Source organism: Ochlerotatus camptorhynchus, unplaced genomic scaffold (genome assembly GCF_037179485.1).
Source record: "Ochlerotatus camptorhynchus isolate MF236.1 unplaced genomic scaffold, CSIRO-AGI_Acam_v1.1 ptg000107l, whole genome shotgun sequence".
Taxonomy (NCBI): domain Eukaryota; kingdom Metazoa; phylum Arthropoda; class Insecta; order Diptera; family Culicidae; genus Ochlerotatus; species Ochlerotatus camptorhynchus.
Genome location: NW_027040597.1, coordinates 287,481 through 431,659, shown reverse-complemented (window position 1 = coordinate 431,659; position 144,179 = coordinate 287,481). Strand labels below are relative to the sequence as shown.

The 144,179-nt window shown below is 39.1% G+C and overlaps 2 protein-coding genes across 3 annotated transcripts; both read right to left on the bottom strand.

Annotated features, from left to right (window-relative positions):
- Positions 1–56,233: 56,233 nt before the first annotated feature.
- LOC135699380 (protein artichoke-like) lies at positions 56,234–98,458 on the bottom strand. Of its 2 annotated transcripts, none has more exons than XM_065219625.1 (2): positions 98,403–98,458; positions 56,234–58,552 (listed from the first exon to the last, which is right to left on the bottom strand). In XM_065219625.1, exons 1-2 carry the CDS (start codon positions 98,436–98,438, stop codon positions 56,417–56,419), a joined length of 2,172 nt encoding a protein of 723 aa, XP_065075697.1. In that variant the 5' UTR covers positions 98,439–98,458; the 3' UTR covers positions 56,234–56,416. The 2 variants fall into 2 exon arrangements, with proteins under 2 accessions (XP_065075697.1, XP_065075696.1); XM_065219624.1 differs by lacking the exon at positions 98,403–98,458 and adding an exon at positions 97,846–98,366.
- Positions 98,459–108,066: 9,608 nt separating this feature from the next.
- Positions 108,067–110,302, bottom strand: LOC135699357 (leucine-rich repeat-containing protein 15-like). Its single transcript, XM_065219601.1, has 2 exons — positions 108,925–110,302; positions 108,067–108,074 (listed from the first exon to the last, which is right to left on the bottom strand). The coding sequence occupies exons 1-2, from the start codon at positions 110,300–110,302 to the stop codon at positions 108,067–108,069; spliced, it is 1,386 nt and encodes a 461-aa protein (XP_065075673.1).
- Positions 110,303–144,179: the final 33,877 nt, after the last annotated feature.

The window sequence follows — 144,179 nt, the reverse complement described above, 5'->3', positions numbered from 1 at the left end:
GCTTGATTCTCATCTCATGTGAAGTAACGTTTAATTAACTACTTTTATTAACGATTATTCAACTGTGGGAAAATTAACCTGAAAATAAGAGACGGGGACAGGGAAGGGTGATTATATTTTCATTATTTCTGACGTGACGCGCGTGGCGATATTAGAAAATTTATTAAATAATTATACATGTCGTTGCATGGGATTCGAACCATGTACCTTCCGATCACCAGCCGCTTGCCTTGTCATCTGATCTATCCTAGCAATTATCAAATGGGCAACTCGATAATCAATAAAAGCTTGCTTGTAAGTAAATACCTATCAGCACTCTCGATCGCAACTCTAGCTCCTTCAAGACCCTGTGGGAATGATTAATTCATTCAGCGTTGTTTTAAATGAGACCAATGTTACCTCTTCACCTCTTCAAGTCGAAAGAAAGGATGCTCGGTTATATTTAAACTAGATCAATGCATGCTATTTAAATTAATTAGACCGTCTAATTTAGACGTAGAACACAACTAAAAAAGGGTTGAGCTTGGGATTGAACTCACGACCTTCTACTTGGAAAGCGAAAATGGTAACCACTACTCTACTGATTTCGTCTTGTTGTTAGACTGAACCAGTGTTGTCGAATAATGGATCTAATACGTCGTTTATAAAGCATTTACAAATCATGTGATTTCAACATGGACGCATAGTGGTATAAGATCTATTATAGTGACTGTATTCACCTTTATTCAGCAAAACTGTAAAGCAATGCAATGAAAACTGTAAAGCAATGAACCTAAACGTTTTATAAAGCATGTTATTAAATCAATTGAAAACAGTCTAATTAAAGTGTCAATGTATGTACAAATTACACTTATTCAGTTTGTTATTAGATCAAACTTCTGGCGTTGAATTGGGAAGACATTTAACGCTTTTACAGCTCTCAATAAGTCAATTAATCAGATCAGAGCAAACAGTGAAATAAATGTGCATCTATCAATCTCAATAAGCCTTTTCAGCACATAATTCGACAACTCGTTTTTTTCAGCATTGTACATTGTTATACAGCATTTATCCAATATATATGCTTATTTGTGACTCTGAATTGTTTGTTGGGTTACTCGGTTTACTAAAAGGATCAAGCACGTCCATCGTTGTTCATGGTCGGCGATAAAAGAGACCGACACTCGTCTTTATTGCAGCTTCTACCGTTTAACACATACAATATATCGTTCGAGTGAACATCACTGATCGTTTATCTTTCAGACCTTATTTTATCGCTAAAAGGGTTTCGACTCTTACACCGGACATATCAATCATGACGTTTGATTATTGAAAACAATATGAATAAAGAAAAGAGACCAACTGCTGTCATGATTACCTGAGAATTGTCAAATAATGTAAATATTTACATCGATTGTATCGAAGAATAGGCGCCAGTTATTGACAGCTCGACATCATTTGTCTACAAACGGATTTATCTATTCACAAAAGGCCACATTATAAGAGTTTTAAAACATTGCATTTGCTATGCCTTTTTCATTAAAATAAATAAACTAAAACATCCACTGATCTCTTTAATTTAGTATTCAGGCCAATCTGTCAGCACAATCACTGCTCCCCTTTGTGCTTCCAACACAATGATCCCATTCAGCCAACAATGAAAGGAAATCATTTTTCCTCTCACCAATCACACGCAGTATTAGGAAAAATGGGTTCCCATACAAGTGGCTGATTTTTACTACCCACCAACCCTTTTGTCAGCAGCCGCATGTGAGCTGAATACGAAACGATGTCAGGTCGTCAGGACCCCGAAAAATTTGGGCCACGGTCTCCTTGGCTAGGTGTGTATAGAATCAACCTGGGCCTCAGTGTTCTTGTGCAGGCCAGGAAAAAAGGCACATTGGCTTCCAAATGTAGAGCATGACCTGACTTCCGAATGTGTTTGAGTGGTATCTGCCGTCGTCGGGGAGCACCATTGTGCTTGCTATTCTTTCTTTTTTCCTGCGTTACCGTTTTGGAGCCCATTTTGGAGAATGGTGAAACGATAAAATGTCATCGTTTTCCACTGTTCAACCGGTAGTCGACGTCGCTGTGACAAAGTGTGGTGTGGCTTTTCGGGAATGATGAACCACTCATAGGCACTGACTGACGCTGCACTGGTGGGTGGAAGTATGCTCACGTACCCGGCAGATAACAATGAGGCAATAATAAAAAGGAGTTCCACCCCTCCATCTCCTTCCAATACCGAGATCGCAAGTGTGTTGTTCGAAGTTACGAGCCTGCTGAAATCATTCTCATTCAAATTTTTTATTATTATTTACATTCTGATCGAATCACGCATTTCCCAACCTTCAGTCCACGCCCTCGAACGAACGCATCGCCAATTCCGCTATTGACTGATTGTGACAAAGGACGTGTGAGTTCGCCATCCAGAATCGATTGTGCTACGCGGTGGTGCTTGGCGAAGGACAGCACAATAGAACCCGTGATAACAACAATAACCAACCACCCGGCCACTAGTCAGTCACTTTTCCAATGTGCTCGTGGCGATGGTTGGGTGGTGTGAATGATGATGATGTGACTGTGGTTCTCTGAAATTGTGAATTTGAGTTTGAGATACCGACACGTCGCATTCCGATCACGTTCGATCGGGGGTACAAAAGAGGAGAAAAAAGAGTTTTCGGAAACATTAATGGTGAATTCAAACATCAGCGTTTATGAGCGGAGCGGAGCGCGATATGCATTGGTTGTTATAGTATTTGCACACCCCTAGTTTTCACTCCTCTTGGCTCCACCATTTTGTCATTAATGATTACTGAGTAGTAAGAGAAGGTGTTCGGATTTATCCTGAATAAAGGTCAAGTAAACTGTTCGTACCGCGTTTTAATGGACATAAAACATGGTGTCAGAAGTTCGCGTTGTTTTCGGCGATATTGATCGGAATATCGCGAAAAAACTCGTGAAAACACGGAATTTCCAAGTGCAAGTTCGTGTCGGGCGGTACGTTTGCGAGTCGCGCAAAGTCGGCGGCCATTTTGTTTTCGACCGAGAGTGAGTGAAGAATCTGAGTTCGGAAGACCTCATCAAAATGGATCCGGATCAGTTTAAGCAGTTCCTGGAACACCAGACAACTCTTTTCTCAAAACTGCTGCAAGGAATGCATGGGCAAGCAGCACAGAACCAGGCACAGGCACGAGCACCAGTGCATCAACCAAGTGCATCTAATGTCCAGGTGCCACAACCGTCGCCGCTGATGTTGGAAGGCGATATGCGGGATAATTTTGAGTTCTTCAAGAGAAACTGGAAGGACTATGCAAAGGCCATTCGAATGGAGCGGTGGCCACCGGAAGAGAATCAGCAAAAGGTGAGTTTCCTGTTGTTGGTGATCGGGGAGCCGGTACGTAAAAAATATTTTAATTTCGAGTTGAATGAGGCGGAGAAGGCAAATTCGGAAACTGCATTGGAAGCAATACGTAAGAAGGTGGTCGTGAGGCGAAATATTGTTGTGGATCGATTGGATTTTTTTTTCTGCGTTTCAAAGCTCCCATGAATCAATCTATCGATGAATACGCATCTCGACTCAAGACCCTAGCTAAGACTGCGAAACTCGAGCAGCTAGAGGTGGACTTAATTGCATACAAGGCCATCACGTCTAACAAATGGCCCAATATGAGAGCCAAACTTCTTGCCATTGAGGATGTTACGTTAACAAAGGCAGTAGACATGTGCCGAGCAGAAGAAATCACAGCTACGCGCTCTCAGGAACTCGCCATCGGGAAATCGGAAATGGAGGTTAATAAAATAGGAAAGTCAAAGTTTCGTTCTCGGAAGCAGGCCCAACGCTGCAAGTTCTGTGGCGACACCCACGAATTCACGAAAGGCTCATGTCCGGCTTTTGGAAAGCGATGCCATCGTTGTAAAGGCAAAAAACATTTTGAGCGAGTTAGCAAGACAAGCGGCAAATCCAAAACCAGGAAGTTCAAGAAGGTGAAGGAAATCAAGGACGGAAGTAGTGAATCAGAGGGAGGATCATCAATTTGTAACGAAGCCATCAGAAGACAGCGACGATGAATGCGAAATTGGAAAAATCTTCGATAATTCCAACAAGGGAGGCAGCGTGTTGGCGGAGCTGGATCTAAAGTTCGGCGATAGGTGGATGACTGTCCAATGTGAATTGGATACCGGAGCCAATACGAGCTTGATTGGTCGTGAATGGTTGAACAAGCTAAGTGGAACCCAGGGTCTGGAGATATTATTTACCAACAACACTTCGACTTCAAAGCTTTGGAGGAAACCCAATCAGGGTGCTAGGCCAAGTGAAGATTCCTTGTCGTCGAAGAGGACGTCGATTCCGACTGGTTATGCAGGTGGTGGATGTTAACCATTGTCCGCTCTTGTCGGCGAAGGCGTCACGTGAGTTGGGATTCGTAAAGTTTTGCAAGTCAGTAACATTCGGCAAGCCGGAATCAATCAAATCTGAACAGGATCTACTGAAAGTGTACAGGATCAAAGCGCAGAAGATAGTGGATGAACATGGCGAACTCTTTCATGGATACGGAAAATTTGCTGGTGCAGTATCGTTGGAAGTCGATGAAACAATTCAACCTTCGATTAAGCCACCACGTCGCGTGCCGATTGCCATGAGGGAGAAGCTGAAGAAGGAGCTGAAATCGCTGGAAAAGGATGGATTGATAATTGATAGTAAAAAAAGTTCTGCATACGGAATGGGTAAGCAACATTGTCGTTGTTCAGCGTGGTGACCCGGAATCTGGAAGCATTCGAATTTGTCTCGACCCAATACCTCTCAACAAAGCGTTGAAAATTTCATCGGTCCCTGAGATTTTTCAAATGAAACTTCAGGAAGTAATCCAGGGCCTTGAAGGAGTCGAATGTTTGGCAGTATGGTTGGCCAAAATCATCGAATCAGCTGTCTGATGGCGTGAAAGTCTATTTCAATTATAGCAGCGAACTGTCCATGCAGAACGGTATCGTGTTCCGGGATGACCGAATTTTGGTCCCACACAAGATTCGACGCAAGCTTATTGACAAGTGTCACACCAGCCATAACGGAATCGAAGCAACTCTAAAGCTAGCTAGAGCGAATTTGTTCTGGCCAGGAATGAGCAGCCAAATTAAGGATGTGGTAAAGCAGTGCGACGTGTGTGCAAAATTCGCTTCTTCTCAAATAAATCCTCCTATGTTGAGTCATCGTATTCCGGTTTTTCCGTTTCAACTGGTTTCGATGGACGTCTTTTTCGGAAAATATCGTGGCCGGGATAGGAAGTTCTTAGTAACCGTCGATCATTACTCGGATTTCTTCGAGGTAGACATTCTGAAGGACTTGACCCCGGAATCAGTTATCGCCGCTTGTAGCAGGAATTTTGCTCGTCATGGGAAACCGCAGTTGACCCTCACAGACAATGGCACCAATTTCGTGAGCAAGAAGATGGCTAAATTTACTTTCGACTGGGATATCGCACATACTACTTCAGCACCGAATCACCAGCAGGCGAACGGAAAATCCGAGGCCGCGGTTAAAATCGCTAAACGTTTGCTGAAGAAGGCTGAGGGACAACGGCGCCGGTGGTGTAGTGGTAAGCGTAATTACCTCTCACCCCAGCAGGCCTGGTTTCAATCACAGTCGGCGCCGCCGGGATGTTCTGAGGCATAACATCTCTGATCACGCCTTCCTTCGGATGGGAAGTAAAGCCGTTGGTCCCCGGTTCATGAGTTGGTGGGTCGATAGGTAGGGTCCAGTTGTGGGAGCTGCCTTCCTGGCATGTCGGTAGCATTGGTGCTCAGCACGGAAAACAAGATCGACGGAAAAAAAAACAAACCAAAGGAAAAAAAAAAACAAAAAAAAAAGGCTGAGAAAACAGATGCAGATTTTTGGTACGCGCTGCTCCACTGGAGAAACATCCCGAACAAGATCGGTTCTAGTCCGGCAGCTCGTTTGTTTTCCCGTGCTTCCCAGTGCGGTGTTCCATCATCTGGTGCAAAACTGGTCCCAAAAGTGGTGGAAAATGTTCCTGAGGCAATAGAAGAAAATAGAAGGAACATCAAATGGCAGTATGATAAGAAGGCACGACACTTACCTGCTCTCCAAGTTGGTTCACCGGTTTTCGTGCAGCTGAATCCCGAAAATTCCAAACAGTGGACTTCTGGTAGAATTTCAAGTCAATTCAACGAACGCTCCTACATGGTTAATGTAAATGGGTCGAACATTCGTCGAAGTTTGGTACACCTGAAGCCGCATAAGAAACCCTCTACGTCGCCTGACCGTTCTACGCCGAAGCCGTTGCAATCGTTGCCGCAAAACGAAGATTATCGCAACGATGAAGCTGAAGTTCCACATACCGGATCGAAATTGCAAGTAAATTTTCAAACTCGTAAAGCCTGGTACGCAGCTGAAAAGTAATGACGTTTTTATGTGCTACCGGATAGGACACGGAATGCAAAAGAAATTACTTTTCCTCAGCATTTCTTGACCCAGTACGCAGTTCAAAAGAAATCGGTAAAGGAAAGATCGATTACATTAGTATCGTGATCGACATGAAGGTGGCGCATTCTGAATGCAATTTCACTTTCCTTGCGGAATAATGGTCTGATCAATTATTCCGTTAGGTAATGTTGGCGTTTATTGCAAAACTGATGTTTTGGATGCATTGAAACAACATAAACACTAATAAGTGTTGATTTTACAATTTGACCACATCTCCCTATAATCTCAAAATTTAGCAGACTATAGCTGTCAAATTTTCTTTTGGGAAAAATCCTCAAAAATTACTTTTCCGTTTTCTTTTCAGCTGCGTACCAGGCTTAAGCTGGATAAAATTGTTGAACCGTCGCCTCCTTCGATTGTTGATGTGGAAATTGATCAGTCGCCGCCAAGAAGGTTGCTGCAGTCGCAGGTGTGACAAGTACCAGATGTGGCGCCACCTATTTGTGAGTCACTGAAACAGATTCTGAAGCCAACCGTGAGTGGATCCCGACCAAGAAGAGCAACACGCTTACCAACTAATTTGAAGGATTACCAAGTTGAATTTAATTAACTAATTTAAAGTAAGGAAGATGTTATAGTATTTGCTCACCCCTAGTTTTCACTCCTCTTGGCTCCACCATTTTGTCATTAATGATTACTGAGTAGTAAGAGAAGATGTTCGGATTTATCCTGAATAAAGGTCAAGTAAACTGTTCGTACCGCGTTTTAATGGACATAAAACATTGGTATTGGTATGAGAGACGAAAGTATACTCATGCATGCTCATGTCTAATAGCGAATTTGTTTTTTTAACAAATAATAGGCGAATAATAGCGATTTTGACGTAGGACTACGTCTTTGATTTCTATATGGGGGTACACTTTGTGAAAACCGAAAATGGGACATGTAACAAATTAAGAAAGATTTTGAACGTTAATAACTCAGCTACCCCTGGTCAAATTTCAATAATTTTATCACCAATCCATCATAAATATGGCTACGCATCGATAACAATGCTTCCAAATGTTGATTTTCAACAAGATACTATTGAAAATCTGGTAAATGTCCAACATTGTCCAAAAGCGTCGAATTAACTAACAAATCCACCAATTACCTACATGCATATGCTGCTTCCCCAGCACAGTCGTCAGAGAGTAGTAAGTAGACGAAACAAGTCGAAGTGGCATTCTCCTCCGATCCTCGGGGGCGTGCGAATAGGGAGGATGGAATTGCGTAATATTTTGCACACTCATCGCCATATTCAGAACCAAACGCAAATTCTTCAAGATAAACACCATCCGTTGTCTGGCTCGCCGTGGCGGTGTCTGACGTATCTCTGGTCTGATCTACGAGGTGTGTTGAAGGTGTTCCTGGAAAATAAGGTCCGTGATGCTGTCACCTACACTAAACACGCCAAGCGTAAGTGGCCATCAAGCTTACATCAGTAAAGAGTTGGAATAGAATTTATCTGTTCTTGTTTGTCCATATTCAGAACCACAAGCCCCCAACGACCACACAAACTTGGAATTAGGGGTGCAAGTGATTTTGATTGATTCTCGTAATCAACTTTCTCTTTGAAAAAGATTACTACAAATTTGGTACGCCTACAATTCAAAAACGGAAAGAGTTGAGATAATAGATATTTGATAAATTGAGAGAACTTAATGCTCTTCACATATTCCGTTCACTAGCGGTCCTACGTCAAGCTTCCGTTCGTGCCCCTAGGCACAGACCCTTCTACTTTTTTTTTAACCTGGAACAGTTCCAACCTACGCACTGCAAAAACAAACGATTTCGGGTTGCGAGTCAGACGATATGAAGGTGTGCGTAAAATCGTCCCGAGCTGTCAAAACAATTGCGTTTCATCTTAGAGCAACCGTACCAGTCGTTGCCATTTGCGGCACTATTTTACTTACGCACAGCGTTTCCATTTTGGCTTAATCACTCCTCTCCACACCGGTCGTTGCTATCAGAGTCATAATTTAAGTTACCGTTCTCCACACCGGCAAAACAAACTTTTGGCGTTTATTCAAAATAGCAACCGTCTGATGCGTTGCTACCGGATTGCTAAATTTATGAACTCACTACTTCCCAAGGTGCGGATTGCTATTTCCCCAACCTGAATAGCAACTCCCGGTACGCAAGTAGCGTTATGGTAGAGGTTGGTAAATGTGCCTTATTTACTCATTGGTACGGTTGCTCTTATATTCTCCATATTTCCGAGTCATGCCACGGATATACACAGCAAAAAAAGTTGTTGAATATTACATCGAAACTGCTGCAACCAGGTCAATCAATCTGTTGTTTAATATCACATTGTACGATGTACACAGAATCAAATGATGTGACACACAAAACCGATGTAATTTTTCTGACGTAATAAATGTGATGTACACAGATGCGATGTAAACGAAGCGACGTAAACGAAAGGTTTCTGATTAAATTGTTTTGCTATCTTTCTCTCACATAAATTTTAATCAATTGTAAAAACTGCAGTTAAGGCCGGCGCACAATAGATACGTTTTCGGGTTTTTTGACAGATAATGCTTGGGCTAACTGTCAAAAAACCCGAAAACGTATATATTGTGCGCCGGCCTTTACTCAGAGCTACAAATAATCGCAGTTTTTACAACAGAGATAGCAATGCAATTTAATGAGCAACTGAGTAGGATTCAACGGCGTTGCAAAAAGATGTTTGTATTTGAAGGAAAAAAGAACAATACCTAATTAAAATTGAATTCAATATATTTATCTGTCCTGTAATACTTTCCGCAAAATATATATTTGTCAACCAGTCATTTGTCGGCTCTTTCGAAACCCATCACACCATTCGAAAGGCTGTAAAACTGCAGAATCCTGAGCTGTATATCCGATCTTCTGCCTCAGCTACTGTTCCTTCTTTACGGCCACCTCCAGCTCGTGGAAGCTGACCTGCAGCAGTGATACGATATTATTCACAACCTCTGTTCCGGCCAGTATCTAGAGCAGCTGTTTCCGATTATCCATCCTACTTTTTGTCCCATCCAGCGGCGGCAGTAAATTCATTCGTACCAAACACGGCAGAGGAGGACGGATTTCTACGTCGAGTTCTCCGCCGGGTTGAAGGGTGGACCACCGGGTGGTAGGACAATTATTTGGTACAGTCATTTGAATGGACTTTCTTCGGCACTGCGTAGGGCACTGACAGTGTTAGTCAGCATGGAGGGCTCCCAGGAAGCATGGCGTCTCTGCCTAGTTCACCCAGTTCACCGTCTGGTTGAAGAAGGCAAGACATCTCGTCGCGGATGTTCTGAAAAGATAAAAGCGAAATCGGCAATAAATCAACTGAGACCTTAAATTTGAAAAACGCACATAATCATTTGTAAACAAACTTTTGTGGACCCTTTACTCTCCACCCGACGTACGCCCACCCAAACCAACAGTATCATCAGGAAGGTGAGAATTTGTCCCACCCGATGGTGTTTTTGGTTGGTATGGGCTTTCTTCGGGTGACAAGTAAAGGACTCACTAAAGTTTGTTTACAAATATTTATGCGCCGTTTTCAAATGTTACTTGAGAACTAAAATATAAGGAAAAACATATTAGAACTTACAGATTACGACTTCCTCTTGTACTGCGTCGAGTACTGCGCAGTGTTGGTCGGCATGAAAGACTTCCAGAAAGCATAACGTCTAAGTCTCCGCCGTGTTGAAGGGCGGACCACCGGGTGGTAGGAGCCATGGACCATGGACAATCAGCATTCCTACTGAATTAGGGTCACGTAGAAGGTACAGCTAGCTGGATGGACTTCCTCCGGCACTGCGTGAAGCACTGACAGTATTGGTCGGCATTGAGGGTTCCCAGAAAGCATGGCGTCTCTGCCTAGTTAACCGTCTGGTTGAAGGCAAGAAATCTCGTCGCGGATGTTCTGCAAAGATAAAAGCGAAATCGTCAATAAATCAACAAAAATTTGTAAAAATTATTTCAACTTACAGGTTGCGGCTTCCTCTGGCAATGCGTGGAGTACTGCGCAGGGTTGGCCAGCATGAAGGACTTCCAGAAAAAAATTACGACTCCGTATCACTAGCGTGTACAGGAATCTTGTTAAGGAGGGGCAATTTTTTTCTATGGGAATACTCCAAAGTGCGTGGTGGATGGTGCTATCATACTGTTTTCCTACTGTTCAATTTAGCTAATTTTATTTATTGTTTTGCTTTGATGGTGGTTCATCTTCTTCAATGCAAACTGCTTCCAGACAGCCAATGTCGATAATGATCGGTTCGTTAAATAGTTGCGATAGTAGGCCTTTAACCGAAATGATACATTTCTGGAGTCCTTTTTGATTGGGTCGTATGTAACATTTATGTCAATTAGAGAGACGGGATGTTTTGTTTTGGTGAACAAAAAATTGTTTCTATTTTCAATGAGAAGGTTAATTCTTTCAAAATTTCCATTAACTAACATCTCAGGAGTGTTGCTATCAACTGAGTAAGGTATTGATAGCGTTTCTGTTGAAAATCAAACGTTTTTTTTAACCAATCAATATTATACGACCTTTTGCATGCCGTGTTTTTACATTCGACCGTGCGCTTTTTAGTGGTTTAAAAATGTATTATTATGAGTAATTACTCACAAAAAACGTAGTTATCTTTTTATAGACCACCCACAACCGTTTAACCAACAATCAATACGAAACTAACGATTTTAAATTGGCTCACCACTTTAGTAGCCTATTGGTCCCAAGCAAACGATTAACGTACCCCATTCTAGTCGAAATTCTAGTACTACGCAATGTTTGTTTTGATTCGCTATGAAAGTTTGACAGATAAAATGAGGGGTTATTGGTTTTTCCTATGTTTTGAGGGGTGAATCGATAAGCTTGGGACCGAAGAGAGTACCAGAGCTGAGCCAAAAAGTTGAGCACGTTATTTTGGGACCTTCTAGTCTTAGAGTTACCTCTATGGTTTAACATTGAATATTTGCAAAATTTGCACTTTTATCAGGAAAAAACAACAGGTCTTATGTACAGTTTTTACGCTTCTGTCAGATTTGTTACATACGACGATTGACACCCCCATAGAAGTTAGGTGTCGTATGTAAAATTGAGCTATGTTTTGGTCAGTTGGCACATACGACGAATAGTTTTTTGACGATAAAATGAAACAGAAACGAGGTAGCGGGAACAAATTTTACCTATAGTAAGAGTAAGCAGAGCAGTGTCTGGTAGCATTAAAATGTCAATTTGTTTACGTTTGTTACATACGACCCAATCAAAAAGGACTCTAGATTTCTCGACTATTTTTTTCGAAGGGACGTATCAGCTTTTGTAAACAATGCATTTGATCGTCGATTTGGCGTAACTGGTAGCTCTCTCACGCATACTAACACGGATAATTTCCCCTGTCTGATAGTACTGTTAAAATGCGTGGGCGAGCTTCCAGTTACGCCGGATCGACGATCAAATGCATTGTTTACAAAAACTGATACGTCTCTTCGAAAAATTAGTCGAGATTTGCTGCAATATTGTTGCCTTGGTGGTTGGATTCAGCTGAAGTCACGTCAGATGGTGGTAATAGTACATACCGACAAACCGACATGAATGACCAATAAGAATCACATTCTCCTTTCACATGTAAACAGTGCGCATAGCAGTGAACAAACAAAGTTCATGGTTTTAAAAAATTTCCACGCTTCCACACTACCAACATGATTTTGTGTGATTTTGTTTGCCCAGCAACTCAGTCGTTGTCTTCCAATTTCTGAACCCTGTAGGAACCCTGTAGGTATCAGAATTACATTGAAAATAGTTTTTGAAGTTTCTACAGTTTCTTGGAAGTTACATAAAGTTACAGTTCGAATAATATTTTGATAGAAAAATGTTGTAATAATTTTTTGCGTCATGCTCTTCTTTACAGGTTAAAAAATAAAGCAAAAAAAATATATTCTTCAGTTACCTTTCTAAATTTTTTTGCAGTGCATTACAAAGTATACAAAATATTTTGAAGGCATTGTTCCAGTTTATTTTTTACTATTTAAAGGTTTTGTTAGCCCTATATGCTGTTGTAGTTACACTTTACTATTACCGTTGCGAGTACGTTGAACTTGGTCATTTTCAGCGAAAATTGTTGTTCCATTTTTTTTTCAAATTTGACCTAAATGCCAAGACTAATTGGATCATTAAAAAGGTTTAAAAAATATGTAACGATTGGATCAAAAGCGCACAAAACTATTTTGACAAGCGAGTACAGTATTGTTAACGGAATGACGACTTGTGCGAAGGATAGAGCATGTACAGCCAGTCGGGGTGACAGAAAATGATGCCGAACATTCAACATGTTTTAAAGATGATATAAAGGACAAACCCGAGTTTATTGCAACGCACATAGACAGCTGAAACATTTTAGCCACTGTAAAAAAAAAGAATTGAAATTTTCAGAGAAGATTCTTAGACGAATTCTTAATAAGACAACAATAGACCAAGGTTCAATGGCAAACTAATACCCACTATTCAATTAGGGAATCCAAAAGCTATCTTTAAACTTTGTACAGTTGCGAAAAAGTCCATCCTCGGAATTCCTTGAGGTTCTTTTGAAATTTTTAGAACTCTATGAGCTCTTTTGCAATTCTTCTCAGAAGTCCTCTGGAATTATTTTTAGAACTCTTCTTGACTTTTACTCACAACACCTTGGAATTGAAATTCCCTTAGAGTTCCAGAAGAATTTCCTCAGTATTATCCAGAAATTATTCCCGGATGAGCTATAATTATCGATACTCCTTTGAATTTTCCTCAAAATCCCTTTGAAATGTCACTCAAAATTTAATTTTCTCTGTATTCTTTTCGGAATTATCTCGGAGCTATCTGCAGAATTCACTTGAAATTATTCGCAGAATTTTCATGGAATCATCCATAGAAATTTTTTATTTTGGAACTGTCCTCAGAATTCAATACCCTTGAGGTTCTTCTCGGAAGTCAAGTTTAAGTTGTCCGTCCATTCACCAAAACGTTGTAGTTTTTCTACCAAAAATGTTCAATTCAGTTTGTTCCTCCATGCAGCAGATTGTTGCAAATCTTACACCAGAAATTTTCAATTCAGCTTGCCCCTCCAGAAAGCAGATTGTGATTTTAGGAACAGAAACAAGTTGGGATTCTAGTATTAATAACGAAGAAGTTTTTGGCGATCGTTTTAATGTTTATAGAGATGATCGCGATAAATTATTATCCAACAAAAAATGCGGTGGAGGTGTGTTAATAGCAGTTAGCGTGGAGTATGAATCTGAGCAAATTTCATCTTGCAAGAACAAGGAGTTTGACCATGTATGGGTCAAATTAATTATTGGTGATCGTGTTCATATTTTCGCGGTTGTGTATTTTCCACCAGAACATGCTAAAAAAGAAGCATTTGAAAAATTTTTTGGTCTTGCTAGCAGTATTATGTCGGAATTCGAGGCTGAAGCAAACGTTCACATATACGGAGATTTTAATCAACGGGCAGCTAATTTTATTGTAGATGACGAAAATGAATCCATTTTGATTCCGATTATGGGGGAAAATGAAACACTTCATACTTTGTTTGAAAAATGCGCAGAAATTGGATTGAATCAAGTAAATTATATAAAAAATCAAAATAACTGCTATTTAGATTTGCTATTTACTACCATGACTGACGATTTTTGCGTATCAGAGTCACCTTCTCCTCTTTGGAAAAATGAAGTGTTCCACACTGCTATTGAATATTCCATAATGATACTTGAAAAAACCGCAATGGTGGATAATAATTTGTCAGACCCCTATTTCGATTTCAGTAAGGCAGACTATGGAGCTATCAAAAATAAATTGAACAGTATAGATTGGCAACTTGTAATCCGTAGTCATGATACAGAACATGCAGTTGATGTATTCTATCAGATTATTTATTCTATTCTAGAACAGACAGTGCCCATGAAGCAAAAGAAAAAAGCCAATGCAAAAACACCAATATGGTACAATAGACAGATAATAAATCTTAGAAACAGAAAGCAGAAAGCTCATAAAGCGTACAAGAGAAACAAAAATGATGAAAATTTTACCTATTATCTTACTATTTGTGACCAACTTAATTTAGAAATTGAAAATGCATATGAAGAGCACAATAGAAAGATTGAAACTAACATTAAGTCAGACCCAAAATCCTTTTTTAACTATGTTAAAGAAAGGCAAAAATCCAAGAGCTTTCCATCCAAAATGCAATTAGACAGTAAGTTGGGCAATACTCCTAGTCAGATTAGTAACTTATTTGCTGACTTCTTTCAGGACGTTTATACAATTCATGATGAGAATGAGCGAGATTATCAATATTTTTCGTATCTCCCCGAGCCAATGAAGAACATCGCAGTGGATAATTTAACTCTCAAGGAAATTATACGTGGTCTTGAAACCTTGGATGCTTCAAAAGGTGCTGGACCGGATGGTTTACCACCTATTTTTTTAAAGTCACTTTCGAAGGAGCTAGCAAATCCTTTGTTCTGGCTGTTTAATTTATCCTTGGAGTCGAGTGTACTTCCTCCGATTTGGAAGGAATCATTTTTTAATTCCAATTTTTAAAAGTGGTAAAAAGTCTGATGTAAAAAATTACCGTGGAGTTGCTATATTATCAAGCATTCCTAAATTATTCGAATCCATCATTAATGACAATGTATTCTTACAGATTAGGTCGGTAATTACTAGCAAACAGCACGGATTTGTTAAAGGACGATCTACAACTACCAACTTGATACATTTTGTGTCATACTGTTTAAGCTCAATGGATAAAGGAAATTATGTAGAAACGCTATATACTGATTTCAGTAAAGCATTTGACAGAGTTGATATACCACTCTTGCTTTTTAAGCTATCCAAATTAGGCTTCAGTCCTAGGCTACTGAAATGGATCGAGTCGTACTTATCAAGGCGGACGCAAAAGGTAAGATTTGAAGGAAATCTGTCCACCATAGTTAATGTAACATCTGGTGTGCCACAAGGTTCACATCTTGGTCCATTACTGTTTATTTTATTTGTCAACGATATAGAACATATTTTTAAATTTCTTCATGTTTCTATATATGCTGATGACATGAAACTTTTCATGGAGATATCTAAAGCACCTGATCTTCAAATATTTCAACAAGAAATTGACGTTTTTTACACATGGTGTAAGAAAAATTTGTTAGAACTAAATATTAATAAATGCAATTCTATATCGTTCACAAGAAAGCAAGCTGTAATACACGACACAATTACTCTTGGCCAGAAAACAATCCAAAGATCCTATCAAGTCAGAGACTTAGGTGTTATCCTCGACTCCAAGTTAACTTTTGCTGATCACTACAATAACATTATCTACAAAGCAAGCAACATGCTCGGGTTCATTAAAAGATTTAGTTTGCACTTCAATGATCCCTACACAATCAAAACACTTTACGTAGCATATGTGAGGCCTCTTCTCGAATATTGTAGCATAGTTTGGGCTCCATATCATGATACACATGTAAACCGCATTGAATCAGTTCAAAAGCAGTTCTTGTTGTTCGCTCTAAGAAAGTTGGGTTGGACGAGTTTTCCACTTCCATCTTATGAATCGCGTTGTATGCTAATTAATTTAGATGAGCTCAAAAAGCGAAGAGAGTTCGCAATGATTGCTTTTATAAACGATGTGATTTCGCAAAGAGTTAACAGTCCAGAGATTTTGGAAAATATCAATTTTTATGCTCCCACTCGCTCACTGCGGAATAGAAATTTGTTTAGCATCAACAATCAAAGAACAGACTATGCCAAAAACAGCCCATTGAATAGAATGATGTCTTGCTATAATACATACTGTGAATATATTGACATAACAATGAATAAAAGTACGCTTAAAAAAACTTTCTTCACGAGGTTAGCTAGGCATCAATAATAAAATATAAATGCTATGCAAGTAATTGAAGTAAAATTGTAACAATTAGCGTTTAAGTAAAACTGTAAAACGGTCTACACTGATTGACGACTAATAAATAAATAAATAAATCTTACACCATAAATTTTCAATACAAACTTGCCCCCAGGAGATTTTACACCAGAAAATTTCAATTGACGAGAACGATGCAAATTTTCCACCGTTAATGTTCAATAAAAACTGCTTCTCCAATCTTCTGATTGGTGCAAATTTCCTTTTTCCATCTTCCACCAGAAATTTTCTATAAAGCATGCTCCTCCAGAAGGGTGCCCCAAAAATTGTCGGTGAAGTTTGTTTCACCATGCACCATGCAATTTTCAGACTTTGCCTCTTCAGAATGGTGCAATTTTTCCACCATAAATTTTCAATGAAGCTTGCATTCATCATAACGATTCAAATTATGCACCAGAAAAATGAATAAACATCTTTTTTTTTTAACTCTTTATTTGTTCCAAATTCAAAATAAATTACATTTCATTTTTAACCTAGGTGCTCCAGTTACTACAGTAACTTACCAGCCTTAATTGTTATGATATATATCTAAGTGTTTTTACATTGTTCATGTCTTGGCAATTAAGTATTTTAAACAGGTTTTTTAAACCTGCATGTCAGTATAACAATTGAAAGCTTAAAACTAAATATCTAAAACTAAATCTTATCTAAGTATAAAGGGAATTAATCGTTGCAATTGAGGATTGTAACGATTTTTGCCGGAAATTATTAATTATTTTGTTGGACATTTGTGCTAAAGTCTCAACATTCGAAATTCTATGTACTTCGGTTGTACTGTACCAGGGAGGCAACTTCAAAATCATTTTCAGAACTTTGTTCTGAATCCTTTCAAGTCCTTTTTTCCTGGTAATGCAGCAACTAGACCATATTGGCACAGCGTAAAGCATGGCCGGTCTAAAAACTTGTTTAAATATTAGAAGTTTATTCGTCAGGCAAAGTTTGGATTTCCTGTTTATAAGAGGATACAAACATTTAATATATTTGTTACATTTGGCTTGAATGCCCTCAATGTGATCTTTAAAAGTTAATTTTTGGTCAAGTATTAATCCAAGATATTTCACTTGGTTTGACCAGGAAATTGGAACTCCGTTCATATTGACTATGTGACTACTACTAGGTTTCAAAAAGGAAGCCCTGGGCTTATGTGGAAATATTATAAGTTGAGTTTTGGAAGCGTTGGGAGAAATTTTCCATTTTTGTAAATAAGAAGAGAAAATATCTAAACTTTTCTGAAGTCTGCTGCAAATAACACGAAGACTTCTTCCTTTAGCGGAAATGCCTGTGTCATCAGCGAACAAAGATTTGTGGCAACCCTGAGGCAAATCAGGGAGGTCCGAAGTGAAAATGTTATACAATATAGGCCCAAGAATGCTACCCTGAGGAACTCCTGCTCTAACAGGTAGTCGATTAGATTTGGAATTTTGATAATTTACCTGCAGAGTTCTGTCAGTTAAATAATTTTGAACTAATTTCATAATGTAAAGTGGAAAATTAAACTTTTTCAATTTAGCAATCAAACCTTCATGCCAAACACTGTCGAATGCTTTTTCTATGTCTAGAAGAGCAACTCCAGTTGAGTGGCCTTCAGATTTGTTTGAACGAATTAAATTGGTAACTCTCAAGAGTTGATGAGTAGTTGAATGCCCATGGCGAAATCCAAACTGCTCATCTGCAAAAATTGAGTTCGTATTGATGTGAAGCATCATTCTATTCAAAATTATTTTTTCAAAAAGTTTACTTATTGAAGAAAGCAAACTTATTGGACGGTAGCTAGAAGCTTCAGCTGGATTTTTATCCGGCTTCAAAATTGGAACAACTTTTGCATTTTTCCATTTATCAGGAAAGTATGCCAAATGGAAACATCTGTTAAATAATTTTACCAATAAAGACAAGGTACTCTCTGGGAGTTTTTTGATGAGGATATAGAAAATTCCATCATCACCTGGAGCTTTCATATTTTGAAACTTTTAAGTTATAGACCTTACTTCGTCCAAATCAGTCCCCCAGGAATCATCAAAAATATTTTCCCGAGAGAAAATATTCAGAAAATCCCGAGCAACCTGATTCTCAATAGGACTAGTAAGACCCAAACTGAAATTATGGGAACTCTCGAATTGCTTAGCAAGTTTCTGAGCTTTTTCCAAATTTGTGATCAAAATTTTACCACCTTCTTTAAGCCCTGGAATAGGCTTTTGAGGTTTTTTGACAATTTTTGTGAGTTTCCAAAAGGGTTTGGAACTCGGGTCTAATATAGAAATATTATTTTCAAAACTTTCGTTCCTCAGGGCAGAGAATCGCTTTTTAATTTGTTTTTGCAAATCCCGCCAGATAACTTTCATGGCAGGATCGCGTGTTCTTTGATATTGTCTCCTACGGACATTTTTAAGACGGATCAAGAGCTGAAGATCGTCGTCTATTATAATTGAATCGAATTTAACCTCGCATTTTGGTACTGAGGCAGCTCTTGCTGCAACTATAGAAGTAGTCAGAGATTCAAGAGCATAATTAATTTCATCTTTGGTTTGCAAAGGAATGTTTGGATCGAAGTTATATTCTATAAATGTTCGATACTGCTCCCAATCAGCTCTATGGTAATTGAAAGTAGAGCTGTTGGGATTACAAATTATTTCTTGGGATATTTCAAAAGTTACTGGAAGGTGATCAGAACCGAAGTCAGCATGGGTAACCAATTGGCTACAAAGATGACATGAATCAGTTAAGACCTAATCAATAGTTGAGGGATTTCTTGCAGAAGAAAAGCATGTTGGGCTGTTTGGATATTGAATAGTGTAATAACCTGCAGAACAATCATCAAACAGAATATTACCATTGGAATTGCTTTGAGCATTATTCCATGAGCGGTGTTTTGCATTAAAATCACCAATAATGAAGAATTTAGACCTATGACGGGTAAGTTTCTGGAGGTCACCCTTGAGAAAATTCTTTTTCTGGCCTACGCATTGGAATGGCAAATAGGCAGCTATAAACGTAAGTTGTCCAAATTTTGTTTCAACAGAAACTCCCAAAGTTTCCAAAACTTTGGTTTCGAATGAAGAAAGAATTTTATGTTTGATTCGTCTATGAATAATGATGGCAACGCCACCACAGGGTCCATCAAGACGATCATTTCTATAAATCAAGTAATTTGCGTCCTTCTTTACCTTATGGTCAAGTTTAAGGAACGTTTCAGTTATAACGGCAATGTGCACGTTATGAACTCTCAAAAAGTTAAATAGCTCGTTTTCATTATCTTTAAGAGATCGAGCATTCCAATTTACAATATTTAATGCTTTAAAATCCATTACTGAATTTTAAAGTCATGACAATATTATTTGCAAATTTTACTCCAGTTTGAATAGCATCAAACATGGAGTTAGATTTAAGCATATCAGAAATCATGTCAATTAATGAATTCTGTAAAAATTCCATTTTAGGAGCAGTAATGCTTCCTAAGTCAAAATTGTCAAAATTTCCGTTAGAACGTAGGTTAGTATTTTGATTTCTACCCGCTGCAATAGCAGCATAGGTAGCTCCATTAACTCGCTGAACATTGTAAGCAGCGAGGGGAGTAGGTACAGATGAAACATTTGAAGCAGGGGTGATATTTGTACCTACGGGTACGAATGTAGAATTTGTTCCTCGCTGACCGTTGTTAACAGCAGAGGAATTTGTACCTGGTCGGAAACGTGGAGCGTTTCCTACCTGACGGTTAGAACGAGATTGTAGGATCGCTTTGCGAGTCTTACATTCCCAAAAATTGGATTTGTGGTTTTCACCACAATTTGAACATTTAAATTTCTTAGGATTTTCCTTCACAGGACAGTCGTCCTTTGCGTGAGAGGAATCACCACAATTCATGCATTTAGCTGGCATGTAGCAATTTTTAGTTCCGTGACCCCATCCCTGGCACTTACGGCACTGAGTGAGGTTTTGGAAATAACCTCCAGTCTTCCTGAAGTGTTCCCACTTCACTCGGACATGGAGCATAAGGCTAGCTTTTTCTAAGGCCTTAAGGTTGTTTAGTTCACTAGACTTGAAGTGAACTAAATAAAAATCATTAGAAATCCCGTTGCGCGAATCGCCAGGACGGGATTTCATTTTCATTTTGATTACTTGGAGTGGCACAACTCCAAGTAATTTTGCCAGTTCATCTTTGATCTGATCCAGGGATTCACCACTGGGCAGTCCTTTCATGACAACCTTGAACACACGTTCAGTTTTGGTGTCGTAAGTAAAAAAATTGTGCTTCTTCTCAGTAAGATACTTGAGAAGACATTTAAATCCGTCCAAGGTTTCAGCCAATACACGGCATTCACCCCGACGTCCAATTTGTAGAGAAAACTTAACTTTCACGAAGTTCAAAAGTTCCATGCGAAGAGCATGGAAATCGGACGTGGTTATCACAATAGGGGGAATCTTTTCCTTCTTGGCATTAAGCCGGGAAAGTTTACTAGAATTTTTCTTGGATGATGGATCATTCTCATCATCCGTGAGCAAATCAAATTGATTACTCAAATTAATTTCATCAGAAGGGGGGTCAAGAGTTTGCCCCTTTCTTTTGCGTTTAGGCGCCATGGCGGCAGTAAATTTTTATCCAAATCGACTTCCAAGCAGATTACTATAAGAATCTGAAGGATCGAAGAGGAATTTTCCAAATCGATATCCAAGAAGGATTACCTCGGGTAGGGTCCAAACAAGGATCGAAGAGGAATAAGAGGAGTTGAACAAGGTAGAAAATTTTTACAGATTGAGCACTGAAAAGTGCTGTTTAAATTTGTTGTAGCTTTAGGTAGTAGTAACACTTCCTTAAGCAAAAAGCAAATAGATCCGCACGGCAAGAGAGCACGATGCGGACTGAATGAATAAACCTTGCTTCTACATTCACCACAGTTTTGCGAACTTTTCTCAAGAAATTTTCAGTTAAATGTGCACCTCCAAATTTTTAGCGTGATTCAATTTTTCCACCAGAGTTATTCATTTATGTTACATCATAATTTTGTAAGTGTGGTTATATAATTTTTTTCCTTCATTTGTTTTACTTCGATCTTGTTTTCCGTGATGAGCACCAATGCTACCGACGCCAGGGAAGCAGCTCCCACACCTTGAACCTACCTATCGACCCATCAACTCATAAACCGGGGACCAACGGCTTTACTTCCCATACGAAGGAAGGCTTGATCAGAGATGTTATGCCTTAGAACATCCTGGCGGTGCCGACTGGGATTGAACCCAGGCCTGCTGGGGTGAGAGGTAATCACGCTTACCACTACACCACCGGCGCCGCTGTATCAAAATTTTGTAAGTGTGGAAATAAAAATCTTTTTTATAAAGGGAGGGGAGGCAATTGTTCCACCTTGCCCCACCCTGTGTGCCATATGGGAGGCGAGAAAAGGGCATAGGAAGATTTGTTTACAAATAGCTCGTATGCCCTTTTCATAGGTTGGTTTTGAAATGGAACCAATACTCTTCCTACACGATGCAAAAAACGTCTTTTTACGCGCTCGAAGGAACACTTTGTCACCAAATCCTAGAGGTAACACCAAGACCAAAAGGTTTTGAAGAAACGTGCTCAACTTTTTGGTCTCAAGCTAATCGATGCACCCCTCGAAACAAAAAGGAAAATCCATGAACCCCCCATTTTATCTATCAAACTTTCATAGCGAATCAAAACAAACATAGTGTAGTACTAGAATTTCTACAAGAATGGGTACGCTTATCGATGTACTTGGGACCAATAGGCTAGTCAAGTAGTGAGCCAATTTAAAATCGTTAGTTTCCACCGGTTGCTATTACTCACTGAGTAGCTCACTTTATCCAATCGGGTCTTTTGAACAGCTCGTGAGCGGATCGCCCATTTCTAATCCAGTCACCCTTGGATCAAAAGGATCTAAATGGATCCTCCGCCCCATTTAAAACTCTGTCATTTCGGTCACCCCCTTGTGGAGTCACTTGCATCCATCAAGAGATGAACAAGCCTACGATTGAAAATCTTTTTAATAAATGCAACCAACTACACCAATATAATTATTTCAATTATTTCTAGAAGTCTGCTGCAAGCGCTGCGAATTTAGTTACTTCGGAAGATTCAGGAAGAATCGGAAACCTACTCCTCGGTATATTCCACTTTCCCATCTCTCCAGAAAAAACACATTTCCGTGATAACATCGGTATCTATTTTTGTTGTTGTTCTTCCTTTCTTCATCCAAATAAAGGAACAAGACTTTTCCACTTCTGATTACATTATATCGCAGCACAAAAGTCGAAGAAAAGGTCGAAATAATAAAAAAGAGCCATTTCCAGTCCTTCTCTTCCCGCACCTAATGACAAAAAATAAATGTGACATCGTTGCCATAAAAAGACGGCCGGCCACGAAAAATGCCAAATAAAACCGGTGTGAAACCCCACAGCAAGAAATTGCTCAGCTAATATTGCTACCAGTATAGAATGTGGCTGCTGTTTTGTGGGTACTTCCCAGTGTTATCGCCCACTCAGCAGCAGAAATAATATTGCCGTACCACTACTATCTAATAAGACCACCACTACAAAAATTAAGGGAAATATCTGCGCTGTTTCGATTCGCCAACCGAAAGACCAAGAAGCGACCCACCGAGCAATGGACACAGACTACCACAAAGGACATTATGGTTGCGCTTATACAAAGAAAGCGTGAAAATGGGGGAGAAACGTCATTGCCAGGATGTCGGGAAAGGCGATTTGATGACTCCTCTTTCATGGGAAACGTTGCAATTTTGTGAAATATTATTTACATAAATTGTTTGCATGCATTTTTGATTGCATCCTAGACATTTTCAGGGAATTCATATTAAATTAAGGAATTATCGCCTAAAGGTTTTGATGTTGTTAACAATTTTGAAACTATGCTATTTATTAGTGAAAGTCTAGACGAATAAATTTATTTATATAAATTAAACAATGAACTGAGACTATTTTCCAGAAATTGTCCCAATTGGCCAACGAGTTGGTTTTTCTTTGCCTTTCCACCCCCAAAAACTGAACTACAGAGTGGAAAGGGGAAGCCCACACTGTGGATGTGTACTTATAAACACATTTAACTTATCACCACGCTGACATCCCCTGATGAGAGGAAGTCGACTGCGAGGCCAAAAGCCAAAGAAGCACCAGAATTGCGAGAGTCAAGAGGAAGAAAGCAAAAATAAACGATTCCAGGGGGAGCAACCGATCCATTCCCGTTCCAATCCCCATACTTCTTGGTACGAAGAGCCATAGCACACATTTTCCAGCAACCGCATTAGTGTGGGAAGAAAGGCAAGCGGCATACCGAAGTGGCTGGCCGGGGGAGAAAGAGCATAAAAATGCGAACATAACCGCGGAAGTTTTGCTCCGGGATCCTTCCGTTCTGTTTTCCGACTCTGCTGAACCTGGTGCCATTTTGCCATTCGAAGCTGTGGAAGGCAGATGAAAACGAAGAGCAGAAATAAAGGATAGGTTATCTTGGCATAAGATCGTATTATGCACATTATAAAAGGCGCTTTGTGGTGGAAAAGAAAGAGAAGAAAAGCGTGGGTGGAAATAAAAATGTATGACCTTTTATCTGACACTGCTGAGATAGGGGAGGTAGAATTATGACAGTCCTGCGGAATTTGTAGGACCAAGAGCGAAGGTTTGGGAGAAGGTTATTAGTTGGCTGGAGGACTAACATGGGTAACAACCCCTTCTATGTTCTGTTGAAGTTTTTCGTAGATTTCTGTTTGGACCGAAAAGTTGATTGGTGGTACCCTAATATACATTACATTTACATTACATTTACATTACATTTACATTACATTTACATTACATTTACATTACATTTACATTACATTTACATTACATTTACATTACATTTACATTACATTTACATTACATTTACATTACATTTACATTACATTTACATTACATTTACATTAAATTTACATTACATTTACATTACATTTACATTACATTTACATTACATTTACATTACATTTACATTACATTTACATTACATTTACATTACATTTACATTACATTTACATTACATTTACATTACATTTACATTACATTTACATTACATTTACATTACATTTACATTACATTTACATTACATTTACATTACATTTACATTACATTTACATTAAATTTACATTACATTTACATTACATTTACATTACATTTACATTACATTTACATTACATTTACATTACATTTACATTACATTTACATTACATTTACATTACATTTACATTACATTTACATTACATTTACATTACATTTACATTACATTTACATTACATTTACATTACATTTACATTACATTTACATTACATTTACATTACATTTACATTACATTTACATTACATTACATTACATTTACATTACATTTACATTACATTTACATTACATTTACATTACATTTACATTACATTTACATTACATTTACATTACATTTACATTACATTTACATTACATTTACATTACATTTACACTAGGTGATGCATAACCACAGACAAACAGACATAACACTCGGCTAATTAACTGTGTTAGTGCTACTTTTGAAGCTATTTTACAGTCAACTAGGTTTATTTTCAGACGTGTGCAGTTTTACCAACCGGTGGAAACTAACGATTTTAAATTGGCCCACTGCTTGACTAGCCTATTGGTCCCAAGCAAATCGATTAACGTACCCCATTCTAGTATAAATTCTAGTACTACAATATGTTTGTTTTGATTAGCTATCAAAGTTTGACAGATAAAATAAGGGGTTCGTGGATTTTCCTATGTTTCGAGGGGTGCATAGATTAGCTTGGGACCGAGGGGGGTACCAGAGCTGAGCCAAAAAGATGAGCACGTTTGTTCGGGACCAGGCATGGAAAATCATTTACATTCGTTTCATGCATTCATTTACATTCATTTGCCTCTAACTTTTTTCATCAACAGAATTCCGCAAAATGATTTATTGAACTTTTGTAGGTTTTGTTGTTAACTACAACTTTTGTCTGTAACTCAAATCTTTATCTCTTATGCATCACGAATTAGAGCGGGCAGAACTTGTTACTGTTTTTCGGTGAATGTAAAATACATTCACTGAAAAACAGTAGTGGATTCTGTTCACTCTGATTCGGCATGCATAAGAGATACGGATTTGAGTTGTTTATAAAAGTTGTAGTTAAACCTACAAAAGCTCCATACATCATTTTGCGGAATTCTGTTGATGAGAAAAGTTAAGGGCAAATGAATGTAAATGAATGCACGAAATGAATGCAAATGATTTTCCATGCCTGTTCGGGACCTTTTGGTCTTGGAGCTACCTCTATGGTAGTTCCATAGAGGTAACTCTAAGACTAGAAGGTCCCGAAATAACGTGCTCAACTTTTTGGCTCAGCTCTGGTACTCTCTTCGGTCCCAAGCTAATCGATTCACCCCTCGAAACATAGGAAACACCAATAACCCCTCATTTTATCTGTCAAACTTTCATAGCGAATCAAAACAAACATTGCGTAGTACTGGAATTTCGACTAGAATGGGGTACGTTAATCGATTTGCTTGGGACCAATAGGCTAGTCAAGTAGTGAGCCAATTTAAAATCGTTAGTTTCGTATTGATTGTTGGTAGTTCTGTGCCAAATTTTCTTACGTCCAGAGCACCACAGCGCACAACGATGTTAAATAAGAGACGCGCGGGGACTGAAGCCAAAAGTTCCAATCGAACCGTCAAACGCGGTTCCAATCGAGCAATGTAAATAAACACGAGCGCTTCACGAAGAAAAGCGTGGGAAGTATTGAGATTGGGGTTGAATTTAATTGTTGAGGTTGGTTGTCTTTATCAAGGAGATTTTCAGCCAGACGTTGGTTAACTGCTGAGATTGAAATAATTAGGGGTATTCACTGTGCGCATCGTAAACATATACACTATCGTAAAAATAGCAGGGTCAATTGGAGTGTAATGGAAGTTTACGCATTTACGAGGGTTTATACGTTTACGATGCGCTTTGTGAATACCCCTATTATAATTAAGTTTGCGTATGAAAAGTGAAATTGGACAGGGAATATTATTGTTATTCGCCAGCTGTATTCTCGTTATGTTCTCACGAAATATTTGCTCCAGCACAACGAAATACATCTACACAGGCTCTGTAACAAAGATCAAGGCGTTTCCGGTGTAATTTTTCAAGATAGTAAAATTTGTGAAAGACTTCAAAAGAGAGATTTCACTCATACATGATAGGAAGCAACAATTGCAAATTGAATATTTCTGTGCAGCGCTCTGTAGAATATACCCTCCAATGTATATTTGGTTGGTTATGGATATGGTTAAAAATGATTAAAAAAGTATTCATTTTACCCTGATGCTGAAATTACTGAATCAGCATCACGGTGAAATGAATACCAGTGATGCAAAATATCATAACACACACGTGACACTCGTCTTCGCACCAACCGACTATCGCTAACAGATCGTTTTATCACGCAGTAAGAGTTAGAGCCATGGCAAACAACAATCACCAGTAATGGTCGCTGCTCACAAGCAAAACGCTACACTCGCTGCTGATGATGAAAAGCACAACGAAAACAGTGAAGACTTCTGCAGTACGATCATGAGAAAAAGCGAAACGACAGAAGAAAATGAAAACAATGCCTACGAATTCCAAGTTCGTCTCGGCAGGCGCGACTGTGTGAGTTACAAACAAAGCAGGCAACATGAAACGGAAGCTGTTGGGTTCACTCACCAACACACTCAAATAAGCAAGCAAAGCAGCAACTGCTTCAAAACGAGCACAGATGAGTGTCGTGATTGTCGGAAATGACCAGATCGGTGACGGATCACAACAGAAGACGACATTCACCAGTTGCATTTTACTTCTTTCGTCAACTTGATGGATGGTCATGGAGAGAGCTTTGACGAGCACATTGATAGGAATGTACAAAGCGTTACTACCATCAGTTGTTTGGCGATCGTGATTGTGATAGGTCGCAACTCTGATGCTGAAGCAGACGACAGTTACTCTAATTAAAATTCACTTAAAGTAAACACAAAATTGTAGGTTGCCAAACCTTGCAGAAAAAGAAATTAGTTGGCCGTGCAACCAGATTTACTTTTATTCTCACCGCGCGTCTCTTATATAACATCGTCTCTGAGTAAATACTTAAAAAATATCGTAAAATATTGTCAAGCGTATTTTGTACCACACTAGCACCAACAATCAATACGAAACTAACGATTTTAAATTGGCTCACTACTTGACTAGCCTATTGGTCCCAAGCAAACGATTAACGTACCCCATTCTAGTCGAAATTCTAGTACTACGCAATGTTTGTTTTGATTCGCTATGAAAGTTTGACAGATAAAATGAGGGGTTAGTGGATTTTCCTATGTTTCGAGGGGTGCATCGATTAGCTTGGGACCGAAGAGAGTACCAGAGCTGAGCCAAAAAGTTGAGAACGTTTCGTCGGAACCTTCTGATCTTAGAGTTATCGATCAATGTGCAGCTTTTCGAATCTAATATTCAGTGCATTCATGACGTAGCTGAAAATTACGATAGCAGCTTTTTGAATGTAATATTTAATGCATTCCTGACGTTGCTGACAGTTACGATAGCATCAGATTGCGGGGTTGCTAGTGTATTATAATATTTGTTGATTATTCATGAAGTCTTGATCGCTGGGAATAATTGTGAATATTTGAGATGGACAAAAGAGTGCGCTGAAGCTTTTTACATTTATATCACCGACAAACCGACATGAAACTTAAACTTAACTCTTGATCGAGAATCCATAACGGCTGATTCAAATCTGCAGCGATCCCATCTGTCAAAACCATAGAAATGTTTTATCTGGATAAAAATAATTTGTCCGAAATAGATTAGACACGAACCAATTCATAAATTTTGTACGCGTGTTTGTGGCTAGGATACATGTTTTCCACCAACACGGCGGCAGATGTGAGTTTTGAGCTTTGATCAGAAATTTCTTTGTAATTTGTATGATCATTCATGTCGGTTTGTCGGTGTTTATATCGCTGTGAACCAACTGAAAAGTGTTGAGTATATCTGTTTGTTACCGAGCTACATTGAGTGTGTAACTGTAACCAGTTATACTTAATTATCTTAAAGATAAATCTTTCAGCTCAAATCTTCGTAGGAGTAAGCGGTGGGACCAACAATCAATACGAAACTAACGATTTTAAATTGGCTCACCACTTTAGTAGCCTATTGGTTCCAAGCAAACGATTAACGTACCCTATTCTAGTTGAAATTCTATTACTACACTATGTTTGTTTTGATTCGCTATGAAAGTTTGACAGATAACATCAGGGGTGTGTGGATTCATGCAGAACATGCAGGGGTGAGTGAAATAGCTTGGGACTGCTTGGGACCGTTGTTCTGGTACTGAGTGAGCCAAATAAAATAATAATGATTTTCTTCGGGACCCAGTGGTCTTAGAGTTACCTCTATGGTGGGACCATCATCATCACTTTGAATAACTTTTTCTTTCTGTATTCGTCAGATTAGTATGTGGGATGCGTTCCCAAGAAACAATGAAAGGTGATTTGTTGCGTTGCCTCCATTTTTCAAGAGCTGACATCTACTGAATTGTCCTGAAAACGAGCTGGCACCACTGATAAGTTCGAAATGTGCTGAATTGCTTAACGCTTCAGTGGCGCCACCATGACAAGTGCGAGCACATTCCGAACTGAAACCTTGTTTGCGAAGAACGTGATTGTGAGTGTTATGTCTGTTTATCTGTGACTTAAGTAACTAGCGAGGGGCACGCAATACAAAGAACCAGTGCGTTGAAGTTAAAATGCAATCAAAAGTACTTAAAGTAATTAATGCGTTTTGAAGTAGTACTGACGGTAATTAAAATTATCTTTCCGTAATTAATGTGATTAAAAGTACATATTGAAAATGTAATTAATGTACTTTAATTACGAAATTTCAACTGTGATTAATGGAGTTAAAAAGTAGTTAATATTCTGCATTGTGTAATAAATGTAATTAAAGCAGTAGTCCAGAATCACAAAAAAAAAACTATTTATTACGCTGTTCAACCGATTACAATTAAACGCACTTAAATACATAACTCTAAATTAAATCTACAACTCTTTTATAAACTACATTCGCTGAATCACCATTCCTCCGGGTGGTTCTATTTTGATGCAACCTTCGTCCACGTGGTTCGCTCGATCCTGCGCGCGTCATCGATTTGTCGGTATGCGGGCGCACGGCAGGTTTGATTCTTCTATTTGTTGCCATGCGTCTCGGCTGGGTTTTGTTGACGTCCTTACTGGATGGTGGGTTCAAGTATGGCTTGGCTGGTCGGTCGTGGTGTAACGCCTCCCCTCTCAGATTGTCGTCCGTCCTCGTGCGATTTCTCAAAAAGGACGAGAATTGGTTATGGTTCGATTATTCCTTTCCGTGTCTTTCTGCCTCCTTCACTGGTGGTTTTCACTGAATTTTGGATCTCCGAAATTGTTTCCATTTTGGCCTTTGTTTTCCTGTTAACGATATAGACGGTAAAAGAGCAGGTAATGGTTAGTGTGAGGAGAATTCCTCCGCCGGCGCCGGTGGTGTTGTGGTAAGCGTGACTGCTTTCTCACCCCAATGGGTCTGGGTTCAAACCCAGCCGAGGTCGGTGGGATTTTTCTGAGGCATAAAAATCTCTGATCACGTCTTTCTTCGGAGGGAAGTAAAGCCGTTGGCCCCGGCCAATGTGTGTTGAATGGGTGCGATATCCTACGCAGGTGTGGAAGCTGCCTTCCTGCACATTCGATTGCCGTCAATGGATGGCAATCGATGTCCGTTGGTGATTGGCACTAGATTGCGGAACAGAGACCGACATTAGGAATGAACATAACTACGCTTCCTGTACTGTATTCGAATATTTGGTCTAAGTTATCTTAACTCAATTTTTGTTCTCTAAGCCTGCTAAACATGTACTTCTTCTTTTCAAAGGAAAATAGATTTCTTTTCAAAATGTTTAATTTAGCTAATTCGATTTGTTCTTCTATGTTAATTAGGATTTGAATTATTAAGTTGAGGTTTATAATTAAATTGATATACTCTGAATCTGTTCTTATAGTCAGTGAGTTCTTGTTTTGGGTAACAATTTGTTTGTTAATCTTTTCCAAAATATCTGTAATGGTATTAATTTCATTTTGTATTTTTTTTGATTTATTATTGTTTGTATTGATAAGGATTTTGAAAGTAAGTTCTCTTGTTTTTTTTTTCTAAAGTACCTAAGCTATGATTTATAATTTTCATATCGTCGTTATCTGGGTTGCATGCTTTTAATTTAATTACTGATCCTAGGGCATTACCTAGTGGTCTTCTATTTCTATGACGATACAAACTCATTATTTTGCCTCTTGCGTATTGAATTTTGAAATCAAGGTTCTTTCTAAGTATTTTATACGGATTAGGAGGATCGTACAAGCTGAATATACTGTGGCTTCGAACGATAACAAATGTATATAACAGTCGGAGCTGTACTGAAGCGAAATACAGAGACGTCGGATGACTTTCGTTCTGACGTTGAACTCGTTAACAGCCTTTTTAATTCTCCCCAGCAACCAGAAACTGTATCACGGTAACTATTTAGGTGGAAAGTACAAAACAGTACGCGACTCGATTCAGGAACACAAAAATATGATGATCGATTTTCTGTGGCTTTTTTTCTATGTAATCAATGTTGTTCCCAATGGACTTAATATTGATTTTGTGAATAACTCTCACGAATCCTATTCTTATCCTAACTTGTTTTATTTTTAAAGCGATTACGCCATTATTGTGCGATATTTCTTTAAATTTTGTAGTGTTTATAAAAACGATGCAAGTTAACATGCAACTCAAATTAATTGATGTAAGGGGTTTATTTTTTAATTGTGATTTTGTGTATTTTGATGTCATTGACATCTTTGAATGTGAGTTCATTATTTTGTTTAATAGTTGTTATTTTGTATTGGTTTATATCTTTGATTATCCGTTTTGAGAGTATTTAGTATCGGTGAAGGTCTTGGGGTTTTTCATTATTATTATTTTGTTGTTCGTATTTAGACTTTCTTTTGCTTAATCAAATTTTAACTACTGATTACAAGTTTTTAAATTTTTCATAAATTTCTTCCTTGTTGGTCACGCTTGAAGTGTTAAATACCAAATTTCACGGTTGATTTTTTATGGTTGTAGGAAAGCTATTGTTGTAAATGTCCATGGCGATATTGATTTGGTCTATCGTTGTTAAAGCTTTAAATTTCGTTTGGTTCGTTCGGTAAATTTGATTAACCGTTCCACAATACCATTTGCATTTGAGCTACTGCCAAATGTATCTCGATTTCTAAATTGTTAAGGAATCCATTAGAGTCTATAGATCTGAAAAAAGGTTCCTGGTTGCTCCACAATAGTGTTCGGTCTTCCTAATTGTCTAATGTGGTCCGTTATTGCATTTTTTTATGTCAACTATTATTCTTGTTTCCAAAGGGATTGCGTTGTCAAATTTGGCAAATGAGTCTACTATGGTGTGCCACTTTTGACTTTTAAAAATAAAACGTAATTGTGGACTCGATCGAAAGGGTTGTTGCAGAATATTCTTTTCTTGAACAAATTTGGTTGTTTCCTGTCATATTTGGTTTTCTTGCAAATATCGCAAGAGTCAATAAGAATTTTGATCTTTCGTTCAAGTTGCAGAAAGAAATATGTTTGCATTATATGGTGTTTATTCCTGGGGGGGGATGTGCTGTCAAATCAGCCTACTGATCATCTTGTATGAAACTGGTTCCAAACGTAAACAAACGCTGTAGGTTTCTTATGGCTTGTTTACGTTTGGAACCAGTTATGCGAGGTAGGCGCCGATTGTTCGTATTTGACAGCCACCTCCCCCCCTTGGTTTATTCTCTTTGATTCCTTTATGACCGGTGCCGTCAACGCCAATTTGCTTTTTGCTGAAGGAAGTGTTACTACAATACCTAAAGCTACAACAAATTTAAACAGCACTTTTCAGTGCTCAATATAACTGTAAATTTCTACCTTGTTTGACTCTTATTCCTCTTCGATTCTTGTTTGAACCCTACCCGAGGTAATCCTTCTTGGATATCGATTAGGAAAATTATCTTTTAAAAATATGCTTGGAAGTCGATTTGGATAGAAGCTTTACTGCCGTGCCATGGCGCCTAAGCGCAAAAGAAAAGGGCAATCTCTTGATCCCCCTTCTGATGAAATTAATTGCTTAATCAATTTGATTTGCTCACGGATGATGAAAATAATCCATCATCCAGGAAAAATTCTAGTAAATTTCTTGGCTTAATGCCAAGAAGGAAAAGATTCCCCCTATTGTGATAACCACTTCCGATTTCCACGCTCTTCGCACGGAACTTTCGAACTTCGTGAAATTTTAGTTCTCACTGCAATGACGGGTATTGGCTGAAACTTTGGACGGATTCAAATGTCTTCTCAAGTATCAAGAAGCAGCACACATTTTTTACTTACGGCACCAAAACTAAACGTGTGTTCAAGGTTGTCATGAAAGGACTGCCCAGTGGTGAATCCCTCGATGTTAAAAGATGACTTGAAAAAAATTGTTTGGAGTAGGGACACTCCAAGTAATCAAAATGAAAATGAAATCCCGTCCTGGTGATTCGCGCAATGGGATTTCTAATGATTTTTATTTAGTTCACTTCAAGTCTAGTGAACTAAACAACTTTAAGCCCTTGGAGAAAGCTAGCCTTATGCTCCATGTCCGAGTGAAGTGGGAACACTTCAGGAAGACTGGAGGAAATTTCCAAAACCTTACCCAGTGCCATAGGTGCCAGGGATGGGGTCACGGAACAAAAAATTGCAACATACACCAGCTAAATGCATTAATTGTGGTCATTCCTCTCACGCTAAGCGTCAGGTTCTAAGTGACAGGTAAGCAACGCTCCACGTTCCCGAACAGGTAAAAATTCATTTGCTTCAGTGTCCAAGGCAACTGCAGTCAGCAGAGGAAGTAGCCACCTTTAGCGATGCTATAGGTGGACTATTCATCATCGCCGCATCATCTCACCGTCACCACCTCATCACCACATCAAAGCAGCAAGAACAAACAACAAGCAGCAAACGGAGTGGCTGCACCATCTTTTTGACTCCTTATTTCTTGAATTTCATGTATTGATTTTCAAGTGACACAGATGCGTCTTTTCAACTTTAGTGCATTTGAAATTTCTGGCCGGCGCCGGTGGTGTTGTGGTAAACGTGATTGCTTTCTAACACCCCGATGGGCCTGGGTTCAATCCCAGCCGAGGTCGGTGGGATTTTTCTGAGGCATAAAAATCTCTGGTCACGTCTTCCTTCGGAAGAGAAGTAAAGCCGTTGGTCCCGGCCCATGTGTATGTGTGTTGAATGGGTGCGATATCCTACGCAGGTGTGAAAGCTGCCTTCCTGCACATTCGATTGCCGTCAATGGATGGCAATCGATGTCCGTCGGTGATTGGCACTAGATTGCGGAACAGAGACCGCCGTTAAATAAATGAAAGAAAAAGCATTTGAAATTTTTAATTATTAATTACAGTTCCTAGTCCTATCACGCCTGTTTAGAGAATGAGTACCTTGGTGGAATTGGTTTGTTTGAAATTGAAAAAAAAGGAGACTACACCTAACCCTAGGTGAGTAAGAGTGGTGACTCAGTAGGAAGAAGTGTTAGTTTATTTACTAAAATGAACCGCCCATTTTGTTATGGCAGGTTTTGCTATAAGAAATGCTCCTCGTGTTTATTAGCGAAATTCACATCAAAAATTGATTAATTGTGTAGGAAATCAGTTTGGCACGGCATTAATGACCAGCGTACAGCTTCCGATCGTATGAAGCAGGTAAAAAAACTGTCTAAATCCGCAGATAAAAAGTTTTGTTTTGAATTTCTGTATAGCAAAATAGTGAACTTTTCGTCAACATTAACGGCAAAGAACTCACCAACACTGGGAGATCGTGAGTTCCTGCCCACCTGTCATTTCCCATCTCGCAGCTAACCCTAGGCGGGAAATATTCGTATAGATCAGTGCACGGTCCCTAACCTCACTTTTTGCTCCCTATCATTTTGCTTCTGAGTAAAAGAGATAGCAACGAATGGGAGCCAAAACAAACCACCCAAAACTGTCAAAACTTACGGGTGAGAGAAGAGTGCGGCAAATCTTCGTGAACTGATCAATGGCTAGGCGAGAAATATGACAGGTGGACAGGAGCTCATGGTCTCCCAGTGTTGGTGAGTTCTCTGTCGTTAATTTTCACAGAAAGTTCACTATACTGAAAATCAAAACAAAAAATTTAATTGGCGGATTAGAACAGTTTTTGACCTGTTTCATACGACCGGAAGGTGTATGCTGGTCACAAATGCCGTGCCAAACTGATTTCCTACACAATTAATCGATCTTATAGCAAAACTTGCCATAACAAAATGGGCATAGTTCATTTTAGTAAACAAAATAACACTTCTTCCTACTGTGTCACCTTTCTATTTCCCGTTTAGCACCCAACCTACAACATACATATATACATATTGCTTATCAAAGCATGTTCTGATATATAACATTTTTGCGCAAATTGAGTCTTAATTTCGTTAATTCTGGTATCTATTTTGGGAATGCCTGCCTCTTCGTTTAAATTTGCACTAAGTTTTAGGCACACAAAAATTATCATTGATAAAATAAAAAAAAAACGTTGATAGAATTAAAAGTTTGTATAGGTTCTTTTTCGAAGAAAGTAGCTTACTTTCAAAACGAAAGTCAGCCAATTGTCATAACAAAAGTTTAGCATATTATTAATTTTAAAAGTTTAAACTTTCAAATCGAATTGTAGAACTGTCAAATAAAAAACTGTTAATGGCTAGTCAGATGGGCTAGTTTAAAGAGATTCCCCTAACCTCTGGTCTAGCCACGGAGATCGTCTGGGGTGGGCTACACTCGCCTCTTTTGTTGGTTAGCTCGAGCTCGAACCCCTAGAGCTTCAAGGTCGGCTCCTGGCTTGTCGATACTGATCCGAAGCACAAAAACACATTTTTTTCATTACTCACGGTATCGGTATCTGTAGTGTGGGTGTGTGTAGTGCTGTCCAGCGATCACGGGATTCTACAGTGGGTGGGGTTTCTCGGCGGTTGCTGAACGGTACGTTCCCGGAGGATGACGGTGCTCGATGGTTGTCACAGTGTGGCACGATGGATGTCGCGCCGGGGCTCCATCGGCTGATCGACGGTGGACTTGCTGTTCAACTGTTGATAGTTTAAAGTGGTCGTCGGTAGCTTGCCAATCAAAGCTTACTAAGCGGGTGGTGCTAGCGGTATAGCGTTCGTCCTCGCACTTTTTGACCAACGTTTTCTGTGCACTGAAAATGTATTTTCGTTATTTCTCTGAAGACCATTTCGTAAAAATGAATATCGTACGCAAAACACATACTTCGTATATGGTACAAAACATTCGTTTTCCTGTAATCTGGTGCAATGCTGATATTACGCCATATTCGAATAATATACCAATTCAACTTCGTACAATCAAACCAACAACTGCGCTTCCTGGCTCCTAAAGTGCTGATTGTGTGTTGGAGATGGGATACTTTTTTTTCTTGAAATATTGTCGGTTTGACCAATACATGCAAGCTACCACAATAAATCAAATTACTGGACGTGGTGGTTTTATGTCAGAAAAAAACAAATACATTCAAGCAGCAGAAAAAGCAAAAAAAATCGAACTACCGTTCCATGAGTGCTTCTTATTTGCCTTTAGCCTTACCATTTCTCGTAGCACAGATAGCGTGATGGATAAAGCACAGATCTTACTATCGCAAGGTTCATGATTCGAGTCTGGTTTGAAGCCTAGTTTTAAATTCTTGGTCATGTTTATTCCTTCCAATGATAAAGTTATTTTTACCCATCATGAAGATGATTACACACTCCACATTTTTCGGTTTCCACAACCAACACTTGTGACCCAGTTGTTGGGTGTAGCGATAGCGAGTGTGACAGTTCTAACGAAACTAGCTTCATGCTCATGCAATGTACAAATCAATTTCGTTGTAGAAATCAAATTCGTAGAACAAACGAGCGATTTCGTTTTATAAACAAAATTTTATTTTCAGTGTGGCCGGATCACAATGCTTTTTTTGCCCGTATCTAATGGGTCCTGAGGGGAATATGCGAGGTGGTCCTAGGGCTGGAAATTCCGCTACTGGGTTAATAATTGGGTCCTATCTGACTCCGTATTCTGCGGTATTAGCCGGTATTTGTTGGCAACTCTTCACTATAAAACTCGTTTGTAATTTATAACAACTAGGGGAAATGGATGTAATGTCGGTCAAAATGCCCCATACATAAATTCAAAAACCGACTGAATTTTCAATAGCGACGAAATATATCCATTAGTAGCGTCCCAATGACGCTTTCATCTATATAAAATTGATAGACAGCAGATTTTTAGCGGCTCCTCGCTTAGATCTTAGATCCATTGACCAACATTTGAACCATTTGCGCATTGGCTGAAGTAGAAGAGAACCTTCTCTTCAGTTTGACCCAGTAGCTTTCCCCTTGACCTAAGCCCATTTCCACCTCCCTCCAACTTTTATACCACCACCCCTTATCCATATCCTTCGCCTGTTTCCAACACCCACCTTCATCCTTTCTCCTCCCCTTTTCGTGTTCTGTGTTATGTGTTGCTGGTCTGACTGGGTTTTTTCTTATATAGGTATTTGCAATAAAAAACAAGACAATATTGTATAAAAGAAACTAACATACAAAGCTTAGCTCCCATGAGCATGATCGAATTCATTATGAATACACATATACCCTATTTCTCGTTCTCACTATATCCTGATATATCTCGCTCAAAGTGAATCAGTCAGTAGGGTACAGGAACCAAAACGGTAACAACACCAAACACTTTTAGATTGAAATTAGAAAAGTTTTGCTCAAGAGGAAGGCTATTTCACTACAATTAGTATAAGTTTTCACCTCAATTTAATTACTCTTATGTGAAAGGAAAATAACCAATATTTATATTCATTTAAATATTTTGTTAATATTCATATTTTATTTTTCACTAGCTGAGTGCGCCCGGCCTTCCTCGGGATTCAATATTAGCTTGAGTTTATGCGCCAAAAAAAAAATCAAAGGGTTGTGTCCTATACACGACCGCAGTATGACGTAGAACCACGCAAAATTGATGTATGCCATGCATTTTTGACTATTATACTTTATCTTAAATTTTTCAAGTATTTCAATGTTTCGGTTATGATTCACTTTTTTTTCCCTTGATATGTTTTCCGTGCTGAGCACCAATGCTACCGACACCAGGGCCTCCCTTACCTGAACCCTACCTATCAACCCATCAACTCATGAACCGGTTTGACACATATAACTTTTCCGCGTTTTGGTTTAGTGAAACGGGACCCAAGGCTCATTCTTAATTGAGAAAGTTGATCACGCCGTCCACCTTTAGCCGCTGACTTATTCCTGCTTGATACAGAACCAAGTGCCACGCCGTCCGAAGTGGTAATGGACAGCAGCGCTGTTTTATATCTGCTTCAGGTTCGAGCAGAACGATGTGCAACCGCACATGATAGGATTTCCCGCCGTTTTTGTTATGAATGAGGCGGAGCAGAAAGTATCTTTTGTGCAGAATATTTAAAAAAGGCTGAACTTCGGATGTAAATCTCAATGCATATATAAAGGTAAGAGATATGTTTTACAGTCAGTGATCGTCATTCTCTGCTTGTTCGTCAAGCAGTACAGTCCGGTATTTGCTCGCTCTGTCGAGTTGTTCGATAGTTATTCCAAACGTTTATTCGCGTCGTCAGTAGTGTCGGTCGCATCGTGTGATGGGAAGACAGCGCTCCCGGAGCAGGCTCCGTGAGAAAGCGGAAAAGATCAGTGGTGAGTGTAGCACGAGTGTACCTATTTCAAATAGGTACGCTACTCTTCCCACCGATGTTGGAAATACCACCTCCGCCACGGTGAAGCGATCCAAGAAGAGGAAGAAAAACCAAGGCCAGTCCGATGGTGCGAGTGGACGTGATGACGTCACAGCAACGAACGCCAGCGACATCGGTGATTTCGGCGACACCATCGACAACGAAAATTCTGCCGGCCCGAGTGCGGCAAAAGTGAAGCTACCTCCATTGGTGGTAAAAAATGCTCATCTTAATGAGCTCATCGCGGATCTAGCGACGCTGGGCGTTAAAGCCGAATACAAGTTGGGCAGAGTCGGCACCAAGGTGGTGCTCCGTACCAAAGCGGAGTATGACTTGGTCGTCGCCCACCTGAGGACTTCCAAGGTGGAATTCTTCACCCACGACATTCCCGGTGAGAAACCATTCAAGGTCGTCATCAGGGGCCTACCAAACTTCGACCCGAAGTTTATCGAAGCTGAAATCAGGGACCGGTACAAGCTGGCCCCAAGTGCCGTCTATCGGATGACAAGAAGAGACGAGAATGTGAAGGCGTATCCGGATTGCCTTTTCCTGGTACACTTCCAGAAGGGAACGGTGACGCTCAACGCGCTGAAAGCCATCCGCTCCATTAATTGCATCATCGTCCGCTGGGAGCCATACCGTGGCGGCCATCGCGATGTGACTCAGTGCCAACGGTGTCTGAACTTTGGACACGGCACCCGCAACTGTAACATTAAGCCACGCTGCGGCAATTGCGCTCAAGACCACGCCACTTCCGACTGCCCTGCGGATGAAGCCGTGGCGTTAAAATGCGCCAACTGTGGTGGTGCTCACCAAGGTTCCGACAGACAGTGCTCCAAACGCGAGGACTTCAAACGCATCCGAAAACAGGCGGCAGTTAACAACCAACCAGGACGCAAGAAGGACAAAGTCCCGGCATTTCGGACGGAGGATTTCCCGCCTCTTCGTGCTCCTCAGCAAAGGCAAGCAAATTCGCGGGTGCATTCCGCTCAAGCAACTTCTGGTGATTCTGCTGGCCAAAGCTCTCCATCCCCCCCTGGATTCTGGAGACAACCACCAGCGCAAAACAACAACCCCGATCTGTTTTCAGCGGATGAACTGGTGGAAATTTTCGTCAACATGACCGGTGCTCTACGTAAGTGCCGCAATAAGCCCGAACAGATCCAAGTGCTCGGTAAGTTCATCATCCAGTATGGCGTCTAAACCGCTAACCATCGCTACTTGGAACGCTTGCTCTGTAAGAGCAAAACAGATTGAGCTTGCCGACTTCCTCCGCAAGCATAGCATCGACGTTGTTCTTCTAACCGAGACCCACCTAAAGTCCGGTGACAGCTTCTGGTTGCCTGACCACAACATTATCCGGCTTGATCGCACCAGCTCCAGGGGGGGTGGTGTAGCGGTCATCGTCAGAAAGGGAATTAAGTTTTGCACTCTGCCCCACATCCGCACTTCTATCATCGAGGCCATTAGTGTGGAGGTGGAATCACCAACTGGAAACATCCGGTTCATCGCTGTTTACTGCCCACGCCAGTGTACCGCAAGCAACGGATTAGGAATCCAATTCAAGAAGGACCTGACCGCCATCACCCGTACTAGCTCCCGATTAATCGTTGGGGGCGACCTGAACGCCCGCCATGAAGCTTGGAGGAACTATCAGAGGAACCGGAACGGATGTCTATTGTTCGACCACGCACAACATGGTCTGTACACTGTGCAATTTCCGGACGAACCAACTTTCATCTCTCCGGCGGGAAATCCCTCCACGCTGGACTTTTTCCTGTCAAACATCGGACTATCCAAGCCGGAGGCGCACAACGATCTCAGCTCCGACCACCAACCGGTGGTGACTGAAGTCGGTGTCAATGTGGTTCCTGCTAGAAGCTGCCTGCGTAAAGACTACCACCATGTCAACTGGGTGCAGTACGGACGAATGGTGGACAGCAACATCGATGAAAATCCACTACTCAACACCGTAGATGACATCGACCGGACGTTGGAAGGGCTCCAACAGGCCATATCCATGGCTGACGAGGCATACGTTCGACAAGTTCCTGTGAGGGGTAAGTTTGTTGCTATTGATTCCCACACCCAATTATTGATTCGATTGAGAAATGTGCGTAGACGCCAGTTTCAGAGGACTGGAGATCTGGGCAAAAAAAAAAACGTGAAACGGCTGATCTGAACAGACAGATTGCTTCCAGAATGGACTCACTCCGAAATGAAAGTTTCGGGCGTGTTGTCCAGAATCTGGACGACCGCTCCAGACCATTCTGGAAGGTAGCCAAGGTCCTGAAAACTCATCCCAAACCCATTCCACCTCTCAGAGTCGAAAATGATGACGATCGGCTTTTAATCACCCCACAGGAGAAAGCAAATGCGATCGGCGAGCATGTCGCTTCATCGCATTTGCTTGGCTCGAATATCCAAAGTCCGCTCGAAGATCAGGTTGCGCAATGCGTTCAAAACCTAGATGCCTCCCCTTGTGTCGTGCCTCCGGCGGATATGATTACAGTACAACAAATTTGCTCAGCGCTGAAATGCACCAAGAACATGAAGGCTCCCGGGTTTGACGGTATATTCAACTTGATCTTGAAGAGACTCAGCATGAAAGTGCAGTCTCTTCTAACCGCTATCTTCAACAGATGTTTGGAACTGCACTACTTTCCAAGTATCTGGAAAGTAGCAAAAATCATACCAATCCGCAAACCCGGTAAGGATCCAACATTGCCTTCAAGCTACAGACCAATCAGCCTCCTTTCAGCGCTGAGCAAATTGTTCGAGAAACTCATTCTCAATCGTTTGCTCAAGTTTGTCGAGGAAAATAACATTCTCCTTCCGGAACAGTTTGGATTCAGAAAGGGGCACTCCACGAATCATCAGCTAGTACGGGTGATGAATAACATCCGAAGTAACAAAGCTGTATCCAAGTCCACAGCCATGGCCTTGTTAGACGTTGAAAAGGCGTTTGACAATGTTTGGCATGACGGACTTGTGTACAAGCTTTGTAACTTCAACTTCCCATTACATCTGGTTAAAATCACCCATAACTACCTTCAGCAAAGGTCGTTTAAGGTATCGTTGAATGGTTGTCTTTCCGACACGTTTTCCATCCCAGCAGGAGTGCCGCAAGGCAGTCTGCTGGGCCCCTTGCTTTACAGCATTTATACTTCCGACATTCCTCCCCTTGGAGACGGTTGCGTGTTCTTCCTGTTCGCAGATGATACCGCAATAGCCGTCAAAGGAAGGATGCCTCGCGAAATAACGAACAAACTTCAACGATGCCTTAACGCCTTTGCTGATTATGCCACCACGTGGAAAATTAAAATCAATCCCTCCAAAACACAAGCGATCATGTTCCTACATCGGCAATCGCCCAAACTGAAACCGGCTCCATCTTGTACTGTAATCATGGATGGCACAAGGGTTGAGTGGTCCGCCGAAGTAACCTATCTCGGGATGTTGATCGATGAAAAGCTCCTCTTCCGTTCGCATGTAGAGAAAACTGTAGTCAAGTGTTCTACCTTGGTTAGGTGTCTGTATCCGCTGATTTGCCGCAGATCCCGCCTCTCAAGGGTGAACAAACTGGCCGTCTACAAACAAATAATAGCACCTGCGATCCTCTACGCAGCTCCGGTGTGGGAATCATGTGCACAGACTCACAGGAACAAAATTCAGGTCGCTCAGAATAGAGTGCTGAGGATGGTTCTTGATCGTCCTTTCGACACTAGAATAACAAATTTACATGAACAGGCAGGCATTGCCAAAATAGATTCCAAAATTAACGAAATTAAGACTAAATTTGCACAAAAATGTAATTTATCAGAACATGCTTTGATAAGCAATTTGTATATAGTAGGTTAGGTGTATATAGTAGTTGTAGGTTAGTTGTAGTTGTAAATAGTAGTTATAAGTAGTCTCCTTTTTCCAATTCAAATCATACCAATCCCACCAAGGTGGTCATTCTCTAAAACAGGCCTGATAGGACTAGGAACTGTAATTAATAATTAAAATCTCACTGTACTAAAGTTGAAAAGACGCATCTGTGTCACTTGAAAAATTCATAAATGTAAACAACACAAACACAAGAAATAAAGATCATTTTAAGTTTTAAAAAAAATTTACAGTCAGTTGTTGGTAATTCACCAACAAAATAGAATGTATGCCTTTTTGAAGCAAATTTTTTCTCAAATTTGAAAGTTTTGGCTCTATGGTAAGCGGGTAAAATATTAACGGAATTTAGCTTTTGCTTTTACTTATAATTGTATGTAGTTTGTATGTAATTGTATGTAATTTATTTCCCGGAATAAAGTGTCTTTTCGGGTTGTCGTTTAAGTCATGAGGGGGGGGGGGGGGGGAGTGGTGTTTTGCATGTATAACCTTTCCAAGTTCCTCATTTCCTCATTGTGGTAGGTGGTCTCGCCATGATCCACCTTAATCCACTGACTTGCGCCTGCTTGCTGCAGGATCAAGTGCCGCGCCATCCGAAGCGTGAATGAGCAGAGGCATGACAGCAGCGCTGTTTTATATATTTTCAGGTTCAAGCAAAACGATGTACAACCAAATGGTACTAGATTATGACGACTGGGTTAGGGAAAATCTTTTATTCCATGAACACAAAGATACAATTATCATTTGTACATTTTTCAAATGTTTTTTTATGGAAAATTGAAAAAAATATTTTTTTCAGCAGATTTGTAATGTAATATCTATCAATTATTTCGATTACGTATTTGGATTTTATTTTCATCTATGGATGACAAAGTCCAATCTTTCAAAACCTAACACTATTTCACCACACATATTTTTTTGATTTGCACCCCAGTATAGTCGACAAAGACGTACCTAGTTCTACGTCAAAAGCATGCTATATTGTACGTAGCTATCTTATCTAAAGGGCTACCCCCTATGACCTCCACATGCCAAATTTGGTTCCATTTGCTTGATTAGTTCTCGAGTTATGCAGAAATTTCTGATTCATTTGTATGGGAGCCCCCCTTTACAGAGGGGCGAGGGTCTCGAACCATTATAAGAACCTTTCTCTGCCCCAAAAACCCCTGCATACAAATTTTCACTCCGATCGGTTCAGTAGTTTCCGAGTCTATAAGGGTCAGACAGACAGACAGACAGACAGACAGATAGATAGACAGACAGACAGAAATTCATTTTTATATAAATAAATATATATATATACCTAGATTCACATCAGGATGTTAATATCAGGGATTGTCTTTGGCGGATGGATTTGGTGAAGGTTTCCTCCCAGACGCGGGGCTTCAACATGCAGCGGACTTGGTTGAACGACAGTGCATCTTGTTTTCACTGGTGGTCGACGATAGGCAGCGAAACCTGGTGCGACTAAATCTTACCAGTATCCTATAGAAAAGAACGCAATCTGTAATCCCTCCAGCAATACATGGCAAACGCTATTGATAGCCACCGAAAGCATATCTGCAGTGTGCTCCAACGTTCCGATATGCTGGCGATCTGGAAAATGATCAATTTGTTTTTCAAAATCACCCTCGAAATATCTAGACAGTAGTTGCAATCTTACCTTCTGCGAAAACTTTACTCTTTCTCATTGCCTCCGGTACCGGAATCGGTTCCCCCCGTCGTTGAATTTTTGAACTGACCGATGCCCGATTGATTTTCTGCTGTTTGATTCTAGTGTCTCATACTATATATTCTTTTGGATTGTGGGACCATGACAATGAGGTGATTCTGACAATTATTGTACAATTTTTGTTTTAAAAGTATGAACTTATAAACTAGGAGCTGTCAACTTGAGTATTTAAGATGCGCACTTATCGTCAGATATGGACGCCCAACCAACTTGACGTGAAACGTCGTTTAGGGTTTGCGTAATCTCTTACCGGGAGCTTTGCGGAATTATTTCGATGGTTGAGAGATTATGCTGTTTCGCAATAGGGGTTTCCATTCTTGATCAAATTCGGTAGTAGTAAAGCTGGCTCGATCTTTTCTTTCTAGGAAGATTTTCACTTGGACTCGCCCTGAGGCAGTCTTATCCGGGCAAACTCAATTGGCATGCGGTCTCCTTAAGCTGCATGCTTACATGAGATCGGCTAGTGTCGGCTACATCATCCTCACATCAGGATAGATCATCGTCATCAGCCACACTCCATCCGTGTGGAAAGTTAAGTAACAATCGATTATCTGCCGTTCACCGCAACCTGATTTATCTCCATACAGTGTTGATTAACTTTCCTGGCACATTTTTTTTTCCATTTCAAAGTTTATTTTTTATTTTTTTTTGCTTTGTTTTTTTTTCCTTGATTTGTTTTCCGTCGATCTAGTTTTCCATGCTGAGCCAGCGTTGCCAGATATACCGATTTATCGGTATTTATACCGCTTTCCGAACTAGATACCGATTTACAGATAATGTTCCTCAGAATACCGATTTTTGAGTTTTTATACCGGTTTATTCCGATTTTTTTAAATAATCAAAATTATTATTGCCTGCCCGCGCTCGCATTTCGGAGAAATTTTTTGTTAGATACTTTTAGCTTTTTGAATACCTCATATTTTTTTAGCCTCTAAAATTCTAAACAATCATCTCTAAAGATGCCTTATGCTTGATACTCTTTCGACTAATGACAACTCACTTTGTGATGCATTTGCTCTTTGTGAAACATGGCTTTCTTCAGACAACGATATCCCTTTCCACGATTTTAAGTTGCAAATTTTCGCATCAATGAAAACTCAGTACCAGTATTTGAGAGATACAACTCACAATGTTCATTTTCCAACCAGGCTCTCACTACAAATAGGACAGAGACAATAGACGAGTGCACGGTTGGATTTGAGTTCACTCACTCGACAAAAAGTGACACAACAGCGGGCCCTGTTTACTAAAAATGAACACATGAATAATACTCACGTAACATTTGAAACGGGTCTATCAACTTATGTACGCAAAACTTGTTAAGCCTTTTTTCGCGCGAACCGAATACGCTCACGTAAGCTAACAACACCATCGGGCAGAGGAAATTCTCCCCTTCCTGATAGTGTTCTTGGCTTGCGTAAGCGTACTTCGGTTCTCGTGAAAAGGACCTAGCAAATTATTTACAAAATGTGATAGGCCCTTTTCAAATGTTACGCGAGCATTATTCATGTGTTCATTTTTAGTAAACAGGGCCCCGCTGTTGTGTCAAAAAAATTTCAGTAGATGAACTAAAGTTCACCCGTGCACAGGTCTACACTCAAAGATAAATTAAATCAAAAAAGCTTAAAAAGTATGCAGATTCCCGCTTCACCTTATTGAGTCCGAGCCATGATTACTTCGGTAGTAGTCATGTAAAGGGTGATACGGTCAAAATTTGGTCAAGGGAAAACGCGTGTAAATCGGTGAAATCGTTTATTTAAAAAATCAAATTAAATTTCTTTTTCAAGTTCAATTAGTATAAAATTCAGGAAAAATATTAAGTTAGGCTTCCGCTTTTCCAAATCCCAATTGCCGGGCCTTACGCTTGACCCCTGCCATCAGATTTTGTACAGCCACCTTGTCCACCTTCTTCGCCGCAGAAAGCCAGTTTGCCTTGAACTGCTGCTCGCCCTTAGCAGTTTTTTCGGTCTTCTTTAGGTTCCGCTTCACAATAGCCCAGTATTTCTCAATTGGGCGGAGCTCTGGCGTGTTGGGAGGGTTCTTGTCCTTGGGAACCACCTGCACGTTGTTGGCGGCGTACCACTCCATGGCCTTTTTACCGTAATGGCAAGATGCCAAATCCGGCCAAAACAGTACGGAACAACCGCGTTTCTTCAGGAAAGGCAGCAGACGTTTATTCAAACACTCTTTCACGTAAATTTCTTGGTTGACAGTCCCGGAAGCTATGAAAATGCTGCTTTTCAAGCCACAGGTACAGATGGCTTGCCAAACCAGATATTTCTTTGCGAACTTTGACAGTTTCATGTGCTTGAAAACATCTGCTACCTTTCCCCTTCCTTTTGCCGTATAAAACTCCTGTCCCGGAAGCTGCTTGTAGTCGGCTTTGACGTAGGTTTCGTCGTCCATTACCACGCAGTCAAACTTCGTCAGCATCGTCGTGTACAGCCTCCGGGATCGCGCTTTGGCCGTCGTATTTTGTTTATCATCACGATTTTGGAGTCACTACCTTCTTGTAAGTCGATAGTCCGGCTCGTTTTTTGGCTCGATGCACGGTTGTAGACGATACACCCAGCTTATTTGCGGCATCTCGGAGAGAGAGGTTAGGGTTTCGCTTGAAACTACCGGCAACTCTCTTTGTCGTCTCAGCGGCTTCCGGTTTTCGATTTCCCCCCGATCCAGACTTCCTGGCTGTCGACAAACGTTCCCCAAACACTTTAATTACATTTGTAACGGTTGATTTGGCAACTTTTAGCTATTTTGCCAACTTTGCGTGCGAGTAGCTCGGATTTTCGCGATGCGCGAGCAAAATTTTGATACGCTGCTCTTCTTGCTTGGACGGCATTTTGACAACTGAAGAGTGAATTCCAAAATCAAAATAGGAGCAACATTCTACACACACACACCTTCAAAATGAGGGGTGTTCAGGTTTTTTAAATGCAAAATTGAAAGAAATACGTCAAGTTGATATTGACCAAATTTTGACCGTATCACCCTTTATGATTAAAATCGAAATAATCTTTCCAGTATTAAATTTTATTCTTTTTCAATACTGATACATAATCAAAAAAGATTAAAATTCAATCAAAAATTATTAAAATAGAATCAAAAATGATTAAAAGTTAATCAAAAAAAGATAATCTACAATCTAATCAACCATGATTAAACTGGGATTAATATCAGATGCTTATTTTTTAGAAAGAGATGATTATTTTTTAATCATTCGATATGATTAAACTGAGTACACTGGAGTCGCTTTTTTTTGCGGTTTTTTTTACACGGTCTTTTTTTACGTGGTTTTTTTTTTACGCGGATTTCGGAACTTACGCGGTTTTTTTTACGCGGATTCCGGAATTTACGCGTTTTTTTTACGCGGGACGTATCACCTGCGTAAAAAGCGACTCCAGTGTATAATGTCAAATTGATTAAATTTCAAGCAAATGGGAATAGTTTAATTTATCAGTGGATTAAAAAATATCCGACTCAACGCAGCGGGAGAACAGACAAATGCTGAGAATGTGTCCATCTAACCAGACTTTCTCTCTCTGTCATTGAGCTTAGTCGTTCTGATTCTCCATGCATCTAACTCGAGGTCTGAGTCAGAGTGTGTTGATACACAGCAAAAAAATAATTTTGATATCACATCAAAGTGGATGCACTACAATCATGTCGAAAATTTCATGTAATTTTTATGACCACATAAATAAACAAATGCAGTAAAAGCAGCGTAATGTCAGTTCATGCATTGTATTAATGATAATTTTGTCCTTTTTAGCAAGTAATATTACACCATATTTTCGACATGATTGTCGATTGATTGAGCTGTGATCCGCCTGTGATTACTGATTACGAGGTATCACCGATATATACGGATATTCCCAGTCAATGTACATTTTTATTATTCCTTTTTGTGGTATATTATTATTTATTAATGGTTTACAAAATATAACTTAATCATTACGGAATCCTTTGTTTACTTTTATCAATAAATCACTTGAAAGCAGTCACTTAACGCATTTTAACCAATAAATGGACTTTATACATTCTAGGAATATTGCAAGTTTATGCTAAGCAGTAAATAAATCATTTTTATACTAAGTTTGCATTCTCTCCCATTATACGAATCTATTCGTCAGGCAGGAGAGTTGCCATTTAGCGTAGTTTTTAATCTATATAGATTTGATTATTTTTTGAGTGTACCTGTTCGTTGAAGCAGTTGTATCTAGGCGGGAAAGAAAGGTGACATAGTAGGAAGAAGTGTTAGTTTGTTTACTAAAATGAACTATGCCCATTTTGTTATGGCAAGTTTTATTTTAACATTATTCGCCTTAAATTACTTTAAATTAATTTGGTTCCACAAAGCTACCGCATTTGAGCCTTTACAAATAAATGGATTATATATATATAAAAAAAAAACATTATTCGCCTTGATCGAGCAGATTCGTATGGAGGGGTGTTTCCCGGGATTAATAAGCTCCATTCCTTATATATAATCGATCTGCCTTCCATGACAGTCATTGAAGTTGTCGCATGTCAGGTAAAAGTTTCGAGGTAAAAGCCTCAGCATATCTTGTAACCGTTCGTGAAATTTCGCTGAGGTTTTGACCAAGGTTGCAAAGACTCATTTCAGCTAAAACAATGTTTTTTCTAAATTATGAAATAATTAGATGCCATGATCAAATTTTGAATTGGTAGGATACAAGAAGAGGTTGCAAAAAATGTGTTTGACATATTAAACCTGTTTATTTCACTTCATGAGAGTCACAGTCAGCGATTTTTCACAAACTCACTCACTCACTCACTCACTCACTCAGCGATCAGCAAATCGCTGATTGTGACTCATAGAAAGCAAAATTTACAGGTTTTATGTTTCCAACGCATACTTTGTAACCTCTTCTTGTAAGTTACAAGTAAAACATGCCATCATACCATCTTTTGGTTTTATTATTCCGAAAAACATTATTTTAGCTGAAATGAGTCTTTGCAACCTTGGTTTTGACCTAACTCAGTGGCTTAAGCGCCACTCTCGATAAGGAGAGACCACTGGTCGCGTTAAAACTTTGCCCGAAATATGAGACTTTACTCTCAGAGGACCTCTTGAATGGTCGTTGGTTACTAACGGCAATGAAAAAACTACTAACTTTTTGGAAATGCCAAGTCCTTCAGTAATACGGAATGGAGCGCATGGACCAAATAAATAAACCGAAGATATTACTCTGACTCACCCACGAAACGAAACGGAAAGAGAACGAAGAAATGCTTACTCAACTGATCGCTAACGAAAGAAAACAGAACGTAACGCAGTAAAGTGTGTTTTATTCAGGGAGTAGCATTCAAAACGTTCGATAATAATCTTCATCTTTTTCTTTAAACTATATTTTAGCATTCATTCGCATTGGATTTCTGAGAGCGGTGTACGGAAAAGAGCAAATCATGGCCATGAATTAAACATGCTCTAACATACTTGCGCAGGTTTTACTTGGCGAAGCGACAGTATGGCGCGCAGCAACGGAAGGTAACTCGTACGCGATATGGCCGAATTAGAGTTGTGGAGGGAGTGGCGGCTGGACGGAAGACTTACGATTTAGCAATCGAGAGCTACGCTACGACGAAAAGTCGTGCTATCCCGGGAGATTCGCTCCGCAGACAGAAGAGGCCAACGTACCTTCGGACGGCTTCGCGTACTTTGTTTCCGCTATGACCACCCGTGATGAAATGAACCCCCTCTCCCGTTGGATTGAATCCGGACCGCGGCACTTTTTTGGCGACGCACTCACACGGTCCGAGCTCTCGGAAACAATGGTCCACGCGGGTTGTAGTGGAAGGGACCTCGTCGACGGATGATTGGCGACCGTCGGAAGATATTTCACTTCGAAGATTAGTGAACTTCACCCACCTTCGTTTAGCTACCTTCGAAAAGGCAGGCCTTAGCAGGGCGCACGAGTCAGAGGAAATGTCTGTCTCCCACGAACGATGATGGCGATGCCACAGATGGAACCCCCGATCGGAGATTCGCTCCGCAGACAGAAGAGGCCAACGTACCTTCGGACGGCTTCGCGTACTTTGTTTCCGCTATGACCACCCGTGATGAAATGAACCCCCTCTCCCGTTGGATTGAATCCGGACCGCGGCACTTTTTTGGCGACGCACTTACACGGACCGAGCTCTCGGAAACAATGGTCCACGCGAGTTGTAGTGGAAGGGACCTCGTTGACGGATGATTGGCGACCGTCGGAAGATATTTCACTTCGAAGATTAGTGAACTTCACCCACCTTCGTTTAGCTACCTTCGAAAAGGCAGGCCTTAGCAGGGCGCACGAGTCAGAGGAAATGTCCGTCTCCCACGAACGATGATGGCGATGCCACAGATGGAACCCCCGATCCGGCGTTGACGATAACCAAACGGAACGGAACGTATATCTAGCCCGTACAAAAAAGCGCAAAGCGCTGGAAATCCAACGCGAACTCACATTACTTGTACAATTCTAAATTTTAACAAAATTCGATGAAATTACCTTTTTTGTACAATTTCACTAATAAACGCACTGAATAGACTACGCGGAACTTAATACGGACTTATGTCCACTGTACAAAAAGAAAGGGAAACGTTTAAAAAACCACTGGTTGATAAAAACTCACTCACTACTATTTATCACCTTTTGAGAAACTTAACGCACAACATCAATTTGATTTAATATAACTCGAGCACGTAAAGTAATTCGCGCACTTCTGTTCACCAGCCGATTCGAAAGCAAAATGGACGAGTCAGAATATTTTTGCAAGCAGGAAAATTCTTAATGACCATTTCCTATTCATTTAGGTCATCTTTTAAAAACTCTCTCTTTATTCGAGAGTTGCGCCAAACCTTTCGCATGGTGACGGACTTCATGGCGCCTCCAGAAAGCATGTACTATATAATACTGCTCACTATAAGTTTCAGCTTTTATGGCGAAGTTGTAGCCTTGACACAGTAAATATGGCAAAGCTGTAAAATCGACACAGCAATGGTCTGATTTTATTTACATGGTTGAAATATTTCATTTCCAAGCAAACTTGACAGAAAAAATGATTTAATTAACAAAAAACGTAAAACGTTACAATCTTTCCCCAAGAACTTCGATTTCTCGCCAAGGTCTCTCAGATATCTGCTTAGCTTTATCTGAGCCTCGGTTGATCTTAGGAGATTTTAAATACCACAGTACAGGCTGGGGGGAACTGTACGATGACAACCGCTTAACCCTGATATACGACCTTTGCGATAACTTCAATATGACAATTCTAAACACTGGGGAAGTAATACGAGTGGCCAAACCTCCTGCAAAAGAAAGTAGATTTGACCTCTCCCTCAGTTTGAGTTCACTATCGTTGGATTGCTCGTGGAAAGAAATTCAAGATCCCTACGGTATTGACCACTTGCCAATCAAAATTTCTATTACCAATGGTTCATCTTCCACTCGCTCGGTTGACATCGCGTACAATCTCACGAAAAACATCGACTGATTGCACCGACGCGAACAGAGAGAAGTCCGCCACGTTTGAACGCTTCCGCTCACACGGTAAGGTCGGGGATTTCGAGCGGTACGCCGACCTCGGGAAAACTTTTAAGGGCTTGATTAAAGCCAAAACACGCGGTTACTGGCGTCGGTTCGTCGATGGTTTGTTGCGAGAGACTTCCATGAGAACACTTTGGAATGCTGGCAGGAGAATGCGAAACGCGTCATCACCCATCAACGAAGACAAGGAGTACCGTAAAATTGGGTAACATTGATAGTTTTTTAAAGTATATTCTAAATATTTTTTACAACAATGAATGTTTTTCAAATTTTATATTTTTAAAACATCCATGGATCCAAGAGGTGATTCGTTAGTAATATGTTGAACGGAAAAGAACGCATTTACACTATTTTTTAGTTTTGTGACCGAACTTCAGTATTTTGATTTGGGGTTACTTTGATAATGCTCGATGAATGTAGAAAAAAAATGGGTGAAACTCAAACAATTTAGTTCTTTAAATATGATACTTTGAATGAGTATATAATCAGAAAACATCATAAGCAATAAGAATACAACATTGAATTTGTGATGGCTGTATCGGAAATACATTTATTAAGTAAGAGATGAACCAGCCCAAGGCTGAAAATCTCTCTAATAAAGCAAAAAACAAAACAAAAAAAAACATTTAATAAGTGATGGTTTGAGTGCTTTTTCAAACAGGTGAAAAACACAAAAATTGCTTTTTAATATATTTGTAAAATATTTAACACAAACTATATAAAAACTATAAACGATATCAACGGAAATACCCTAAGCTACAATATGGAACCAATGTTTCTAATTTGTTAAAAGCGCAGCGAGTAAATTTAATCTTTACATTATACTATCAAAGATATCCGCATTATCAAAGATACCCCGTTTTACGGTACTCAGACAGTTGGATTTTCAGCTTCGCGCGGAAAGTTTGCCCGGATTCGGTGTCGGTTCAAACCAACGTTCGTGATCGTCCGTCGTGTAATAACATAATAGATCCCCCGTTTTCGATGGTGGAACTCTCACTTGCTCTCCACTCATGTAACAACTCAGCTCCAGGAATGGACAGAATCAAGTTCAACTTGCTCTAAAATCTCCCAGACGTCACGAAGAGACGCTTGTTGAACTTATTCAATCAATTTCTGGAGCACAACATTGTTTCGGATGATTGGAGGCAAGTAAGAGTTATCGCCATTCGAAAACCCGGTAAACCCGCGTCGGATTATAACTCGTACCGTCCCATCGCGATGCAGTCCTGTTTACGGAAATTGATGGAGAAAATAATTCTTTTTCGTCTAGATAAATGGGTTGAGTCGAATGGTTTACTTTCAGATACGCAATTTGGATTTCGGAGAGGCAAACGAACGAGCGACTGTCTTGCGTTGCTTTCAACTGAAATCCAACTGGCCTATGCGCAAAAACAGCAAATGGGTTCAGTTTTCATGGACATTGAGGGGGCTTTTGATTCGGTTTGTATCGATGTCCTTTCGGATAAACTCCACGATAGTGGGCTTTCACCAATTATGAACAACTATTTGAGCAACTTGTCTGAGAAATATATTAGCTTTTCTCATGGAAACTCGACAACTTCACGAATTAGTTTTATGGGTCTCCCCCAGGGCTCATGTTTAAGCCCCCTTCTTTATAATTTTTATGTAAAAGACATTGATGGTTGTCTTGATGAAAATTGCTCGCTAAGACAGCTTGCAGATGACGGCGTTGTGTCCGTTATAGGGCCAAGAGCACAAGACCTGCAAGGACCATTGCAGGATACCTTAGACAATTAGTCTACTTGGGCAATGAAGCTAGGTATCGAATTCTCTCTTTTTCTAGGAAGCACAGTTACAGCTTCAACTAAAGTGTAAAGTGTGTCTGGTTCGATTCCAAATGCACATGGGGAAAACATATTGCGTATCTGAAACAAAAATGCCAGCAAAGAATTAATCTTCTTCGTACAATTACCAGAACTTGGTGGGAGCCCACCCGGAAGATCTGATCAGGTTGTACCGAACAACCATCCTTTCGGTTCTAGAGTACGGTAGTTTTTGCTTCCAATCCGCATCAAAAACACACATCCGTAAGGTGAATCGCTGTGACATCTTTATTCTCGGAACCACTTCGAATCTTCAAGTGCACAAATATCAGCTTGTACGACACGTGCAAAAATCAAATTGCAATTTCAGGTGAAATGAAGCACTGATTTCCGAGATTTGTGTAATTGAAAATTCAAAGGGGAAGTGCATGTATACCCTACGTGGCGGCCATTTGTGGACTCTACAAGGAATCACCTTAAACTGTAATGGATCCAATACCGTTACCTTCGTATTGCGCTAGGCTGTATGCACTCGACTCATACGATGAGCCTCGTAGTACTCGCTGGTGTTCTTCCATTGACAGATCGTTTCGCTGAGCTGTCTTTCCGGTTTCTCATCCGTTGTGAAGTAATGAATCCTTTTAAAGGCAGCTCGACTGAAATCCTCTAACAAGATTCATGAGTTTGTACTATGAGTACATGACGTTGGAGGTTGGTTCTTCTTCATTAATCTCCAATCGTGATTGCTTACAAGCCTTCTATAGATCCTCTGTAAATTTTGATCTGACCATGATGCAAGAAACCCATGGAATACCAGATCACCATCGGTCGATGGTTGTTCCCTAAATTTTTACAATCAAGTAACACCATCGTGGTGGCATGGGTATTATTAATTAAATAATTAAATGGGTTAACCTACTTTACTTCAGAATGGGTGAAATTATTCTCATTAATTGGTAATTTCTAGTTACTCCTGGTTTTCTGCGCGGCATTAGCAGGTGAAATGGGACACCAATCTTCGAGATTGGTGTAATTGAAAATTCCAGGTGAAAGTGCATTTATAGCCTACGTGGCAGCCATTTGTGAACTCTACAAGGAATCACCTTAAGTGAGCGTGTAATTCATTATTCCACAAAATGAATGAATGTTAATGGTAAATAGAAACACTGAAGTCGTTTTTACACGGTGCATATCCCATGCACAAAAAATGACCTGCGTGTATCGTGAACGATAATTACACACTTGAAATTAATCATTTTGTCAAGTGTCTGCATTGATTTTCCATCAGATGTCACTGCTGTTGTTTACGGTGACATCAATCGGAAACGACACATAATCTGTTTTCCGTTAATTGTTCTGTCCTCTGTGAAAAAGTGCAAAACATGTCTGGTACCTCTATATATCCATATAGATTAACATCGGAAGTCCCTCCCTTTTTACACATTCTGTATGTATGTATGTAAGGTAGCCACCATCCCTTCAAAGATCTTGTCTTGTATGCAGCTCCACTTAATAGCAAGATCAATTTGAGCTACCGATCTGAATTCACAATATCGCTGTATGAAGGGCCAAAAACGGTGGGGTGGACCCGTAAGCAGAGGCACTTACGCGGAATCCACGGGAATTTAAGAATCTTCTTCCAACGATACGATCCAACAAATCGAATAACGCAATTCGCAATATACAATACAAGATGGACAGTGGGGAAAAATCGATATCTTCTGTTTGTTACTGTTACTGTTACTAATATTTTTACTTTTACTTGCAAGACTATGTCTTTTTAAAACATCCGCAAAACTCGCATTTTCTTGAAAAACGGCAAATCACTTACCAAAATCCCCAAATTACACATTGCACACTTAGCCATATTTCCATAACGAAATCATGAATTATTGTTATGATTTCATGGGATGGCAAAATTTTGGATTTCATGATTTTTTTATTCATGAAAATGGAATCGGATTATTTCCCGTGTATATTTTAACCTATACACATAAACTTTACATGCAACACTACAGAGACACAAGTAAACACGAAAGAAAGCAGAAATTTGCAATGCCGTAGCTTGCTAAAGGGCGAAGGAAAAAAAAAACACAAATTGAACGAGAACCAGCTGCAGCAGCAACCGATCTCCTACTTATCCAATAAATTATCACTACGGGGCACGCGTAGGATTAATTCTACCGCGGCACAAGAACAATTTCACATTTAATTTATCCAATGTATCACAGCACTGTGAAATAAACTATAACGTTCGCCATTACAAATACACAGATCATTTATGCCGCAAATTTAGGTCAAAATTGACGCTCGTATACGTCACTCTCAGAGGAGTGTACCCCATTAGGCATAAATACGTTAGGCATGCGGACGTTAGGCATACGGACGTTAGGCATAATGGACGTTAGGCATAAAGGCATTAGGCATAATGGACGTTAGGCATAATATACGTTAGGCATAATGGACGTTAGGCATAAAATTCCTTACTGCTGTGCAACTCTAGAAACCTGTTTCGAGCATGGTAAACAATGCTTAAATTAGGCTAAGCGTTGAATAAAAAATGATACAAGTTAAACAAACATAGTTTATTTAATAAGCACAGTTTTAAACTATATCTTGAAATCAATCACATCTAGAAATAAAAAAATCACACATTTGTTGTAATATATTCTTACACACATATTGCAATTGCCAAAGAAGAAAAGGTTTTCCTCAAAGAACAGCTCATGAAATAAAGAATGGTTAATTCTGTGATTTTTCATTCAATAGCAAAAAAACAAAAACATACCTGCTGCTTCCAGGATTCTTTTCGATACAACGATTCTGTTTTTGTTATCATCAGAATGAAAACTAGCGGAACTGTCTGCTGATGAGAGGGAGCGATACTTCCATGAACAGTGACGAGTTGCTGAAATAAACAAGGAACTGTGGCAAACGTATCAACTTTGCCTGTCCAAGACGTCGCAAGTTTTCATGAGTTCCAAAAATTAAGGCTATTTCATTATTGTCACCGAAGTCAGCAATCATCCTTCTGGAATTCATCGGGTAGACAATAACGTCCATTATGCCTAACGTCATTTATGCCCAACGTCCATTATGCCTAACGTCTGTATGCCTAACGACCGTATGCCTAACGACCGTATGACTAAAGACCGTGTGTATTATTGAAATTCAAAAATAGATGACAAAACAAATTATGACTTAAAAATAATACTTGATAAGTGACCAAGCTACAGGCCATCAGTAAAATAATACTCACATCTGCCGTTAAAGACACGGTAGATGATGTTTCAACGTACATTAATGAGACAGGTTTACTTTGTCCCAACTCCATGGTTCCATTTTTTACTTCTTTTATTAATTTGTACCGTTCAACCAAGTTGTTGGAAAATTGTTCGTCTTGGCAATCTTTGTTCAGCTGCTTAATCTTCTGAATGTCATGCAACAGCAATTGTTCGAAGTCAAACTGTGGATTACCAGCTAGACAAAGTGTCTTCATATGGTTTAGCTGGTAGACGTTCGGTTTAAAAACCACCAGCCGGTTATGTCGTAGATTAAGGTATTTTAGTTCCGTAGTCCACCGAAGGGCATCAGCTTCCAATAGTTCTATATGATTGTGTTCTAGGTTTAGTTCTATCAGATTTGGTAATCCTGTCAGGGCCATATTGTCAAGCCGTACAAACCGGCAGTGTCTGCAGCTGAGCTTCCTTAGTGATGCGCTCAGAAGGAATGGACCATGGGCGCTATTTGATAGATGGCCGTTCCAGTCTAAGTGGAGGACTTCTAACTGGGAATGGTTTTGAAATGCATTTGCAACGATCAATTCAAGATTGTTGTGTGAGAGGCTCAGAAATGTTAAGGTTGGGTTATTTTTGAACAATAAATGGGAATGAATTGATCGAACTTGGTTGCCCTGCAGATGCAGGGTTTTTAGATTTGGTAGTTCTTTGAATGTAGCCTCGTATAATGTTGTGATTGAACAATTCTGTAAAGATATTAGTTCAACAGAAGAACTTTTAAGAAATATCGTATCCTGTTGAAATTCAAACGAACGGTTATCGTCAAATAAAACATTCGTCACATTTCTATCATCTACTAGGTAATCTGGTTCTATGTATACAATTTCTCTGCCCGAAAGGTCTACTGTTAATCCATCACTACTACGAAGATGAATGGGAGTTTTCTTATATACCGCTTTTCCAGTAGTAATCGGTAGATAGTTTTCAAACTCATGCAAAGGATTTTTATCATCCAAACAACTTCGGCGGAGTCTTCTTATTTCGTACAGCTCCTTTGCATAATCAGTTTGATTACACGGTTGAAGTGGATTCCTGTCCATGCATAGCTGCTCCAACCTGTTCATAGGAAGTCCTAGTAGTATTGTGGGGACCTTTTCGATTGAATTATCGTCCAGCAAGATAATTTTTATATCTGGATTCTGCTGAAATCCATCCTCATTTATCCGAGCAATCCTATTATTTCTCACGTTGATAGATTCCAGCATCGGTAAGTGAGATGTATCCAGCGTGCCATTCAAACTACATTCTGCAGCGTTGAGATCTATCAGTGATGTCGATGTAAGGTTCAATCGGTGCAAGGGTTTATTACCGTTGATTGTCAACCTCTTAATATATTTTGCCAGCATCAAAGCATCATCGTCGATCCTGTCTATTACGTTGTACGACAGATACAGCACGGAAAGTCTTGGCATGTTGGTCAGCGTTTGCTGAACGAGAAAGGTAGTGTGGCAGTAATTGCAAAATAATTGCATCAATCTTGGAGATTGAAGGTCCACCTTGTTCAAATCAAATTGCTCGTTGCTGCTTAGATAAAGTATATTTAGCGCAGGCATGTGCCGAATTGTGGCTTCCGGATTGAATGTAGAAAGTTGATTGCCAACCAGACTGACCTTTTTCAATAGCGTATTGTACTCGAATGCATCTGGATGTATGTACTGGAGGGTGTTATTATTTACAATAAGAGAAGTAAGTTCTGGTAGCTGCGACAAGGATATCTGGTAGATAGAATGTATCCCACAATTGTTGCATACGTAATGTGTCAGACAGTCGTGTATCAGCAGAACCTGGTCAACTGGGAATTCAAATCTCGTTTGGTTGCTCATATCCAACAGCCAGAGGTTCGGATATGCGGCATACATTGTCTCGTTGACTATAGGATGTTTCGTCTCTATGGTGGTGATGTGAGGAAAGATGATGACAGAAGTGGTGACTCCGATGATCCTCAAACAGATAATGATGGACAGAATGAAGCGTAACATTGTCTGTAACGAAATGCAAACAAACTGTCAATTTTGGATTTGTGAATAATATCCGATATTTACATAAATAAATGGTAATAATCTCAGACGTACATGGAAATTACACGTGTGCAATATGGATTAAAGAATCTTCAGAGAAAATTTCAAGTTATTCGGTATCATGGAGCAGTTCCAGCAGTTCCCCCAGGGGTGGCGGGGGGGGGGGAGGGACACCCCTCACCATCCCTCTCCAAAGGAGGAGTTTGGTAAAGAGAGATGAAAAAACCGATTTGTACCTTCCTTAAAAGTTGTCCTAGCTCGCTATTCTATATCTATATGCAATTTTTACACTGCCGTACTCTAACGAAACTATCAACTCTATACTTCAATTTACTCCATCTATCGTATAAAAATTACCACTACAGTCTGTTATTTGAAATTAGCATCTTCAACTATGAAATGTTTGTTTACGTTCCACGATTTACCTCCAAAAAGGGTTACGTCTCGTGTAAAAGTAAATATTTCTAAGTGTGTATATATGATCGATCTTGACATGATTGACCACAAGGAATCGTTGCCGAATAAAGTCAGGTTTAGTCACAGTACCGGTATGTTGGTCACTCATCAAAGGGCGAGCCTGTGTTACGTCTCTAAACGTTCAGAGAGTGGTTATACTATAAAAAAAACACGAGTCTGGATGATGGTCTGTGGAAAATATGAACTTTCATGTTTTTAGTGGTAATCTAGTTGATACATTGCATAAACTGCCTGACCAATGCACGTCAAATAGAAAAAAATAAAATATAAAGATTTGACTCGACCATCTCTGCTTGGCTGGAAACTTGGCACAATTGTTTGTTATGGGCAATGATTCACATTGTTGCAAAAGTTCGGTCCTTTTGGATCTTTTTTTTTTCCAAAACAGCATCTTTGACAATTTTAAATAAATTGTCACACGAAAGCGTCACCTCTGATCTAAATAACGAATGAGACAAAGTTTTTGAGAAAAGTAAAGTTTTTCTGAGAAAAATAGACAAGGTATTTTTTTGTTATTTAAGTAAAAGTTCAAAAAAAGTGATAAAATGCAAATCTTTTGAAAAGTGTATCTTCAATTTAAATAGATTTTTTTTTTAATAGAAGCCCGTGAAAAAAGAAAGCCTTTGGAATATTTAAAACCATGGAAACTTGAAAATCAGTCCGCATCGTGCTCTCTTGCCGTGCGGATCTATTTGCTTTTTGCTGAAGGAAGTGTTACTACTACCTAAAGCTACAACAAATTTAAACAGCACTTTTCAGTGATCAACCTGTAAAAATTGTCTACCTTATTCAACTCTCATTCCTCTTCGATCTTTGTTTGGACCCTACCCGAGGTAATCCTTCTTGGATATCGATTTGGAAAATTCCTCTTCGATCCTTCAGATTCTTATAGTAATCTGCTTGGAAGTCGATTTGGATAAAAATTTACTGCCGCCATGGCGCCTAAACGCAAAAGAAAGGGGCAAACTCTTGACCCCCCTTCTGAAGAAATTAATTTGAGTAATCAATTTGATTTGCTCACGGATGATGAGACTGATCCATCATCCAAGAAAAATTCTAGTAAACTTTCCCGGCTTAATGCCAAGAAGGAAAAGATTCCCCTATTGTGATAACCACGTCCGATTTCCATGCTCTTCGCATGAAACTTTTGAACTTCGTGAAAGTTAAGTTTTCTCTACAAATTGGACGTCGGGGTGAATGCCGTGTATTGGCTGAAACCTTGGACGGATTTAAATGTCTTCTCAAGTATCTTACTGAGAAGAAGCATAAATTTTTTACTTACGACACCAAAACTGAACGTGTGTTCAAGGTTGTCATGAAAGGACTGCCCAGTGGTGAATCCCTGGATCAGATCAAAGATGAACTGGCAAAATTACTTGGAGTTGTGCCACTCCAAGTAATCAAAATGAAAATGAAATCCCGTCCTGGCGATTCGCGCAACGGGATTTCTAATGATTTTTATTTAGTTCACTTCAAGTCTAGTGAACTAAACAACCTTAAGGCCTTAGAAAAAGCTAGCCTAATGCTCCATGTCCGAGTGAAGTGGGAACACTTCAGGAAGACTGGAGGAAATTTCCAAAACCTCACTCAGTGCCGTAAGTGCCAGGGATGGGGTCACGGAACTAAAAATTGCTACATGCCAGCTAAATGCATGAATTGTGGTGATTCCTCTCACGCAAAGGACGACTGTCCTGTGAAGGAAGATCCTAAGAAATTTAAATGTTCAAATTGTGGTGAAAACCACAAATCCAATTTTTGGGAATGTAAGACTCGCAAAGCGATCCTACAATCTCGTTCTAACCGTCAGGTAGGAAACGCTCCACGTTTCCGACCAGGTACAAATTCCTCTGCTGTTAACAACGGTCAGCGAGGAACAAATTCTACATTCGTTCCCGTAGGTACAAATATCACCCCTGCTTCAAATGTTTCATCTGTACCTACTCTCCTCGCTGCTTACAATGTTCAGCGAGTTAATGGAGCTACCTATGCTGCTATTGCAGCGGGTAGAAATCAAAATACTTACCAACGTTCTAACGGAAATTTTGACAATTTTGACTTAGGAAGCATTACTGCTCCTAAAATGGAATTTTTACAGAATTCATTAATTGACATGATTTCTGATATGCTTAAATCTAACTCCATGTTTGATGCTATTCAAACTGGAGTAAAATTTGCAAATAATATTGTCATGACTTTAAAATTCAGTAATGGATTTTAAAGCATTAAATATTGTAAATTGGAATGCTCGATCTCTTAAAGATAATGAAAACGAGCTATTTAAATTTTTGAGAGTTCATAACGTGCATATTGCCGTTATAACTGAAACGTTCCTTAAACCTGGCCATAAGGTTAAGAAGGACGCAAATTACTTGATTTATAGAAATGATCGTCTTGATGGACCCTGTGGTGGCGTTGCCATCATTATTCATAGACGAATCAAACATAAAATTCTTTCTTCATTTGAAACCAAAGTTTTTGAAACTTTGGGAGTTTCTGTTGAAACAAAATTTGGACAACTTACGTTTATAGCTGCCTATTTGCCATTCCAATGCGTAGGCCAGAAAAAGAATTTTCTCAAGGGTGACCTCCAGAAACTTACCCGTCATAGGTCTAAGTTCTTCATTATTGGTGATTTTAATGCAAAACACCGCTCATGGAATAATGCTCAAAGCAATTCCAATGGTAATATTCTGTTTGATGATTGTTCTGCAGGTTATTACACTATTCAATATCCAAACAGCCCAACATGCTTTTCTTCTGCAAGAAATCCCTCCACTATTGATTTGGTCTTAACTGATTCATGTCAACTTTGTAGCCAACTGGTTACCCATGCTGACTTCGGTTCTGATCACCTTACAGTAAGTTTTGAAATATCCCAAGAAATAATTTGTAATCCCAACAGCTCTACTTTCAATTACCATAGAGCTGATTGGGAGCAGTATCGAACATTTATGGAATATAACTTCGATCCAAACATTCCTTTGCAAACCAAAGATGAAAATAATTATGCTCTTGAATCTTTGACTACTTCTATAGTTGAAGCAAGAGCTGCCTCAGTACTAAAATGCGAGGTTAAATTCGATTCAATTATAATAGACGACGATCTTCAGCTCTTGATCCGTCTTAAAAATGTCCGTAGGAGACAATATCAAAGAACACGCGATCCTGCCATGAAGGTTATCTGGCGGGATTTGCAAAAACAAATTAAAAAGCGATTCTCTGCCCTGAGGAACAAAACTTTTGAAAATAATATTTCCGAATTAGACCCGAGTTCCAAACCCTTTTGGAAACTCACAAAAAATTTGAAAAAACCTCAAAAGCCTATTCCAGCGCTTAAAGAAGGTGGTAAAATTTTGATCACAAATTTGGGAAAAGCTCAGAAACTTGCTAAGCAATTCGAGAGTTCCCATAATTTCAGTTTGGGTCTTACTAGTCCTATTGAGAATCAGGTTGCTCGGGATTTTCTGAATATTTTCTCTCGGGAAAATATTTTTGATGATTCCTGGGGGACTGATTTGGACGAAGTAAGGTCTATAACTAAAAATTTTCAAAATATGAAAGCTCCAGGTGATGATGGAATTTTCTATATCCTCATCAAAAAACTCCCAGAGAGTACCTTGTCTTTCTTGGTAAAATTATTTAACAGATGTTTCCATTTGGCATACTTTCCTGATAAATGGAAAATTGCAAAAGTTGTTCCAATTTTGAAGCCGGATAAAAATCCAGCTGAAGCTTCTAGCTACCGCCCAATAAGTTTGCTTTCTTCAATAAGTAAACTTTTTGAAAAGATAATTTTGAATAGAATGATGCTTCACATCAATACGAACTCAATTTTTGCATTTTTACTTAGATAAGATTTAGTTTTAGTTTTTAGTTTTAAGATATCAATTGTTATACTGACATGCAGGTTAAAAAACCTGTTTAAAATACTTAATTGCCAAGACATGAACAATGTAAAAACACTTAGATATATATCATAACAATTAAGGCTGGTACGTTACTGCAGTAACTGGAGCACCTAGGTTAAAAATGAAATGTAATTTATTATGAATTTGGAACAAATAAAGAGTTAAAAAAAAAAAAAAAAATGGAAACTTGAAAATTGACAAAATTTGTAGAACATCAACTTTAGGTAATATTTTTAAACTACTTGTTAGCAAGCTTTTAAATGTAATCGGTGCACAGAAAACGATTTGGAATGTCTCAAAAATTGTTTCCTGTGTATACACTAAGATTATTTTACGGAAATCTGTTAAATTTAACCGAAATCTCAACAGCTGAACGTTAGGTCAACAGTTGGGTGATTTTTCACAGTTTTCCTGTAATTTTTCAATGAATATCTGTGAAAAATCACAGAAAATCTGTGAAAAATCCCCGAACTTTGTAACGAACGTTCAGCTGTTGAGATTTCAGTAAAATTTCACAGATTTCGGTAAAATAATCTTAGTGTGTAGAAATTTCACAAAACAATGTACTATCAAAAACTTCAAACATTTTACCTAATGTTCTTGTTCAACTATTTTTGTCAATTTCCAATTGTCCATAGCGTTAAATATTCCAAAAGTTAGCGGCGCCGGTGGTGTAGTGGTAAGCGTGATTACCTCTCACCTCAGCAGGCATGGGTTCAACCCCAGTCGGCGCCGCCGGGATGTTCTGAGGCATAAGATCTCTGATCACTGGAGCTTCCTCCGAAGCGCCAAGAAAATGACGGTCGAGATGGTATCTTCAACAGCTTGGTTAGCTATCTGCAGCGGCGAAAGCTTGGTTTTCGTGTTTTTTAAAAATCAGAGATGGACCTGTTTATGTCGTCGGTAGTCGAGCATTTCGAAAGACTGAACCACCTCGAAACGAAATCTGTTTTTTTCGATTCGAGGAATGGCGTTTGAAATCAGTTCGCTGCAAAAATCGATTGCAGACTACATTCATCATCTCGGCAGAACCGAGTCGACCCGAAATAAGGTCTTGTCAACTGTTGCATGTATTGATAATCGCTCTTTTCAGACCATCGAACCCGATCTTACCACTGGAAGTTTGCATAAACTTCTATATTTCGATTTGGAACAAAAATTGACATTGGTTTCACCATATGTTGCAGTAAACGTAATTTTCTTGGCAGCATCAGACCGGCGAGCAAAATTTAGCTACATTTCCGGTTTATACTTCAACTTTACTGTTCAGCTGTATCGATCGTTCAAATCGCATGCAACATTCATTTGGAAGACTTCAGAAGAAGGGGGTGTGTGCTCTGGGGTGCGTGATCGCTGATATTGAAAGGAATATCGTCGAAAGGGTAAAACCAGACAAGTCGAAAAGGCTCCTGGAACTATATGGAACGAATGCAAAATGGTCTGCCGAAACAATAGGCAAAGTTGGTAAATATCCTTTCCTTCAATTTCTAGCAATCTCACTAGAATCTATCCTTGTTTCAGATGGTGAAGACTGTACGGAGGAAGATATTCTGGCATACATTTTTTACTCGAAGAAGTATACGATCTTCCTGAGGCCTTAATGGTCGACGAGGAGACACATGGATCTAACCATGATAAATTTGCCAATTTTTGGAACGCTGCTGAGCAAGTGATGGCTATAAACGATTATGCGGTAGCCGACGAGAAAAGGCATGGGTCAACCTTTTGTGTGTGTCACTACGCGATTTAATGAAAAAGAGTGAGAAAAAGATGGAGGAACTGTTTCGTGATTCGGACCAAAATTGTATTCCTTCTTATAAGTATTTCCGGTTGCAATTCACTCCGAGAAATTTAACTGCATTGATTGCAAAACTCTACTATGAACGTTTCAACATCAAATTGGGACTTCAAAAACGAACACTGCATGAATTCCACGTGGATCACTACTACGGTGCGAAACAGAAGGCAGGTAGGACGCCAGTCGTCCACTGCCTTTTCACATGCACCATGCTGAAGAAGATGATCGAGAAAGATCTATTCTGTTCATCGGCACAGATGGTGGTCCAAATCACAACTCAACATCAGTCCAAGTGATTCTAAGCTAGATCGCACTCTTTTTCGAACGTGATTTGGACTTCTTATGTGCTACGTACGCCGCCGAACATCGCGATCATAAATCCAGTAGAACGATTCATGAGTAAGTACTGCCAATCTGGCTTTAATTGGTGTTGCTCTTTCACGGAATCATCTGGGGACTGACGAGAATAAAGTACGTTCACTACTTTCTAAGAAACAATGGAGAAAGGCGCAGGACAAACATCCTGAGGTTGAATATCGAAAGTTGGCTCGCAACGGGCTCAAAGATTCGCTAGATCTTCTTACACATGGTTTTGAAGCGTTGACGTACAAAGGAGAGAACGTGTTGGTCAGAGATCCAGCTACGGACCATGAAATCAATTATTTGAGAAAACAAAAAATACGTTTTCTTTTGGTTTGTTTTTTTCGTCGATCTTGTTTTCCGTGCTGAGCACCAATGCTACCGACGTGCCAGGAAGGCAGCTCCCACACCTGGACCCTATCTATCGACCCATCAACTCATGAACCGGGGACCAACGGCTTTACTTCCCATCCGAAGGAAGGCGTGATCAGAGATGTTATGCCTCAGAACATCCCGGCGGCGCCGACTGGTATATAACCCAGGCCTGCTGGGGTGAGAGGTAATCACGCTTACCACTACACCACCGGCGCCGTTAAAACAAAAAAATACGTGTTTGACCGGATACCGATTTGAGCAGTAAAGTAGCCAAAAGTCAGGTTTTGAGCATCGATCCTGTTCGCAAGTTCTTTAATAATCATGTTCGTTGCACAACGTACACCTTTCAAATAAAAAAAAATGTACCGAGGATTCCTGCTCATAAGTCGGTACGAGTGTCGAATGAAGTATTCAAGATTATATAATGGCTTCCTACTTCAGAGCAATATAACAATAAAAATACAACGATTTTGTAGATGTTTATTGTTCCGTAACCGAATGATTATCTTGGAACATACTAGTAAAACTACGACCAGATTACACCGAATGTGAGTTTCCGAGATTGCTGTACACTAAATATGCACTAGAAAAAGGTACTTCAGCCAAAATTGATGAATACCTTGATGAAGTGCTTTACGTTTGTGGTTCACATCTGGATCCATTCCCTGATATTTACCAGAATAGAGGGATTCCATCCAGAATGAGCTGAAAAAACCTGAAATCGTGCTCGACCATCTTCAATTTGGATGATACTTTGCCCATATTTTCAGTATGATAGACCAAGTATTTTCCGCAAGAGAGGAGATCCTTTTGACTCAAGGGTAATTTTTGAAAAGGGCCTATGTGTTTTTACACACAAACTTTAAAAAAAAATGTTGTTCGAAAACAGTTGGTTGTAGAAAAAAAATTTACTAATAAGGAGTTGTAGGAAACTAATAAGGCTTTATAAAAAAAATATACACGGATTTTTTTTTAGTTTTTTTACAAAAATAAAAAAAATAAATAAAACTCAAAATTCAAATAACAAAAATAACACGTATTTTTAATTTTTTTTATATTTTTTTAGAAGTTTTGAAAACAACTCTAGGATGGACAAACTTTCAAACAAACTAACAAACTAAATATAACCGTTTTCGAGATATTTCAAATTTACGTTCATCAAAATCAATTTTTTTGTAGAAAATAAGCCATTTTCATAAGTTAATCGTGATTCTCCATCAGCATTGATAAGTTTAGCAAGATAGACATATATTTATAAGACTGTTCATTAATGAAAGTAGGCACCTGTTTCTCAAAGGAAAATATTTATTTCCGAACAAATTCATAAGTTTACTTTATATAAATGAAAATCAACATACATATGACCGATTGCACGTTAGTTTGAATGTTTACTTTTCATTTCTGAAGAACGCTCGGGCTTTTCTCTTGATACCGCCTATTAGATTTTGCACAACTTTCTTCTTAACTTTTCGTTGTGCTGCAGACCAATTTTTCTTGAAATAGTCAACAGAGCTTTTCCATCTTTTTTAAGATGCCGTTTAATTGTTGCCCAGTATCAGTCGGTAGGACGCAGTTCAGGCCAGTTTGGGGGATTTTGGAATTTTTCAACAAAATAGATTTTTTCTTCTTGAGCATCTCCAACGTAGTAAAAGCATGGTGAGCAGATGCCAGATCCGGCCATAAAATGTAGGATCCGTATGCTTTCGGTAGATGCACAGCAAAAAATAAATTTTAATATTACATCCAAGAGGATGCACTTCAATCATGTCGAAAATCTCATGCAATATTTATGGCCACACAAATAAACAAAAACAGTAAAAGCAACGTAATGTCAGTCCATGCACTGTATTCATGATAATTTTGTCCTTTTTGGCAAGTAATATTACACCATATTTTTGACACGATTGAAGTGCATCCACTTTGATGTGGTATTAAAATTATTTTTTTGCTGTGTGGGTAAAAGCTGTTTTTTGATGCATTCGTTTCTGTAATTTTCACCATTGATTGTCCCGTTGTGAAATACGAAGAACTCTTCAAGCCACAGGAGCAAATGGCTTGCCACATCAAAACCTTTTTTTCCAAATTTTTCGGTTCAGATGTATAAAAGTAAACTTCCTTTTCACGTAAACCAACAGCTTGCTAGAAATGTTGGTTACAAGGATGGGCGATTGCAAACAATATATGGAATATCTCATGGCATCTTCCATAATCTTACACGATCTTCAATGTAAAACTGAATGATATAATGAATGATTATGGCGATCCATTTATGTGCATCATAGTGACAGAAATTAACACTACTTTTTCGAACTGTTTATGTCATATTTTAACGAGAAAATCAGATTTTCGAAGTTTCAACCGAGTTCTTTTCACTAAGGATTGTCTACGTACCGGCGACGATGGTCACAAAATGAGCATTAGCATGAGCATTGACGACCATACAATTCAGTAGCTGCTACTCCGTGATTGACCAGACCTAGCGAATTTTGCAGAAAGAACCATGTAATCCATTTTCGTGTGCAAAATCTGTCATTACTTTTCAGGTCAAGAACGGCGCCAACCACGTTCTTAAGGTAGTTGGATAGGGAAAGAATTGTTAGTTCGACAATCGTTGCATCTCCACGGTTGTAACTTATCGGTCGCTTTAAAAGTTACGTTAAGGAGTTATCTAGCTATACCACATTAACCCTACTCTTACACCAACTGAATCAAATGTTACCAAACGGTAACACGAGAAGGATGTTTTTATTAGAGGGAAGGATGGACACATTAGAAAATGATGCGATCGTCTAAAGCATGGTTTAAGCCATCGACGTGACCCTATCAACTCAGTAATGTGTTTGGGTTCTAACACACGGTCTTCTGCTCAGTGAACTCCATGAAATCCTTAAGATATTTTTTCTAGACATGAGGTTCATCAGGCACCATTTTGAATAGCTCAAACAGTTTAATAATTCAAATCACGTCTCTTAGATATTATCTCGTGGAACCAGGTGACTCAGATAATATTCCTAAAACTATCAGGTGATCAGAGATCTCCAAAGCCTTCTCTAGATATTTTTTCAATACTTAAGGTTGATCCAAGTATCATTCTGGAGATCTTCTACTATCTAAACATTGAAATCACGTCTTTCAGATTACTCGCAAGAAACTAGATTACTCAGAAAATATTCCCAAGCCTTTCAGGTGCTCAGAAAAAAAAAACTTCTCATAATATTTTTTAATACTTCAGGATGATCAGTGCAAAATCTGTTCCAAATCGGGTCCTTTATTAACTTCTCAAAATTTAAGCTCGTTTGGTAAAAAACTGACTTGGCACAAACCATATATTCTAGTCAATGGTCAAGTCATTCTAGTCTAAATTCTAGTACTACACTATGTTTCCTCCCTTTTTATGGCACAGACCTGTTGGTCCATATTATACACTATGTTTGTTTTGATTCGCTATGAAAGTTTGACAGATAAAATGAGGGGTTCGTGGGTTTTCCTATGTTTCGACGCGAGGGGTGCATCGATTATCTTGGGACCGAAGAGAGTACTAGAGCTGAACCAAAAAGTTGAGCACGTTTCTTCGGGACCTTCTGGTCTTAGAGTTACCTCTATGGTAATACTCGCTGTTGATGGTTTTTCCTTTTTCGAGGTAGTCCACGAAGAGTATGCCGTGACAATCCCAGAAAACTGACGCTATAAACTTTCCGACTCATCGAGCCTCCCTCGCCCGCTTAGGAGCACTCGTGCCGGCTTCAGTCCATTGCCGGGTATTCACTCCCCGAATAGAATTTTTAATGTAGGAAAGATCAGCAGACATCTTCAAAACATTAAATTTGAATACAACAACACCCTTAATGTATTCAGACTTCAATGTGACGTCGAAGTACATAAAAATACATAAATGTTACATAAGAATCAAACGCCTTGACGATGTAAAATTTGACACATACGTTGATTTCAGTATTAAACGTTACAAGAGAATCTAACTTCATTGTTGCACGCATAAAACATCAGAAAACATCCAATAACAACAGAACCAAACGTTACATTGGAATCAAAGTTCATCACGATGCAAATTTTTGCACGCATGAAACACGAGGGATTGTCCTTAACCATCGCAACGGTATTTCTCTATGATAAACCAACTTTTTTTTTTCACCATGTGTGGACGTCAAACGACAAGCAAGAATGCCATATGAAAAGAGCGAATATATGATTTTCGTGGTGAATTGAAATAAATCCAACCGAATTGATACCAATTGATGGAGGTTCATTTTCTCATATAATCGAATAGAAATAAAAATACTCTGGTTTATTCTAATCAACGTAGTATAAAAAAACACCGAAAGTATCCTCACTCAATTCTCATTAGTTTCGTTTAATTCGATGACAATAACATATTTTCCTTATACAAAGCATATTTAAGCTCAAAGACATACGACGCTGACCTCAACTGAACAAAAAAAAATAGTTTCGTAAAATAATAATGTATTAAGAAAATCAAAACGACGTGTTCCAATTTCCACATTCGTTCTATTCAGATAAAACTTCTGAAATTTGAGAGTTAGACAGAACCACCAGCACAAAATAATCGGGGTACACTAGCAACACACTGGAGTTATCAACTTGCCCCCAGGTTGGGGCGCACCATATGCTTTGTAAAATGGAAATTTTGTGATTGTCATCGGCCCAAACGTCAACTTTAACAGCCAAGAGCCATTACCCCTACTTTCACTGTTTTTCATTCAATAATCATTAAATTAATAACCAAAAATACCTATATTGCAGTTGGTATCATAAATAATTACTGTATCGCTTCATTTTGGAAAAGGGTAAATACTGTCTTACTTGGGGCTCGAGGGTATTCAAAAGTCGCTATCTGGCAGCGTCATTATCCGTCCATTGCCAAACTGCGAGATCGATGGTATCGTAACCGTTTCCACACCGACAGATGTTGCTGTCCACGAGGTTTATTCTATTGAGATGAGCATCTAGTGAGTAGTGGTTGGACATAAGTCTACTCATCACGCGAATGAAGTCACGACTTAAGTCCAAGCTCTCAAAGAAACATTAGGAATAATTGAATGTAACCACCGTCTAAGATTTCCAGTGTCCCAATCGGTTTGCCAACTCGAAAGGGTGCTCTGACGCACTAAATTGTCTGTCATAAAATTCGACTTCCTGCGCGCCCAGAGAGAGTCCGCCTTCTCATTGCGTGGGATTGATCAATGTGACGGGGCTCATACAAAGGTAATCATATATGATCTTTTGACCAGCAAATACTGTTTTTAATGATTCTGTTTCCATTCCCGTGGGGAATAACCTTGGAGTGCCCCAGGCAGGGTTGCTTCCACTCACTTGCTATAAAATATTGTTTTTCGTAATTATGAAATCATTAGATCTTATAATGGTAATCAGTACTTGGAAATTACAAGAAGAAGTCGTAAAGTATGTGTATGACACATACAATCGGCCAATATTGCTTCCAGTGCATCACAATCATTGCAGTTAAGGATTTACGTTCTCTAAGTAGATGGTTGAAGTATAAGCTGTTGAAATTGAAAACAAGTAAAACTAAATTTATGGTAATTTCGCGGAATCAATTAAATGAGAACGTCTCTGTTCCAATTGATGATAAGACTATTGATCGCGTTCAGGAGATAAAATATCTTGGCGTGATTATTGATGACAAACACAAGTTCAACTCTCACATTGACAATGTCATCAAGAAAATTGCCAAGAAGTATGGAATTCTATGTCGACTGAAAAACGCTTTAACTATTGCCTATCAAATACAGTTTTACAAATCAATCATCTCTCCTCATCTAGACTTTTGCCCTTCCATTTTATTTTTGGCCAATGCAACGCAAATATCGCGATTACAGCGCTTGCAGAGTAAAATAATGCGTTTGATTTTGAGATGCAATAGATTCACTTCCTCCACTTTGATGCTAGACGCCTTACAATGGTTGTCGGTGAAGAAAAGAACTGTATATTTGACTATGGTGTTCATTTTTAAAGTAGTTAACGGTTTGCTGCCTCGATATTTGTGTGATTGATTTGAATGAGGAAGTAACTTTCATAGATATAATACTAGAAACGCGGTTGAAATAAGAACACCACATTTCTTGACTTGTGCTACACAAAATTCATTATATGTTAAAGGAATAATTTTTTCAATTCGATGCCTAGACATATAAAATGTTCAACAACACTTACAGAATTTAAAAGAAATTGTATTTCACACTGTCATTTTAACAGTTATCCAATGATTTTTTCTATGAATTGACACGTTATGTATCTTGTCGAAGTTATCTATAACGGATTATTTTATATGGATAGCTGTCATAACGACTTTTTATTAATTATTGTAGCACTGCAAAAACTATTTCTGTTCGCCACGAGGGTGATGATGGATTTTTTAAATTTGATTTAATGGTAGTAGATTTAAAAAAAATAGTGTACAAAGGTTTGAGCCTCGCGCGCGTATTACGGATATAGAGAACTAAATTTAAAATTTGATTAAAAAAAAAATGCAATTTTAAAGCTGATTTGGAAGATACCTTGAGTTAGTAGCAGAGTTACATTTTCCTCGTGTGTGCAAAAATGTGCTGCCGAGACTCTCAACAAACCGTCTCCTGTCGCAACGAAAACAACATGTGACGAGCGAGAAAGAGACACGCGAGAATAAGATACGAGCGAGAAACAAATGCGACACCCAAAATTCCTGGCGTGCGCAAGGCTCGCGCTGATCTCATGTGCCTCATCTCATGTGCTACGATTAATGCTATAACTGCACAGCTCGAAGTTCTGGAAGGTGTGGTAAGCGAAATACAGGTTGTTGAAATTTGGTTGCTTTGACCGACATTTCATTTGCGTTTGCATAAACCATTCCTATTTTAGAGGAATTTCTTGAAATTCTTGAAATCCTCTAATAGCAAAAGCCATTAATTTGCCGGTCAATTAGAATATTCTTTGTTTATTTTTTCCGGTTCAACACTTAACTGCACTTGCATGACTAACATCTTTTGACACGTTATTTTCAAAATATAGTATGAACAAAAATTCTACAAAAAGTGTATCGGTATTGTTTAGTACGGGGATTTGACCGTTGCAAGACGTTCACACATTTTCAAGGTAATTTAACCATTCATCGGCAACACAACTGGTATACATTGTTAGATGGGATGTTACGTATTTTGAATAGATTATATCGGAATGCTACGAATGCAGCAATGTTATGATAATTCAATGGGTGGAAGAATTTTGACGTAGGACTACGTCTTTGATTTCTATATGGGGGTACACTTTGTGAAAACCGAAAATGGAACATGTAACAAATTAAGAAAGATTTTGAACGTTTATAACTCAGCTGCCCCTGGTCCAATTTCAATAATTTTATCACCAATCGATCAGAAATATAGCTACGCATTGAATGTTGATTTTCAACAAGAAACTATTGAAAAACTGGTAAATGTCCAGCATTGTCCAAAAGCGTCGAATTAACTAACAAATCCACCAATTACCTGCATGAATATGCTGCTTCCCCAGCACAGTCATCAGAGAGTAGTAAGTAGACGAAACAAGTCGAAGTGGCATTCGCCTCCGATCCTCGGGCGCGTGCGAATAGGGAGGATGGAATTGCGTAATATTTTACACACTCATCGCCATGTTCAGAACCAAACGCAAATTCTTCGAGATAACCACCATCCGTCGTCTGGCTCGCCGTGGCGGTGTCTGACGTATCTCCGGTTTGATTTACGAGGTGTGCTGAAGGTGTTCCTGAAAAATGAGATCCGTGATGCTGTCACCTACACTAAACACGCCAAGCGTAAGCGGCCATGGATGTCATCTACGTTTTTGAAGTGACATAGACGCACTCTTTTTGGTTTCGGAGGTTAAATCATCACCAACATTGGAAACAAAACGGCTCTTTTCAGGGCCACCAAGCTTATTACAGAAAAGAGTAGGAATAGAATTCATCTGCCTGTTTGTCCATATTCAGAACCACCGACCACACAAAATGCTCATGTAATCAAACTGGAAGTAGGGATACAAATTATTTTGATCAACCTTGATCAACTTTGAATCACCACGGCCGCATATTTTCGATGGAAGAAGCAACAATGTAGCATCTAATTCGACGATGTCATTCGTCATTAAACATTTCTGGATCAACAATAGAATAGGGCCCATCAGCATTTGTAAACAAACCGTTCCAAAGCCTCACAAATCGAAGGCCGCTCACACAAACCAACACCAACATCTTGTAGGTAGAAGTTTCCCCTATCCGATGATGGTGTTGGTTTGTGTGGGTGGCCTTCGCTTTGTGAGTATAGGGCTTTGGAACGGTTTGTTTACAAATGCTGATGGGCTCTTTTCTATTGTTGATCCAGATTTGTGAAGCCGAGTTATTTACGAAAGAGAGTATCGATGAAGAGAATCGATCAATGTAGATAGGACCTATTGAAAAGTGACGCGAGATTTGTTTTCCGTACTGAGCTCCAATGCTACCGACGCCAGGGAGGCAGCTCCCAGAGATGTTATGCCTTAGAACATGCCGATGGCGCCGACTGAGATTGGACCCAGGCCTGCTGGGGTGAGAGGTAATCACGCTAACCACAGACGCCGATATCTATCACGGCGAATGAGAACGACCCAAATTTGAGTTTAGTTATCTCAGAAATAAGAAATAAAGTGCAGAAACTCAGCGATGAGTTTCCCAGGTTTTTCCAGGATTTTCCAGGGAAAAATTCCCGAATTTGAGAAAAATAAAGATTGGATTCACTCAGTCTATTGGCACTACTCCGAGACTGAATAAAATTTTCGTCAATCTCCTCATTTTCTGGCAGATTTTTTAGGTTTTCCACACGAAATCATGAGACAAATTTACTCATCGCTGAGTTCCTACACTTTTGGCGATTATGAGTGAACTAACCTCAAATTTGGGTCGTTCTCATTCGCCGTGTACGCAAAAAGAAAATAGCCAGTGTCGCTACTTGATAGCAAACTACTCATAATGGGAGGAGTCCTTGTAGCTTTTATACCACTTGGTTGCACATTATTCTGCTTTAACCTAAAAAAAATATAAAGCAGCGCTGCTGTCTGGTATCAGCTCATTCGCTGCCAGACTGTTGAGCAGTTCAGTCGATTTGAATTCTCTCTAGTTTCGTTCGTACGTTCGCAAGTCGAATTAGCTCCGCGTTGTATAGTGACGCTCTCGCTGACCCAGCCATGGGTAAGAAATCGCGCGGTAACGCGAGTGCCGGCTTACCGGGAAAACAGACTCTCCCAGAAGACGGCGCGACCACCGAGCCAGCTCAGAAGAAGCAGAAGAAAACCCCATTGCCCATCCCGACAGGCGTTGCGGACCCGCAGCCGGGGCCTCCCGGAACTAAACGACCCAGACCTGAAGACATCAGCGCCACCGCATCGGCAGCAAAAAAGCTGCTGAGCAACAATCCGTTCTCCGCCCTGCAGAACGGAGCCCAGCCGCAGTCGGACCCTGAGACGGTGCCTAAAAAAGTTAAGTTGCCACCCTTCTATGTGAAGGGCTTCCCTCCCGGGCTATGGGAGCAGCTGGATTTCTACATTAAGCAGGGCCTTCGCTGCACCATTCAACGGTGCACGGAAGGCTACAAACTGATGGTCTCGGCCGAAAATCACTACAACGCAGTCCAGGCCCTCTTGGACAGGATGAAGCTGGAGTACTTCTCCCACGACGTCGAGGCCACCAAGCCGCTGAAAGTGGTGCTGCGCGGGCTCCACGACATGGACACCACCACCTTAATGGACGAGATTAAGGCGAACGGCCTCAAGCCGGTCGAAATCCACAAGATGACCCGCAGCAAGGCCATCAAGTATCGTGACCAGCTCTACTTGGTCCATCTGCAGAAGAACTCCACAACCGTGAAGGATCTCCATACGACACGCACACTGTTCCACATCGTAGTGAAGTGGGAGCGGTATAAGCCAACCCACCGTGGCGTCACTCAGTGCTCGAACTGCCTATTGTTCGGGCACGGCACCAGGAACTGCCGCATGGCCAGCCGCTGCATCAAATGCGGCAAAAACCACAAGATCGACGACTGCGACAGCATCGAGGAAGCCGCTCCCACATGCGCCAACTGCGGTGCTGCCCACAAGGCCACGAGTAAGGCCTGTCCGAAGCGGGCCGAATACGCCGAGATCCGGAAGAAGGCCTCGTCCAACAACCAGCCCGGTCGCAAGAAGGTCCCGGAAAACAACGCGCAGAACTTTGCTCCGTTATCACCGGTCCAACCACGGCCAATTCCAGTGTTGGCGCCGCTCCCGCTCAACCAACAGTTGGCTGCTGCCCAGTCGGCTGCCGCTGCAGTACCCAGTCAAGCCTCCGGCCCATCGACGGATCCCCCTGCTCCGGGACTGGCCGGTACAACCGGTGAAGCTACAGACGATTCTCCGCTGTCAACGGATGAGATCGTCACACTGTTGGCCCAGGCCATCATCATCAAGCGCACCTGCGCAACAAGAACACAACAGCTCCAAGCTATCATCTCCTTCGTCGCTAATTATGGACCGTGAACCCATAAAGATCGCCAACTGGAACGCTCGCTCCGTAGGGGCGAAAAACATTGAGCTTGCAGACTTCCTCCGCAAGCACGACATCGACGTGGGCCTTATCACCGAGACCCACCTCAAGACCGGTGACAGCTTCTGGCTGCCCGACCACAGCATTGTCCGGCTTGATCGCACCAGCTCCAGGGGGGGCGGTGTCGCGGTCATCATCAAGAAAGGCATCAAGTACTGCACCCTACCCCACTACCGCACTTCCATCATCGAGGCCGTCGGCGTTGAGGTGGAAACATCGACCGGAAACGTCCGGTTCATCGTTGTCTACTGCCCCCGGCAATGTACCGTTAGCAATGGTACAGCACAGCAGTTCAAGAACGACCTTGCCATCATAACCCGCACCAATGCCCGCTTCGTAATCGGAGGGGACCTGAACGCCCGGCACGAGGCCTGGCGGAACTACCAGCAGAACCAGAACGGCCGCCTGCTATTCGACCATTCCCAGCATGGTCTCTATTCCGTCTGGTTTCCGGACGAACCAACCTTCACATCACCGGCGGGCAACCCATCGACGCTGGACCTGTTCTTGGCAAACACCAGATTAGCCAAGCCGGTTGCCGTCAACGACCTGAGTTCGGACCACCAACCGGTGCTGACCGAGCTGGGCTACAACGTGGCCCCTGCACCGTGCCAGCGGAAGGACTACCATCGAGTCAACTGGGTCCAGTTTCAACGCGTGGTCGACCGCCACATCGACGACAACCCACCACTCGACACAGTGGAGGACATCGACCGGGCTCTGGAGGGTCTCCATCAAGCCATATCCGTGGCTGACGAAGAGTGCGTTCGACGAGTTCCTGTGAGGGGTAAGTTTCAAGCAATTGATTCCCACACCAAACTCTTGATTCGGCTCAGAAATGTTCGTAGACGCCAGTTTCAGCGGACTGGGGATCTGCAGCGTAAATACGAAATGGTCGATCTGAATCGGCAGATCGCTTCCAGAATGGTCTCAATCCGGAACGAGAGTTTCGGGCGGCTCGTTCAGAACCTGGACGACCGTTCCAGACCATTCTGGAAGGTTGCCAAGGTGCTGAAGTCTCACCCCAAGCCCATTCCACCACTTAGAGTCAATGACGAACGGCTTATCACCAACGAAGAGAAGGCCAATGCAATTGGGGAGCACATTGCCCAATCGCATTTGCTTGGCTCTACAATCCCAAGTCCACTCGAGAACCAGGTTGTGCAGTGCGTCCAGACGTTAGATACCTCCCCTTGTGCCGTCCCTCCAGAAGAACGGATTACAGAGGAACAAATTTGCTCAGCGCTGAAATATAGTAAAAACATGAAGGCTCCCGGGTTTGACGGAATATTCAACCTAGCGTTGAAAAATCTCAGCCCGAGGGTCCACTCGCTGCTGGCTGCCATCCTCAACAGATGCTTGGAGCTGCACTACTTACGCAAACCTGGGAAAGACCCTTCACTACCGTCAAGCTACAGACCGATTAGCCTGCTCTCAGCGCTGAGCAAGCTGTTCGAAAAATTGATCCTCAGCCGACTAAACAAGTTTGTGGAGGAACATGACATTCTTCTTCCGGAACAGTTCGGGTTCCGCAAGGGGCATTCCACCAATCATCAGCTAGTGCGGGTGATGAATAACATCCGAAGTAACAAAGCTGTATCCAAGTCCACAGCCATGGCCTTGTTAGACGTCGAAAAGGCGTTTGACAATGTCTGGCACGACGGACTTATATACAAGCTTTGTAACTCCAACTTTCCACCATACCTTGTGAAAATCACCCGTAACTATCTCCAGCAAAGGTCGTTCAGGGTGTCGTTGAATAGTTCCCTTTCGGGACAATTTCCGATCCCAGCAGGTGTTCCGCAAGGGAGTCTGCTGGGACCACTGCTTTTCAGCATCTACACGTCGGACATCCCTCCTCTAGGAGACGGTTGCGTGTTCTTTCTGTTCGCAGATGACACCGCGATAGCCGTCAAGGGTAGGATGCCTCGTGAAATTACGAACAAGCTCCAACGATGCCTTGACACCTTTACTGATTATGCCACCACGTGGAAAATCAAAATCAACGCCTCGAAAACCCAAGCGATCATGTTCCTTCACAGACAATCACCAAAACTTAAACCGTCTCCCTCCTGTACCGTAATAATGGATGGTACAAGGGTCGAGTGGTCCACTGATGTTACTTATCTCGGGATGTTGTTCGATGAGAAGCTCCTGTTCCGCTCGCACATAGAGAAAACCCTAGTTAAGTGCTCCGCCTTGGTTAGGTGTTTGTATCCGCTCATTTGCCGCAGATCCCGCCTCTCAAGGCAAAACAAACTGGCTGTTTACAAACAGATCATAGCCCCCGCGATCTTATATGCCGCCCCGGTGTGGGAATCGTGCGCTCAGACCCACAGGAACAAAATCCAGGTTGCACAGAATAGAGTGTTGAGGATGATCCTAGATCGTCCATTCGACACAAGAATAGCAGACCTCCATCAAGAGGCAGAAATTCCCAAAGTAGATTCCAAAATTGATGATATGACAACTAAATTTATTCAAAAATGCAATCTTTCTGAACATGCTTTAATAAGCAATTTGTACATAGTAGGTTAAGTGTATATAGTAGAGTAAGTTAGTTTTAAGCTGTAAATAGTAGTATTAAGTAGTTTCTCTTCAAATTCTAAAAACAAAACAAACCAATCCCACCAAGGTGGTCGACCGTGTACTAAGTCTAGGACTAATCCTGTAAAACAAATTTTAAATTTTGCCCATACCTAAAGATGAAGAAAGCAATTAAATCACTTAGTAAAAATTTATATGGTAATCGTCCAAGTTAAACTAAAATAAAGATCATTTAAACTAAAAAAAAAACTGGTATCAGCTCATTTTCGCTTCGGACAATAGCAGCAGTAGGTCGTGGCAAAGGAGGTGCCAATCGTCATCGCAAATTCTTCGAGGTAACCACCATCCGTCGTGTGGCTCGCCGTGGCAGTGTCTGACGTATCTCCGGTCTGATCTACGAGGTGTGCTGAAGGTGTTCGTGGAAAATTAGGTCCGTGATGCTGTCACCTACTCTAAACACGTCAAACGTAAGTGGCCATGGATGTCCTCTTCAATAAAATGGCCCTTTTCAGGGCCATCAAGCTTACATCAGTAAAGAGTTGGAATAGAATTTATCTGTGCTTGTTTGTCCATATTCAGAACCACAAGCCCCCAACGACCACACAAACTTGGAAGCAGGGGTGCAAGTGATTTTGATTGATTCTCGTAATCAACCTTCTTTTTGAAAAAGATTACTACAAATTTGGATCGCCTACAATTCAAAAACGGAAAGAGTTGAGATAATAGATATTTCAGGCATAACATTTGTGTACGGCACAAAAGCATTTGTAAACAAACCTTCTAAGGCCCTTTACACGCGAAACAAAGTACGCCCACGCAAACCAACAACATCATCGCATAGGGGCAACTATCATCTTTCCGAAAGTGGTATTGGTTTGCGTGGGCGTACTTTAGTTCGCGTGTAAAGGACCTTAGAATGTTTGTTTGTGCTTTTGTGCCGTTATCAAATGCTATGCCTGATTTGATCAATTAATCATTTTGTACGACCATTTTCCACAGAGATGGCGCTGTTCCGCTGGTAGGAAGTGATAAAATTCCCCGTATAAAAATTGAGAGAAGTGGGAATAATTCGCCTTCGGTGCATATTCAGGTCAAAACAAAGTGAACGACAACCTAAAGAAATTAATCAGGGACTTTGTCGTTCAGTTTTCTCCCTGAAATTATTGTTAAACAAGCTACAATTAAATAAAAATTATTTTTCCCCATACAATTTTACCTGCTTTACTACCAGTCAACAGAGAGCCAAAAAAATTCAAATTTGAGAGAGAAATTCTCTCTCACGACCTCAATCTCTCAACATGCCATGTATTTTGTTGACACTCGATTTGTGATTTCCCTTTCACAGATTACAAAATAGAGTACCTGACACTACAAAACATGTCTGGTACCCCTATATATGCATTTGCTTTAACATTTGAAGTCCCTCCGTTTTTTACTTATTCTGCGCAAAAAATACTTTATGCCCCGACCCATACATAAAATTCGGCGGGAAATTCTGTGAGGGGTGAGCTATTTTGTGTGCAGAATGTGTAAAAAAGGAGGGACTTCGAATAATAATCTAAATGCATATGTAGAGGTACCAGACATGTTTTGCACTGCAGTGTCCTCTGTGAACAATTATAGGAAAACAGGTTGTGTCTAGTTTCCGATAGATGTCACCGCAAACAACAGCTGTGACATCTGATGGAACATGAATGCAGAAGCTTGATAAAATGATTAATTAAAAGAACTTAATGCTCTTCAAATTTATTCCGTCCACTAGCGGTCCTACGTCAAGCTTCCGTTCGTGCCCCTAGGCACAGACCCTTCTACTTTTTTTGCAGAACATTTTTTTCTTGGCGTATTACCTTTACGCTTTCACTTGTACTTTGTTACCATTACTTTAAAAATGTTCAGATTTTTTTAATGTGCCTCATATGATCGAGCATTCAGATAAAACTTATAACAGAAGTGGTGACCCACTGCACTATGGGCAAAAATGGGTCCAAAATTACCCAAAATTCAATATCTCAACAGCACGCTGAATTCCGGCCATAAAAAACGACTTTTCCGAAAGGAAATCGTCCCGGGAATCGATTGCACGTAGTCCCATAGACCGGAGAGCCTTGTGGGTATGTGTTTTGAACCATTTTACCCCATTTTCCCCTACTTTTTGGAGGAAATGTTTTTTCACAGCTCTATTTTTCGTAAAACATAAGCACTTCATGCATGGTTTTAGAATACTATGTCTTTAAACAACAGTTCATGAGATATTAGCGGAATACGGGGTACACTTTATAGGGGAGTAAGGGGTAAAAGTGAAAATACAATCAATGTTTTTTAATACCAAATCCATATTTTTTTAATATTATAATATTTTTTTCTGAAGAATACTTTTAATTAACTTTCATTTGGTATTTTGAGTTCCGTCATCGGCCAAACAGTTCAAAAGTTATAAATTTTTGAAAAAAAAACCGAAAAAAAAATTTCTTTTTGACCACCTTAATATATAAGTAGTCACCCTAATGACAAAATAAAAAATACGGGTCTAATATGTTGCGATAAGGAACAGAACTACCAATTTTTACAAAATTCTGAGAACCACTATATCGTTTTGCTGTATACAGACAAAAATAGTGAAAACTCTTTTAAAACAGATAGCAGTAAATTAAAACTTATTTAACCCCAATTAACCTTAAAATTTCGAAAAAAAAATCTTATTATTGCAGGCAACCTTTGGGGTCATTCAAACAATCGCATCGTTCAACATTTTTATGAATTAAAATAAATTTAGCGAGGGTTCACTTTTACCCCTTACTCCCCTATAAAGTGTACCCCGTATTCCTCTAATATCTCATGAACTGTTGTTTAAAGCCAATGTATTCTAAAACCATGCATAAAGTGCTTATGTTTTACGAAAAATAGAGCTGTGAAAAAACATTTCCTCCAAAAAGTATGGGAAAATGGGGTAAAATGGTCCAAAACACATACCTAAAAGGCTCTCCGGTCTATGGGACCACGTGCAATCGATTCCCGGGACGATTTCCTTTCGGAAAAGTTATTTTTCATGGCCGGAATTCAGCGTGCTGTTGAGATATTGAATTTTGGGTAATTTTGGACCCATTTTTGCCCATAGTGCACTGGGTGATGGCGTGGTCTATGCTAAATAGCTGCAGCAAAATAGTGACATGAGCGGGCATCGTTGGCTTTAACTCAGATGAGCGTGTAGACCAGTGCAGTGATATATTTACCATTCCAATTATTAATATCACCAAGTCTACCGACCTTCTGTCCCGTTCCTTCAAATCGCTTTCTGGTTGGCACGGTATGATCTAGGTGGCTTCTGCTGACCATTGTTCTGCGGGTTTCGATGGCATCGTTTACGCGTCGATGTCCGTAATCGCTAAGAAGAAATAACCTTTTCCGTTAGATAATGGGCGACCTTGCCTTTGTATACCAACAGTGTCAGATGGAAGCGCCTTAGTATCACCATGTTGCTACTATGTTGCCAGAGAGTATGGTTTAAATTTGAAAAAAAAAACCGTGTTGAAAGTTGATCTGTCCATTTGAAAAATTATGATATTCAAAAACTTAAGCACATTCTTAAGTCATCCTTTTTTTAAGCAACTAGCTAATTCAGATCAGTAGAACATCAGCAAATGCTGATCTTTTAAAACTTCCTGGCTGTCTAGGGAGCATATCTGAAAGAATATCCTGTTACATATGCAACGTTTCCTGAACATCTACAAAATTTCCTTAAGTTATAGAAAATTTACTTAAATTTCAAAGTACCTTGAAATTAAACGATGGTCCAAAATCTTCATCTTCAGCAAGTTCATTGAGATTTTTAAGATCTCTGACAAACTGCTATGAAGTTCCCTAAACTGAAACGAAGATCCCTGAAGTCTTCAATCTTTACGAAATTCCCTGATTTTTTTCAAAATGCCCTGTACTTCTATGAAGTTATACGCAGTTCCTCGAACTATTACGCAGTCCACAAAACTTCATCAAAGCTTGCTTCACGTCTACGTTTATCGTTGATTTTCCGCAATGTTCGACACACGAAATTTTCTGAATTTGTGCGGAATTCTCTGAACTATTTCAAGTTGATGAGGTTTCATCAAAGCTCTGAAGTTATAGAAAAGGTCCCTGAATAATAAAGAGGTTCCCTGCCATTAAACAATAAACTTCTACGAAGATACCTAAACTTGTATAAAGTTACCACTTCTACGAAATTTTCTGAATTTTTCCATGATCTCAGAACTTCAAATAATTTCACTAAATTTAGCTCATGATTCATCTAACATATGTTGGTCTTAATGCATAAAACAAAATATAATAATAATACCAAAGAAACATTCAAAATCAGGACAATGTTCAAGTGAAAACAGTTAACGGAACATTAGAGTCAAACGAAGCATAAGTGTTACTAATCACATTAGCGACAGTATGAATAGACTCATTCAGCCCATACTGTCAATTACACTAGTTTACAAAACAACATTAGAAGTGTGAACTTTAGTGGTTGACCAACGTTTCTAATGCAAAATCCTACGCTGAATTCAATGCCGTGGTCAGAAAAAATTAAAGTAGAGCCCTTTTCGAGATATACAATGATTTTTTGAATTTTGGACAAAAGTACGATTACTAAAATGTCAATATCTTTGGAACTAGTGCATAAATTTTAAATCTTTTTTTATGAAAGTGAAGCTAAACAAATTTGCTATCGTTCACTAGAATAATATGTCTTAATAAAAAAAATTAATTTGGAAGTCATTTAAAAATTTACAGCATTTTTTTTTATTTTTCCTGCTAATTTTCCATAAAAATCTTGTTTTAATCAACATTTTTAATGGGATAAAAAGATTCAAAAAATCATTCCATAATTTATTCTTAAAGTCCATTAAAAACTGAAGAAAATGAGCTTTTAATGGATGAAATCGGTTGGAAATTGTCGAAGTTATGAATTTTTTTGTAAAATCATGGAAATTGAATGTTCCAAGATTGGCCGTTGTCCCGCTCCTAGGTTCATGCACCACTTCCAGTAAGCCTTTCTGCGGACGTGTACGCATACGGTGCATTTCACTAACACTACCAGCTGTCACGCAAAATTAAATGGGATATTTTCAACAATATAATTTACGCTAGTGTTTGTGAGACCGCTCGGCGAGAACCTAACGCAACCAACTCAATTTGACAGCTTTCTTTCTTTAACATTGCTTAACGATGTATACGACGTACAGCGATACAAAACGTGAATTCAAGTGTAAAAATGATCCTCAAAAGTTTTGTTACGCGTGTGGCAATTATATATTTACAAAATCGGTCAATTTCACTGCTTCGTTGCAAACTGCATACAGGCTTTATTTTAAAATTGATCCTGGAGACTTTGACGAACCGTGGATTCCAAAAGTATTATGTAGTTCGTGCAAAACGTGCTTGGCTAGGTCGATGTCAGGCGCAAGGTAAATTGATTTTTTGAATAACTTTCATATAAACAATTTATGTACAGCATGGTAGTGCTTTGTTCTTTCCTGATCGACATTATCTTACTTCATCTATTTTTGATAAGTGTTAATGTCTTACTTACTAACTCACTTATTTGTTATCTGTCAGTCGCTATTTGTCCTTTGACATGCCCACCATATGGCGTCGACCGTTTTGTCATGCAACGGATTGTTGTTTCTGCTTGACAAAAGTTAAGCAACAAGGACGTCACAAAACAGTTGAGTATCCACAAGTGGCTTCTATGACAAAACCTGTTCCACATTCAAGTTCGGTCCCGTATCCTGTTTATCCAAAGCGGAAACGAGCGCCCTCTGTTGAATCGACCGTTACAAAAAGTGAGGAGGAATTCAAGGAGGAATGCGAGGAAGACTTCGAGGTGGAATTGGAAAGAAACCCAAAACTGTTTACACAATCAGAATTTAATGATTTGGTGCGAGATCTCGACTTATCGAAGGAGAAATCCGAATTGCTGGCATCACGCTTGAAAGAACACAACATGCTGAGCAAGGAGGTCAAAATTTCTTGTCACAGGAATCGTCACAAGAAATTTGACAAATATTATTCTACAAAGGACAATGCATGTTTTTGCCATGACGTAAACGGCTTGTTTGAAGAGTTTGGTGAGCCATATGATCCAGCTGAATGACGTTTACTCATCGATAGCAGCAAGTTGAGCTTGAAAGCCGTTTTACTGCATCAAGGGAATGAGAAACCTTCTATTCCATTAGCTCATGCCGTTAATATGAAGGAAACGTATGAATCAATGGCTCTATTGCTCAATTTGATAAATTACAATCAACACAATTGGAAAATTTGTTCCGATCTTAAAGTGGTTGCCATGTTGACTGGATTGTAACAGGGATACACAAAATATATGTGTTTTTTGTGTAAATGGGACAGTCGAGCTCGTAAGGAACACTACGTCCGAAAAGATTTGCCAAAACGGGATAATTTCACAATTGGTAAAGACAACGTTAAAAATGATCCTCTTGTGGTAAAAGAACGCATAATACTTCCACCCAGTGCTGAGATTTGTCATTGTCATTGACAGACTTTTGCGCGATATTCACCAAATTGTTTTTCACATAGTCAATGATAGACTTGATCCTCAAAAAAATCTTTGTCAAAATCTCATTCATTTTTTCGTCAATGACAAAGATTCACCTGGTAACAAAAAGGGTAATTTCTTGCATTCTGAGTCACATTATTGTTATCCAAGCTGTTCAGGACGTAGATGCTTGTTCACTTTAATGGCTCCATGTAATTGTTTTCCTCAAGCCATTTAATTTCATTTTAAATTTAGCTAATAAACAAATCAGCACATGTTCGTCACTGACAAAAATGCCACTGACAATTGACATGGTTTGCCTTGACGATGACTGTTAGCTCAAACGAGTGACCAAAGCAGAATTTTGAGTATCCCCGTGTATTGTCGAAATTGTGCAGCACTGCTTCCACCACTACATATAAAACTTGGGCTATTCAAAAATTTCGTTAAAGCGTTGCAAAAAGAAGGGCCGGCATTCCAGTACTTGAAATCAGTATTTCCAAATTTATTTGACACAAAGATAAAGGAAGGTGTATTTGTTGGCCCACAGATCAAAAAACTGCTCAATGATTCCGCATTCAATACAGTTTTGACACCAGATGAGGAAGAAGCGTGGAAATCGTTCCAGCGTGTTGTCACAACCTTTTTAGGAAATTTCAGAAGCCCAGATTATGAGGAAGCCGTCGATGAATTGCTCAAACATTATGAGAAAATAGGTATAAATCAAAAATATTGTGTTTGTTACATATAATTAATTTCAAATCCTTTTATTTCACTGAACACAGGTGTGAATATGTCTTTTAAGATACATATCCTACATTCTCACATGGATTTTTTCCCGGAAAATCTTGGTGACGAGAGTGATGAGCACGGCGAACGTTTTCACCAACAAATGAAGATGATGGAACGTCGTTACCAAGGGTTTTGGGATGAAGCAATGATGGGTGACTATTGTTGGTTTCTGATTCGAGAAACAAGTTCAAAACATCGAAGACAAAGTCATTCGATTCTCAATCATTTTTAATAAAACCTAAATAAATTTCTTTTGTATCAACTCGGTTTTAAATCCTGATATGCCTTAATCAAATTGATATGTAGAGAAAAGAATCTCCCATGAAAACTTTACATGCGATTTGGATGCTTACAACGACACCTAGAAAAGGAACTCTAAAGCTGTTGTATTTCAGCAACATTTTTAAGTGTTCTACAAAAATGCACATAACTTCGACAATTTCCAACCGATTTCATCCATTAAAGGCTCATTTTCTCCGGTTTTAAATGGACTTTAAGAATAAATTATGGAATGATTTTTTAAATCTTTTTTTTTCCATTAAAAATGTTGATTAAAACAAGATTTTTATGGAAAATTCGCAGGAAAAATAAAAAAAAATGCTGTAAATTTTTAAATGACTTCAAAACTAAATTTTTAATTAAGACATAATACTGTAGTACGATAGCAAATTTATTTAGCTTCATTTTCATAAAAAAAAATTAAAATGGGTGCACTAGTTCTAAAGATATTGACATTTTAGTAATCGTACTTTTGTCCAAAATTCAAAAAATCAAAATTTTTGTATATCTCAAAAATGGCTCTACTTTAATTTTTTCTGACCACGGCATTGAATTCAGCCTAGGATTTTGCATTGGAAATGATCATCACCTTACCGAGTTCAAAAATGCTGTAAACTAGTGTTACAAGCTGCGAGGTGTATGAAGTGCCGTTGTCTTCGAGGGGGACGACTCTATCTACGATGCAAAAAAGATTGTGTTTTGCTGTGGCTAGCTGTGCGCACGCTGAGTATATAGAAAGAGGATTGATGACGATTCTGAAGATTTCCTGCAAAAAATTGATGAGCGATGCAAGTAGATGCGACAAATGAAAAAATATTGTTCGAAGATTGATTCGCTAGTGTGAGATTTGTTGACCATCTAAACTTGAGATTTAGATGTGTCGCCCCCCTCGGTTGTCTTATAACTTTTTCAGGTACGTAAAAGAAGAGTTCCTACTTGGGACGAATACACCATGCTTTTTGTCTAAATATATTTGAACAGTTCTCAAATTTAAGTACATGTTTGAATTAACTAGTGATGTCGGCTACATCTTGAAAGGCTGAAAATACTGATGGATGAAGTCACATGAATCTATTTCAACAACTAAGTTTTTTTAAAGGGCTCTTGGAACTATTGGTTGATCCACCAAGATCAATTGGATGCAAATCAGGCTGATCAATATCCCAAAATTTGAGCTAATTTGGTGGCGAACTGATTCTGCACTGACTCTTTGAATATGGGAATTACTATAAGAACAGTGTATTTTTGTCCTCATCGTTCTAGCTCTGCACCATAATGATTAACGGAAAAGTTGTCCATCAGAGCCCCCCCCCTCTTCTTACGTGAAAATTTCCCAGCTACAACTTTGTTGAAAACCACTTTTTAATTGAATGCCAAGAAAATTTGTTATTAATTAATTTCCAAGTTGATAACTTGCTTGTAGGATCAATCGGCTGTTTTCAGGGCAACACTGCATCTTGCCCTTATGACATAATAGCCCCGATTTTTTGTTTTATTATTCCAATGTTGCCTGCTGAGTAGTAAATGAACCATGTCAGAAGAACATCATCTTCCTAATCAATTAATAACTAATTATCCTAACGTTCAATTTTTCAATTCCCACATAAACTTCAAAGGGCCAAGTGCAGTATGAGTTCGCATCCTAATGAGAACAAATTTTGTGAGAATGATCAGGAGCTGATTTGACATCGTTTGAACATGGTGGAGCTAAATCAATATTTTGAACCATGAAAATTCCATGCGCATGGATCGGTAACAAATAACCCCGCCGGTAATTGGTTCGTAATCGTTTAACTCATCTTCCGCTTGAAATACTTCTATAAAACCACAATCTCTCAACCCTCAAAAACTGAATACCAACTGATTGAAATCAATCAGTTGTACCAGCCACTTTTAGCATGCATGCAGGACGTAGGTACGCTGCCGATCTCCCTGGAGCTCGCCGACCTTAGTTCATGAGACACAGCACATGTAACACGAATGAGGCACGTAGGAACAAAAAAAAAACGCGAAATAATTCGGCACCTACGATCTTATAGAAAGCGTGTCTCTATCACGCGGGATGGATGCACGTGTACATTAACTCTGGTTAGTAGTATGTTTTCTGGCAAATGTTGGGGGTTCGTGAGCATTCCTGATATTGCTGAAAATTATGATAGCATCAGATTGCGGTGTCGTTAGTGTAATATGATGCTTTGTTGATTGTTCTTTAACTAAATTATCTTAAAGATAAATCGTCCAGCTCAAACCTTTGTAGGGGTAAGAGGTGGGACCATCATCATCATCAATGAATGTTGGCTGTTTTGCCATTTTAAAGCACAAAATTCACACTTTTCCACGGTTCTCCTCGTGACCACACGTTATGGTTTGTACTTTGCATGCTTTATGCTTACATTGATGATACAAAATCTGATATATCAAGAACAACATGTGAAAATGGCATACAAGCTTTTTGTTAACAAACTTTCTTATGGCCTTTTCTCGCCACCCACATGTCACTCACGCAAACCATCAACATCACCGGATAGGGGAAACTTTCCCCTTCCCGACGATGTTGTTGCTTTGCGTGAGCGACCCTTGGTTGGCGAGAAAAAGGCCTACAAAGGTTTGTTTACAAAAAAACATGTATGCCCTTTTCACATGTGGCTCTGTTGTGTGAGCAGTCTTGTAAGTGGTCACGGTACCGAATTAAAATGTCATACGACAGGCTCTGTCATACGACGCTGTCGCCCAAGACCGTCACGAATGTATGTATTTAAGTTTTTCTAATAACAAGGCTGCTGATGTTGTGCTTGTTTGACTTCTGAAAACAGCAAGTAATGATGTCTTAGTAATAACATTTCTGATCAGAAATGGTTTAATTTACACCAAATTGAGGAATTAGAACGAAATCACACATGTCATATGATAGTTATTTGAAAATTTTCTTTTTGCTCGAATGTTATTCTACCGTTTGTGTTGTGTGAGGGAGACGACATTAGAGAATGAGTGTACGAATACAAATGGACTGTCGCGCACGACAACGAAGCGAGTGTAGTAAAAAATGTCAACAGTATCAACCCCTGTGTACAAGTGACACCACTGTACGACATAAGCAATATTTCAACTACATACGCAGGGCTTCGTATGCTGCCCATGCAAATAGTGACGTCACTATTTGTGTTTACAATATTTTTGGGTTACTTATACAAATGCATTTGACGATCTGAATTTTTCTGTACCTCATTTAATGACAACAACAATAATATAAATAACAGTAGGCACATAAACCTTGCATCTGAACTTAAGATATACTATAATACGAAAAAACGGTTAATTTTTGCGGAAGTCCAAATTTTTGCCATGGCAACATAGAAAAAAAATGTTTTTTACACGTAAATTTGTCTTAGAATTAGAGGAAAAAAACTGCTGTTTTTTTTTTAATTTGCGACATCTTGTTCCAATATTTTTTGTGAAAATCAAAACATATTTTTACGTTAAAAAACATAAAAAATTCACAAAATCAAATTTTCATCGATAAAATATTTTAAATTAGCGGTGCCGGTGGTGTAGTGGATAGGTAAGTGTGATTACCTCTTACCCCAGTCGGCTCCGCCGGGATGTTCTGAGACATAACATCTCTGATCACGCCTTCCATCAGAAGGGAAGTAAAGCCGATGGTCATGAATTGATGGATCGATAGGTAGGGTCCAGGTGTGGGAGCATTGGAGCATTGGTGCTAAGCACGGAAAACAAGATCGACGGAAAAAAAAATTTCAAATCTTACAGATTATGAAACAAGGGGTCCTAAACTATCATCTGATAAAATAAAATTTGAGGTAAATTCATTTTTTATTCAGTCGCCTTTAAACATAGCGTGATTCATTCATGATCAAGCATTATTCTGAAGATCTTCAACTGTTGAACAGAAATGATTGCAAATATCTTCAAGTGGTCATAGGTCTTCTAATCACATCTCTCAGAGATACTTTCAGCAGCTCAGAAATTATTCCAAAAACCGTCATGCGTTTGAGGATTTTCATACAGTTTACTGGATATTTTTCTAGACATCAGGTTGATCAGCTACTTTTCTAACGATCTTCAACTATTCAAATCACATCTTTCAGATATTCTTTCATGTTTTAAACTCGTTACCTGACACTAGATTACATTGTTGTTATCATCGTGTTCCAGGAAATATGTTCTTGAATCAGAATCACCTTTTCTGTTCATGCTAAACTCACCGAAGCAAACAAACATTGCACACGCGCACATTAGACTGATGCAAAATTTGAAATTTTCGCTCCACAGTGTTCAAATCGGGTCCTGATTAGCCTCCGAAAGTTTAAACTCATTTGATAAGAAACTGACTTGTCACAAACCATTTGAAGTTTATATGGAAATTACTATGGGAAAACAAAACTTTTTGTTCATTGTCTCTTAGCCTTTTCACATATTGAACTGGTAACAAATTATATTCCTATTCTTATGGGAATTTTTATCAGCTACAACTTTGCAGAGAGTCGTTTTTCAGCCTAACGTCAAATTAAATAGTTGTTAATTGTTTAAGAGATTGATAATCTTATGACAAGATTAAGCAACTGTATTGTGGGTAACACTGTATTCTGCAGTGTGACATAGAGATTGCTGACGTTTATCGTACGGACACTACGTCACGTATACGTATACGCAAAATGTTTTCATCGATGTTTTGATTGATACAATCTTCCACCAACAATTGACACGTTAATCTGTAAAAAAAAAAATTCGGACATATCGTAAAATCTTTCATCGATGTAACGTTAACAATCTACACATTCTTTAGTTCTAATGGGGAAGTATAATTGGTACAAGAAAAAAAATCCAATTTCAGAATCTCCATGAACCACTCTACTACATATCAGCATAGCAACTGTTGTTTATTTACTCCTATGTTAATTTATCTAGCGCTTGCCCAAATCACTACCTTGCTTTCCTCTCGTGGTCGTCCCGATCCGCTACCATGTTTTGCTTGCACGGTCGTCTCGAACTGCTACCATATTTATATAACGCGGTCGTTCCGATCCGCTTCCTAATCACACTACCAAAAATGTCAAGCGCGGTCGTCCCGATCCGCTACTGTTAACTTAATTTGCTACTAATGCAGCTCATCACGGTCGTCTCGATCCGCTCCCAGACCATACAAACGCGGTCGTCTCGATCCGCTATAAATCCACCATTTAGTCACTACCCTCTGAATGTGAACATCACTTCCGGTTGAATCGCGCCATTTGTACCACTAATTATCATCAGAGACGAACCAGCCCAAGGCTGAAAGTCTCTTTAATAAAGAAAAAGTAGAAGGGTCTGTGCCTAGGGGCACGAACGGAAGCTTGACGTAGGACCGCTAGTGGACGGAATAAATGTGAAGAGCATTAAGTTCTTTTAATTGATCAAATATCTATTATCTCAACTCGTTCCGTTTTTGAATTGTAGGCGTACCAAATTTGTAGTGATCTTTTTCAAAAAAAAAAAAAAGTTGATTACGAGAATCAATCAAAATCACTTGCACCCCTGCTTCCAAGTTTGTGTGGTCGTTGGGGGCTTGCGGTTCTGAATATGGACAAACAAGCACAGATAAATTCTATTCCAACTCTTTACTGATGTAAGCTTGATGGCCATGAAAAGGGCCGTTTTATTGAAGAGGACATCCATTGCCACTTACGCTTGGCGTGTTTAGTGTAGGTGACAGCATCACGGACCTCATTTTCTACGAACACCTTCAGCACACCTCATAGATCAGGCCGGAGATACGTCAGACACTGCCACGGCGAGCCAGACGACGGATGGTGGTTAGCTCGAAGAATTTGCGATGACGATTGGCACCTCCTTTGCCACGACCAGTCAAGTGTTGCTTGTTGGTTATAGAAAAGTGGACTAGCCACCTTCCTACTACTGCTATTGCTGACCACGCCGTCCGAAGCGAAAATGAGCTGATACCAGACAGCAGCGCTGCTTTATATCTTTTTAGGTTAAAGCAGAATGATGTGCAACCAAGTGGTATAAAAGCTACAAAGACTCCTCCCATTATGAGTAGTTTGCTATAAAGTAGCGACACTGGCTATTTTCTTTTTGCGTACACGGCGAATGAGAACAACCCAATTTTGAGATTAGTTCACTCATAATCGCCAAAAGTGTAGGAACTCAGCGATGAGTAAATTTGTCTCATGGTTTCCTGTGGAAAACCTAAAAGATCTGCCAGAAAATCAGGAAATTGACGAAAATTTTATTCAGTCTCGGAGTAGTACCAATAGACTGAGTGAAACCAATCTTTACTTTTCTCAAATTCAGCAATTTTTCCCTGGAAAATCCTGGAAAAACCTGGGAAAACATGAGTCAAATTTACTCATCGCTGAGTTCCTGCACTTTATTTCTTATTTCTGAGATAACTAAACTCAAATTTGGGTCGTTCTCATTCGCCGTGATAGATATCAGCGCCGGTGGTTAGCGTGATTACCTCTCACCCCAGCAGGCCTGGGTCCAATCTCAGTCGGCGCCACCGGCATGTTCTAAGGCATAACATCTCTGGGAGCTGCCTCAATAGGTTTCAATAGGTCCTATCTACATTGATCGATTCTCTTCATCGACACTCTCTTTCGTAAATAACTCGGCTTCACAAATCTGGATCAACAATAGAAAAGAGCCCATCAGCATTTGTAAATAAACCGTTCCAAAGCCCTTTACTCACAAAGCGAAGGCCACCCACACAAACCAACACCATCATTGGATAGGGGAAAACTTCTACCTACAAGATGTTGGTGTTGGTTTGTGTGAGCGGCCTTCGATTTGTGAGGCTTTGGAACGGTTTGTTTACAAATGCTGATGGGCCCTATTCTATTGTTGATCCAGAAATGTTTCCTGCCGTCTTCGTCGAATTAGATGCTAGATTGTTGCTTCTTCCATCGAAAATATCCGCCCGTGGCGATTCAAAGTTGATCAAGGTTGATCAAAATAATTTGTATCCCTGCTTCCAGTTTGATTACATGAGCATTTTGTGTGGTCGGTGGTTCTGAATATGGACAAGCAGGCAGATGAATTCTATTCCTACTCTTTACTGTAAAAAGCTTGGTGGCCCTGAAAAGAGCCGTTTTGTTTCCAAAGTTGGTGATGATTTAACCTCCGAAACCAAACAGAGTGCGTCTATGTCACTTCAAAAACGTAGATGACATCCATGGCCGCTTACGCTTGGCGTGTTTAGTGTAGGTGACAGCATCACGGATCTCATTTTTCAGGAACACCTTCAGCACACCTCCTAAATCAGACCGGAGATACGTCAGACACCGCCACGGCGAGCCAGACGACGGATGGTGATTATCTCGAAGAATTTGCGTTTGGTTCTGAACATGGCGATGAGTGTGTAAAATATTACGCAATTCCATCCTCCCTATTCGCACGCGCCCGAGGATCGGAGGCGAATGCCACTTCGACTTGTTTCGTCTACTTACTACTCTCTGATGACTGTGCTGGGGAAGCAGCATATTCATGCAGGTAATTGGTGGATTTGTTAGTTAATTCGACGCTTTTGGACAATGCTGGACATTTACCAGTTTTTCAATAGTTTCTTGTTGAAAATCAACATTCAATGCGTAGCTATATTTCTGATCGATTGGTGATAAAATTATTGAAATTGGACCAGGGGCAGCTGAGTTATAAACGTTCAAAATCTTTCTTAATTTGTTACATGTTCCATTTTCGGTTTTCACAAAGTGTACCCCCATATAGAAATCGAAGACGTAGTCCTACGTCAAAAAAAAAACTACTTATCATGGTTTGCAAAAAAGGAAGAAAAAAAGCTGGGCTCGAATAAAAAAAAAACAAGCTATGTTCCTTCTTCACTCCAAATGTACAGGCCCAGGCTTCCGGAAATCTCACGCGTACACAAATGTGACAGCGAGCTGTGAGACGGAGCGTCGCATGACTCTCAAATCCATGGTGTGCTACATTAATTGTACAAAAGAGAGACCAGAACTAAGCGCGCGACAAGCTACACGCTCTCAACAAATTCAAGCGTTTCATTTTTTTTTGTCTCATCGCATTGCTCTCTCAATGCGACGCATGTATTCAATCACATGCGACTGTTTCGTTGAAACATCTCAATGCGGCTCTCTCAGGGCGCCATCGCCGTGCGCTGTTTCGCATGCCTTTTTTTTCCTTTATTTAGCACGTCGGTCTCTGTTCCGCAATCTAGTGCCAGCCAATCACCGACGGACATCGATTGCCATCCATTGACGGCAACCGAATGTGCAGGAAGGCAGCTTCCACACCTGCGTAGGTATCGCACCCATTCACATGGGCCGGGACCAACGGCTTTACTTCCCTTCCAAAGGAAGACGTGACCAGAGATTTTTATGCCTCAGAAAAATCCCACCGACCTCGGCTGGGGATTGAACCCAGACCTATTGGGGTGTTAGAAAGCAGCCATGCTTACCACTACACCACCGGCGCCGGCTGTTTCGTATGCCTTGACTCTCGCGTTCCCATCATAATATGATATATATGACATATTATGTGATGTTGTCGGGTGACGAGAGAAGGGACTGCAAGGGTTTGTTCATAGAAGACTTGTGTGCCCTTTTCGTATGTGTCTTTTGAAATGGGGTGAAGTTTTTAGATGGTTCCAGATATATCTTATAGTATAGATTCAAGCAGACTCAACACATGGTTCCAGAGACTGGAATCACCGTAAGATCACCACTCATGATCCTAGGAAGACGCAATGGCTTGTCGAAAGGATGCTAAAGGATGGTAAAGGAAGACTACGTGAGCGGTGGATGGCAACCTTACGGTAGTTGGGATACCGTTAGCATGTTAGCACCCCAAATAATACCGTAATATATGTGGAACTATGTGTCCTTCAACAAGTCCTTATGCGGAAATCTTCTAAAATACATTTTTTGGGAGCCTCTGAAGCTTTCAGCCCATTTGGTGGAAAAATATTAGACTCAGAATCCAGTAAAAATATAAATGGACGATTTTGAATGTAAAATAGCACTACATTATACTATACAAGATCATATAGTCGGCGTTAAGTCAGAAGGGACTAAGTAGCAAAATAAAAACAAGAAATGAGTTAATGATATCATAAGATCAAGAATTCCTTTCACTTTTTCAGCCAGATTTGAAAAATTAGAGTAGCAAGAGAAAACGGTCAAATGATTACATAAGACACAAACAGCCCACTTTAAATTCGTTTTTCTCGAAATCAAAAAAAAAATCACAGTTCGGTCTGACTTGACCGATCATATCAACACGCTAGTAATGATAGAACTCTGAAGATTAATATTTGTATTTTGTCTGGCTTGAGTGAACACTATTTTAAGGGATTATTTTCAACGCAGTAGTTTTGCTGCAAAAACGTTGGTGGTGACTTCTCATTACATACACACAAGTCTACTTAAAAATTAACCAAGTTTAACAAGTTGTAAATGTGTTCTGCTATGATCAATTGAGTTGAAATTTTGACACAAAACTAGCTTTTCCATTGACCTTTGTCCGATCAGCTATGCAGGTGCTTCAAAAAATTTGGTATTTCTTACACGTGAAATTCAACATATTTGTAGTTTTGCGTCAAAATTTCAGCTCAATTGATCATAACAAAACACATTTACAACATGTTAAACTTGGCTAGTTTGTATGAAAACGACCTTTGTCCGATCAACTTTGCACCACAGTGTACGTAGGTACGAAATGCTGGATTAAGGTTAATGTAATACATTTAGGAAAAAGTTGTGTCATATCTGTATTACGGATTGTTGCTAAGCTTCTTGCTTCAGGAATTGTATTGAATACCTGTCAATCAACAAAACTTACTACGGCAGCAACTGAATTCTTCAGATGTGTTAGGGTAAACGCTCCTATAGTTGCGATACGTAAGAAGCGTTAGGTTCCTATAGTTGTGTATTGAGTCTCCATACACAACTATAGGAACCTAAAGGCCGGTGCACAATGCATACGTTTTCAGGTTTTTTGACATGGCATGGGCTAACTGTCAAAAAACCTGAAACATATGACAACATTAACGCTTAACGCTTCTAACGTACCGCTACACGGGAAAAAATCATCATGAATAATATTCATGATATCATGAGCAACTTTTGCGTAACGCAGCAAATATTCCCAAAATCATGAATCATCCGAGTTGAAATCATGAGCTAAATTCATGGGTTTAACTTTTAACCAAAAAATGCAAAAAGAATTAAATAAAGCATCAGACTGGATTCGAACCAAGAACCTTGAGATCACTAAACCCATACTTTCACCAGTAGACTATCAGCACTTGTATAAGTTGGAAGACAAAAGGCGTATAAGAGATACCTATGTAGTGCGGTTTATGGAAACGGTTTGCCAAGTACGTGTAACGCTTGTAGCGGTCTTGATTCCACTGCATTATGAAATCATGAATTTCCATGACGAAATCATGAATCATTGTTACGATTTCATGGGATGGCAAGTTTTTTTCATTTCATGATTTTTTATTCATGAAAATTGAATCGGATTTTTTCCCGTGTAATAATGGAGCGTTTACCCTAGTGCTCACAGGATAGTTCATATCAGCCACCATGATGCTGAATTGAAACAATCAATTTGCGACAACAGATTTCCAAAAAGTCCTAGTGTTAGTACCGTGGACCCTCGGTGTACATTTCGTTTACCAAAGCCACATCTCTTCCTTCGTTCGTTGTGAATGGGCTATTTTTCAAGTTAATCCTTTAATCAACGAAAATTGCCGCTAGGAAAACTTTGTTGGTCATAACCATCCGACACCTCTTCTCCATAAGAGTGTAGTAGCTAGGTCGCTTTCCATCGTTTTCAGAACAAAACAACACTTTTCCCACATCAAGAACACGAGTTGGTCTTCCAGTTGAGTTTGTTATTTCGATGTCGCATTGAGACGTCGCTTAGCGCGACGTCGCATGATACTCGTTCTCACGCGACGTTACATGATACTCGTTCTCATGAAACGCATACATCCGGAAATGTGCTGTGCTTACAAAACAGTGCGACACACTAACATTATGAGAATGTGAGATGCGACAAAACTGAAGATAGAGAGAAACAGAGTGCTACAAATCTCTTGCGCATGAGACTGCTATGACTATGAGACTATTCGTATTGCGTATCGCATACGGTAGCGCGCACACTGGAAGCCTGTGTGCAGCACTTCGATTCTGTAAGTACACACCAAGGTACGCACTTCACCTATTTCTGCTGCTCAAATATTCTTCTTTCACCACTCTTTCATCGCAGCAGGAAAATAAGGAAATCGATTCTTCCGTGAACTATTCCGTTTTCCCTTTTTCCGTCGCGTTGATAAACTTGATTCTTCTTCCATTATATAAAAAAAATCACCCGCAAAAACTAAAATTTTAGAAACAGAATAGCAACAACAAAATGGCTGATTCCTCGGCAATAAAAATATTTAAATAAAAATAATTCTTTTCTGCTGAGTGTTCAGCAGCCTGGCAGGATCGCCAATGTGCAAATCCCGCTGCCAGAGACCTGCCATTTTACCGTAGGTTTTCCGGTATCCCAGAATGCACGTCTTACCTTCACCGCTTGCCAAGATACGAAAGAGAATGAAGCCTCGCGCTGCGTGGTCTGGTGAGCTAATGCAGGGTCAGGCGGCCAATCCGTATGTTGTAAGTGTAAAGCACGGTATATACAAAGTGGGACCGAATGTAAATAAGCGAAGGATTGCGGATGTATCATCCGAGCTGTCACACGAACCCACACAAATACCAAAAACTTTTAAAAGCTGATCGTGTTGTAGTTTCATTTTTAGAACTGTCGAGTAGTTTGAAACAATTTTGAAATATAGCATTGCAAGCGGCCTCAGGAAACGGTTTACGTTAGTCATGAAGTTTCACTCACTGAGTTGCACGACTGATTGCACCGAACAATTTGAACGAATTGAATTTCAGATACATATTGTAACTTCCACCTAAAATTCTTCTTCTTCTTCTTGGCTGTTACATGAAAACTAGAGCTTTACACCTGCTCTCAACCTTACGTGATGAACTAGTGCACGGTTAAAAATCACGATAATAAAGAAAAAACAAACTGTCCTTAACTTATTGTTCTATGATTAGAATATTGAAACTCACATTCGACAATAAAAATTTCTCGAAGCTTCGGCACATCTTTGGTTGACTGGAGACAGTTTTTTAAGTTAATCTACCCGGTAAAACACATGTACTTGCACGAACGGTTGGCTTTCTACTAGAGTGACCAAATTTTATCGGACGTATTTATAGCACTGGCATATAAATACAAGCATATCTCGGGTACACTTGGCTTATCTTTCACAGATACGTGTATTTCGTCTACTACTTGCAGACTTCATCAGTGCCAAGTACTCAACACCACTGTGTTGAAACTAAGTAAGGGTTCCGATTCGTATTCCCCATCGGGATCCGTATTCGGTTTCCCCATTGGGATCCGTTTACGGAACACTGAAAATGTATTTTCGTTATTTCTCTGAAAACCGTTTCGTAAAAATTAATATCGTACATACAACACAGCTTTCATAAATGGTACAAAACATTCGTTTTTCCTGTCATCTGGCGCAATGCCAATAATTACTTCAACTTTAGGAGTCAATAAGCGCACTTATACGCCTTATTCGTATAATATACAAATACATCTTCGTACAATCAAACCATCAACTGCGCCTATTGACTCCTAAAGTGCTGATTGTGTATTGGAGATGGGAATTTTTTTTTAGAAATATTATCGATTGGACCATTACATACAAGGTACCACAATAAATCAAATTACTCGTCGTGGTGGTTTTATGTTAGAGAAAAAAAATACATGCAAGCAGCAGAAAAAGCAAGCGAAATCGAATTACCGTTCCATGAGTGGTTCTTATTTGATTTTAGCTTTACCTTTTCTCATAGCACTAATAGAGCGATAGATGATGCACAGATCTTACAATCGCAAGGTTCATTAGTCGAGTCCGGTCTGAAGCCTATTTTTATTTTTTTGTCATATTTATTCCAGGCTTCCAGTGCGCGCGCTACCATATCACTATGGGGCATTTTCATACAACCAGGCAGTCAAAAATATTTCTATTTTTCACAATTACTGCTATTATTCTTGCTTTGTTTCATCAATATAAGGTGTGCGTTATCACTTTTCAACATTTTCACGACCAACTTTTGAAAAGGGCCTAACTTTTGATTAAATAAAATTTAATTTTTACGATTTTATAACAGTTACAGTTTCAAGCTTGTTTTCAGAGAATAAAATCTATTGAACAAAAACAACCTACCATGGTTTTATTGGGGGGAACACCGTTAAAAATAAAAAAAACCTTTTTTTTTGGAAATATGTTTATTTCTTTCAACAAATCTTCTGTAAAAAAAATACAAAAAGCCATGATACAATAATCAAAATCAAATATGTTTCAACGAATTTCTTTTTATTCCTCTGTTACAATATCATCATGAACAAACTCTTCTTCAATTTCATCGACTGCTTTCATAAGTTCCTCCAAGGCATTGAAGTTATTAGTATCGACTACTGAATCACTTACAGAATTTTCAAATATCATGAAACATTTCACGATGTCGGGATAATCCAGGGATACTTTTTTCTGTCGTCTTTTTGCCATCCAAATGGAACTGATCAGTGGGTCCAATTCATTAATGACACGAATAAAGACATCATGTAAATTTTCTACTCTTGATCGTTTTCTTGCATGATGGGTTCGATATTTTTTCAATTGTTTATGTTGACTTTCTGCTGCCTCTTCCGCTAATTAACCAAGTGGTGCTGGTAAATGTATGATTATTTCTCCGGTATGAGCGAGAACTTTATGCACGGTTGCAGGAATTTTGTACACAATTCATACAATTTAAGATAGAGCCTATATGTTTCCTTGCAATATGCATCAAATTTTTCCGGGTTTATTGGCTCTTGGCAGTTAATAGCAATTAATATATTCCGGAATCTGAAAATTAACTCTTCATCAATGTTCAGCACGGAGCTTAAAAGCTTGGGATTTCCAAATGCTCTTCGACAAACGTTTCCTGTGGTACTGGTACCTGCTCCACCCGATCGTGGTTAATCTACTCTTACTCCAAATTTTTCGTAAAGCTGTGTCGTCACATGTTTTTTTCTTTGTTCATATAGTTCTTTGAATGGTTTCGGGACCTTCCATTTTTTGATATCCATTCTGTATGCAATATGCAAAAGGCATTCGAAAAATCTTATCCAAGCATGAAGTGGAGATATTCCGTAATGCAAGGCTTCTTCGTTTGATATAAATTCTTCCTCGAATTTCTCTGCATCATTCATTACATTTGGTGTTGCCCCACATATTGAACAATTCTGCATCGACGAATTTCCAGTGATATAAGTTAAGACTTTTCCGTCTATCATACTGAGGACAAAATCAAAATCAACAAGTATAAACATGTCGTTTGAGAGTTCAATTTTCACTGACGTTAGTTCATTCATTTCTTTTTCTACATCCTGTTTTGTAGCCAGAATAACTTCTTTACTCTCTTTAATGAATTCAAGGATGAATGGCCTACAAAATCGAATACTTTGAGGCATGGGATTAAACCACATAATTTCCTTTCGATCATTGTACACATGAACAACAGAATTGGTGTTAAAGTGGACGAAAATACATCTGAATCGTCCTGACATCCTTCTGGTAGCACTTGATGATATTGCGAATATCCAGTTGATCCGTCCATACCCCAGCTACATAGAAGAACCAGTTCCGTAGAAACTAGATCGTTGCTATCCATATACTCGTTGAGCTCTGCATCAATTATTTGGACGATTCGTTTCACTGTATTTTCCATCAGCGCCTGTAGTTTCACTCTTATTTTCAATGCACTTTCTTCGATGAATTCACTAGGAGGGGCGCATATTTTTTTCACTGCTCCGATCACATAGTAAGGTGGAAATCTTGAACGTGATTCACTATGTATTACTTCGTATTGAAATCTACTCAATCCAGCCTCGATAAGTACACTAAAAGCCTCTTCTGGTGACATCATTCCTCGTTGATCAGTTAGTTGAGCCAGCATGGTTTTAGAGCTTTTTTGGTTTTTTAAAATATGCCCAATAACTTTAACTAAATTCAAATCCTTTCTATTATAAGCGGTCCGTCTTGCAAATAACAAAGCTTTCTCGATGGTATCGAATTTTGGATCAACTGCTTCTTTATCGATGACGCGACGTTTTCCTCTTTCACTCAAATCCAAGAAAGGTTTTGAAGGTCGTCCACGTTTTGTTCCCGAGGCCGAGGTTGAGGCAACACATTGCTCCTGTTCGACGAATTCCTCGATGCCAAATTCTCCATCAAGCCAATTCCGAAAATACGACTTAAATCGCTCTTTCGTGCGATTAGCTTCATGCCATTTGTTGATGTATTTAGTAACGATTTTATGGATCTTTTCATCGAGACGTTTACGTTTTTCCACCGAGATGTTATAATTTTCACAAATGAATTCAATGGCTCTGTGAACATTGTCACTATGGCTTAATTTAATAAATAAATTAATAAATTAATAATGGTTCTATTATCCATGCTCACACTTGGTCTCAACCGTAAATTTGAATAACACTGAATAAGCAATTTGTTAGCTTAACAAACATATTTTTGCTTTAATAAGCTCTTTTTCACCAACTAATGTTTGTTGGGAATGATGACTTCTTTTTGTACAAAAGCTTAAGCCCTTTTTAAAAGTTGGTCATGAAATATTAGAAAATGTTCTTTAACAATATATTTCGACTATACCAACCGAATATAACTCCAAAAGTTGCAAAATAATTGTTGAAAAAGTTTGTTTCCAAGCCGGCTCTTGTACAATTTGAAATCTCCCATAATAACCGAAAATTTTCAAATCGCTTATATTTCCAATGGGGCAACTCTTCAGTACTTGTTAGAGTACACTCAAAACTTCATCCAGAGCTGAGAATTAGCCTGGGAATGTGCGAGACTCGAAAGTTTGTGATCAATAAAGTTAAATCTTCATTAATTTTCAATTTTTTTTTCTATTTTTATTTTTAATTTTTTTTGTCTCTATCAAATTTCCAAATGGATTTGATTTTCGGAAAGTTTATTAAATTACCTTTCCAACGATGTATAATGATGTGGTAGTTATATGATAAATAGTGGATGAAATTTTATTTGAGTGGTAGTGTATTTTTGCGGCAAAATTTGTACTTTTCTTACTCTTTTTTGACTTCGACATCCGATATCTCAGAAACTAAAACTGCTAGAAGCTTGAAACTTTCAGATTATCTTAGTTGAAATGTTTACTCTCGACCAAAAATAACGAAATAAGTTGAAGATGCTAATTTCAAATAACAGACTGTAGTGGTAATTTTTATACGATAGATGGAGTAGATGAAAGCATAGAGTTGATAGTTCCGTTAGAGTACGGCAGTGTGAAGATTGCATATAGATATTAGAATAGCGAGCTAGGACAACTTTTAAGGAAGGTGCAAATCGGTTTTTTCATCTCTCTTTACCAAACTCCTCCTTTGGAGAGGGATGGTGAGGGGTGTCCCCCCCCCCCCCCGCCACCACTGACATAACTCTGGATGGGAGCATACCATCAATTACTGTCAATGGTCGAAAGGTACAGTAGCAGCACCTACCCCACCCGTGTCCCCTCGAGATCGTCAAGTCGACGATGACAGGAGCACATATCGTGGTAGGGGTAAACAATAGTTGCAATTTCCAAACCTACGACTGGATGCCTTCCTTCAAATAACAAAAAATCGGTAGAACTGTTTCAAACACACAGTTGGTACTTGAGCGGGTCGGTTTTCATCTCTTTTTGCCAGTGGTGGCGGGGGGACACACCCCTCACCATCCCTCTCCAAAGGGGGAGTTTGGTAAAGAGAGATGAAAAAATCGATTTGTACCTTCCTTAAAAGTTGTCCTAGCTCGCTATTCTAATATCTATATGCAATCTTCACACTGCCGTACTCTAACGGAACTATCAACTCTATGCTTTCATCTACTCCATCTATCCTATAAAAATTACCACTACAGTCTGTTATTTGAAATTAGCATCTTCAACTATGTAAAATCGTTGACTTCACGTAGAAGTAATACTAAAAAACATATAGTCAAAAAACGAAAAAAGGATTAGTGAAAGTCGATTTTTTGATTTTTGACCGCTTGATATCTGATAGTGCGTATGCGAGACGCAATACGAATAAATAGTCTCATAGTCATAGCAGTCTCATGCGCAAGAGATTTGTAGCACTCTGTTTCTCTCTCTTCAGTTTTGTCGCATCTCACATTCTCATAATGTCAGTGTGTCGCACTGTTTTGTAAGCACAGCACATTTCCGGATGCATGCGTTTCATGAGAACGAGTATCATGCGACGTCGCGACATCGAAATAACAAACTCAACTGGAAGACCAACTCGTGTTCTTGATGTGGGAAAAGTGTTGTTTTGTTCTGAAAACGATGGAAAGCGACCTAGCTACTACACTCTTATGGAGAAGAGGTGTCAGATGGTTATGACCAACAAAGTTTTCCTAGCGGCAATTTTCGTTGATTAAAGGATTAACTTGAAAAATAGCCCATTCATAACGAACGAAGGAAGAGATGTGGCTTTGGTAAGCGAAATGTACACCGAGGGTCCACGGTACTAACACTAGGACTTTTAGGAAATCTGTTGTCGCAAATTGATTGTTTCAATTCAGCATCATGGTGGCTGATATGAACTATCCTGTGAGCACTAGGGTAAACGCTCCTATATTAGCGGTACGTTAGAAGCGTTAAGCGTTAATGTTGTCATATGTTTCAGGTTTTTTGACAGTTAGCCCATGCCATGTCAAAAAACCTGAAAACGTATGCATTGTGCGCCGGCCTTTAGGTTCCTATAGTTGTGTATGGAGACTCAATACACAACTATAGGAACCTAACGCTTCTTACGTATCGCAACTATAGGAGCGTTTACCCTAACACATCTGAATAATTCAGTTGCTGCCGTAGAAAGTTTTGTTGATTGACAGGTATTCAATACAATTCCTGAAGCAAGAAGCTTAGCAACAATCCGTAATACAGATATGACACAACTTTTTCCTAAATTTATTACATTAACCTTAATCCAGCATTTCGTACCTACGTACCTACTGTGGTGCAAAGTTGATCGGACAAAGGTCGTTTTCATACAAACTAGCCAAGTTTAACATGTTGTAAATGTGTTTTGTTATGATCAATTGAGCTGAAATTTTGACGCAAAACTACAAATATGTTGAATTTCACGTGTAAGAAATACCAAATTTTTTGAAGCACCTGCATAGCTGATCGGACAAAGGTCAATGGAAAAGCAAGTTTTGTGTCAAAATTTCAGCTCAATTGATCATAACAGAACACATTTACAACTTGTTAAACTTGGTTAATTTTTAAGTGTAGACTTGTGTGTATGTACTGCGTTGAAAATAATCCCTTAAAATAGTGTTCACTCAAGCCAGACAAAATACAAATATTAATCTTCAGAGTTCTATCATTACTAGCGTGTTGATATGATCGGTCAAGTCAGACCGAACTGTGATTTTTTTTTTTGATTTCGAGAAAAACGAATTTAAAGTGGGCTGTTTGTGTCTTATGTAATAGGACAAATCATTTGACCGTTTTCTCTTGCTGCTCTTATTTTTCAAATCTTGCTGAAAAAGTGAAATGTAGCTGAGGGAATTCTTGATCTTATGATATCATTAACTTATTTCTAGTTTTTATTTTGCTACTTAGTCCCTTCTGACTTAACGCCGACTATATGATCTTGTATAGTATAATGTAGTGCTGTTTTACATTCAAAATCGTCCATTTATATTTTTACTGGTCTTAGTCAAAGTATTCTGAGGGATTCTGAGTCTAATATTCTTCCACCAAATGGGCTGAAAGCTTCAGAGACTTCCAAAAAATGTATTTTAGAAGATTTCCACATAAGGACTTGTTGAAGGACACATAGTTCCACAGATATTACGGTATTATATGGGGTGCTAACATGCTAACGGTATCCCAACTACCGTAAGGTTGCCATCCACCGCTCACGTAGTCGTCCTTTACCTTCCTTTAGCATCCTTTCGACAAGCCATTGCGTCTTCCTAGGTTCATGAGTGGTGATCTTACGGTGATTCCAGTCTCTGGAACCATGTTTTGAGTCTGCTTGAATCTATGCTAGAAGATATATCTGGAACCATCTAAAAACTTCACCCCATTTCAAAAGACACATACGAGAAGGGCACACAAGCCTTCTATGAACAAACCCTTGCAGTCCCTTCTCTCGTCACCCGACAACATCACATATGATGGGAACGCAAGAGTCAAGGCATGCGCCCTGAGAGAGCGCATTGAGATGTTTCAACGAAACAGTCGCATGTGATTGAATACATGCGTCGCATTGAGAGAGCAATGCGATGAGACAAAAAAAATGAAACGCTTGAATTTGTTGAGAGCGTGTAGCTTGTCGCGCGCTTAGTTCTGGTCTCTCTTTTGTACAATTAATGTAGCACACCATGGATTTGAGAGTCATGCGACGCTCCGTCTCACAGCTCGCTGTCGCATTTGTGTACGCGTGAGATTTCCGGAAGCCTGCTTCCAATGATGAAGTTATTTTTACCCATCATCAATAACACATTCCACATTTTCGGTTTCCACAACCAACACTTGTGGCCCGCTGGTTGGATGTAGCGATAGCGAGTGTAGCAGTTCTAACGAAATTAGCTTCATACAATGTACAAATCCATTTCGTTGCGGAAAACAACGAATAAATTCACAGACCAAACAAGTGATTTCGTTGTAGAAACGAAATTTTATTTTCAGTGAATCCCCATCGTGATCCGTCTATGGAATCCCCATCGGGACCCGAATTCGGTTTCCCCATCGGGATCTGTATTCGGTTTCCCCATCAGGATCCTTTTACGGAATCCTAATCGAGATCCGTCTACGGAATCCCCATCGAGACCCATATTCGGTTTCCCGGTTACAATTATTTAATTTGGTAGTTGATGTGGGAGTGGGTTCCTTATATTTATATTTGCATTAAAAAACAAGATTATATTGTATACAAGAAACTGACATATAAAGCTTAGCTCCCATGAGCATGATCGAACTCATTATGAATACACATATAGGGGAAATGACGGCTTCGGCATGCCAGACTATTTTCGGCAACCCAAATTGAAACACTATTTTCACTGGATTTTCTTACGAAAACACTTCGCTGAATGCATGCAAACGATTCTTTATGCTTTCAGCTTCAATTTGACGATATTTTTACCACTGAGAAAAAGCAATCTAGCAGGGTTTTCTTGAAATGAAACACACGCTCTACAAATTGTAGCTGATTTCGAGTTGCCGATAATAGAACAGCAGATTTACATGCAGTTCAAATGGAACGGTTGCCGAAGAAAAACTGGTTGCCGACAATACTCGCTCTCACTAGAGAAGATTGGAGCTTTGTAAAAGCGTTTCAAAACAGTTTTTGACAATTCTTTCGACTGAAATTGTTAGAACAGCTGGCAGCAAAAGATTGTAAACAAACCAATACTGTATATGTGTGCGTTCCTTAGAGAAAAAGGCTATAGAAAGAAGGTCGCTGCTTAGGTTGCCGAGAATACGTAAATTCCCCTATATAATAGGGTATACCTAAAGAGCCTGAATTTATAAAGAGACGATATGTTATCCATTTGACAGGTCTTCTGCACGATTGGAATGACTTTTCCTATGACTTTGACAGACAATCGATTGTTCCAATTTTGACATGTCGCCACTCTATAAATTTAGGCTCTTTAGGTATACCCTAATCTTCGCTCTCATTATCTCCTGATATATCTCGCTCGAAGTGAATCAGTCAGTAGGGTACAAGAACCAAAACGGTAACAACACCAAAAACTTTTAGATTGACATAGGAAAAGTTTTGCTTCAGAAGAAGGCTATTTCACCGCAATTAGTATAGGTTTTCATCTCAAATACGAATTATTTTTAATTTAATATTTATATTCATGTAAGTATTTTGATAATATTCATAATTTTATTGTTCATTCACATCAGGATGTTAATATCAGGGATGTTGTCTTTGGCGGATGACTTTGGTGAAGGTTTCCTCCCAGACGCGGGGCTCCAACATGCAGCGGACATGGTCGAACGAAAGTGCATCTTGTTTTCACTGCTGGCCGACGATAAGCAGCGAAACCTGGTGCGACTAAATCTTACCAGTTTCTTATAGAAAAGAACGGAATCTGTAATCCCTCCAGCGATACAATGCAAACGCTATTGATAGCAACCAAAAGCATCTCTGCAGTGTGCACTAACGTCCCGATATGCTGGCGATCTGGAAAATGATCAATTTTTTTTTCAAAATCACCCTCGAAATATCTAGACAGTAGTTGCAATCTTACCTTCTGCGAAAACTTTACTCTTTCTCATTGCCTCCGGTACCGGAATCGGTTCCCCCGTCGTTGAATTTTGGAACTGACCGATGCCCAATCTATTTTCTGCTGTATAATTCTAATGTCTCATACTATATATCCTATTGGATGAGCTTTCCAAGAGGTGATTCTGACAATAACTTCTTTCGATGATTTCTAAGAATTCAAGGCATGCACACGCAAGGCAATATCTAGATAGAGCAGGAATTAGGGCGTAACAGTTTTTGTAAACAATGACTTCTATCGATGATTTCTAGTAATTCAAGGCACGTTCACGCAGACCAAACTAACCATCGGATAGGGAAAGTCTTTCCCTACTCGATGAGGATGCTGGTTTGCGTGGGCGAGCCTTAAATTTCTAGAAATCATCAAGAGAAGTCATTGCTTACAAAAGCTGTTAGGCCCTTATTCCAGCTCTATCTATATATAACCGTCGGGTAGAGGATGGTATTGTTGATTTGCGTTGGCGAGCCTTGACTTTTTAAATATCATCGTAAGAAGTCATTGTTTACAAAAGCTGTTACGCCCTAATTCCAGTTCTATCTAAAATTGCACAATTGTTTTTTTTTTAGTATGAACTTTTAAACGAGGGCCTGCAAGCTTGAGTATTTTTGACTCATCTTACCGACTTGAAAAGGTGTATTTTGCATTTTTTCGTGTTTATGTATTATTAAGTTTTATTTATTTTTGTATTAAAGTGTATTCAACTCCTTTTGAAAGGTATTTTTCGTGTGCAAAGTATTTTCGAGGTATTTTTGAGTATTTTTACTATGGTATTTAAGTTTCAACGTGTAAACATTTACATATGTTTTGTGTATTTTCCCAAGTGTGTATTTATAATTCAGCTGATTTATGAAGTTGATCGCCCCTTGCTTTTAAAATTATATGTTGATAGTGAAAGACAAACTTTCAAAGCAAAGAAAAACAATTCATTTTGAAAATATTCGTAGTTGAAACGACCAAATTCGAGAAACTTTTAATTTGAAATGTTGTGTTGTGAAAAAGTTAAAGTTAGTTGTATTTCATTTCTAGGTGGCCATTTGCCATGTTTGTCATCTATTTGACAAAACAAATTATGAATTAAAAATAACACTTGGCAATTCTTCAATAAAATTTACAGCCAAAAGCCATCAGTAAAATAATACTAATTTTTGCCGTTAAAGACACGGTAGATGATGTTGCAACGTACATTAATGGTACAAGTTTACTTTGTAGCAACTCCATGGTTCCATGTTTTGCTTCTTTTATTAATTTGTACCGTTCGACCAAGTTGTTGGAAAATTGTTCGTCTTGGCAATCTTTGTTCAGCTGCTTAATCTTCGGAATGTCATGCAACAGCAATTGTTCCAAGTCAAACTGTGGATTACCAGCTAGACAAAGTGTCTTCATATGGTTTAGCTGGTTGACGTTCGGTTTAAAAACCACCAGCCGGTTATGTCGTAGATTAAGGTACTTTAGTTCAGTGGTCCACTGAAGGGCATCAGCTTCCAATAGTTCTATGTGATTGTGTTCTAGGTTTAGTTCTATCAGATTTGGTAATCCTGTCAGGGTCATATTGTCAAGCCGTACAAACCGGCAGTGTCTGCAGCTGAGCTTCCTTAGTGATGTGCTCAGAAGGAATGGACCATGGGCGCTATTTGATAGATGGCCGTTCCAGTCTAAGTGGAGGACTTCTAACTGGGAATGGTTTTGAAATGCATTTGCAACGATCAATTCAAGATTGTTGTGTGAGAGGCTCAGAAATGTTAAGGTTGGGTTATTTTTGAACAATAAATGGGAATGAATGGATTGAACTTGGTTGCCCTGCAGATGCAGGGTTTCTAGATTTGGTAGTTCTTTGAATGTAGCCTCGTATAATGTTGTGATTGAACAATTCTTTAAAGATATTAGTTCAACAGAAGAACTTCTAAGAAATATCGTATCCTGTTGAAATTCAAACGAACGGTTATCATCAAATAAAACATTCGTCACATTTCTATCATCTACTAGGTAATCTGGTTCTATGTATACAATTTCTCTATTCGATAGGTCTACTGTTAATCCATCACTACTACGAAGATGGATGGGAGTTTTCTTATATACTGCTTTTCCAGTAGTAGTCGGTAGATAGTTTTCAAACTCATGCAAAGGATTATCATCATCCAAACAACTTCGGCGGAGTCCTCTTATTTCATAATCAGTTTGATCACACGGTTGAAGTGGATTCCTGTCCATGCATAGCTGCTCCAACCTGTTCATAGGAAGTCCTAGTAGTATTGTGGGGACCTTTTCGATTGAATTATCGTCCAGCAAGATAATTTTTATATCTGGATTCTGCTGAAATCCATCCTCATTTATCCGAGCAATCCTATTATTTCTCACGTTGATAGATTCCAGCATCGGTAAGTGAGATGTATCCAGCGTGCCATTCAAACTACATTCTGCAGCGTTGAGATCTACCAGTGATGTCGATGTAAGGTTCAATCGTTGCAAGGGTTTATTACCGTTGATTGTCAACCTCTTAATATATTTTGCCAGCATCAAAGCATCATCGTCGATCCTGTCTATTACGTTGTACGACAGATACAGCGCGGAAAGTCTTGGCATGTTGGTCAGCGTTTTCTGAACGAGAAAGGTAGTGTGGCAGTAATTGCAAAATAATTGCATCAATCTTGGAGATTGCAAGTCCACCTTGTTCAAATCAAATTGCTCGTTCCTGCTTAGATACAGTATGTTTAGCGCAGGCATGTGCCGAATTGTGGCTTCCGGATTGAATGTAGAAAGTTGATTGCCAACCAGACTGACCTTTTTCAATAGCGTATTGTACTTGAATGCATCTGGATGTATGTACTGGAGGGTGTTATTATTTACAATAAGAGAAGTAAGTTCTGGTAGCTGCGACAAGGATATCTGGTAGATAGAATGTATCCCACAATTGTTGCATACGTAATGTGTCAGACAGTCGTGTATCAGCAGAACCTGGTCAACTGGAAATTCAAATTTCGTTTGGTTGCTCATATCCAACGTCGAGAGTTTCGGATATGCGGCATACATTGTCTCGTTGACTATAGGATGTTTCGTCTCTATGGTGATGATGTGAGGAAAGATGATGACAGAAGTGGTGCTTCCAAAGATCCTTAACCAGATAATGATGGACAGAATGAAGCGTACCATTGTCTGTAACGAAATGCAAACAAGCTGTCAATTTTGGATTTGTGATCAATATCCAATATTTCTCGATAACTTTTTCAAAGGGACGTATCAGCTTTTGTAAACAATGCATTTGATCGTCGATTTGGCGTAACTGGTAGTTCGCCCACGCATGCTAATACTACCATCAGATAGGGGAAATTTTCCCCCAGCCTGCTAGTGGTGTTAGTGAGCGTGTGCGAGTTACCAGTTACGCCCAATCGACGATCAAATGCATTGTTTACAAAAGCTGATACGGCCCTATGAAAAAGTTATCGAGATTTTCTTAAATAAATGGTTATAATCCCTGACCTTCACATGTGCAATATGGATTAAAGAATCTTCACAGAAAATTTCAAGTTATTCGGTATCATGGAGCAGTTCCACGCCAAATGACAAATCGATCAAAATCAACCTTCTTCGATATGCGTGAAACTTTGCATAATCATCGCGTCACTTTTCAATAGGTCCACTCTACATTAATCGATTCTCTTCATTGACTTTCTCTTTGGATCGCCACGGCCGTGTAAACATATTTCGGATAATTTCGACATACACATCGATGGAAGCAGCAACAATCCATACCGCCGAGTTGTTTACATAAGAGAGAGTCGATTAAGAGAATCGATCAATATAGATTGGTCTATTTTAAAAGTTTCGCGAGATATGTTTATTATAGGCTATTATTCACATTTGTGCTGAAATTCGGATATTTTGGATCTTGTGTTTTCTATTTGACATTTTTTTTTAATTTTACTTACGTATTGGGGTCAATATGATCCGACTCAACTTTCAAAACGGAATAACCTTTTAAGGGCCACCCACATTAGATACGGATCTGACGCGTTGCGGCAAAGTGACAGCTAAATCTATTGTCTAAATGTCAAATTTACGTCAACGCAATGCAAACGCATCTTATGTGGGTGGCCCTTTACGGTGAGCATCTAACATCATGATGAGCATCAATGTACATTTCTACATTGAAATAATTTTATCTGGACGTTTCTATAGTAATTTTTTACAAATAATGTGTTAAAGGGTCATATTAACCCGGAATTTAAATTGTTTTTGGATAAGTTTTTCGCAATCAAATGTACATGTCTTTATCGTCAAATTATTTGCCAAAGTCTGAATTTTGAGCTTCTGGTATATATGATCGATCTTGACATGATTGACCACAAGGAATCGATGCCGAATAAAGTCAGGTTTAGTCACAGTACCGGTATGTTGGTCACTCAAGGGCCAGCCCGTGTTATGTCTCTAAACAGCTGAAATGTTCAGAGAGTGGTTAAACCATAAAAAAACACGAAAATATGAACTTTCATTTTTTAGTGGTAATCTAGTTGATACGTTGCATAAACTGCCTGACCAGTTGCACGTCAAATAGAAAAATAATATATAAAGATTTGACTCGACCATCTTCGATTGGCTGGAAAATTTGCACAATTGTTTGTTATGGGCAATGATTCACATTGTTGCAAAAGTTCGGTCCTTTTGGATCTTTTTTTCCAAAACAGGCAGCAGTCTCCGCTGTAGCCAGGTGGGCCAGCGCGGTAGGTTTCCAGTTTTTGGCCACGAAAAGCGTCAGGTGCCACGTTTGTCCATCCCGGCAGCGTGTCAGCGGGCCACCTATTAATGTTCAAAGCCAGCCCATACCACTGAAGAAGACGGTCCGTATTCTGGGGGTTCTTGTTGACCGGTCCCTCAGCTTCGAGCAGCACTTTAAGGCAATCAAGAACAACTGCTGCAGTAGGATCAACTTGATCCGCACTATCTCTCGCCCCCACCGGTCTAACAATCGTGACACTCGTTTCCGGGTTGCAAGAGCCGTCATCGATAGTCGCCTTTTGTACGGTCTTGAGATGACGTGCATCGCCACCGAAAAGCTCGTGCAGATACTAACACCAACTTTTAACACCTACGTTCGGATTGTCTCCGGTCTTCTGCCGTCAACGCCCGCCGATGCCACATGCATCGAAGCGGGTATTCTGCCCTTCCGCCATCGTATATCCGCAGCAATTGCAACGAAAGCCGCTGCCTTTACCGCAATGACCTCCGGAAATGACAGGATTTTTCTCCTCGATGAGGGGAACAGACTCCTCCGCATGACTGCCAATTCGGAGCTCCCCCCAGTGGCCAAGGTCCACTGGTACGGAGACAAAAGTTGGCGCATACCTCCACCAAAAATCGATAGTCGGATAAAAAGCACGTTCAAGGCTGGAGAACTCTGCAGCGCTGAAGAGAACAATAGCCGAACTGCTAGGCTCGGACTACCCAACCCATGCCCACATATACACAGACGGATTGCTTTCCCGAGCCGGGGTCGGAATTGGAGTAGCCGGAATTTCAGCACCGATTAGTAGCAATGCTCGGTTTTCCGAAGCTGCGGCCATCTTTGTTGCCGTTACAACACCCTCGGACCGGCCCATACTGGTGCTATCCGATTAGTACAGCGTGAAACGGTCGAGATTATCTTCAACAGCTTGGTTAGCTATCTGCAGCAGCGAAAGCTTGGTTTTAGTGTTTTTTTTTTTAAATCAGAGATGGACCTGTTTATGTCGCCAGTAGTTTCAGGATTGTGGTATTTGGATGGACAGTGGGACAAATTCGCTTCGGCAATATCAAGTTTACACTTCAAGCCAGATGATCGTGAAACGTTCCGTGTTATTTACCATAGGACCCAGAAGAATAAGGCAGTTCAAAAAATGAAAAATCTAGAATTAGTCCAGCATTTCGAAAGACTGGATCACCTCGAAACGAAATCTTTTCTTCGATCTGAGGAATGGAAAACGGTGCTCAGCAAAATCAGTTCGCTGAAAAAATCGATTGCAGGCTACATTCCATCATCTCGGCAGAGCCAGGTTGTCCCGAAATGAGGTCTTGTCAACTATTGCATGGCGTGATATTTGCTCTCTTCAGACCTTCGAACCCGATCTTACCACTGTAAGTTTGCATAAATTTCTGTACTTCGGTTTGGTACAAAAATTGACATTGCACACTGGGCCAGAAATGCAATCTAGCGGAGTAAAATTAATAACTCCAAAACGAAGCATTTCCGCGACTTGGTGTCTTGGGTAAAATTTTTCATCATAATAAGGAACATCTATTGACAAAAACAAATGGTTCAAAACTCTTCCACAAAGATGACGCCACAATCTAATTTCTTTCTCTGAGGTTTTGGAGACTTGATGTCTTGGACAAAGTTGTTTGCCTTGACAAAATAAACAACTCTTTTGAAGACGTAAAATTTCCCCAGCCTACTACTGGTTTCGAGTGATATGTAGTTAAAGAAAAAAATGTCGAAAATATGTTTTTTTTTTCTTTTTGTTTCGGTTTTTTTTACTGACAACCATACAATGTCATATTTTTTTCTTATGCAAATGCATTAAATAAATAATTTTTGTGAAGAAAGATACTGGTTTAAGCTTCAAATTTTAATGATATTGTTGAAAAACCAAAAAAAAAACTACAATTTTTGAACTTTAATATCTCCCAAAGCGCAAAAAAACGCAACCTGACATTTTCAGAAAAAAATAAGCAATATTCGATAAACAAAATATCAAAATTTGAGAGAAGTATATTTTGCATTTTAGTGGAGCATGTATTTTTTTTCCTATAACTTGCATTAATTGAAATGACGTTTTGTCGTCACAAAGTTGTTAATCTAGATAAAATAAACAACTCTTTTCAAGATTTTTTTTTAATATCTTTATTAAGGAGACTTTCAGCCGTTGGCTGGCTCGTCTCCGTCTTTTCAAGAAGTCAAAACTCCACAGCCTACTGTTTTCGAGTTGTATGCATTTAAACAATATATATAAAATTAAAACACGTTTTTTTCACATATTTTTATGTCGCACCACAAAAATACGTATGGGTATGTCACGATAGGAGCACGCCACAGTGGAAATCCCGAGCCATAGTTCAAACACTTATCCCAAATTAAAATGAAGCACATGCAAGATAAGTTACAATACCATGTACAAAAATGATGTTTAACATTGTTTCCTGAGTAATAATTCAATGAAAACAACAATGAAAGCTTGTCACGCAAATAGAAGGAGTACCGTTGGGTACTTTCTGAAATATTTCAATAGTATAATTCCCTTGCAAACCCAAATAAATCTATCTGCGTAAAAATAAATAAAATAAGAGTGATTTGCGGCAAAACCCGCCAGTATCGCACCCAACGTTAGTGCCTATACGTAAGCGTACTACGACGCGGCTCTCAATTAAAGGAGTAACAAGTGTGACTAGATCTTTGGTTCTCTCATGCAGTGGTTTATCAGAGACGGGAAGCTTAATCCCCATTGCCTGCCCATGACACCATTCCATCGCGGCATGAGCCAGCAACGCCGACCATAAACCTACCGTCTCCAACACTCCACTATAAAGCATGAAATTAGGCCCACCCACCAACAGCAAGGTGCAAAAACTAGCCAAAGGGAGGGTGTTTACTCTTTATTTGTTTCAAATTCAAAATAAATTACATTTCATTTTAACCTAGGTGCTCCAGCTCCTACAGTAACTTACCAGTCTTAATTGTTATGATATATATCTAAGTGTTTTACATTGTTCCTGCCTTGACAATTCAGTATTTTAAACAGGTTTTGACGTAGAACTACGTCTTTGTTGACTATACTGGGGTACAAATAAAAAAAATATGTGTGGTGAAATAGTGTTAGGCTTTGAACGCTTGTAACTTTGTCATTTTATAGATGAAATAAAAAGTGTTTAGTTTGCTATCCTCACTTTCGGACCATCAATACTCTTACAAATAGAATGGATATCCGCTTCTTTACGTTGGTACCCCAAGAAATTCTTTCCTTTAGCGGAAATGCCTGTGTCATCAGCGAACAAAGATTTGTGGCAACCCTGAGGCAAATCAGAGAGATCCGAAGTGAAAATGTTATACAATATAGGCCCAAGAATGCTACCCTGAGGAACTTCTACTCTAACAGGTAGTCGATTAAGAATTTGGTTAATTTACCTGCAAAGTTCTGCCAATGAAATAATTTTGGACTAATTTCATAATATTAAGAGGAAAATTAAAATTTTCCAATTTAGCAATCAAACCATCATGCCAAACACTGTCAAATGATATTTTTCATCTGCAAAAATTGGGTTCGTATTGATGTGCAGCATCATTTTATTTTTATCCTGCTTCAAAATTGGAACAACTTTTGAATTTTTCCATTTATCAGGAAAGTATGCCAAATGGAAACATCTGTTAAATAATTTTACCAAGAAAGACAAGGTACTCTCTGTGAGTTTTTTTTAGGATATAAAATATTCCATCGTCACCTGGAGCTTTCATATTATGAAACTTTTTAGTTATAGATCTTACTTCGTCCAAATCAGTCCCCCAGGAATCATCAAAAATACTTTCTCGAGAGAAAATATTCAGAAAATCCCGAGCAACCTGATTCTCAATAGGACTTATGGGAACTCTAGAATTGCTTAGCAAGTTTCTGAGTTTTTTTTAAGAATTTGTGATCAAAATTTTACCACCTTCTTAAAGCGCTGCAATAGGTTTTTTTTTATTTTTTTTTGTTAGTTTCCAAAAGGATTTGGAACTCGGGTCTAATTTAGAAACAATATTTTCAAAAGTTTTATTCCTCAGGGCAGAAAATCGCTTTTTAATTTGTTTTTGCAAATCCTGCCAGATAACTTTCATGGCTCCACTAACCTCGAGACAACCGCGAGTATCCGGTCCAGCTCCTTTAACTTTGAATATAAGACATCAATAATGTCTAACGAAAATAATAACTCGGCTCTGTAAAGTTTATTCGATTAAGCCTGTACAAATAAAGTAATATATATAAAAAAAAAGCTTTCATGGCAGGATCGCGTGTTCTTTGATATTGTCTCCTACGGACATTTTTAAGACGGATCAAGAGCTGAAGATCGTCGTCTATTATAATTGAAACGAATTTAACCTTGCGGCAGCTCTTGCTTCAACTATAGAAGTAGTCAGAGATTCAAGAGCATAATTAATTTCATCTTTGGTTTGCAAAGGAATGTTTGGATCAAAGTTATATTCCATAAATGTTCGATATTGCTCCCAATCAGCTCTATGGTAATTGAAAGCAGAGCTGTTGGGATTACAAATTATTTCTTGGGATATTTCAAAAGTTACTGGAAGGTGATCAGAACCGAAGTCAGCATGGGTAAACAATTGGCTACAAAGTTGACATGAATCAGTTAAGACCAAATCAATAGTTGAGGGATTTCTTGCAGAAGAAAAGCATGTTGGGATGTGTTGGTATATTGAAAAGTGTTATTATCTGCAGAAAAATCATCAAACAGAATATTGTAATTGGAATTGCTTTGAGCATTATTCCATGAGCGATGTTTTGCATAAAAATTACGAATTATTAAGAATTTAGGCATATGACGGGCAAGTTTATGAAGGTCAGCTTTGAGAAAATTCTTTTGCTGGCCTACGCAAGGAATGGCACGATGTTAGGTTTTGATTCCCACTTCAGCCCGGTGAATTTTGCTTCAAAATAAAATTGCCTACAGGTCTGCTGGATGTTGTGTGTTGTATAATGTCAAGAATTAAATTGTAAATCTGATCAACCTCACCGTTAAACCAGAAATATTTAGAACTAATCAAATCTTTATATTCTGGTACTGCATCAAATAGTAAGGACTACATCGACTATTAGTTAATAAAAACATCCATCCCATAAAAATTTGCTCAATTCTTTGCTTCTCATTCTTTTTAAAAAAGTTAAAGTTTTAAAAAACAATTGTAAAAATATTTTCTGCAGTATTTTACCAACATTTAATTCAATTTTTGAACTGCTGCGTAGCGGATATTTGAACTTTTTGGGCACACTGTGTCAATACTTTTCAACTTTTGAATGATTTAGCAATGCTTACAAGTTATTTGCTTTATATAATTTATTTGAACATGTAATTCATAATCACTCTAGTCCTTTAAATACATTCCAGATGATCATACTGACCGATTGGCAGGTAGATTGGCACATCACTTTGATTTCAATAGCATTATGTTAAAAAGAGGATTTTTTGGAGCATTCCAGATTTTTCCAGATTTTATATTTTACCTGGTCCAGATTTTTCTGAAAATGACCTGGTAACGCTGAGTGTGACATACTAGCCATGATTTATGTGCTCTATTATACGTGCCAAAAATAGCAATGTTGTCTGCTGAATAGTTAATTGAGCATGGTAAAAAGACATCAGTAATTTGAATCTTCATAAAAAAAAACATTCCTTAAATTTCATCGAAAAGTGTTCTGGTGATTTGGTAGTTGGTGGTTGTTTTTACCATAGTAATTTCCATATAAACTTCATCAGGCTAATCGCTTGCCGTTTAGCGAAAATTTCAAATTTGGCATCAGTCAAGGCACCTTATTTCAATATTTTTTCAATGCTTCTGGATGATCAACTATTATTCTGAAGGTCTTTAACTGCTTAACATTCAAATAACGTTTCTCAGACATTCCCTCATCATCAAGCATTATTCTGAAGATCATCAACTGTTGAACAGAAATTATTGCAAATACCTTCAGATGGTCATAGGTCTTCAAATCACATCTCTCAGAGATACTTTTAGCAGCTCAGAAATTATTCCAAAAACCTTCATGTATTTGAAGATTTCCATAAATTTCACTGGATATTTTTTATATACAGCTTTTTTTCTAACAATCTTCAACTATTCAAATCACATCTTCCAGATATTCTTTCATGTTTCGAACTCGTTACCTGATGAAGTTTCATCCACTGAGTTGCACGACTGATTGCTCCAAACAAATTAAACGAATTGAAATCCAGATATATATTGTAACTTCCAGAGTCGATGTTATAATAAGAGTCCCGCCAAGAGAAAATGTTGCGCTGTTTGTGATTTATTTTTCGTCAGAGTAGACGGTAACCAGATGTTTTGCGTAGCATCGGATGATTTTCATTCAGAAGTGAAAAATTTCATGTCGATAACGGAGCGTCTGGTAGACAAAAACAATTATAGAGCTTGAAAAATGTTCAAACAAGTGCTTGGTATAACTTATAAATACCACAATGTACTAAATAAAGAGAAGAAATGTTTTTCATCTACTTCTGGCTTCACTCCTGGCGGGACTCTTATTGTAGCATTGACTCTGGTAATTACCACCTAAAATTATGATTATTCTTCTTCTTCTTCTTCTTCTTCTTCTTCTTGGCTGTGACATGAGAACTGGAGCTTTACACCTGCATGATCACAATATGGAAACTCACCATCGAAAAAAAACGATCCCTTAAAGCCTCTGTACATCTTTCGTTGATTGGACACAGTTTTTTATGCTACTACCCAGTAAAATACACTTAGCGGCACGAACGGCTGGCTTTCTACTAGAGTGACAAACTTTAAATGATTTTTATTTCTTGTGTTTTTGTGGTTTACACGTATGAATTTTCAAGTGACACAGATGCGTATTTTCAACTTTAGTACATTTGAGATTTTAATTATTATTTACAGTTCCTAGTCCTGTCAGGCCTGGTTTAAAGTATGACCACCTTGGTGGGATTGATTTTATAACTAGAGTGACAAACTTTTTCCGGTCGTTTATATAGCACCGGTATTTTTTTTAAAATGTTAGTTAAGCTGATAAGAATCAACCACAGTTGATAATAGAAGAATTACGTAGTCAGGCAAAAAGACAAGGTTCAAGCTTATCCAGTAGCTGATAAGAGTTCACTAAGTTCATCCCCATCATCAAATTTCATGAGAATTCAAAGATTAGTTCAATCAAGTTCCAAGAACCATTTTTGCCACATCCACACATATGCTGGGTGCCATGAGGGTAGCAACCGAATTGTCAAATACCAATCAATATGGATATTTTTGGATTCGGGGTGGCGTTTATAAGTCAGAAATCGAAATTCGTCATCATTTTGAAAGATGGTGGCTTCCGGTTTCAGAAAAGGAGGTAAATTCTATCACAAACCCATCAATATGGATATTTTTGAAATCAAGGTGATGACTAGAGGCCAAAAATGAATATCCGACGCCATTTTGAAATCAAAGATGGTGGCTTCCGGTTCCAGAAAAAGTGGAACATTGTCAAATTCTATTTATGGGTATTTTTAGATTTGGGGTGATGTCTAGCGATAGGAAATCAATATCCGACACGAGCTTGGAATCAAAAATGGTGGCTTCCGGTTTCAGAAAAACTAGGAAAATACTGTTAAACATCCATCAATATGGGTATTTTTGGAACCAGGGTGACGTCTAGAGGCCGAAAATCGATATCCAATGCCATTTTGAAATCAAAGATGGCGGCTTCCAGTTTCAGAAAAAGTGAACGTGGTTTATGGACAGCCCCCAGGCTGAACTGAATGTTACACCCAGCTTGTAAGTTACTCATAGATTTCGTTAGTCACAGCTGCTGTGACTAGATGGAGACGCATTGTGAACCACCTTGCGTCTTCATCGTTTTCATGCACGTGTGGTGTATATATTGCGGAACAATGATTTTTTATATATAAAAAAATTGTATCCCCAAAATTACTTCTCCGACATCGCTAATGTTTTGATATGTTATGTAAGATTAAATGATCTTTCGATTAAAAATACTAAAATAAGAAGTTGTTAAAGACCCTGAAAAAGGCATTTTTGAAAGAAAAAAATAGATTTTTAGGACCACCCTAACACAGAAATGGTCACCCGAATGGCGGAATTAAAAAAATACGAGCCTAATATTTTTTGATAAGGAAGAACTATACCAACTTTTCATGAAATTCTGAGACTTACTATAACTTTTTTCTATGGAATTGCTGATGGAATTGCTGAAATATACATACAGGGTGTTTGGTTCCGGGTTTTACATATTTTCAGGGTAGATAGAGCTGTGTTAACTATCAATGCTCTTTAGAAAAAAAAAACTCAATTAAAGTTAATTGTCATACATTCAAATTGAAAAGTATGTGGAAAGTACCAAAAAAACTGGTGAAATTTCATACATTTTAGTGTTTTTAAGTTGAAAATTTTCATTACTGTTAATTTAGTTGTTCTACAAAAAATTCTCCATGCAGTTCCCTAGATTTGTGCCTTTGGTAGTAACCTTGTACACACTAATCGAGTCAGTACGGTTTTACCGAGTTTTTGAATTGCGGAACTGTTCGGTTAAAGTTTAAAAATCTGTGGAAAATTGATTAATGAGAAAATTTGTTCTGAACTTGTACATACTTAGTTCTGTTAACCCCATTTAATGATATAAAATAAACTTGGTTGATTTCATTGATTCCTTACGGATAACGGTCATTTGATTTTTTACCGACTTTTTCAGCAATCCAAAAACCCAGTAAAAAAATACTGCCTCCTGTAAAAAATCTTAGTGTGTAGGCTTTATGGTTTCTTCGTAATTATTGATTTAAAACAGCCATAAAAACTTGTGACGTTTTCTTAAAATACACACTGGTCACCATATTCGTTCGTACGTTCGGCTGTTGCAGTGAACTACGCACATGGAAATTTGGTAGAATGTTATTGTAAATGTTGAGCTATATTCTTAACTTTCGATTACTGCACATCTCCTGCGCCGAAAGAAAACATAGCTGCGGAGATGTTTCACGGTATCGAATATTGCTCAGTCTCAGCAGAACACACAACGAGAGACACCGAATCGGCGAATTCTGAGAGCGGAAGGGAGGAAAGTAGGTAGTGGTAATAAGTCGATGTCCAGAGGTGCCAGATCTACGGGAATCTCCGTAGATCTAAGGATTTTACAATTTTTTGCGAAAATACGGATCCGTAGGCAAAATCTACAGAATTCGGTACAGTTTCTACGGATTTTTTCTTCAGTGTACGTTTCTCTTCAGAATCGAATTTTACAATCTGATTCTGAAGGCAAAAAAGCATAAAGTAAAATACACCGCTGCAACTTGTCAACTATTTTCTTGCTCACTTATCCGCTTTTTTATTAAACAATCGTCAGACTGTGCGTGAAACATGGCGGTCTTCGTACTATCTCTTCACTCCGTCGAAAGTTCCCATAATATACAGTCAATCTTTGCATGAAGAGAACAATTTTCGACGGTGCCGTGTGAAGGCGAATAAAAGTCATGTCGAGACCAGTCTTGTAAGCGGTCACCGTAGTCGACACAGTTTTTGTGATAATCGACTGCCTTTGCTTCCAACACTTGCAAAACAAGCTTTCAAATTACAGTACCAAACTAAAATGTCATACGACAGGCTCTGTCATACGACACTGTCGCCGAAGACCATCACGGCTGTAAGTATTTTAGTTTTTCTCATAATAAGAGCTGCTGATGTTGTGCTTGTGCAAGCAACGATGTCATAGTAATAACCTTTTTGATCAGAAATGGTTTAATTTACACCAAATTGAGGAATTAGAACGAAGTCACATATGTCATATGATAGTAATTTAAAATTTTTCTTTTTGCTCGAATGTTGTTCTACCGTTTGCGTTGTGTAAGAGAGACGACGCTCTCTTCCCCGTCAGCTTGATGATGATCAGGCCTTCAACGTGTTCATCAAAAAGCACGTAATCCATAAGTCGTCGTACTTGTCCGGCTTTAGAAAGGAAACTACGGTTAAAGCGTGGCTTTCTTATTAGATTACGACACCACTGTACCACCGCTACGGGATCACAATTGATCAGATCGCCATAGATGGTCTTGAAACCCTTGTAGTGGATCCTCAAATTGAGCTGGAAACCATTGCCGTGGATAATGAGACAGAATTGCTGCTTGGGCAACAGGAAACGCTCCTTTGGTATGAGAACAAATGCCTGGAGATCGCTCCCGCGCAAAACAGGGTTCCTCTGTCTTTAATATATGACGAGCACGGCGAAAAGATAGCTTTTCCTGCCATTTGTTTCGGCCATCTAAGGAAATTCATGCCAGGGGTTCAGGTGACATATTTCATGATGGCATCCAATGAAACTCGTCGTCAAGACAGGCGTGTGGCCAAACCACATTTGTTGTATATGACAATGAAAGTTCTTCGGCTTAGAGTTTCCGAAGGATTGCAATGTACTTTTAAGTGCACGGCGACCGCAAACAATACACGTGGACCTTAAGGACCGCCTTAATCATGGAGCAGTGCATTGAGCGAAATCTATCCGTCCTCAAATCAATACCGAATTCAGTACAGTATTGGCAACAAAGGAAGAGAAATTTGCTCACCATGATACGACAATTGGGAAAGCCTACGATGTTCATCACACTCAGTGCGAGTGAGATGAAGTGGTCCCATTTATTGAATCTCCTACATCGATTGTCAGAAGGACACAATGGCAATGACTTAACAGATCCTATCCAGGAATTGACTGCACTACAAAGAGCAACTCTGATGAATGATGATCCAGTCACGTGCTGCGTGTACTTCAACAAGCTGGTTGACACGATTGAATTTCAGCACCGTGGAAGTCCTCACGCGCACATCTTGCTATGGCTGAGCAAGGATCCCCGGGAAGCAATCAGTGAAAGTATGCCAAAAACTACAGGTGCAACAGTATCATGGTATTCATGCTGTACTACTATCGGCCCTTTTCAGGGCCACTAAAATTTTCCAAAAGAGTTAAGTTTCTGAACATGTCCCAACTAAAATTTATATCAAAAGCTTCTTTTCAGGGCAATCATAGTCATACTAAAGAGTATAAACAGAGAGAACCCCGATCAAATTCCTATTCCTACACAAAACACAAGTCCTGCTGCAGTAAACAAATAACATTTATTATATAAGACCACGTAGTCCGACGTCACCATTGCGTACAACCCCAGAGGGCTGTCCCTAGTATTTTTTCAAAAGTTCTTTTATCGATTTATCATTTAACGTAAAATATCACCTAAGAACTAAAAACAAAAATATCACCTTCGACTAAAAAAATCCGTAGAAATCCGTAGATTTGAATAAGTCTACGGAATTGCATAGAAAAATCTAGCATCTCTGTCGATGTCCCTTTTATTTCATAGCACTCGCAGCTCAGCTGTGGTTCTGTTTCGATGGAAGAGTGTACAGCTCCGATTCTTCTGTATACACAGGAGTCAGTATTTTTACTGTATTTTTGGATTACTGAAAAACTCGGTTAAAATTCAAATGACTGTTATTCGTAAAGATTGGATAAAATCAACCAATTTTATGTTTCATCATTACACGGGGTTAACAGAAGTAAGTCTGTAAATTTTTGTAAAACATTTTCTCAACTTTGAATTTTTCACAGATTTTTTTAAATTTTACCGAAGAGTTCCGCAATTCAAAAACTCGGAAAAAATTACTGGCTCGATAAGTGTGTACTGATGTATGGTTGGTGAATAAGCTAGCATCATTGTTCCTGACGCTCGCAGAAGTTCTTCGAAATTTGCAGGACTTCTCTAAAGTATGCATTTATTTTTTGAACTTCTAAGATCGTCTTTTGTAGTTCTTAGAAGTTGTTTTATTTCAACGGATATTGTCTGAAGTTAGCACAGTTAGCCTGAATTTCTTCGAAATTTAATGAATTTCACTGATGAGCTTTCATTGTCGATGATAATTCTAGCAGGTAAGTCCCAATCATATAATAGTTGTAACAACACGTCTTTAACATCTGAAATTGCTTTAGATTTTATTGATCTTATCTTGAGATACTTGAAAATTTATCAAGAGATTATATAAAAAGGTAATGAGCGTTATATAGGAATATGTCAAGGTGTATTATTTCGCCAGGATATTTTGGAATGGGAGTTTTTACGGGAATATATTTCTGGGGATGTCGTTCATATTTTTCCATTTTACAAATTTCACATGTTCTTATGTATTTCTGAATGAGCGTGTGCATTCCTGGGAAAAATATTTCTTTATTAGTTGTAGTGAGTTTTCTTTTGCATTTCGGTGTGCAAAGTTGTGTATTTCCTTAAATTCTTCGAGTTGACGTTCTTCTTCTTCAATATCTTCAACTCTTGACTGGGAAAATCTAGCTTTAATAATTCTGGGATTGTAGTTTGTTCTATTAATTTCTTGTATTATACCCATGGTGGGCTCATCAGTCATTATTCCATTTGTGATGCCTGGATTCAGAAATCGCTGTAATTTATTTTTTAGAAATTCGACAGTGAATTCTGGTTCGATAAAAATGTGTCTATTATACCTGTCAAAAGGGACATTATGATCATATGATGAGCTAGGTCCGATCTGGAAGATTAATTGATTACGAAAGACATTAATAGGGGCTTCGGTAGACGGTATAAATGAGCTGTCATCATCATCTGCTGAATGTTGTGTGGGTGTTAATGAATTGATTTGAATGCGTGAAAGCGCATCAGCCACTACGTTGGATTTTCCAGGTTTATAGAACATCTCATAATCGTGTTCTTCAAGGAAGGATTTCCAGCGTTTTAGCTTTGCGTTGTTGTTCTTTGGTGACAACGTGAATGTGAGTGGGGGATGATCCGTGAAATTTTTTAGTTTTGCGCCGTAAATAAAATTTCTTAAAGTGTGGAGGGCCCATACAACAGCAAGCATTTCCTTCTCGTTTGTTGCGTAATTTTCTTCGGTCCTGGAAAGAGTGCGAGAAATAAATGTGATTGGACGTTCACCGTCATGGAACTGTTGCGACAAAACAGCTCCTAGAGCTTTATCCAAGGCATCTGTTGTGAGGATGAACGGCTTATCAAAATCTGGAAAGGCTAGAATATCGTTTGAGGATAAAATTTCTTTAAGTATATTAAATGAAGCAATTGCATGTTCGTCTAATTGTATCGTTGTATTTTTTGATTGGTTTTTCGATATTTGGCGGTGGCCATCCTCCCCTCTTAAAAGTTTTGTAAGGGGTTTGGCAATTTTAGCGTACTCCGTCACAAAACGACGATAATAACCAGAGAGTCCTAGAAAGGCTCTTAGGTCTTTCAAATTCTTTGGTTGAGGATATTTACGAATACACTCTACTTTTTTCATGTTCGGCTTCAAGCCATCTTCTGAGACGATGAAGCCAAGAAATTCTACGTCTTTTCTTAAAAATTCAAATTTATCGGGCTGAATTTTAAAATTTGCTTTTCTAAGTGTTTCAAAAACAGTCTTCAAATTTTTCATATGCTCTTCAAATGTTCTTCAAAAAATGATAATATCATCGATGTAGACATGGCATATTTTTCCAAGATGTTCTCTAAGGATATCATCCATTACTCTTTGAAAGATTGCCGGAGCATTTTTCAATCCAAATGGCAATCGTACAAATTCGTATTTACCATTATTAATTGAAAATGCTGTTTTTTCTATATCCTTTTCTGACATTGGAATTTGGTGGAAACCTGAGGCCAAATCCAATGTTGTAAAAAAATTATTTTTACCTAAGTTTGCCAAGACGGTGGAGGTATCTGGAATGGGATACCTATCACTGATTGTTTTAGAATTTAATTTTCTGTAGTCAATCACCATTCTATATTTCTTTTCATTAGAAGCGTCCATCTTCTTTGGTACTATCCATACTGGAGAATTGTATGGAGATCTTGATTTTCTAATAATTCCGTCATTCAATAATTTTGCAACTTGTTTATTTACTTCTGGTTTCAAAGCTTGTGGATAGGGGTATGATTTGCTGTAGATAGCAACATCGTCGGTAGTTCTAATATCTGCCTTGACTTGGGTAGTAAAAGGTAATTTCTCGTCGGGAGGTTGGAACAAATTCTGAAATTCTTTGAGAAGTTTATCGAGTTCTGATTTTTGGTAGTTTTCCAAATGTTCGTTACGAATATGAATTTTGTTAACTTCCTGTAATTTGTACTGGAGTAAGGGGAAAGCAAATTTGTTTTCTATAATTAGTTGTTCGTTCGGAGTATCAATGACGGCTTTCAGTTGTTTTAAAGTATCATGCCCAATGATTGCGTCGAATGACTTCAGCTTATCTATGTGAAAAAAATTTACCTCCAATTCAGAATAAGAATAAGAATAATTTAGCTTTTGAAAATGTGTTTATCTGGATATCTCCTCCAACGGAAGAAACTGAAAATGGTTTTTTCACGTCGTGAGAAATTATTGCGTATTTAGGGTGAATGAAATTTTTGTTCGACCCTGTATCTCCTAGAATATTGAGAGGTTCTTCTACTTTACCATAATAAAGGAAGTACGGTAAAGTGGAATTTATTCTAAAAAATTGAGTTCGGCTTGTTCTGCAAATTCTGCAGGCCTTTCTCGTTCTTGTGCTTCTATTTGCTTAATGTATCTTTCGTATGAGCTTGATTCTTCTGGGAAGTATTCCTCATCGTCTGTTGGGTAGTAATCAAGCTGTTCGGTAATTTCCAGGTCATGCTGTGGATCTTCATATTTTTGAGTTTCAACATTGAAAAGTCTAGGCCTCTTCATTGGTTGTCCTTGAGGAGCTCCTGTAGGCCTATGTTGATAATTTATTCGTCTAGACCTAATAGACTGATCTACGTCCATAGGGACGGGTTTGTCCAATGGTTTTTGAAAGGGGTTTCTTTGTGGGAAGTTAGAGTTATTAAATGGAGAATTTTTGAATGGTGTAAATCTTTGGTGTGGTACGGGAGGTGGGAAATTTCTGGAATGATATTGATGTCCGAATGGTGCATATTTTGGTACGGGTTGAGGAAAGTGAGGTTTAAATGGAATTCTTGGCTTTTGCATTAATTTTGGTGGTAGCTTTGGTGGAAATGGAATTTGGTTGCGAGGTCCGGGGAAACTTTCCGTAATTTTTGGTTTGGTTAAATGTATTCTAAACTCCATGTTTTGGAACGTTATACAATACGCGTAGGCGGTTGCTAACGAATCCACATTTGCCTTTTCTAAAAAATTTCCTACTTCACCATCGAGTCCTCTTACGAAGGCATCAATAGCTTTTCTAGTGTATAGCTGTAGGACTGATTTTGCTGCTTCAGGATGACTAAATTGATCATCCGTTGCAACGCAATTAGAGATTAGTGATAAGATTTTATTAATTTCGGCGTAGAAGTCTTCGAGAGTTCAACCTCTTTGACAACTATTAGACAATTGATAGTCTAATGTTCCCAGGTCTCGTTTTTCTCCATAGTATGTTGTAAGTGTCTTTTTTTTATCAAATGCCAGTTTATGTTCACGTTCGACGTTACTAAAGCGTCGTTCGCTTCTCCCCTAATCTTCCTTCGGATCGTTTTACAGATCACATGGAATTTGTTTCTTCTTGCGGTATTACTATTTGGGCTAGGTGAATACCAATTTACAAGTCCTTCGGCATCCTTGAGCCAAGCGTTCAGCTCGGTAGGATCGCCAGAAAATGATGGCAAATCCCTCACAAGGTCGGGGATTTTTTCTATTGATTCGGGATCCACAGGGTTTCCTGCCTCATCCACGAGGTAGAGTGGTGGGTCGGAGTAATCGATAGGCCGTGCTTCCACTCCCACAGCTTCTAGAGCGGAAATCCTAGCTGTCAATGCTTGGATATGCTGTTCCATATTGCTATTCAAATGAAGTCCTTGTAGTTTAAAGATAAGTTCTTCAATTTTGAAAAAGTGATTTAACGTTACAAATTTGCGTGGAGAGAGGAGAGTCTTTTTTTACACGGTTTTTTTTACGCGGTTTTTTTTTACACGGTTTTTTTACACGGTTTTCCACGATTTACACGGTACGTTTTTAACGAATTCTCGACAACGATACAACCTATCGATTTGATTCCAATCACATTATCCGTTTCAAGCTATTTGTAATCGAATGGCATACTTAAAAAAAATCACAATTTTTGGTGTAAATACAGAAATTTGTCAAGAGTTTTTTTGGTACTTTCAACATACTTTTCAATTTTAATGTATGATAGTTAACTTTAATCGAGTTCTTTTTTAAATAGCATTGATAGTTAAGACTTAAATCTTTCATTTGGTATGTTGAAATCAGAAAACCACATTAAGATTAAAAAAATATAGCTAACCAAAGTTGGCAATAAAAGAAAATATATGTTGAATAACTCACTTAGCAGTCATTTCCGACCCTATGTTTCATGGGGTTTTTTTTTCATAACTTTAGGAGCTCTATCTACCCTGAAAATATGTAAAACCCGGAACCAAACACCCTGTATATATATTTGCTGGTCATTGGCTCCGAACGGTCACAAGATGGTCCACCGAAAGATCCCGAACATCCATAAAATTGATTACTGTGTAAATTTGATCAAAGGATACCTTGATTAGTGCAACTTTATGAAATGTAGTTATATGGTGATTTTTGGCGCACATCTGTAAAATTGATTGCTGGGTAAATTTGATGCCTTGATTTGTTCTGATACTAAAGGGAATGTAGTAAAATGATGAGTTTTGATAAATTAGCTAGTAATTTGTTCTAAGTGGCCACCAGTTGCCATGCTTTCTGCAAATTTTGGTCACCCCAAATTTTGTGAATTGACCACTTTGTCAAGCAGCTTTGGCGTGACTTTCTACCAGCGATTTCACAAAACTGGACTAACTAATTTCAATTTTTTTATGAAACGCACAATTTTGGCTACTTTTCTCGAGGTTTTAGAAGAAAAAATCTCAAAATAATGTTTTATTTCAAAGTTCGAGTGGTAGTAAACGTCATTTTAAGTGCTCGAATAAAGTGGTTAATTGTTGTTTCATGCATATTATCATAGATTCTACCTTTGGGCGAAACTTCATAGCATTCCTTGGCCCATTTTGTCCGATAATTTAAAAAAAATCCCCCTTTGTTTAAAAACATCTGCCCAATCTGACAAACTGAAAGAAATCATTATTGAAAGTTGTGCAGTTTTAGGTTTCTTTAGATACTGGTCCAAAAATTGCTCAAAACATGTTTGTATTGCCAGCTCGCGTACAAATGTATCAATGCCGTCAAATAGAATACTATTCATTCGATTTGCAAACTCCATTCCAACCTGACAAATTCCCACTCCCGCTGAACGCCTAATTTATTATTCATAACCCTTTATTCCGAACCGCTTTGATCCTGTCTTTCTTTTTTGCAATCAACACACAGGAAACACGTCGTCAGAACGGCTCAAATTTCAATTCAGTTTCCTTCGATGTCTCGGAACGCTAAACGGACACGGAGCACCGGAGGACCCCGATCGGAGAAAAATAGCACCATTACAAGGCAAGCCGGACCGGAAATAAGAAGATTCCTATCGGTTTGCTTGCGCTGCTGGTCGGAACATCACGAGGGAGGCAAGAAATCGCAATTTGTGCTGTTCTCTGCTCATAAAAAAAATTGGCATAAGCCAAAAACATAAATTCACGGAAAATAATGTCCCTTTTTCCAGCACGGGTATTATTTCCCATGCCGGGAAAACACAGAAAGAATGGAGAATTTATGGGGGAGGCGAGTTGAGGATATGACTGAGTGAGAAATATAACAACAACAACGAGGCAACGAAAGCGAGGGACCCCACCCGGATATCGAAGGCCAAAATACGAGATGTCTTTCTTTTTTTTCGAGAGAAGTGTAAATGGATCGTATATAAATTCTGAAAAAAGAAAAGCTTTTGCTCAAATTCTCAGGAAGATTCGGGGTACTTCATGTCTGGTGAGTTTCCCAGATGAATTAACAGAGCTTCAAGATTCGATTGACGTTTGGACACTGATTTATAGTAATTTCTAGATTAACATGTTAATTCTTTTATTTATTTATTTATTTTGTCAAACAATGTAGACTACATATACAAACATATACTAACACATGCTTTTCTTAAGTCTACGAGATAAAACTCTAGCAGTTAATGTTTTTCTTAATGTAGCTTTAGGCATAGTTACATCAATAATCTCACAGTATTTATTACAGCCATTCACCATTCTATTGATGGGTTCATTTCTTCCATAAGTTGTTCTATGAGTTGATAGTTGGAATATGTTCCGAATTCTCAACATGCGTGATGGTGCGTGCTGTGAGATTTCATCATTAATAAAAAAAGAATTGCAATTTCTCTTCGTTTCCTACGTGTTTCAATGTAGATCAACATGCAACGGGATTCATAATAAGGAAGCGCAAATGAAGTCCAACCTGGTTTCCTAACAGCGAATAACAAAAAATATTTTTGAACTAATGCAGTGATGGAATTCTCACCAAAATATCATTTTCTCATGCGATACGTTTTCTCTTGGGAACTTCCTGTCACTAGTTTTACACTCCAATATTTCCTGAGCGAACTTGCTAGGATGAGAGAATGAGATAACGCGAACTTTTTTAACTCGAATCACCAACGCGAACCACCAATACGGAAAATATCAGATAATTTTTTCTCTCTATCTCTTTACACCACATTCGTTCTTGGAATTGGCTCTGCACATTTCACAAGGGAAAGATTATAGACAGAAAGCTATTCCGAGTATTTACACTCTCTAAAGCCTGATAATTCTGTTGTTTAAAGTAATCGTTATCAGGATGATGTAAACAGTTTTTTTGCCGCTAATTCGTGCATCGGTTTCTGAAAAAAAAAATTAATGAATCAGCGCAAGTGTCAACGTGGCATTAACGAGGAAGGGGGAGTGTGAGTTTATGTGACTAGCAAAATTTATATTAACCCTCCGTTACTCGCGCTGTTGTACTTTGTACAACACACACGAGATTTCCATTGCCATTTTGTTGCTGAGCTACCAATCGACCTGAAACCAACAAGTATTCCTCAAAAAACTTGTTTTGATCTAAACAAGCTAAACTTTGATTACAGTAAACCCCCAAACAATACGGATAATAGGGAAAATGTAAATGGAAACCGCGTAAACTGTGACCATAATACGTGGGATTTGACCTAATTGATTACAGCATGGAATATATCGAGATCCTGACCAGATAGAAAGCTACTGTCTCCGACAAATTTGTTCAGGAGATCATAGCCTTGTTGCTGGTGGATAGTAGTTCAGAATTTTCTCACTACGTAGCGCTAGTATACATGTGAAATTCTTGCATGGGATATATCTCGAGATCCTAACCAGATAGAAAGTTACTGTCTTCCACAAAGTTTTTCAGGAGGTCAAAGCCTATTGCTTGGTGCCCAATAGTTCAGAATTTGCTCACTATGTTACGCTAGTATACACGTGAAATTCTCATATAAAATATCTCGAGTTCCAGACCAGATAGAAAGGTACTGTCTTCGTCATAGTTGTTCAGGAGGTCAAGGCCGTTTCGCAGTTGGACAGTTGTTCGAAGTTTTCTCACTTCGCAGCGCTACTATACATGTGAAATTCTCGCATATAAAATATCTGTAGATCCTGACCATATAGGAAGTAAAAGTATTCGGCAAAGTTTTTCAGGAAGTCAAAATATTTTTGTTGGGTGACAATAGTTCAGAATTATTTCACTATGTGGCGCTAGTATATACGTGCCTTTCTCACATATTTAGCTCAAGATTTTGATCAGCTAGAGCCTGAGTGGGCGGAGCCAAAATCAAGACAACAGCCAATCGATGCATTTCTGAATTACGGGAACGTTCGCCTTCCCAATACCGCAAAATATCGAATTTAGATGCCGGTTCTTTAGATTTGGACGGTCCTTCGTTGATGCTTACTTTCTGTGGCAACTCCATTTCTTTGATGAGTATCAATCCCAAGTAACATTTCCAGTTTTATCGAGGTTTTAAAGCATTCTACAAGTCTAAATCATGGTCTGCAGAACCCTAACAAAACCCAAATTGTTACTTGGGATATTTTATTTTTTCTTACTTGTACTGACTTATCTTCAATGTGAGAATCTTTCGAAAAATAGCTCTCAAGGTAATCTTCAATGAAATTACTCGCATCAATAGTGACAACCTCTGGATCATCCGTAACTTTTCCCTCAACTTCATCAACACGGGCGTGCAGTTCCAGCAAGTACCGTTAAATGAAGATTATAAATATAAGATAGATCCTAACATAAAATGAAACAATACAACTAATTAATTGTTACCTGAATAGCATGTTTGTCGGCTGATGTAGTTAAACCTCGGATCAATATACAAACATGCTTTGAAATGCATGGTATTCGTCAAATGTTCCAACCTGCGCTCCATAGCTAACAAAAGCTTTTTTGAAAATTTGGTTCTCATTCATTCTTGTCAATTGTGCTTGACAAATCAGGCATTGTGAGTAGAACTCGGACAATGCGATATGTTCATACTGCAGATTTACCGTAAAAAAAGAGCGGATGAAGAGCTTCACACAGTTCGTCGATGAACCTCCAATGTTTGGAAAAACCAAATAATGTTAGGCAAAACTCATCATGAAAGTAAAGTTATTATGTAAAACAGTCTTACTCATTTCAGCTAAATTGTTTTTCAGCACCAGAAAAAAAGCTTTTTGATTGCCCAAAGCCTTCAACATGATGTGTACCCCATTCCAATGAGTCGCGTTACAAACCGGTGGCAGACAGGCTTTGTGGTTTAAAAACGTTGTGCGATACTTTGTCAGTCGGGTTGATTTGACTAATTTCTTCTCCCCTCCTTTCCTTTATTTAACGTTGGTCTCTGTTCCGCAATCTAGAGCCAATCACCGACGGACATCGATTGCCATCCATTGACGGCAATCGAATGTGCAGGAAGGCACTGTTGAGTGGTGTTGAGTACTTGGCACTGATGAAATCTGCAAGTAGTAGACGAAATACGCGTATCTGTCAAAAGATAAGCAATTATAACGGAATTTAAAGGAAATAAACCAACCCACTCAAAGCTCTTCATAAAGGGATTCCGTTGAGAGGTTCGACAAATTCAAAGGATCTGATTCGAGTTTATTCCGAACTTTTCCATTACTTCTCTCTGAATCGTTTCTTGGAGGTTTTCAGCTGTCTGTCAAACTACCATCTTTTTCATAACAATGAAAATAAAACGTAAACATTGACATAATCATATAATAAATTAGTTTGATTGATTGCTTACTCAAATGTCGAGAAAAAATCTTTGCGTCCATGTAGTGTTGTGCACCCACGGCAAAGGAATGATGATTTCTTCTGGATGCGCTGTCCATTTTGAAATGGATGATCCGTCCCTTTACTTCCTCCATTATGCGTTCTCCTCCAAGACCGGCTGCCTTGGTAATAAAATCTGCTAGCGTTCGCCTGTTGATCTGCAGTCCAAATGCATCCCAGAGCGGCTTCACTAACATTTGGATACCTTCCCATTCTGCGAAGCATAGAAGTAGTGAATGCCTTGTAACTATCTGCAGCGTCCCAAGCGTCCTGCGTCCTGTTTGTTTTTATAACTATTTCATCTTTTTTTCATCTTTTCGGCAGCGAAGGTTGCGGGGATTCACCCGTGTGCTCTCTTTTACCGGGAGTGAGAGGCAAACCCAGTACCGACAATTTTTCCGGATGCTGACTACGGATGTGGCGCAGAAAATTCCCATGGTTTATTTTATTGCACTGTGAGTAATCACAGTTGTGCACGGCAATGCAATGGACAAGTTTCCCTTTTCACAAGAGCCTTTTCAATTTTCAATTTTTGCGATATTTTACTTTCCATGATTGTAACACTTGAAAAATCACTATAAATGAACAACAAACCTTCTCCGGCAATAATACGCGTATGTAAAATGACAGCAAACAAAACTCTCCGCGGCAAATAAGGATGTGAACAATATTGGAGAACGAGAAGAAATCAAACAGACACACTCACGTAATCATCGCCTACCTTTATTCGCTGGAGAAAGAGCACAAAGCTGAGGGGATATTTGGTTGGTTCGAATCACGAGTACGTGTGAAATAATGTGAGATTGAGAGACGAAAGATCTTTCACGATACGAAATGAAGATTTCTCTCGCTCTGCGCTTTCATGAACTTTTTGATAGTAACTATGACCGTAGAATGTGTATTTAGACTCCGACAACTAATTGACGATTAGTTAGAGGTAAATTGATGCAAGATTTCGATCAAGTGACGATAATCACTGTTTATCACAGACCACCTGATAAAAAATCGTTATTTTCTGTAAGTCACCAAACTTGTAAATTTTGAAACATCTTAAGCTATGTAACAATTCTTGAAAAAGATGGAATATACCATTGAAACGTTGGGAGTAGAGGAAAAACATAGTTTTACTCGCTAAAAGACTGAAAGCCAATAAATTTTTTTTACTTACAGATTACGATGGTAATTACTAGCAAACAGCACTGATTTGTTAAAGAACGAGCTACCAACTTGATACATTTTGTGTCATATTGTTTAAACTCAATGGATACAGGAAATTATGTAGAAACGCAATATACTGATTTTAGGAAAGCATTTGACAGAGTTGATACACCACTCTTAAGAGGTTCGAAAAATTTAAAAGATATACCACTCTTGCTTTTTAAGCTATCCAAATTAGGCTTCAATCCTAGGCTACTGAAATGGATCGAGTCGTACTTATCACGGCGGACGCAAAAGGTAAGATTTTAGAGAAATCTGTCCACCATAGTTAATGTAACATCATTACTGTTACTTCATGTTTGTATATGCTGATGACATAAAACTTTTCATGGAGGTATCTTAAGCACCTGATCTTCAAATAATTCAACATGAAATTGAGGTTTTTTACACATGGCGTAAGAAAAATTTGTTAGAACTAAATGTTAATAAATGCAATTCTATATCGTTCACAAGAAACCACGCTGTAATACACGACAAAATTACTCTTGGCCAGAAAACAATCCAAAGTCCAATCAAGTCAGAGACTTAGGTGTTATCCTCGACTCCAAGTTAACCTTTGCTGTTCACTACGTAAATAAGTTAGTTTTCGAATTACGACATGCATTATTAAGGCGGTTGTTGAATTACGTCTTATTTAATAATCATAATATTTTGGTATGTTGTTTATCCAAAGAGGCTTGCCGAGTACAACGAGTGCTGAAAAAATCGAATTTTGTAACGAGTTCCATGCAACATTTTTAGCACTGGGAATTTACTATGCGCGCCACAAGTGGTGGTACTATCGACTACAATACTTTTAAATTGACCGTTAAATGCTTATTCGATGAACAACTAGCGAGTGTTATGCCTGTTTGTCTGTGGTAGTAATTTTCTACACTGTTTTTTTAGTTAAAAAAAAGTAGGCAATTATGTTTGTTACCAATACCCTGGTAACACATATTTGCTGATAAATTGCACATCCATGCGGACATAATTAGGTAATTTAAATTAAATATTTATATTAAAGTATAAACACGTAAAATTATATTAAAGAATTAAATTAAAAAAAAATAAATTAAAGATTAGTTGTTAGTAAATTCAATTAGTCCTCTTTTTCTTCCTTCGCATTTCATGCTCATTGCATATCGCATATTAGCTTATTACGTGGTCTCAACTTAGTGTTCTAGATGCACTTCCACAGTTATTAATTGAGAGCTTTCGATGCCTGTACCATTTATGCAATAGTATAATTGTGTGGAAAGTACAATCATACTTCTATGCCCAGGGAAGTCGAGAAATTTTCCAACCCGAATAGACCAGACCGGGAATCGAACCCAGCCACCTCCAGCATGGTCTTGCTTTGTAGCTGCGCCTTTACCGACTGAGATAAGGGAGACCTCAAATTCAATTAGTGGCACATTTGATTAGGACTTAGACTTAAATAAAAAATAAATTATGCAGAAATATGTATAAACACCCCATAAAGATGGCCATCACATCAGCAGTTGAAATTGACATATGGGTCATTCAAGCTCAAGTGGGTACAGAATTTTAAAAAGTTGGGGTCAATGTCACCGATTTGAGCCAAACTTGGCCAAAACGCTTATTTTGGCATTCTGAACAAACGCCTTTTTTGATTTGACTCTAAAGTGCCTAAGTCCTTCTGGGCTAGAACCCTGGATTTTTGGATAAAATATAAATAATGGATAAAAATTTCAACTTTCAGAAGAGATTACTCCACAACAAAATAAGCTATTCGTTATCTTAGAACGTCAATTGTAAAGCTTTTTTAATGTAGACTCACATAGGTGTACCCACATTTTGTTTTTGTTTTAGTAACTACAGTAAGCAGACTGATTACCGGCAGGTATCCAAATTGTCAAAAAATTGCCTATTTTCACCATGGGCAGGATTTTTTATGAATTATTATTTAGGGCTCAAATTTTCACCACACTTTGAAAAAATCTTACTTACTACTTGATGTGTTTCTAAGGGCAAATTATTTGGACAAATAGTTTTTGATATATGACCTGATGAGTGAATGGTAGTTTTGACGTTTTCTGTTGGAAAATCAATGCTATTTAATATTTTTATTTTTTCTTGAAGTCCTTCACGCCGATGGCTAAATAATATTTGCGTGAACACTACTTGAACATTACTTTTCATACTATGCAGGAGTATCATTATATAAAATCATAACTAGCTCATTTATTTACTTCGGTCTATAATCAAATTGTGATCCGAAAAGTGAAAAATGCGTTCCTATGGGATACAGATAAAACGTTGTGCTTTAGAAATACGATTAAATCAGATAGATTTGCAGGTACATTTATAAAATTTCAGTTGTAGATGACAACTGCTACTTTTTTTTTTTTTTAAATTAAAGTCACTTTAACGGTCTTGGGTCATTCGTGACTTGTCTGGGGGTAAGATTTGAACTCATGACTTTGGCGTGAGAGGTAGGGATTCTAACCACTACGCCGGGGTCGCCCCCTACAGCTGCTACTTGAATAATACCCTTTAATTTTTTAGATACAATCAGACAGAATGCTTTTTTATTGTAGTTCTGTCATGTTTTTTCTTCTACGCATTTGAAGCTACGCACAGGTTGCAGATATGTCTAAGTTTTAGTATAGATTTTTAGGCTTGCACGCATATAAGTGAACGAACCTGCACTTATACGTGTTCATTTAGAGAAATAAAAAACAAAACAAGTAGTAAGTTGTGTTTGTGCTCAGAAGACCAAAATCGCTTGGGACATCCCTCCCCATGGACATGGAGGTTGACGGTACTGAAGCAAAGGGTTATGTTTATTTTCTTTATATTTGCAACGATGATGATTTCCTATAGTGACACATATCACCTTCTTAATGCTTCAGTATGCCTCAAACGATTAATTCTTGATTGTTAATAGAACTTCCTTGATGCAATCGGCTGCTTCATCCAGACTGAGCAATTCTGATTATAGTATCAGATTTGTTCTGTATACAGAGGAACTGGGAGGGCTTATTAGAAACTTCTCACCAATCTTCTAGTAAATTTTGCATATAATTTATTAATATTTTATTTTATTTAAGCATATTATTTTTGTTACAGTCAATTAGCATTAGCATACAATAAAAGAGATTTAATATTACTTGCTCGTTTTTGCGTAAAATAATCAAAATTTATTTTACTTGTAATAACCTTTGAAAGTTTTTTTCATGTTTTTTTTTGTGATCTGAAAATTTTTCCTGTTTGGTTAGAAGTTTCGAAGCTAACGCATGTCCACATGCTTAATAGAAAGATAGGCAGAAAAAGTTTATCATGAAGAATGGTTGCATGTAGGGTTGCTTCCACTCACTTGCTATAGATGCGTGATTTGTGTTGTTGGATGCAGGAGGATATTGGAGGGTGGGTGTTTGACGCATAGAGCCTGTCAATTTCGCTTTCAGAGTGTCGCAGTCAGCGGTTTTATGATTCGTGAGCGCTCGCGATTCGTAGAATCGCTGATTGTGACTGCAAGTGGATTTGGCGGGTTTTGTGTGTCGGACGCTTGCTTTTTGGCCTCTTTTTGTGTCTAACATGTGCAGAGTTTCATTATAGCGTCTAATGGTTTTGAGATTCCTGGTTGCGTGAAATATATTTGTGAGAATATCTTTTTGAGATTTTAGTAGTCACGTTTTGTTTGTAGTTTATATTTTATTTCTTTCATGTAATTATCGTAAATAATAGTTATTCAATAATAGATATTTTATCCATATATTCGTACTTTGATGCGAAGCGCTCTGGATTATGAGATGCTCGATGACCCTGGAGGGATCGATTTTGCTTACTGAGCAGAAAATCATGGATTTAACCCCAAGCTCTTCCATAGCACAATAAATCGCCACCATCATTTGTATATTTGATATTGAACATTAACCTCGGAAACTATTTGCATATCAAGAGAAAACGTAGTCCTGTATTGTCGCGAAGCGTTATGGTTCTGAGATGCTCGATGACCCTGGAGGGATCGTTTTTGCTTACTGAGCAGAAAATCATGGGTTTAATCCCAAGCTCTCCGTAATGACTCTTAAAATTCATGATCACTAAACAAAATGAATATGTTCTTTCGATAGTCGGCTATCGAGAGATTAAATAAACAGCAAATAAACAATACATACTTTTGGTTGCATCGCCAACTTGAGGTGAATCCTAACCGAATACCCTTCCCAACCCTCCAACTCCGTAGCACTTATGAGGGTGTCGCTAAGTCGGTGGCCTCTCGTTAAGTAAGTACTACATCAACATTTCCTTCCCTATCCCTAGTTATGGTAAAGATGGGCGTGGCCGGGAATAGCGACAGCCATGCTTCTGTTACTCTTGTTTAGATTGGAACCAATGTTTACTCCCCAGCATTATTCCTGAAAGTAGTCTAACTGAGAATTCCAGAAGAGACGTGAGTGTCGCTAGTATCCAATCTACGAAGTATATCATAACAACGCTAACGCTAGAAGACCAAAATCGCTTGGGACATATGAAGAGGTATATTTTCAACGTTGGGAGCCCCGTAACGTGGGTAGATCACCTTTTCGTGGTACGTTACGGGATGTAAGATCTACCACCGATTCCTAGTCCTAACTTCTTCAAACTAGGGGAACAGGATTTTTCAGTAATCAAAGGAACACATCTTAGTCCTTGTTACTTTTTATGCCTTGTTGATAGTGATAAGTCCTCGGGTTGCCTGGACCGAGGATGATCTTGAAACAAGGAAAAAATGAGTTAGTTAGTCTTCATCTATGTGATTCCTAATCTTCTATTCATTGTTCTCTAGTTTGAAGTGGTCATTATCGGTGTCATTGCTTATTTTTATTGCTAAGGAATCCCATTTCGACTGAAAAAGGGGCGCGCCTTTGGAGGGTATTCCAACACTCCGAAGGGTATAAATAGCGGGACCTTTCATTTAGAATCGATTCCTTGCGATGAAGGCAAGGATGACAACTGTATCAAAACCGAATACTTCATCATTTCTCAATAGTGATGGAGTAATACGACATGCACTAAACTAAGGACACGGGATATACTACAATAGATCAAATTACTGGTCGCAGTGGTGTTAACTCCCGAACAGCGGATAAAAAAAAAAAAAACGTTGGGGCACTACAAACATTATTTTATCTCACTTGCCTATTTAGTAGCAAACAGATAGGGTAAATTATGGTTTCGGCACCCATTGACTGTTTTCGGCAACCGAAATTGAATCGTTAATTTCACTGTATTTTCCCATCAAAACTCTTCACTGAAGGTATTAAGCCGATTCCTTACCTTTTCAGCTTCAATCTGATTACATTTTCACGACTGTCAATCCTGTTATGCCATATATTTCTTTAAATGAAATATACACACTACAAAATACGGCTGATTTCGAGTTGCCGATAATAGAACAGCTGGTTAACACGCAGTTCAAATGGAAAGGGTGCTGAAGAAAAAGAGACTGCCGACAATAGTCACACTCACCTGAGAAGTTTGGAGCGTTGTAAAAACATGTTCAACCCGTTTTGATCAATTCTGTCGATTGGAATTGGTAGAACAGCAAGCAGCAGATAAATGTCAACAAACAAACCTTTCATGTATGTGTGTGACGCTGAGAAATCGCTAATAGAAGTTCGGACGCTGCTTATATTGACGAGAATACGTAAACTCCCCTATTTATGTAAAACCGAATTGCAAGTATGTAAAATGAGTATCACCCTCAGATTAGCGCGGGAGGGGGGGGGTAGTACCATTTTCCCATCGCTATTTCTCAGTTGTCAGTTTCTAAAACAAAAACAAAATGTGTGTACACCTATACGAATCTACATTAAAACCCTTCAAATTGACGTTCTAAGATAACGAATAGCTTATTTGGTTGTGGACTCTTCTGAAAGTTGAAATCTTTTAATTTTTTTTTTTGAAAATCCAGTGTTGTAGGCACTTCAGAGCAAAATAAAAAAGGCGTTTTTTCAGAATGCCAAAATAAGCGTTTTGGCCAAGTTTGGCTCAAATCGGTGACATCGACCACAGGTGGTGTACCCACTTGATCTGGAATGACCCATATGTCATTTCATGTTTGGCATATGAATATCCGGAACACACACGGAGATGAAAAACTACCCAAAATTAAGTGCTTTTCCCTCAATTCCGGGGTTCAGCCCAATAACCCAAATTTGAGTAAATCGCATATAGTAGTTTCCATTTAACACCAGCAAAAAAATTACCTACTCTTAAGTATATTCTACCCAAAATTAAGTTTAATTTACGTAAATTTGAGAATATGTATTTTACTCAAAAATAACTTATTGGGCTGAACTATATCGTTGGGTCGAATCTCTTGTTCCTTTTTTGACAACAATAACGAGTGCAAGTGAGAGAGTGAAGTCAATATTAAGTAAAAAGAACTCAAATTTTGGGTAGTATTTTTTCTCCGTGCAGAGAGAGAGATAAATAAGGAGAGTAGATCGAGGGAGAGAGAAGGGGGAAACGATGAAAAGACCGAGCAGACAGTTTCCAACCAGCGGAGAAGATGGATCGCAATTGAGCAAGGAAAGAAAACTACTGTGAGGACAAGAAAGAGGAGTGAAGAAGACTGGGACTGAACGTAGTTCGGAGTGGTTCCCCCGCGTGTGATTGATCCGCCTGGGTTTCGAGTGAATTGGAGAGGACGGACATCACCCAAGTAACAATTTGGATTTTATCTTAGTGTTGTAGCCCATTATTTGGACTTGTAGAATGCTTAAAAACCACCATAAAACTTGCATTGTTTCTTGGAAACCAAAGTTATCGGTTGAGTGGATCCCCGGTGAAGCAATTGCCCGGTTGTTCGACGAGCCCAGTGCTAGTGGCTAACGTGCGTTGTCCTATTGCCGCACCACACGCGGCGAGTGAGTGGTAACAGACGTTGTGGAGGTGAGGGTTTTGGCCAGGTCCGAATGGGTACGCCCCCGCAGATCGGATCCAACATCTGATACATTACCGCCCGGTTAGCGAGCACGAGGGACGTTGGACCGAAGGGAATCGAGTCAGCCCGTAACAACGAAGCCGAAAAGCTGTCGAAACAGAAGAGGAACAAGTTATCGGCGGGTCCCGTGCTGGTGGTAGACGAGTACCACACGCGTCGGGTGAGTGGTACCCAAAGCCTTGGAGGTGAGGGTCTAGTGAGGTCTGGTGGGTCCGTCCCCGCTTGCTAGTGCCCAATATCCTATGAGCTACTACTCCGGAAGCGATTACGAGGAACGTCGACAGGAGTATCTGAAGTATCGAACCAGCTCCCCGTCTGAATGTCCGGAAGCCCAGCAGAACCACCAGACCACTAAGGTAATGATGAGCCCACTCTATCTCTCTCTCTGTCTCTTTCTTTCAGCATGCATGCCTGCATAAAAGACACCACGGCCACAACGAACCCCCTCCCCCATAACAATATGTATCTTTTGTTCAATAAAAATATGTAAATGAAACAATTTGTTGTGATTGTGCCACTATTCCTCATTAAGAAGTCCATGCATGTAGACCGACTGAGTCGGTCTGCGACTGTGTTGTTGTTTGCCGCTTCGATTGTGAGTCAACCGAACAGGAAGCCGACCTTGTGATAAAGGTTGAGATAAGCGGTACGTTCAGACTAGAGTCGGTGTATAATGAGTCACGCCAAGAGAAAAACTCGCAGCACGGTTTTCGAAAGATTCCCTTTCTTTTCACTTGGCAACAGAGGAGTTCTACATCAACTTCAAATGACTTCTAGCGAGAAAAAAAAACAGCGGCTGTAGTAAATCATTATATCAGTGATTTAGTCAAATTATCTTAACCAAAAATAGTAGAAATTCTCATAAGTGATGATTACCAAACGTATCTCATGACAATTTATTGCTCACTGCGTGTTTATGATCATTCGATTATATTTTATATTTTATTGCAATACCTTTCGTGGACCTTTCATAGCATCGTAATGTTTGTTTACTTTGCACGATAGGTAGCCGGTTTAACAGTTCTATAGGTAGACTTGGTTTCACTCTTGGCGTGACTCATTATACACCGACTCTAGTTCAGACTAAAGAGTTATAACAACAATCAATACGAAACTAACGATTTTAAATTGGCTCACTACTTGACTAGCCTATTGGTCCCTAGTAAATCGATTAACGTACCCGCTGAGCCAAAAAGTTGAGCACGTTTCTTCGGGACCTTCTGGTCTTAGAGTTACCTCTATGGTTATAATATTTTATAGCGCTATTGATGGTTTCTGTGTTGCAATTATTTAACAACCGAGGGATTCCATCCAGAATGAGCTGAAAAAACCTGAAATCGTGCTCGACCATCTTCGATTTTGATGATACTTTGCCCATATTTTCAGTATGATCGACCAAGTATTTTCCGCAGGAGAGGAGACCCTTTTGACTCAAGGGTAATTTTTGAAAAGAGCCTATGTGTTTTTGCAAACATACTTTAAAAATAATGTAGTTCGAAAACAGTTGGTTGTAGAAAAAAAAAAATTACTTAGAAGGAGTTGTAGAAAACTAATAAGGCTTTTTTAAAAAAATATACACGGAATTTTTTTTATTTCGTTTCTTTACAAAAAAAAAATTAAAAATAAACCTCAAAATTCAAATAACAAAAAAACAGTACTTTTGATTTTTTTATATTTTTTTTTATAAAAACATGATTAGAAAGCAGAAGTTTTGAAAACAACTCGAGGATGAACAAACTTTCAATAAAAAAGTTTTTCTAAGAGCAAGTATTGAGGCATTTTTGAAAATTTCATTATTTACGGCAAAATGTTCAGTTTGATGTTAGTATATGATTATATCATTTTAAACGATAGTACTTATATTGATATATTTTTTTCCTTTGGTTTGTTTTTTTTCCGTCGATCTTGTTTTCCGTGCTGAGCACCAATGCTACTGACGTGCCAGGAAGGCAGCTCCCACACCTGGACCCTACCTACCGACCCATCAACTCATGAGCCGGGGACCAACGGCTTTACTTCCCATCCGAAGGAAGGCGTGATCAGAGATGTTATGCCTCAGAACATCCCGGCGGTGCCGAGTGGGATTGATTCCAGGCATACTGGGGTGAGAGGTAATCACGCTTACCACTACACCACCGACGCCGTTAGTGCTTATATTGAAAAACTTCCTAAATATAACCGTTTTCGAGATATTTCAAATTTACTTTCATCAAAATCATTTTTTTTGTAGAAAATAAGCCATTTTCATAAGTTAATCGTAATTCTTCATCAGCATTCATAAGTTTAGCAAGATACACATATATTTACCTTCAATTTGTCTTTTG

Excerpts from the sequence above, each read along its gene's own strand:
- LOC135699380 (XM_065219624.1), bottom strand. The coding sequence starts at position 98,007 with ATGATACATCCGCAATCCTTCGCTTATTTACATTCGGTCCCACTTTGT. Across the intron at positions 58,553-97,845 it reads TATCTTGGCAAGCGGTGAAG|ACAATGTTACGCTTCATTCT; the intron begins GTAAGACGTGCA and ends ATTTCGTTACAG.
- LOC135699357 (XM_065219601.1), bottom strand. The coding sequence starts at position 110,302 with ATGCCAAGACTTTCCGCGCTGTATCTGTCGTACAACGTAATAGACAGG.